Genomic DNA, 128,928 nt, shown 5'->3' on the forward strand with positions numbered 1-128,928 from the left:
TACCTTTAATGATTAGTCCGTGGGCCATATCAAGGTGCAGAGTTCCAAACATACGTTTTACTAAAATGCGGTAAAAACAATTTAGAATGGAACTGGTTAAAATATAATTTAGAATAAAATAGAAATAAAATACAATTTAAAATAAAATTGGGAAAAATAACATTTTAAAAAATGAAATTAGAATCAAATACGGCAATTTAAGATGTAGATAGATAAAATATGATAAAATTATACTTCACTATCACCCCTACAATCTACCCCAATCAGTCTCACATATGCCGATCTCAGCCAAACCATTTTCCTCAGATACTGTGCTGTGCTAAATGTAATTTTCAAATTCTGGCTGCACATAAGGTAAGTTATTTTGATTTGGGGGTCCCAATGGGTCATTTGTTTAGTGTACAGGGCAAAGTACCTGTCTCTCACCCTCTTATACAGGCAGCAGTGAAATAGGATGTGAGCCAGGTCCTCGACCTCGGCCGCTCCACAGATGCACAGACGTCCATTATAGGGTATAGAGTGGAATCTCCCATACCTGACCATTGTATCAAGCTGTTCAAATCTCGTTCGTGTGAATATTTCCCTAAGATATTTTGGCAGTTGTAACTTCGATGAGGAACTACTGCATAGTCCTACAAATAAACATACGCACAAAGAGAGAGTGTGTGTTCTGAGTATTTAAATTTTTATACAAATTATACCACATGCTCCACATTATTAATTTCAGAAGAGAACTGTTTCAGTTTGTCCTGACATTAAAAACTATTGAGGTATCAAGTGCTTACAAGCTGAATGTTCATTCTGTGTATACAGCTAAATACACTTCTATATATATATATATGCAAGAAAAGGAACTTTCCTCATTAGCATCATTAGGAGAGGTGAAGAATGATCCCATGGGGAGAAATCATGGTTTTAGTATCAATGTGTTTTACCTGTTCAAGCACTAATACAGAATAAATTAAATTTGTAACCATCTTTGATCAGCTAAAGCAGCTGGAATTCGCCTTTGATTGCCTTTGAAGTGAAAACACAAAGTTTTACTTAACTATGTGCTAATTACCTGTGATATTTTGCCCAGGAAATTTTCCCTATAGAAGACCCTCTTTTAATTACTTTGCAAATCTACCATACAGGAATTTGGAACAGGATCCTGATTACAATGTTGGAATTTGTCTCTACTTGCATCTGATTTAATTTTAGCAGCTTAGAAGAGTAGAATCCAGTTGTAGGATTTCATTGGTTCACACTGGTTCGGCAGAACCGATACCTAATATTTGTTGAGTTTGGCAAACCAATTATGATAAATCTGTGAGACGCGTCACACTAGTGACACTGCCACCACAGGTTGTGTGTGCTGCGAGGAGGTGCATCGTGCTGGTGATGATGATGCGAGACACATCACACCGCTGATGACGAGGAACAGATTTTACAATAGGGCAGAGAACCAGTTGTTAAATTATTTGAATCCTATCACTGGTACAGTCACGTATGTAAGACCATTTTGGAGAATTTGCATTATAAAAACCTTGCTAAAATTAAAAGGTTACTTCCTGATCAACTGGCTATAAAGTGTTTCCCCTCAAAGTCCCTGAGGGAAGCTCAGATATTGCTGTTAAGTCCAGAAAATGTCTATCAATCCTCTCACACATGTGAAATTTTTTTTGGGCACAGTTATTTTGGATGCATTTAGACTTCTCTTCAGTTCATGATTAATTAATTTTTATTTATTTATTTAATATGCTGCCCATTTCAATGTGAAGTAACTCTAGGCAGCTTACAGACTTCATAAAAATAAAGATACAAAACATTCAAACATTAAATATTAAAATAGAAGTTAAATAAGTTAAACAAAAACTAGAATTCTGTGGGATGGGGGTAGGATCTTCTTCCTACTGCAATAAACATCTCCAACATGGAACATCCCCAACAGGGTCCCAGGCCAATAGACAGAGCCAGATTTTGAGGCTCTTATGGAAGACCAAGAGGGTGGGGCAGAACTCACCTTCTGCTAGAATGAGTGGGGAAGGCCAATCCCATTGGGGTGAGATGGTTCCTCAAGTGGTCCGTACCATGAATTGGACCCAGAAGCATATTGGCAACCAGTGCAGCTCGGGCAACTTGGGCTAATCTACCCTCCAAGCTGCTAAAATTAAATTAGATGCAAGTAATTAGAAAGAAATTCCAACATTGTAATCAGGACCCTGTTCCAAATTCCTGTATGGTAGATTTGCTAAGTAATTAAAAGAGATTCTTTTTATAGGAAAAATTTGTTGGCCAAATATAGGAAATTAGGGACCTTTAGAACTGACCACACGGCTGCATTCTGCCTCAGCTGTAACTTCCAAATACTCTTGAAGGGTAGCTCCAACTAGAGCAGGGGTGTCAAACTCGCAATGTCACGTGATGTGTCATGACATATCGTGACTTTTTTTCCATTGCCAGCAATGGGGTGGGCACGGTTTCGCCTTATGCATCCAGCCCGTCGGCCGGCAGTTTGACACCCCTGATGTAGAGGGTACTGCAGTTGTCCAAATGTGAGATGATCAGGACATGAGTGATGTAATTAACTAATTAAGAATTAATAAAATATAATATCAGTAAAGATTAATTTAAAGAATAAATTATAAATTCCAGATTAATATTAATTAGTTAAACAATTCAATGTCGTATATTAATTCATGCATACTTCATTCTTAACAAATAAATCCTTGTGGCTTTAAATCCATTTACGTCACCCTCATGCAAGGGTCCCTTAACTTTTTACCATCACACCTTGCTTTAGTAATCTTAATGTACATAACCTACCCTGAAAATCCAAAGGAATGCAAATGATCAATGGAAACCTTGCCCTAGTGCAGGGTTGTCCAATCTTGACAACTTTAAAATCGGTGGAGTTCAACTCCCAGAATTCTCCACAGGTGAGATCAGCTTGTAGAAGTCTCTTCACATCCAAGTTTGGAATCCTCCTTTTCAGATTTGTTTTAAAGATTACCTTTATCCTTCAGTTTCCTCTTTTAGAACTTGGTTTTTAAGAGGATCATTCAAATATGTTTAAAGTTTGAAGTTTTCCAGGTATTATTATTTACTACTTTGATACTATGTTTTTTGGTTGATATTACAGTAATTTGATTGATTTATATTTTTAATCAACATAATTTTTTCCAGGACTGAAGGGTTGTAATTATGGTTGATTGATATTACCGAAAACTAATTTGCCTTGGAAATCACTGCAACAAATTTAAAAAACTGGGGGAAAAGAGAACCCAAATGAAAATTCACACAACTTTAGAATTCTGCTAAAGCAGAAAGTAAACTTTGTATTAGGCACTTTTATTTTGCTACTTTTCATGTAAGCTGGCCAGAATCATTTTGGCAGTTCCCAAATCTTATAAATAAATAAACCAATTCTCCAAACTTTAGCCTGCTTTTTTTTCAAACTCAGGTTGCTCGTTTAGTTACTGTAAATGTTGAACAAAAACTTATGTGAACTTCAAAAAGATGATTTAATTGAATATCCCATAGGTATTAAACTGCTGTGAAGCATTTTGTGAGAATACAGCTCCTGAGATACCTGCCGCATTTCCAAGAATAATTTAACCTCCATCTTGACCAAATTAATTAGCTGAAATTTTTTTTAATGGGTAAACATTATAGAAAGCAAAACATTTTGTTTTTTTCTCAGCAGACTTTTCTTAAGTTTCTCTGAAATAGTTTGGGAGAAGAAAGAGATGCATGGCAGCCGGGGTGGGGTGGGGGTCCCTAAGGAAAAGAGATCCTTGGAGAGAGTAGGAGTAAAATTCGGAGTGAGATAGCAACTTTCTTAAATGCAGAAATATCATACTGGCAATAAAGGAATCTATCATCAAGAGCATAGTTTTCTCAGTCATAACATAGATCATAAAAGATTATTAAAGAAAAAAATAATGCCATTTTGTGATGCTGGAGAAAATCTTTGTGGTGCTGAGAATACCTTGAATTACAAGAAGAATTCTCCTTTTTCCCTCCTCCTCCTCCTCCTCCTCCTCCTCCTCCTCCTCCTCCTCCTCCTCCTCCTCCTCCTCCTCCTCAACAGGTCCTTGAAGTTTTTTTGTTTTTTTTTAAACAAGATTTCAGAATGGTTCCAGTGCTAAGAAAGAAGGAACTGGACAAAGTCATCCAGCTGGTTTTATATCCAGAGCAGAACTAGAATACACAATCTCCCAGTTTCTAGCCTGGTCCCTTAATCACCACAACAAAGTACAGCAGAAGTACAATAATATTTCTGAGATATTATTGCTCTGCTAGTAAGACTTCACTATTTGAAGGCATTGGCCCATTTTAGAAGCGATTGGCAGCTGTCCTTGCAAAGTCTGCCATCTTGCTTCAGATTAAGTGGGATTAGTTGTGGGAATTTTTTATAGATACATAAAAGATTTTTCTTAGACTTCCCATGGAAAAAGAAGTCATTTTATCTTTTCCTTTCTATGTATTTTGGTTCCAGGAAAGAATTGCCAATAATTTCTCAGACTTTTTTTAGTTATTTAATTCATTTATATTCAGGGTTTCCTAAGAAAATCAAATATTTGTGTCTCCCTTCATATTTCTCTTTTAAAAATCAATTCTGTGAATGAAATTATGACACACAGGAATCAAATCAAATTATGTCAGACAGATTAGTATGGTGATACTTTTGCTTCTGTAATTTAGTATTTTTCAACCTTGTCAACCTTAAGATGTGTGGACTTAATTTCCAGAATTCCCCAGGCAGCATGCCAAGCTATTCTTGGAGTTGTATTCCATACATCTTGAAATTGTGGAGATTAAGAAACAGGCTGGGGAACTATGGCAGTTGAAGTCCATACTTCTCAAAGTTGTTGAGGCTGAGAAACCCTGTTGTAATTTACCAATCTGATAAAAAATCCTATTGAGCAACTGCACCAGCATAGTTAAAAAAATGGCTCATATGTCCACTATGGTTTTCTCATAAAACTTTTAAAACAAGCTTGCTGTTGTTAGAGTTCAGAACTTTAAACTGTAGACATAGTCCTTGAAGCAATTTTTCACACATTTCCATTACAGTTACCCACTACCAGGAGGGGAAAAGAAAAAGAAAAAAAAGCAAGCAGTTAGTTTTCAAGAATGGTGCCTGAGTGTCTCAGAAGCTGCTCATACATTGCATGTTAGCAGACAGCATGACTACTAAAAAGTAAAGTGGGGGAACTTGCTTTTTAAAAATCACTTTCATCTCTAAATACCTAACTTACTCACCAACCAGTGTATCTTTATGAATTACTTCAACACAGCAGGAAATACGATTAAAGCCACTGCATTCCAAGCCGTAAATCAGAAATTGCCTGCTTGTTAGTCATAACTGTACAAAGTCTATATTTTATAAGGAATGCAATTAAAGATACAAACATATGTCTAAGATTACCAGAGATTTTACTATAAAATCTATTAACGGAGTCTCAAGTCTCCATCAAGAGACATTTACTTAAAGAATCAGCATATTTTGTCTTGTTTCAAAAAATGTGCCAATTCCCAGAATTATATATGTTCCCAAAATAAAAGGGAAAGTTGTTAAGTTCTTATCTAGGATAAGATGTTGGATTCTGCATGTAATGTAAATTGTGCTTTGCATCTAGTGTACATAATATTTTCTGTATTGTGTGTAATTTCTACCTCTTGTTTCTACATTTTTTATATTCTGTATTGGATCAAGACCATAATGAGCCCAGGAGATAGTACCTTCTTGGTTTTCAACACTTATAATTTTGTGCATATAGTTTTAAAGAACCAGATTTCCTTTGTAAATAAATAACAATGCAAGCAAATACGTTATAGTGCCTGTAAGCTATAATAACAACTATTATTGGAAGATAGAGTTGAATTTAGTGAACAAGTTGTCCTTACTGCAAATAAACAGCAGGTTAGCATTTTCTTTTTTTTATTCAAATTATGTTTCATTTTCTATTCAGATTGAATATTCAAGGCAATGTGAATCTTACAAATGATAAAATGTAAAATATCTTTTACGGGTTTCTAGCACCTGTTTGCATCCTTGAACCTCTCTGCAATATGCAGGCTGAATATTTTTACTTTATTTTGACATTGGGGAAATTTATTGGCTTTTTAAGCAGCAAAATGATGCCTTTTTCAAACTTGGTAACTTTAAGATGTTTGACCTTCAACTTATGCTGGCTGGGGAATTCTGGGAGTTGAAGTCCACACATCTTAAATTTGTTAAGTTTGGAAAACACTACCTTAAGCCTTGCAAATGCTTCATATCCATTTTGTTTCTTAAAATCTTTCCCTTCCCCCACCAAAGTGCAAAGAAAGCTGTGGCCCCACCTACTTTGGTGACATCATCACATATAGCATAATTAGCTCCCAGGCAGAAAAAAATTGCCAGCATCCTTAAGTGAACTTCTATTGACATCATTTTTCAGGTAGATTCATACTGAGGTAAATGATTCCTCATATTGATGATTCTACAGAAAGCCTTAGATATTAAAATCAATTCCTTGATTGTTGCTATGAAAGCAATTTGTCACCAGTGCAACCTTTCAATGTGATTTATCACATGATATGAATTTTCTACACTGATCAGCTGCTTAATGGACATCTGGAAGTCTCTTTATCCTCAATTCCACTATCATATGAAGCTACTCAGAATTTCAGCAAGAGATGCAACATAGTTATGACAGTTTCCTTTTAAACATTATTTTAATGTTTTTCACTATTACTTTTGCTAAAGTTACTACAGTATTGGATCTCATACCAATTATCTCAAACTAAAAATGCCCCATAGTTCAGGGGTCCCCAACTCCCAGTCCGTGGCCTAGTACTGGTCCATGGCATGCCAGCAACCGGTCCGCACAAATAAGCAAACCCCATCCACGAGATGAAAGCAGCACATAAAACCATGTACTCTCCGGTCCATGGAAAAACCTCTCTCCACGGAACTGGTCCCTGGTGCCCAAAAGGTTGGGGGCCTCTGCCACAGATCACTCCTGATGGTAATGCAGATCATTCCACAGTTAAAGAGACCCTTGCACCTGCATCATACTTAACCTAAATGCATAAATTTAGAAAATAATGCTCATAAACAGATCTGGTTAAATTTCACTGAACCAAAAGTTGTGTCATCACACTATATTACCAACTATTTTCACTTTAAAGAATATCAGTAGTTAACACTGACCTTATATCAGAAAAGGGTAAGATGTCAACATTCAAAGTTACACTTTCCACATATATTTATTACATGGCTCTCGCAAGCAGATGATAGTTTTCACCAGACAAGTGCCTAAAGATACACACATGCACAATTGATTGATTAATCATTTGCTACCAAGTTGGAGTTGACTCTTAGTGGTCACATAGATAGATAGACCTTCTCCACGTTTCCCAGCTTTATGGACTTGGGAGCCAGATCTTCACATAATATGTCCATTGTATGATCATTTGAGTCTGGTTATTTACACATCAAGCTAGCATTTTTAAACAAGGAATTTAAAAACCTTTAAAGCCAGGATTCTTAATCTTTTGGAGACAATATATATAACTAACATTTTGTGAGCACATCAAATAAAATGGCTGCTGTAGAGAAGGGAGGTTTATCCATTCATGCAGTGGGTAATGTTAGTTATAAATCATTAAGTTACCAAATCCAAAGCCAGGAAATTGCTCCCAGCCACTTTCTGGCCCTTAGCAAACTCCCTATTAACTCACTTATGTAAATATATTCTGAATAAGAGGGCACTTCTGTAAGCAAAGAATTGGAATGCAGCCATTTATATTTTCTAACATGATCTTGGAAATGAATCCCAAAGCTGATGCTTTGTCAGCCATGTCAACTTCCATTATAACATTGTTCAAATATATCTTGAAGAATATTGGAAAAAAGTAGAACGGATCAAAACACTTAGGAGAGGGCAAGGAAGACTGAGAATACTTCTATATATTTCAAGGGTTGGGGAAGCACATATGTTGGAAAAGCCAGTGAACATCATGGAACTGCAATCGAAATGCTATGTGTGCTGTGTTATGGTAAATTTGAGGCAATATTTCTTGCTGAATTCATAACATGTAATGAGAAAGTACAGTTACTGATTTTTGGCTTTTTCTCATTTGTAGATAAGGTGGGATGAGCAGAAAATAGCTTATTATCCGTTACTGGACAGCCAGACTCCACCTAATATATGTTAATTGCTAGATGCTTGGAAATCAGTAGAAGTATTTTTGTGGACAGCTCTACATACGTATGTGAATATTGTTATTGTTATTGTGCTTGTGATTATGGCTTTTGAGATTGCAGGGATATGACTGGAGAGTCCTTCTTTTGAAACTTCATTGCTGATTGTGTGAACATGATTTGGGCATTATTAATCCCAGCAAAACCAATTCCTGAAGAGAAGGAGAAAGGGAAGGGGGAGGGAATCACTCTTGGCTGTTTTAACAATTCAGAAATCATACTGATTTCAGCAAACTGGATGGGGTGAAGGAGCAAAAGAAGCTGAATGTCTGGCATTCTGTCAATACAATCAGACTCAACCAACAGTATCTACAAAAATGATTTCAAATGTTACCATTTCCCTCCTTTTCTTTTCACCCATTTGTTTGGAACTTTGAAAGCCTATAGGCAGCATCTTCTCATTTTCTCTAAGGGAACAGGCGTCCAATGCTTAGTATCAACCCATACAAATTATCAGAATTATTTTCTAGGCAGAATAACATATTAGTGATAATCAATGTTTCTATCAAGGTATCTTTTCCCAGGTGATTTGACAGGACTTCAGAACACCAAAGGAATCCTTTCACACACAAACACACACACACACACACACACATCATTTGTGGTCCTCTTGTTCCTCTGGCTAGGTTTTTTTCTTCCGCCTTTGTTCATTTTTTCCTCCTTTATCTGTATTTCTTACAGCCGCCTGTGTTTAATTCCACACTTTGTCTATCTGTACCTTTGTTCACACCTTCCCTCTCGCAAAGTCTATCTTTCCTTAAAGGCACGGAATTATGCAAAGCTTTTCCCTTAGGTCTGCCCCACCATGTTTCCCTCCTGCAGACAAGCTCTCACACTCCTACTGAGGTTAGCTACCTTCACTCATCTCAGATACTCATAATGAAAGGCACTGATTCCTTGGAACATCAGTTTTCCAGTATTTAAAGAGAGAGGGGGTGCCCTTCACACAAGGGAATTTGCAAGAGGGAATAGAAGTGAAGGCTTTTATCAAAGCCAAGGACAAGCTGGTTGGCTCAACCCTAGTTGCGTTCCTATCCTCTCTCCTCACACCCACAATATTTGCAATGGGGGCAAGAGAAAAACCTGCAAAGTTCTACTGAGTGAAGACACTCTTTGTGCACAGACTTCCGTCTTAGGGTAAACCTGAAATAAGCCTAGTTAATTATGTTAACCACCCAGCTATGTTAAACACTTTTGCATAACTAATATACTAACACATAATAATTGTGTTTCAGTTTACTGTATATAGAAGATTTTTAAAAAAACACTTGGGAAATAAGCCCCATCCTCATTACCGCATTTAAATGTCAGGAATAAAATAATGTCAGCATAAATAAATAAGCAAGCCAGTCAGTTAATAGTTTATTTTTGAGAATGACAATATTATTACTGATGTGGTAGAAATTATCTTTACTATCTGCCTATATGCAACAAGTTATATGAGGCCAGAAAGTTTATTTGACATGTTCTGCAGCCTCCAAACCAGCCAGCTTCCAAAATCATGGGGCGTGCCTGCATTTATAGTCCCACCATATCTCAAGAGCGCTATCTTGAAAAAAATGGATTCTTTGGCAAAAGTTTTCTAATATTACAGGGAGGGACCTTTTACAAAATTGTCTACCAGTATATGTTTTTTCAAAGAAAACATGCATTTTATCTTTAGCTTTGTTTTCTTTAGCAAGGTCAGTTCTGGGGTGTATCCAAATGTTTTAATGTTTATCTATTGGGAGTAGGTGGGAGCTGGTCATCAAATGAGAAGGAAATAAGTTTTAACTGGGATTGTGATACAGACAAGGGAAATCAAACCTTGTTCCACAATTATCCGGCGTGATGCAATTTTTTTGAGAATCAAACTATGGCTACTGTTCAAAGTTTTTTTTTAAAGTCAAATCATAGTATAAAACATGCTTGATGACATGGCCTTGTCATTTGTAGATTCATTTGGACGTTTCTTTTACATGTTTAATAATTACGTACAAGAGTATTAAGTAGGCCTGATGTGTGCTTTCACATTAAGAGCACCTGACTTTAAATCATGATAAACAGAGCAGGGATAGTGTGTATATATAGAAATGACTTCCCTCCAGAGATATTTTACCCCATTGTATGGCTACTGGGTTCATTGGCCAGCAGGGACATGTCATTGGACTCAGGGATATGTTGTACTCCTGTATGTGCTACCCTATCATATTATTAAGAGGATAAAATGGGTGATTCCACTATTTCACTGAGTTCTTTTGATAAAGGGCTCTTTCCATTTTAAACAAAGTGTTTACAAATGGACTTTAGTCTACACAAGTTTATTCTTTTACAAAAATCTTAGATTCTCAAGTGACCAAGTCCAGGGTAATTTATGATGTGTCAGAGTACTGTCAATCTAGAAAAGCACTGCCTGCTAACTCTAACTAAAAGATAAATTGCAATTTACACTCTTCCCCCATTTGTTTATAATGTATTTTCCTAGTAATTTAGAGTAAGCTAATTTGATTTGCCTGGCCTTTGAATGACTGTTCTCTATTCCATATTTTAATTGTCTGTAGCAAGAAAAGTCTTATTTTTTCACTATATTTGACTAATATAATGAACACATATGAAAGGAATGTTCATAATTCCTTGCTATTTTCTCTAAGTCCCAAAGAACTGGAAGTTCCCAGATGGCCTTTCCCAAAGCATATAATACTTCTAGTAATATATCTTATGGAGGCACAGGGTGTTTATGCATTGGATTTTTAAAATTTTGTAAGCTACTTGGAGTCACCTGAAGGCCAATACATGTGCTAGCTACAACTCGCACTTGACCATATGATGAAGAAAAAAAAATACCATGTGAATTGGCAGAAAAAGTTGTTAAGTTCATTACCATAGCTACTAAGTTTTCAACTATGATAACACATGAATCCTTGCTTCTGCTAAAAGAAATTTCACAAACACACATTTGGCAGCAAAATACACTGTTTAATTTGGCATGCCCACTTCCTCCAAATAGGTCCGGTAGGTTTAACAGCTGCACACCTGCATAAAGAAATTCTTTTGGGTTTCTTTTTTGGCCAAGCTCAATCCATATCCTGTGCTTCTGCTTATATTTTATTAAACTTTGTTTTCTTGTGTGGTCTTCCCTGAGCTGTTCTTTCCAAATGCCTGAAATCATTACTGTATCTTTGTATCAAGCCTTCAGATGAAGAAGCGTCATCCTTCAATGTGCTGAATTTGGTTAGTTTTGTGTGTTTTGCTTTCATGCATCCAGAAAATTGCTAGATCTTACATTTTGCAAAATATATTCATTTACCTTTTTAAAATGCTTGCATTTCATTTTTATTTCAGGATTAAAGATCTGATAAAGTACACTTTACAATATCTGATTTTTTAAAAAAAATTCTCCTGGAAACAGAGTTCTGGGTTATTGTGTTGTGGTTGTTTTTGACATTTTGATGGTGCTTTTGAGCATACTATATTGTTGGATGTGCGGTGGGTAGATCTGCCCACCCTCTCTGTAAGAGTATATGGGAATGACTGAGGGGGACAGGGGAAAGGGGATGGTCAGATAAGAGACAGCATAACCCATAGCTGCAGAGTGGGCAAAGAAAAAAGCTTGGAAGAGAACCCTCATTAAGTTCTCAGGCTGTTAAAGGTGACAGAAAGAGAGTTGCACTTTCAGAATTCCACGTTTTTGTTAATGGGTTTTACAATAAATTAGAATTAGCTCATCAGCCCATGTTTCCTGTCCAGTCCATCTGGTAAGTCTGGTAAGTCAAGTCTCCTTGACTTATCTATAAAAATCCAATATGTTCTCTTGTGGTTTATTTGAAATGGGGGAAGCAGATTGATCCAGGTTACTGGAGAGAAAAACAAACTAACAAATACTTAGGAACCTTGTAGTAAACTAAGGGCACGAGTATAATTCTCCAGCTATGAGAATTTTGCTTAAATTATCTCCTGCTCCTGCTTCAGAAACAAATGGTTGTCATCATTTTGAATCAAATTTGTTCGGGAAAAAACAATTATATACTACATAGCATTATTAACAAGCATAAATATTTCAAATGAGAATTCCCTTACTGTGTCCTGTGCAAGACTTATAAGCAGCCTAGGAGAGCAGCAGAAAGTTTTGGGAAGAAAAAGGTCAATAACCATACAAGTAGAGAAGGGCAGGACATTGAAGAGAACAATATGGATAGAGTGATATGTTTCAAAATTGCAACACAAAAGTCTAACTGTGCCTTATCCCCCAGCTCACAACTGTAGGGAAGTCTTTTAAAGGACACTTAGTTTGCAAACCTCATGTTCTAATCACTTTCGGAAATTGCCCACTGTAAAGACCATCTTAAAGCTATGAAACAACCTTCAGAACAAGTTTAAACTATCATGAGGTGAGTTTTTCTTCCCCTCTGAACAAAAGAAAAATTGTAAGATTGGGAATTTAAAAATTTTGAAATAAACAGTAAAAAGCTAAGATTCTGAACAAAAAAAGTTACATGTGGATTAAGGGTCCAGATAAATTTGGAATATTGATTTTTACTGTAAGATTTTGAAATTGAAATAAATAGCTTTGCATGGGAAGCAGACTTATTTTGGCTATCCTGGGTATTGTAAGTCAAAACAAAACAAAGATAACTAATAATTTTAGAAATTAGACACTAGAAGGAACAAAAAATATTTTTAAAAATTAGAAACCTGATCTTAATGTCAGTTAATATTGATACCTACAAAATGACACAAAACATAACATCCAAAATATCAAAGGAGATTTTTGAAGAATGGTGGCAGAAATTAGTAACTACAGTATCAACGCTGTCAGTTATGATATCTGCTTCTATGGGTAGACTGTGTCTAAAAGAAGTTAATGAAAGAATGACAGATGTAGAACAAATTTTACCTAATAAAATAGAAAAAATATTGGAACTGGATCTACAAGTGACATGTCAAGAGAATGATTTGGGAAAGGGCACTTTACTGGATATAAAAAAGAAATTGGCCAAAGTTTTAAAAATTAGAAGTGCAAATGATAAACCAAGTCAATGACCTGGAAAATGTTTTCTTATTGGATCTAGAAAAGAGGCTTGAAGAAATCTGTGCAATAAGATTAGATTTCTGTTCAATTTTTCTGTATTCCATGACACTGACTGTGTTAAAAATTAAAACTGTTAGAAATAAAAGTAAGGAATATAAAGTTGGTTTATTTTATCAAGGTTAAAATAAGACATTTCTTTTTGCAATGTTCTGGGAACTCTTTATTGGACTTGTAGACACCAGGATGGAAAACTTGGTGTTTATGGATTTACTTATAGACAAGGGATGGGACGTAAGATGAAGAAATATCTGTAACCTTATATAGGTTACTAAATTTGTTTGTACCTGATGTGATAACGGCTGGAAGACATTTCTTTATATATTTCTTTTTCTTTATTGTATTCTTTTCTCTTTTTTCTGCACATTTTTGTTCCCCATTTTTAGTTTGTATTAGATTTCACTATTGTTATTAAAATTCTTAATAAAAATTGGAAGGAGACAGAGGAAGAGGAAAACGTCTGTCCGCACACACTTGATTCATTTCAGCAGTAAACTCAGTTTGAATAACTGTGAGAGGATATTATCAAAAACTCCTAAAGTAGAAACAGGTCCAAACAGCTGTTAACCATGATGATCTTGAATATTTTTAGAAGTGCAATAGAAAATCCCTTGCAATCACAATATTATTTTCATTAACAATTGGGTTATATAGCCTTTTTATCCTTCTGCTATATTTGCTTCAATGAATATTTAAAGATGACCATACATTAGAAGCATTTTAGCACAACCTGCTGGCTAATTAATGAAGTGCAACAGAAACCTTTACCTTCAGAATTGGACAGAGAAGCTGTACAGACATTTTTTCCCCCCCAACTTAATAAAAAGTTGTTTGAAGTCCACTTGGTATACATAGTTTCCCCAGACAAATGACTCTGCATTTTAGATATCATGCACGCACACACAACTCCAAAACAACAAGAAGAACAAAATAGTAATAAAAAGAACAGCATTAAGATGGGAAGGACAAAGCAGGAGATCAATAAATGGGAGTAAGAAGGTAACTGGACAGCAAAAGTGTTAGAAAAGAGAGAATATTTCTGGTTATGCAATGCAAAAACAATACAATTACCTGGCAGGAATTTCTTGTAAGCAATAGTCAACAATCTAACCTTCCAGTTAATTTTAAATATATTCTCAGGACTGCCATTATTTACAACTACACAGGTGTTTTTCAAAGTTGGTAAATATAATCTACTGTAAGTGGACTGCAACATCCTGGCTGGAGAATTCTAAGAATTCAAATTCATTGGTCTTAAAGTCACCAAGATTGAAAAACCACTAATCTATACCACGCATACAGTATTCTCAACGGCCTTTTTTTTTCTTATCATCACTGCAAGATGACGCCCACTCTCAAGTAATCTTTAACCAGCCTATGGAAGTGGTCATATACATCCATCTGCCCCTCTTTAAAGCAGCTGTAGTTTTCCTCTGTGTCATGCACCTGTCCTCCACAGTTCCTTTGATCCAGAGAAAAGTTGCATTTATTTTAAGGAGTTGCCAGCAGATGCTGTGCCAATCTCCCTGTTTCTGTGGATCAAAAGCAAAGTTTCCCCTGAAAATGTGAAGCCCCACATAGCCATATGTTTTCTTGGCTCACCCCTTTGCCATTACTCCATTGTGCAAATTGCATACTTTTTGTTGCCTGTTCCTCTGAAACCTTCATTTAGAACAGGGGTTTTCAAACTTGGCCCTTTTATGACTTGTGGACTTCAGTTCTAGCTAGCGTGCCTGGCTGAGGAATTCTGGGAGTTGAAGTCCACAAGTCATAAAAGGGCCAAGTTTGAATACCTCTGATTTATAAGCTTCTGTATAGCTAGTCCTTGACTTACAACCAAAATAAGTCATAAGTCATGACACTTGTAAAGCAGGTTGCCCATGTGACCAACACAATTTTATGACCTTTTTTTGCAATGGTTATTAATTTACTGCCATGGTCATTAAGTGAATCAATGGTTCACTATTGACTGGTGTTGCTAAAAACCGGAAGTAAATTTAATTTTTGATTAAAACATTGTAAAATGTGGTTGTGTAACTGTGGAATGCTGCAAATGGCCATAAATATGGGCTGGTTGTCAAGTACAAATATAGTCACATGACTATGGGAGGTGGGGGGCAGCACTCAGAACTTCTGAAACAGGTTATAGGTAGGATAGTTGGTGATTGATGATTGATAATCATTTAAAAACATAAACATGGATTTTATATATTTATAATGTATTTTATGTTTATCCTTTTTCATTGTCTGAAGTTTTTAATCATAATTTTACTTTCTTTTTATAAAAATATCTTATACATTATTTTTATTTTAAATTAGGAACGGTTCAAAAATATAATATCTGAAACTGTTTTCCATATAAAATTTAATGCAAAGTGCAGGCTTTCCAAAGGAATAAACTATAAAGAATAAAATAGAGCATCTTGTAAATAAAACCTCTATTCAAGCCATAGAAACAGAGTACAAAACAGAACTTCTGTATTAACATGTCTAAAAAACATTAGCTGAATAAAATTTATCCAGCTTTCAGCATTCATAACTTCAGATCTGTTGGTGATTCAGATGAATTTCTGTACATACAGTGACATCCTGAGGCCAAGATTAGATTTGCAATTCAAAAACTTTTACTAGAAAGTTGTGCTTTGGCAAAAACACTTCCAAATTGCTGTTGAGAAAAGGATATCATACTTTTAGTAGCTGAGCTCAACTCAAAGAAATTTTAACTTTTTAAGGTCCTTTACCCAATTTCTGTGACCAGGTTTATACTAACCCAGATCAACTTTATTTTAAATCTCTCTTGTTTTGTTAACATTTATACAAGTTGTCTCAATTCATTATTACCAAGTAAACCTGAAAAACTGAAATCTGTTCATTTCATTTTAGTATACTATGACTCCAGTGAACGTTATACATTCTTTCTCCATATTTAAACTGGAATCACTTTGTAATTGTTAGAGCCAATGAGCCAAAACTAATTAGACCTGTATCATTAGCATGTAATCTCTATGGATTTCGACCAAAGATGAAGGGTCTTGGTCCCCATTCCAAAACATTTAGAAATAACTCTCCTGCAATATCAGAAATTCGTTTTAAAATCCAAATCATTTTAGAAGTATGGGCCTAGTAGTTCTCATCTCAAAAAATATACTACGGCAACTGCAGGAAAGGTCAAATATGTCAAGATGGTGACTACAAGCTCACACTTGAAGCCTCATCCTTTTTTTACTTCCTCTGGGCATTCAGAATCAGTTGTGCTTTCTTTTTGGATACCAACTTGAATTTTTTCACAGACAAACATGTATCTAAACGTGTATGAACAACTTGCTTTCCTCTTAAAAACAACAACAACAAGGAACAGTAGACCAGTTGTCTTCTTTTGGAGCTATGGAAGATCTATCTCTCTCTCTCTCTCTCTCTGGCAAATCTCCACACACACACACACACACACACACACACACATATACAAAATTCACAGTCATCTTCTATCTATGCAAAAGTTCCTCATTCTTCAATATTATTCCTTGGAGGAAAATAATCCTTTGCGTTTTACAAGATGTGCTCTGTAAAGGAATGCCCATTTCTAAAATTCTGGTTTCAATTTTCTTTTGCGGGAAGATTCCCTGCAGCACATAGAGAGGATTTATTCAAGGTCTAAGCCATGTCACTTAAAACTGGATTTGTAGGTCCATTAAAAGAACTCTCTGCTTCCCTAGATGTATCCTTGCCTTTGAAATCATCACACATTTCAGCATCATCTCCATTTTCTTGACTCATAAGATGGAAATCAGATTCCAAAGAGTTATTCTCTTCTTCCTTGTTGGCTTCCTTCTGGATGTTAGTGATTTTCTCATGGCATTGGGCATTTTGTAGCTGTCCATTCTGGGCAGGATACAGGCTTGCAATAGTATCATATAGAAACTGATAATCTTCCTAAATGACATTTAAAAACAGAGAGTTAGCATATGTGCAAACCCATCAGGTATTCTTTTCTTTCCCCAAGCAGTAGTTTCACTTAATGATACGATAATGCTCTAAAAAATGAGAGACAATGTGCTGCCTAGACTTAATTACTTAATATATTTCAGTGTTCATAAATTTCTGCTACTCTCACACTTGGTTTTCATGAATACAGGAAGCCTTTACAATGGATTCTTAAATAAGAGATATGAATAACCATTGGCAAGATTTCCTAAATTATAGCTCGTTGCTTGTCCATCACTTGCTATCTGTCAATATCCAGCTGAAGAATCCAGATAAAACTCCATGTTCATTCTGTTTCCGAAAATCTTACTGTTTAGTGAATACACTGCATGGTAATGTCAAAGCAAAACTAACTCTCAGGTTCCCAGACACCAGTTCATAGAATTAAACAATGATTTCTTCAGCCAACCCCCCAGCATCTCACGTAGTCCAACAATTTCACTTTGTTATGGGAACAGTCTGCTTCCTCTCCACACCTGCTGTGGTGTCCTTGGAAAGGTTTCAGGCTCTCATGGTCTTCAGCAGAATTGTAGAGGTTTTGTTTCTCCATCTAACCCATTCTAAAGCAACACCTCCTCCCTCTTACTCTAATGGCAAGTTGAAACAAAGAGGCACATAGCTGCCAAAGTTTCATTCTTGACACTATCCTTCCCTGCTATAGCACAGAGATATAGCAGAGGGTCCCACAACAGGGACAGGAAGTATCTCCTTCCTTAAATATATACACCATAGGAGCCAAATTTACCCAGTAGTAGTTACTTCTTTGATTCAACTAAGTATGTGTTTTCTACTTTACTACTAGGAAAAATGTTCAACATTGAAGAATTGAATGACTGTCCAAAATAAATCAAAAGGCAATTACATTCAATAAAGCAATTGTTGTTTGGACTCTGAACATTTGCTTACTGAATGATAATGATAATGGAAGTATTTCTAAAGAAGAGATAGACTTTGGAAAATAAAATAAAATAATTACTAATATAATTTACTTACAAAGGAGGAGACCATTTCTGGTCTGGCTCTACGAAGAGCTTTCACAACTTGGAAAACATCTATTACACCTTCAGTCTCAGCACATTCCAAGAGATTTAGCAAAGCACAAAATACTCCCGTTTGCTTAGAACCATCACTATAAATATATATATTGTATGAAATAAAAATATATATTAGTTAACAGTGGTAGTGAAATGGAAAGACTAACAAAGCTCAACAATGTATAATGTATGTCCATAGGAGAAATGAGAAAGAACTGCTAAATCTTAAATTAAGAGGAGGGCTCACTGGAAATTCTTAAACTATAGATGAAAAAACAAACAACTTACTTTGATATTAAAGCAAATTTACTACCATTTTTGAAATAAGTGAAGAAACATTCAAATGAATTAACAGTTCAAAGAATAACAAAAAAGGGAGAGGGGATTAAGTACAATAATCCATGGTTCTTAAATTTGGCCAAGTCTTGGAAGTAGATGAAGAGTTCAGTATTGCACTCTTGAATAATTGCAGAAGACTTAACTTTTGATTTAGGGCTCTGGGCAAAATATAGATTACTGACTTTATTTTATTTTATTTTATTCCATTTTTTATATGCTGCCCATTTTGCTCTCCATCTTGCTTGTTTGGCTTACTGGTTACATATGTGTGCAGTTGAACATAATAGGTTTGTGCTTCCCTGTTTCATTTCAGTTTTCTGAGCCCTGTCCAAATTTCTAATTATTAATCATTGTGTAAAGACAGGTGAAAAGCAAACTATGGTTTAACATGTGTGTTCACTGTCATGCTCTGAGAGCTCCATTTTTTTTCTGTAGTAGCACCAACCTTTTGCTGAGTTGACTCTATGACACAAGTGCTGTAGGCTTTCTATAAGAGCCTCCACTGCACAGGATTACAGATATTTCATAGATTCAGGTAAAACAACTTTGAATTCAAATAGAATGAATACTTATTTCAGAGTTTGGTCCTGGCTAACATATCCACCATGATCAAGAGTACTGTGAGAGGAAAATAGACTCTAGACTAAAGCAGTCCAGAAATCTTCCTTTGGGTAGGATCCAGACATGATTATATAATTGATATAAAATGGATACTTTAACTGTTTTTATTTCTGCTGTATACCACACAGAGTCTCTTGTTTGTTAGATGTGTGGCTATATAAATTAGCTTAATTAAGCAATAAATAATGTTGCTTTTTTTGAACAAATAATTTATATAATAGCACGAAAGACTTGTTATCATTCCTGTCTGTGGTTCAATGTGGTGTGGATTCCCAGGAAAGGAGGGGCTGCTTTTCAGAGGGCAAAAAGGCAGTGGATCTTGAAAACAATGGTTTGCAGGAAGAGGCTTAAAATGGCTCCTCCCTAGATTCTCCCAGAGAATATCTGTATTATGCAAATGGTTTCTTTAGTCTGGCAAGATTCTGTCTATAGGTAAAGGTAAAGGTTCCCCCGCACATGCGTGCTAGTCGTTTCCGACTCTAGGGGCCGGTGCTCATCTCCGTTTCATAGCCGAAGAGCCAGCGCTTGTCCGAGGACGTCTCCGTGGTCATGTGGCCAGCATGACTAGACACCAAAGGCGCACGGAACGCTGTTACCTTCCCACCGTAGTGGTCCCTATTTTTCTACTTGCATTTTTACGTGCTTTCGAACTGCTAGGTGGGCAGAAGCTGGGACGAGTAACAGGCGCTCACTCTGCTACGCGGCACTCGGGATTCGACCCGCCAAACTGCCGACCTTCCGATCGACAAGTTCAGCGTCCTAACCCACTGAAGACTAATAAAGGAAATTACTCTTAAGTAACTGCATCAATCTTTTTAGCAAGGGCAGAGCTTTCCTATTTATGAAACTGTTACTATACATTTGTACTCTGCCTCAGGATCAAGAACTATAGAACATAAAGTAATCAGTGGTGGGATTCAGCCAGTTCGCACCACTTCGGCAGAACGGTAGCTAATGTTTTGTTGCCCAGGCCCAGAATGGACTTCCGGAAGTGACATCCACACAGAGAACTGGTTTTTCACATATTTGAATCCCACCACTGACAGTAACCTATTTCAACATAAGTATTATTAGCTCACAACAGACCTTCAAAGCATGTCAAAATACCAATAAAGATGATACCTACCCACAGTGGACAACAAGTGGGACATTCCTGATCTTGTTGGTCATATTTGCTTCAACTGCATCTTGGGTTGAAAACTTCTGTTTGAGATTCTGGATCATGGTGGTTAAGTCTTGAGGGGTTTCTGGGAGAGCAGAACTATCCCATTTATGGTACTGATATTGAAACACTTTCCTGTTGTCTTTCCTCTGCAACAAACGCAGGCAGAACAAAATAAACCATGAAGGTTCAGAGCCTTATTTGTACATGCACAAAGTTCAAAACATTTAATCTGGAAAGGCTGGCGTAGTGCTGACCCAAATGATTACTTTTGCTGCGGAAAACCAAAGACCTCACTAATGCTTCCTCAAAAGATTACTTAAAATCTTAGGAGCTATGAGCTTCTTTACTGAGATTATAGTGACTAAAGTGTTTAGTTGCTTAGTGCCTTGCTCAAGTTTGTCAAATAAAAACACGAGTTGACATTTACGTAGCTGTGTGGGGTGTCTTCAGCCTGGAATAGAGACAGAAGTCTCCTCTGCCCAATGTTTCCATGTAAGGAAAAACACCAACCTGAAACTGTAAATGACACAGACTTTTAAGAAGGATTTAGCATCAACACATAAGTGACTCTCACAGACCTGTTTCCCAATATCTCATTGACTAGGCTATTTCTACAACGAATGAAGGTGAATATACGTGTCCCAAGATACTGTTGCAGGATCCAGTCTACGCCAGTCACCGGGACAAGCAGTTTAGTCTTCCGAGCTTTCAGACATGTGCTGGAGCCCATCCTCAGGGAACTTCTCTCCAGCAGAATGAGCTGGGGAGAACTTAGAAAGAAATTCCCCAAAGATGGGCCACAGCATGCATCTGAAAGTTCTGAAGACTAAACATCTGGTCCCAGTGACCTGCCCAGATTGGGTCCTGTTTCTACAATACTTCCTGTTTTACACTTTCCTTCTCTCTAGTAACGGGTCAAGCCTCACAGTTTTATTGTTATTGTTTCTATTTCTGTACTTGTGTTCAAACATATTAAAAAGTATAACTTAAAAGAGTTAAAACAAAAGAAAATTATTTAAATAGAAAAATAAAATTACTGCAAAAAATACATAGGCATTCTTGTAAAGATTATATATATATATGTGTGTGTGTGTGTGTGTGTGTGTGTGTCAAATGCTTGTTAACTATTTTTAGATTACCTTGCTAGGCCCCAAACATGGGACAAATCTTTATTTCCTGTGTCAGCCTAACCTGAAGGCCATCGACAGGCAGTAGTCTCCCCTTGCTTCTCAGCTAACAAAGCGAGAGAGAGCCTGTGGCTTAGAGGTGAAAACAACTGCCTAATGTGCAATCAGCCCAGGTTTGAATCTCAGAAGGGTATGGCTGACTGATGAAAACTAATAAGTTTGAAATGCATATCAGTCTCCCTTAATTCTTTGTTAGCAATTTAAAATTTACACACACACACACACACACACACACACACACACACACACACATATACATATATATATATATATATATATACACACACACACATCCATCCATCCATCCATCCATCCATCCATACATAAAAAGGTAAAGGTAAAGGTTCCCCCGCACATGCATGGGGGACGGTGCTCATCTCCGTTTCAAAGCCGAAGAGCCAGCGCTTGTCCGAGGACTTCTCCGTGGTCATGTGGCCGGCATGACTAGACGCCAAAGGCACACGGAAAGCTGTTACCTTCCCACCGTAGTGGTCCCTATTTTTCTACTTGCATTTTTACATGCTTTCGAACTGCTAGGTTAGCAGAAGCTGGGACGAGTAACAGGCGCTCACTCTGCTACGCGGCACTCGGGATTCGACCCACCAAACTGCCGACCTTCTGATCGACAAGCTCAGCGTCCTAACCCACTGAGCCACCACGTCCCTTACATACATACATACATACATACATACATACATACATACATACATACATACATACATATATATATATATGAATGAGAGAGAGGTAGAGACAGAGAGATAGTGATAGAGATGGAGATGGAGATGGAGATAGAGATAGAGATAGAGATAGAGATGATAGAGATAGAGATAGAGATAGAGATAGAGATAGAGATAGAGATAGAGATAGAGATAGAGATAGAGATAGAGATATAGGGAAGGGAAGGGAAGGGAAGGGAAGGGAAGGGAAGGGAAGGGAAGGGAAGGGAAGGGAAGGGAAGGGAAGGGAAGGGAAGGGAAGGGAAGGGAAGGGAAGGGAGTCTGCATCATGGTTTAAATTCATGATGCATACCTAGTGAGTTGGAGATCATTAGAATCCCCAGAAAATATGGCCAATGTTTGTCATGTTGGCTGAATTATAATAGTTGAAATCCAGCATAGCTGAAAGGCATCAAATGAAATGCTATGAAATGAATCCTATTTAAACAGCAGTAAATATGCCTTCCTCATACAGGCTACTTTAAATAATTTGAACAGTTATAGTTTCTCTCCAATCTGTGTGCATTAAAAGGAATCTATATCTCTATAAAGATAGATAGATAGATAGATAGATAGATAGATAGATAGATAGATAGATAGATAGATAGATAGATAGATAGATAATAGATAGATAGATGATAGATAGATAGATAGATAGATAGATAGATAGATAGATAGATAGATAGATAGATAGATAGATAGATAGATAGATAGATAGATATCTCCATCAGTTCAATATTTGGAAACATAGTACTGTAGCATTTAAAATAAAAATTTGCTTAATGATATTAATAACATATAGAAAAAAACATGGACACTAAAGAAAGTAGAAAATGAAACTTTGGAAGTGCAAGCAAAAGCCAGAGACGAAGTAGATGAGGATGAATAATTAGTCCTTTTACCTTTACATGAGTTATATCAAAGGCACGAATGGTGTAATTGGGACTACAGCTGCTATCTTTTAGTTCAACTGTGATATTATCGTATGTCATTTTTTCTTTGTGCCAATACTGCGCACAGAGTTCCTAGAATTGAAGAAAGACTATATCAGTGTTTCCTGTGTGGAAGAAACGTACATGGAAATATGGACAAAATAAAATGAGTTGCCTTGAACCAAGTTATATAAGAGCAATATACAGGAAATCCTCAGCTTACAACCATTTGTTCAGCAACTGTTTGAAGTTACAACGGCACTGAGAAAAGTGACTTACTTCCAACCAGTCCTCCTTACTTACAACAATTGCACCATCCTAGAACAACCCAGAACTAAGGAGAAATTTCCTGACAGTCAGAACAATTAATCAGTGGAACAACCTGCCTCCAGAAGTTGTGGTTGCTCCAACACTGGAAGTTTTCAAGAAGAGATTGGACAGCCATTTGTCTGAAATGGTATAGGGTTTCCTGCCTGAGCAGGGGGTTGGACTAGACGACCTCCAAGGTACCTTCCAACTCTGTTATTCTATTCTATTCTATCCCCATGGGAACATGATCAAAATTCAGGACTTGGCATTTGGCATGTATTTACGATGGTTGTCGTGTCCCAGGATCACATACAGGTAGTCCTCAACTTACACAGTTCATTTAGTGACTGTTCAATGTTACAACGGCACTGAAAAAGTGACTTATGACCATTTTTCACAGTGACGCCCTTTGCAGCATCACCATGATCGTGTGATCACAATTCCGATGCTTGGCAACGGGTTCATATCTTTGATGGTTGCAGTGTGCCAGGGGTCACGTGATCCCCTTTTGTCACCTTCTGACAAGCAAAGTCAATGGGGGGAAGCCAGATTCACTTAACAACCGGGTTACCGACTTATCAACTGCAGTGATTCACTTGAGGCAAGAACATAAAATGGGGCCAAACTCACTTAACAAATGTCTCACTTCACAACAACAAATTGTTGGGCTCAATTGTGCTGGTAAGCTGAGGACTGCCCGTAGCGGCCATTTGAACATCTTCCCAGCTGGCTTCCAACAAGCAAAGTCCATGAGAGAAGCCTGATTTGCTTAGCCAGCAGAGTAATAACCACTGCAGTGATTCAGTTAACAACCATAGCAAAAAAAGTTGTAAAATTAGGTGAAGCTCACTTAACAACCACCTCAATTAACAAGCAAATTCTGGTCCCAATTGTGCTCAGTCATAACTTGAGGGCCACCTTTACTTGGTATTCCACTGAGGGGGAAAAAACCAAACCAGCCATTCTCTTTCTCTTGAATAAGGTCGAACTGGATCATAGGGCATAAACACCTGAAGATCTTTTCAAACAGATGAAACAGAGTCATGCAGCATGAAGCCCTATTTTAACTACTCTTATGAGCAATCGGATGTGCACACAGACCTATTATTTAGATATGCAAAACTACCATAGTATGGGGAGAAATAGGAAACCAGGCTGACAAAAACTGGAAACAAATTGCCTGGATGAAAGGTACGGATGCTTCTTTCACCAATTCTTGGAAATGCTAATGTGAAAGGCCAGATAGCTCCAGGATATTTCATGCTTCATTGTGGATGATATTTAGGGAGAAGTTCATTTAGTATTCTAAATTAAACCTAATTTTGCATTTCCAAACAAATATACAGTTAGGAACACAATATTAAGATTTCAAAATGTTAACGTGCTTATTTATTTGTACCCGCCTTTATCATTTTTACAAATAACCAAAGGCAGCAGACATATCCAAAATTCCTTCCTCCTGTTTTCCCCACAACAACAACCCTGTGAGGTTGGTTGCACTGAGAGAAAGAGCAACTGGCAAAGGTGGGATGAGAACTCGCAGCCTCCCGCATTCTAGCCTGCTGCCTTGACCACTTCTATGCTGTTTTTCATCTAACACAGGGGCCTTCAAACTTGGTCCTTTTCACTTAAATACTTACAATCACTTACAATCCTCTGCCTTTCAACCAAGGATAGGTACCACTGAGGTAGATTCAATTGGTATATTTGTTTCTTAATGGATATGCTTTCAGTTCAGGGTATTTCTACAATGTTTGGTTTAGAGAATTGAAACTTCGGCATTTTTCCATAACAGAAATATAGTCGCAATATGACTATATAGAGATAAATTCGCTCACCTGATTGTCCGTCAGCATAACAATAACTTTGACTTTCTTTTGATACACCATGTTCCAGAAGTCACCTATTGTTTCTGGAAGTGGTCCTTGTGTTGCTATAATTCCATTTTGAGTCCAGTAACTCTGTTAAATAATAAATAAATAAGTAAGTAAGTAAATCAATCAATCAAAACCAATAGTATGAAAATTTTTAGGGAGTAACATATACCAGTGCATATAAATTGAATGCATGGTAAATTAGAGGAAAGATAAATTACTGTCTGACATTGCTTTAAAGATCATCCATGCAATCAAATAAAACCAAAAAAGGCAAATCTCTGTTGATTCAGTTAATTCCTGATATAATGTTCAAGAAAGCAATATATACTGATTCATATGTTTGTATACTTCTATAAGATGGTCTCAGCTCTGGCAGGTCAAGCCCAAGCACTATCTGGCAGGGTGAGCTCCTGTCACTCGCCTCAGCTTCTGTCCATTTCGGTGGGAAGACGAGCTGGTGCTCTGTGCAGATTCCTGATTGCTCTGAACCTTCCCGGTTGCATCACCCATTTCTGAGGCAACTCCAGGAAGGGAGAGGGCCTTGGGTTACACTGCAGGAAGAGCTGCTTATCTTTCTCTCTGGTGCGAAGCCATCTTGCCCTTCTGTGGCGTACGTTGGGAAGTGTGCAAGTATGTCCTATAACAGGCTGGTATCTTGGCAAACCAAACTACTATTCTACAACAACATTGTGGTCTCCTGGCTACTGTAACAATGCCATGTGCTAACAATAATAATATCCATTGAAAGTAGGAGGGGAAGAAATCAAATATTTTTACGTTGATGCAAATAAATCTTTTAAGGACATTTTAGGTTTCTGTGTCATGAAGAATGCCTTTTCATTAAATGTTTTTTTAAAAAAGTTGGAAAATAACTTCAAAGACAAAATGAATCAAGTACACATACCGGTACAAAGGAAGCATTGTTCCTCTTCGCAATCACTATCCTCCTCAGAAGAATCGGCATCAAGTTCACTCTCTCTGCTCCCTTCTTCTTCATGTTTGAATAACACTCTGTTGTAATCATCTGTACAACAAGAAAGTCAAAACATACAAGACAAATAGCTTCATAGAAGTTAATAGCACATCTCAGTTATTCATAAACCACCATACGAGCTATGGCAGCTTAACAGTCCTGTTAGTGTAGAATAAATTATACAAAGAATTATTATAATCACACACAAGCTGGATCTTCACTGGTGTTAAAGATGGCAGCCATGCCTGCTTGACTCTCTCTCTCTCTCTCTCTCTCTCTCTCTCTCTCTCTCTCTCTCTCTCTCTCTCTCTCTCTCTCTCTCTCTCTCTCTCTCTCTCTCTCTCTCTCTCTCTCTCTCTCTCTCTCTCGTCTTCTACAGCAGTCAATCATCATTCCTTGACCACTAAATAAGACCACTCAGTTTTATTGGGCTACTTCAGAAAATGCACACTTTCATTGGGGACAAAAGAAGCAACCCACTTGCTGGCAAACAAGGGTCAGCATAGCAAGAGCACTTAGACTTATATACCACTTCACAGTGCTTTACAGCCCTTTCTAAACAGTTTACAGAGTCAGCATATTGCCCCCAACAATCTGGGTTCTCATTTTACTGACCTTGGAAGGATGAAAGGCTGAGCTAACCTTGAGCCAGTGAGTTTCGAACTGCCAAAACTGCTGGCAGCCCGCAGGCAGCAGAAGTAGCCTGCAGTACTGCATTCTAACCACTGTGCCACCACAGCATAGCTTATTAGTATCTGTCTTGTAAGCTCTGAACTGGTTCCTCCTGGGTTTCCATGTGAATTTTAAAATGCTGATGTTAATTTATCTATACACTACTAAAGCTCTTAGGTCTGTCTATTTGTAACGTTTAACTGGGTGAAATAGTGCACTATAAGGCAACAGTTTTTGAACCAAGGAACCTCAAATGGGCGAACGTACAGAATATATCCAAAATCTAGGATCATTACACTCAAAGAATTGAAATTTGAAATGTTGTGCCCACTTCAGCACTGCCAAGCGGTCACATTGCCGTGGTCAGCAGTTGTCACATGAAGTCATTGCTCTGATTGCTTCCCACAAGTCTATGAGGAAGTCAGAAGGATAGGCACTGGGGAAACCCAAGTCCTGGTTTGTCCTTAGCCATGGAAATTCACTGAGTAACTTTGGGCCAGTTACTCTTCTTAACCCAACCTATCTCACAGGGTTGTTACTATGGGGAAAAACCAGGAGGAGGAAAAAACCTGTACAACATTTTGAGTCCTTATGAAAAGTGGATATAAAATTAATTAACAAATAAAGGTGATAAGGAAGACTTGGAGGTAGGTGTAAAATTACAAAGGAACTAAAAGTGCATTCATTCATCTTATATTTCTTGATTCCCCCCCCCAAAAAAAAAATTGATTGTATTGCTTAGATGACTGAGGCAAAAGCTAATATTTTTGCAAATTACTTGGAGAAATGTGTGGCTTCTCACAGTAGCAGGAGATGTAAAAAGAAAGTTTCCATGCAGTTTGTTATAAAAGTTCTCAAAAATTGTTTTAAAATTTAATGTTATTTTTTAAAAATTTCATGGATCCTTTAGAACAATAAAACTCAGAATATGTTATTTGCAGATTTCCCTTTGCAATACTCACATGGAATTACTGTGGAACTCCGGTTTTTCTGTCTGTTTTCTTCTTTTCTGCCAGCTTTCTGATTCTGCCAGTTCCTGTATAAAGGCAGTCGCTAAAAAAACAGATGTACAAAAGAAAAGTTATAATTCAGCAGAAATCCTAAACTGTATCTCACCACTATACTGTGTTTACTTAATTTTAAATGGCAATCAACTAAAGTGACCAGAAACCAATTGGCAATGACACAGAGTATTAACATTCCCACCCCTGCTTAAAATTAAAGTGTTAGTTTAGCAGTCATTTGCTGTATTTATTTTATTTTATCCATTCATTTATTTTTTAAAAAGGTGTCCCTATGGACTTTACTCTACTAATCATTGCTGACTATAGGAAACAGTGTTCATCGTTTCAAGGTCATGAAGTGCTATTACCTTCCCACCGAATTGGTACCTATTTATCTACTTGCATTTGCATGCTTTCAAACTGCTATATGGGCAGGAGCTGGAGTGAGGTGAGGACGGAAACTCACCCATTACAAGGCGCTCAAGTCTCGAACCTGGGCTGCTGGCTTTCTAGCCGACAAGCCCAGCATCTTAACCATTAAGCCACTGCATTGCCTCATTTATTTATATCCCATCATTATTATTTTCACAAATTTTCACTCAAGCCAGTGAACATATCCTTCCTCATATTCTCCCTGTGAAGTGGATTAGGCTGAGAAAAGAGTGACTGCTCTAAAGTCACCCAGCCTGCTTTCAAGGCTAAGGTGGAACTTGAACTCATGGTTTCTTGCTTTCATGTCTGGTGCCTAAACCACTAGACCAAACTGGCTGTCTCTGTACGTCCAGACAAAAAAATCCTATTTACCTGAAATTCAGCTTCTAGCAGAGATGGATCATTGGGAGAATCCTTTTTCTTTAGCTGACTGAGATAGTTGGGAAGTTCTGAAACAAAGACTTCTGTTTCGCCAAACTGGACATATTCAACCAAAGCATGGTGGATCAAGATGTACTGTGCCTAATGGGTCCAAGGATTGCAGATTTTGTAAATGGAGGAAATGGAAAGTTGCAGCAAAAATGGGACTGGTAATTGAATCAGTTCAGCATTGCATAAAGTAATATATTGTATTTGAAATGAAATTATTTAAAACTCCCATAGCATATATGTTATAAAGGGAGCTTATAGGAACTCTGTTTTTTTTTAAAGAGTTTTTTTAGTCCCTTTGAATTTTAGGGTGATTGTTGCAGAAATCTTTACAGTTGTAGGCAGGTGAAATAAAATATCACAATATAACAAAGGTGAGAATTATTTCATACATTACAGAAAGGCAGTGCTAATTAATCAAACTCTTTAAATATACCTCCACTTGAACCATGAGGCATCGCTGACGTCGTAACTTTACAATATACCCGTATACATCAACTCGTCCTTCAGCTTCTAATGCTTCCAGCATTGCATCAATCCCAATATAGGTTCCAGTGCGTCCTACACCAGCACTGTCATAATCATAAATTTAAAAAAATACAATAAACATCATTCAAGTTACTGCTGTTAAGATTGACAGATGGGAAATATGCAAGATTTCTTCTTAAATCAGTTCAACTCAACTCACAGAGAGTTTGATGTTTGATAAAGTTATTTCTCTCATTACACATTGATAATATTCCTTTTATTGTTTAAATTGTTAAGTAAAGTTAAGCAAATATATTGCTTCAATTGTTCAGTAAAGATTGTGCATTCGTATCAGTATGCAGCTTTTATCAGTATCATGTAACTGGATATGTAAAGGAAGATCAATTAAGTACAAGCTTATTGAGGAAAACTTATTTTACCTGCAATGGACTACTATTGGGCCACTAAAAAAGTTGCTTAAAGTATTGACTCGGCGGCGTAGCTTGAGCAGAAGATGGGGATCATCGGGTACCCCATGATCTGGCCAGCTTGTAAACTGAATGTGGGTCACATCTCTCCCTGATGACTTATCTCTTCTCTAGAAAAAAAGTCAGTTTAATGTCAGTTAAACATCAAAAATTCCATGTAGTAATCATTGATTAGTCTGACATAGGCCAGAACTAGGGCAAAAATATGGAAAAGAAAATGAGACATGAATCAATAAACCACTGGTTCATCTCATGATTCTAGGCATTTGGATATTATAACTATCATCTGGATATTACATGAAATGTCTCATAGACAAGTATCTACTTCTGTCAACCCTATTAGGAAGACCAGAGAGAAAATCAACTCCACAGGAAAACAAAAACTATAGCTTATATTGATGTAGGCTATAATAACAGAATCTTGCAGATCTTCTTCTTATACTCCAGTAAATCAGGAAGGCATTTGCTTGAATTCTTTCCAGATATTATCTTGTTTCTCAGTACCTCACGAATGTTTCAATCCTCTTTGCCTAGGTAGAGTTCTTGCATATTCTGCCAAGGTCATCTCCCTTACTTTCTACAATTATTGAACAAATTGTTACAAGTTTTGGTGTTCTTACTTACATGGTTGATGTGCAGCTTCTGAATTATGTAATCTGGACACACTTCACATTCATTTATGCTTACTATAATGTCCCCATAAGATGCAGTCTCTGCCTCCATTGTTGGCCAGTACTTGGCACATTTGATCTATGGAAATACAAAGATGCTCAATTATTTTAGCAGGATGGAATGTACACTTTCTGCTTTATTGCTAATCAGTTGGGTAGATTTTCAGTTTGTCTTTGTTATTGGGTATATCACTCTAAAGACACTTTTACGCAATGAACTAGCGCAAAATATATTTAGATTTTCTTCTGCCTACTGCCAGCAGTTCGATCCTGACTGGCTCAAGGTTGACTCAGCCTTCCAAAGTCGGTAAAATGAGGACCCAGATTGTGGGGGAAAATATGCTGACTCTGCAAACCGCTTAGAGAAGGCTGTAAAGCACTGTGAAGCGGCATCTAAGTCTAAGTGCTATTGCTATTGCTAGATGGTTGTATGCTGCATGTCAAGCTTGGCCAAAGCTGGGTGAAGAAACTAAAGTGGTTGTTCACTTTTATTCCTTCCAGGTAGCATGAATAACAAACAGGTCTTACCAGAAAAAAATGGCAGCAGTTCAAAATAAGTTTAACATTCATATCAAAGTGAATCTTTTTTATGGGCATAGACCAGCATAGGCTTAACATTAGCATAGGTAAGAGCTATTTTCTACTCTTGTTTCTCCCATTCCAGTTCTGTAACCAACTTTTAATTGAAACAGATTAATTTGCTTAGAATACAATTAATAAAACAAAAGGCAAAGTGCTAAACCTCAAGGCCATTATGTACGTCTTTATAGCAAAGATGTTTCCTATTAAATTAATCAGCTAAGCCAATTATTTCAACTTTCACTTTCAATAGCCATTGACACACTGGAATAATGGGTGGTTTAAAAGTGGGGTTTTTTCCCCCAAGTAAAGGAACTAATAAATCACACAATGGATATTTTTCTTTCACCTTGCTGCCTTCCTCACAGCGAGTCACCATGACAACAATGGTTGCTTTTTGTTCCCAGATCATTCTCCAGAAATCATCTATTGTCTCTTCCTTGGGACCTGACAAAAATATTACTTTGATCACGTGAAACATTTCAAGGTAATAATTAGGGATGGGCTAATTTGTCAACTGTAATATCACAGTTTGCCTTTCTCCAGCCCTAAATAAATTGCATCTCATTGCTTCACTGGTTTGTAATTGTTTTTCCCGCAGCATGAATATTTGCAAAAGTGTTCTTTTCTTCTGTGGTTAGCAGAATATAACTTTCTCCAAATTGAAGTAGCACGGTGGAAACATACATGCAAATATTCATATATTCATGCATTTTTGTATATTTTAATAATAATCATTTATTAATTCTGTATGTTTTAGAAGGAATTTTCATTAATACACACACACATGAATTTAATTTTATTTACAAGAGTCCAATCAGTTGGTATTTGTCTCTAATATTGCTTTATTTCTAACTTGATATTTTTTCTTCTTGTTTATTTGTTTTATACTGTTTTCAATCAATTCCATTTATTTTAACCAAATATATTTATTTCTAATTAAAGAACAGAAATTAAAAAGATGAAATGACATTTATCAACAGTAACCTAGAAACCAACATTTCAATAAAACCCAAGGTAAACCCACTGTTTATTGCAAACATTGACAGTTTTTCCATAACAGAAATTATATGCAACAAAAGAATTCTGTTTAGGTTGTCTCTTTCAGATATTGTATTATTTGTACATACTCCATACACACACACACACACACACACACACACACACAAACACGTACACACACACACACACACACACACACTGCGGCGTCTCAGGGGGTTGGGAGTGGGGGGCACTGTTTTACAGTGGTTCTCCTCCTACCTCCTGGGCCGCTTGCAGTCGGTGTTGATGGGAGGACAGAGGTCCACCCCGAGATCTCTTGTTTGTGGAGTCCCTCAGGGGTCGGTCCTCTCTCCCCTCCTGTTGAACATCTACATGAAGCCACTGGGTGAGCTCATTCGTGGTTTCGGGGTGGGGTATCACCAGTACGCTGATGATACCCAACTTTTTCTTTCCACCCCTAACCAACCCAGTGATGCCCTCGCCGTGATGTCCCGTTGCCTAGAGGCGGTCCAGGTTTGGATGGGGAGAAACAGGCTTTGTCTCAATCCTGCCAAGACTGAGTGGCTGTTCATACCGTCATCTCGGGCTGACCAGTTTTCTCCATCATTAGCAATAGGGGATGAGGTGTTACCCCCCGTTTATAGGGCTCGCAACTTGGGCATCCTCCTGGATTCACAGCTCAGTTTTGAAGATCATATAGGAGCCGTGACCATGGGGGCCTTTGCCCAGATTCGCCTGGTGCGCCAGTTGCGGCCTATCTGGACTGAGATGCCCTACACACAGTCACTCATGCACTTGTGACCTCCCGGTTAGACTACTGCAATGCCCTCTACATGGGGCTGCCCTTGAGGACCACTCGGAGGCTTCAACTGGTGCAGAATTCAGCCACGCGAATTCTCCCATGTAACACCTCTTCTCCGCGAGCTGCATTGGCTTCCGGTTGCCCTCCGGGTGAGATTCAAGGTGCTGGTAATGACCTATAAAGCCCTAAATGGCTTGGGTCTGGACTATCTAAGGGAACACCTGCTGCCGGCATCAAGTTCCCTTCGTCCTGTGCGCCCCCACAGGGAGGGCCTTCTCAGGGTACCGCCGGTTAATGAATGCTGGTGGGTTATTCCCAGGGGAAGGGCATTCTCTGTGGATGCGCCTTACCTATGGAACCAACTCCCCACGGAACTTAGGACTGCCCCTGACCTTCGCTCATTTCTCCGGGACCTGAAAACCTGGCTCTTTGAGCTGTTTGGTCCAGACTGTGGGGTTGTTAATTTAATTGGGTTTTAGATTTACTTTTGGGGCTTGAATTTAATTTAATTGTTTTAATTGATTTTGATTTTAATTTTTGTATTTCATGGTTCTATCTGCCCTGTAAACCGCCGAGTCCTACGGGAATAGGGCGGTATACAAATTCAATAAAATAAATAAATAAATAAATAAATAAATAAATAAATAAATAAATAAATAAATAAATAAAAACACACATATATTTCATTAGGAGTATAAAGTAAGTATGAATACATACTCCATACTTCAAGTGAAAAAAAATAAATTAAAATAAAATATGAAGGGCCCTTGGTGGTCTCTGAGCTGAACCAAGCTCAGAATGCACCAAGGATCCCTCATTTCAATCCTGAGCTACAAATATTCTCTTTTATTGGTAAAATAAAATATTTGTTATTAATTGCTACTAAACTGAATGTGTTTTTAAAAAAAATTAAAAAAACAAAGTGTGAATTTTAGGTGTCTTGGGTTTTTTAAAAAATATTTTAAACTATTTTAATTGTTTTCTGGACTTTGTAAGTTACCACGAGCCTGTTGGAATGGGGGCCATAACAAATTCAAACAAATAAATCCTTAGAGATGTTTAACAAGAACCAACTAAACTTGGTTTTTTTCCCAATATGACAGTTCATTAGATACATGATATTTCATTATCTTTGTACAATCTATGGAACTGAAATAAATTAATCCCTAGTGATGGCTACCGTGAACCAGCTAAAGGTAAATATGGAACTTAAAAGTTTATTATTTTGCCTGGAAGCAACTTTCATTTTATTTATTTATTTATTTTATTTATTTAGTTACATTTATATACCGCCCTATTCCCTGAGGACTCAGGGCGGTTTACAGGGAATTAAAAATCCAACATACAAAAGTTAAGAACCAAATTAAAAAATATTAAATTGACCCTGTACTCAATTAAAAATAACCCCAATTAAAAATTCCTCCTTAAAAGTTGCAATTTGCCCAGAACATAAAAGGAACAAAGCAAAGAAGATATAACTGCATGTTCTTAGGCACATAAGGAATGTGCTGCTCTCTAGGATAGAAAGAATAATGGTTGAGCATGTCGTGATGTAGAATGGGAAGGAAACTTCCACAGCTATACAGGTACATACCAATTTGTTTTATGGTATGAAAGGGGCCACCAATTCTGCTTGGTGGTCTAATCAGAGACAATACAGGTAGCAATGATTGTATTAATTCATTTCTATGTGCAATTCAATGTCAGAAGGCTAATACAAACCTTGTGCAGCAATGTATTTTCTCATTTCTTTGAAACCCTATGATAGAAAGTCATATATAAGAGTTAGAAGATGATAAACAATGTCTGACTATGTTTTTGCACATTTCAAATGAAAGTCACTCACATCAATATAGCTTGCATTTATGTAGTCGTATCCCTGCTCCCCAGGGCTTGAGGCAAGCTCCACACGATTGTAATCATCTTTTCATATGGAAACAAAAATCAAGATCAAGAATATCAATCAATATTGTCAGTTTGGTATAATTTTTAAAAGCAGGTAGGGGAGACAACAACTTGAAAAGTTCACGTTTGCATGATGTGCTTACAGGGGAGGATATCGATGTAGCGGTTTTTGTTCTGGTTAAAAGTCTTGCGTGCTTCTTTTATAGGGTATTTACTGAAGACTCTGGGAATGCTCTGCAAAAGACAATATCCATCTGAGCAAAAAACCTCAGGTAAAAAACAAATTCAGAGAAATAGTGTGAGCTCCTGAATCCCTGTTTGGGGTTGTTGTTGTTTTTTGGCAGCTATTCTGATTCCAGTTTTCTAGTTCCATTTTGTTTAGCATAAGACCCAAATAATTCAGCAGGATATATTTCTAAATAAGCCTAAAACACAATAATTGAGGCCTATTAAATAAATAATGTAATCTGAATAGAGACATAAAAGCGCTTGTCTTCATATTTATATACATACTTCAGATTATAAAGAGACTGTATAGCCCTATTCAGACATACTGTATTTAATCTAATCTCCCTGATATTGAAAGGAAGGGTTTTTTTTATGACGCTGCAATCCCTTGCTTTGGGGTACAGTCAAGGCGACTGATTGGAACTAAGCGTTTACTGGAGAGATGCCTTCCTGACACCTCTGCAGAGTTTGCAGCAGACAATTACTCATTGCGCCCAGAAAGAAATATATGCTGCTACCTAGGATTGAACTCACAGCCTCCTGATTGTGAAGCAAGAGCTCCACCTCTAGGCGACCGATTGGTTCACCTGTCCGGCGGGAAAAGTAGGACACCGGGTTGGGTGTCACCTGTCTGGCGGGAAAATAGAGCCAGCGGATTGGCTGACTGAGGGGATGGGGAAAAGCTATAAGAGGGCACCTGGGGAAGAAGGACTCAGTTCCATCTTGTATTCAATAAAGAGATAAACCCCGTCTGCTGTCTCCTGATCATTACACGTGGCACCCACTACAGAACAGATACTAACCTGAAATTCATCCAGAAACAGCCTTCCTTCATCTGCTATTTTTCTCTTATAAGTCTCCCACAATAACTCTGCAGGAATTGGGTCTATGTTCTTCATGTGTCTTTCATCATCTTTAAAAGAGGTAGAAACACTTCCAGATAAGCTTCTGATATGTATAATGAAACAGTAATTCAATACGTGCTTGGGAACATGTGTCAAAATTATTGAATGGGTTTACTGCCTGAACTCAATGAGCTAAGCTTTAAAACCTACCCCCAGATTATTCAATTCAAGGGCATTTAATTCATTTCTGGCAAATGCATTTAAACTTTCACAGTAACAGTGGAGAAGTGAATAAAACATCCCCTGAAAACTAATACGACCATGCAATTTCAATTTATTACAACAGTTTTTCCATCTTCCCTTTTTAGGATCCTTAAATTTGCCAAGATTGAGAACACTGAAATGAAGGCAGCATACATTTTCTTGTAATTATTGCTTTTTTGCAAGAAAAAAAATTATACATGGATATTACTTGTAGATACTGTTTTTAATATACTTCAGTGGTGTTAATTGCATTTTTTTTCTTTTTAAAAAATCCCTATGTAGGAAAAAGGGCTTAGAAATTTGTTTTGATCAAGGATCAGGAAAGAATTAGTCTTTTTCCACATATTGTATGTTTTTTTTGTGATGCTAATCAGGCCATATTCTATTTACAATTGAGCCTGAATTAGAGCAAGATGGCTTTTATGTTTTATTGAAGTTGGTCCTCATTTGCAAAGATAAACAGTGTTTTAGCACATGTATTCTTTGTATTAGAAACTCTTGAAAAGGCTCTAAAGAAATATAAAATTATGCTGAATAAAGTTTAAATTCACTGCTCAAAATGACATCATAATAAAGCTAAAAGTTCATTTCTGGACAAAAGAGAGAGAATAAGCTAAATAAAATAAAGAGTGGCTGCCACTTTTCACTGTTATTTTTACAATAATAACAAGTGTGCGCTAATTCCATTGATATAGGCCATGTATTCACTGATGTAGGAAAGGATGATGAAAGAGACAACAATGCGCTTAGGGCTTCTCTTTATTCTATCTTAGTTCAGAAGTAGGCCAGGAAAACTCATCAAGGTAGAGAATTCCATGTAGCAATGGAATCCCTAGGAAAGAAAACTTTCGTGGAACTATTTCAAGGGACCTAGAATTAAATATTTACCTCTTGTTACAAGACTTACTCCTTCTTCTTCATCTCTGCAAAAAATATCAAGAGATAGGACTGAATGCTGAGAACAAAATATTACTATTTTTCAAGACCTTTTAGTACACTGGTGTGATCAGAATGTGAACACATTAAGCATTTTTTCCAATTCTGCTACTCCACCTTTGAAAGAGAGCAAGTTCTCTTCCTGCTCATTTAAGACCCAGAACAGCAGAGTGTGCTCCCCTGATTCATATTAAGAACCAGGGCTTTTTTTCTCATAGAACGCCCAGAATGGAGTTCCGGCACCTCTTTTGGATGGAACCTTGTAGGGTAGGCAAGGCAAGTTGTATGACAAGTGTGAGTTCCGGCACCTTTTTCTTTTACAAAAAAACCACTGTTAAGAACTATTTCAAATGCCACATTTTTAAGCTAAACTTGAGGACAGCCTCACTCCCTGACATACAACTGAACATATTCCTGATCTATGTTACCCTGGCGTTATGTCATTAACTGATTCCCCTGGAGACCACTTGAAACTGGTTTCACTCTATTTGCAGATCCTAAGACGGACATAGCTTCAATGCATGGCTCAGATCCTTTCACCAAGGTTTGAACCCACAAAACCTTATATATGACGATTGTGTTGAGGCAGTGCACTTAATTCAAGAGCTATCTTGAATTGGGAGGAAGGTCTATATATTTCATGTACATAATAAATACACAGAAACCTGGTGCTTATTGGGAAAAAGGACAGGAAACAAAAAGGACAGGAAAATGAAAGGTCATCTCCTGGAAGAAAACTTGATGGTTGGAATGGAACCATTCAATCAGCATCTTTCTAAATTTTCAATATAAGTACAGGTTCATTATGTTCATTGACCGATGGTGTGTGTGTGTGTGTGTGTGTGTGTGTGTATAAATAAAATTATCAAGTTCCAAGGAGAATAAAAACCAAAAAAGGCAAATAAATGAATGAAGTACATAAAAGTTACTTAAAATGCTAAAAAGAGATTGCAAATAATATTAAAGAGAAATAAATTCTAAATTAAGAAGGCCAAAATATTAGTACAGGTAGCCCTCAACTTCAAACATTTGTTTAGTGACTGTTTGAAGTTCCAACAGCACTGGAAAAAAATGAGTTATGACTGGTCCTTGCACTCACAACCATTGTAGCATCCTCATGGTCACGTGATCAAAATTTAGACACTTGGCAACCAGCATGTATGTGCCATGGGGTCACGTGTGATCACCATTTGAGAACTTCCCGGTTGGCTTCCAGCAAACAAAGTCAGTGGGGGAAGTTAATGACTGTGTGTTTCATTTAACAACTGTAGTGATTCACTTCTGCAATGATACACTTAACAACCATAGCAAAAAAGGTCATAAAATTAGGTGCAACTCATCTAGGAGATATAGGAGTATAGCCAGCCATACCAACAGGCTGAAGAACAGCTTTTATCCAGGGGCTGTTAGGCTCTTGAACGGGAAATAATTTTATAAATTTTATGTATGATTGACTTGCAAGGCCAGTGTGTTGTGCAATTAGCTCACATTGTGTAATAAGATGGAGGGTTTGTTGTCACTGTGAGTGGTGTGGGAGGGCATGAAGGGAGGCTCAGCCAATCTTAATGTATACATGGTTGTACTTTGACAATAAAGGTTCATCCATTCATTCATTTAACAACCACCTTGTTTTGCACCATAAATTCTGGTCCCAATTGTGACTGTAAATTGAGGACTACTATAAAACTATACCCCTCAGAAAATCAGAGTGACAATGAACTTCCATAAAATCAGAAGAAATCAATCAACTGAGGGGAGGGGGAACACTTAGTACCTAGTTAAAATCTGGAAGGCATTCCAGCAAGACTAGCAAAAATGTTTAAAAATATGTCAAACAGATGCTGGAAATGTAAACATAACTCAGGCACGTATTATCATGTTTGGTGGACATGTGGCAAAGCAAAGGTTTATTGGGAAAAGCTACATGCTTGGTTAGAAAAACTATTGGGAGAACATGTTGAATTTAAACCTGAACTTTTCTTATTAGGTATAATGCCAGAAAAGATTAATAAACAAAGCTTATATTTGATTCTACATGTCACAACAGCAGCAAGAATAGTCTTCACGCAATATTGGAAAAATGAAGAGCTACCACCAGAGGAAGAAATAATCAAAAAAATATTGGAATGAGCAGAGATGGACAGATTAACTATGAAACTGAAAGATAAAGAAGAAACAGAATATTACCAAATCTAGGATGCATTGTACAAATAGCTAAAGGAAAGAATCAAGGATTAGGAACCGAATATGCATTAGCGATTTTTTGAATCCAGACAGCACACTGGTTGAAAAATTCATATATGTATGTAAGAGAAAATTAATAAAATCTTTATTAAAAAAATCTGGAAGGCATTGGTTTTTGTCTTGAATGCAACTGTCAGTAATTGTGATAATAATGAAATTTCTTTCTATAATTTTGTGCAAAATTTTCTGTGTTTTTCTGCAGTGCAATTTACAGTGGTAGTAATGGGACAGACCAGGGTGCCATTTTCCTATCGTTGTCATACACACTTAGGAGAGCAAAATAATGCATTTTACAAAGCTACCTTGTGTTCTTTCTGTTAAGGATATATATTTTATACAGGACAAGAAGTAAAGCCAAAACTGTTACAATAATCAGGAACGCCAAAAATCCAATGACAGCTTTAGTATCATCTGTAGAAAGAAATGAAAGGAAACAAAGAAATGTCAACGTTTTGTTGTTATTATCTTGTGTTTTCAGTATGCAAATTAAACTAATCAGCAAATTAAAAGGAACTTTTAAAATGTTAACATACACTTGGTGGTTATTTCTTTCGATATTGGCTCTGAAAAGTAATGTCCATTGGAAACCAATACCTGGCAAGAAGAAGAAACAATAAATTTAGAGATTTGAAATGCTACAAAAATGAACTGTTACATAAATCTTCTAAAATTTTCTATGAAAGCCATATCTTAGGAAACCTTCATCAAGAATATATATGTCTTAAGGGATGTTGTAAGGAACAGCTCAAAAATACAAAATAGAAATAAGAAAATAAATATTTCACCCCGTCCTCATTTATGAAAAAGGAGATAAAAACTTACATATTATAAAACATTTGCAACAGAGAAGCTGCCCAAGAGTTCAGTGCCAGGGTTAGGGTTATGTTGACTTAATTCTGAGGAAATGGCTAAGGATGCTTGGCTGTTAATTAATTTATTATTTCAATTAGCAATTTGACTGTATTCAATTTAGTTCTATTTAAAATTGCTGCAGGGTGCCCCTGACCAGATAAGGTTGTAGTTACCACATCTGACCAAAGGGATAAAAGATACATTTGGTCCTTGAAAACACTTGTCAATTGGCAACCACTAATGACAATGATAGATCCAATTACTGCTAACTATTGCTCCTATAATTCTGAAGCAATCCACTCCAGAACATTGTATCCTGAATTTAATCATTAGATTAGCCAAGCATAAACAGTGTTTTCAGCTTGTCTGCATGTCAGCCCTCATCCAACCATTAGCCTGGTTGAAGGACTGATTCAGAACATCAACTTAATTTATTATTATCTCAAAACCTTGACTTTACTGATGAGATAGAGATAGATAGATAGATAGATCGATAGATAGATCGATTGATCGATCGATAGATAGATAGATAGATGATAGATAGATAGATAGATAGATAGATAGATAGATAGATAGATAGATAGATAGATAGATAGATAGATAGACAGACAGACTGTATTTCAGGGGGAAAAGGTGAAATATCTCAGTCTCAAGTTTAGAACAATGCAACTTACTGTAAAAGTGTACGTTTTCAAAAAAGAAAGCTTGTCCACTTTGAATTTGCAGTCGCTGCTGTTCTTTTCACCATCACCATCCCATTTTAAAATATAGCGCTTGTGGGGTCCATTTAATTCATCTGGTCCCATACAAAAAACCTCTACGATATTGTTTCCATCGTTGGATAGGATTAAGTCAAAGTTTTTCAAAGGACTTGGTTCTGTTGAAAATTAAAATGGTTTTCATTAAAAGAAAATAAGCAGCACTAAGAGTATAGGAATCAGAATGCTCCAACAATTTCAGGTAGTCCCTGTTTAATGACTGCAATCAGTTCTTAAGCAAAATGGTCACTAACTGAAGACGCGATTAAGAGAAAGACAGCGATGGATGCTGCAAAATTCACTGGTTGCTGCTCTTTCATTCAAATAAAGTTCTTTTGTACAGTGTCCTTTGACCTTTTTTCTTTTTTTGCTCCCTTGCAGGTCAGAGAGATTGCTTAAACAAGCTACAGATAGTCCTCAACTTAAAACAGTTCCTTTAGTGACTGCTGAATGTTACAATGGCAATGAAAAAAGTGACTTATGGCCATTTCTCACAATTACCACCTTTGAAGCAGGCCCATGGTCATGTGATAAACATTAAGACGCTTGGCCTTCTGACAAGCAAAGTCAATTGGGGAAGCCAAATTCACTTAACAACTGGGTTGCTAACTTATCAACTGCAGTGATTCACTTAACAACTGAGGCAAGAAAGGTCGTCAAATGAGGCAAAGCTCACTTAACGAATGTCTCACTTAGCAACAGAAATTTTTGGCTCAATTGTAGTTGTAAGTCATAGACTACCTGTATATCTTTTTGAGTTGTTTTTCTCTGCAGTGCAGCATTTCCATAAAAAGTGCTAACCACAATTAACAAGGTCAGCTCTGTGACCTTAATTAGTTGATTAGAATCCTGGAGTTAGGAATGGTTAGGAATGGGGCGGTGGGGAGGGGGGTCAAGGGGAGGAGGGGGCAAACCCGGCTAAGCTCAGCTCTTCCGTTCTCCTTCCGACCGCTTGTTGGGCAAAAGTCTCCCCAGGCCGCCTCTGCCTGGTAGCGAGCGCAAGTCTCGGTTTGACGCTCCCCCGGCCCCTGAAAGCCTCCGGGTTTAGATGCCCATTTGTGGGGTGCATTGAAAGCGGGTCTCCTGCTTGAGCAGAGGGCTGCACTAGAAGTCCTCCAAGGTCCCTTCCAGCTCTATTCTGACCTTCATGATGCCTGAAACTGACCAAGCCATAATCAGTTTTACACCGGATATTTTTGGTTGTCCTAAATGTGTGCGTTGGTTGGGAAATGATATTTTTACTATTGTTTATTATAGGTAGTCCTCAAGTTATAACCACAACTGAGTCTAAATTTTTTGTTGCTAAGTGAGACATTTGTTAAGTGAGTTTTGCCCCATTAGAAAACTTTTCTTGCTACAGTTGTTAAGTGAATCATTGTATTTGTTAAGTAAGTATCATATTTGGTAAGTGAATCTGGCTTCCCCCCTTGACTTTGCTTGTCAGAAGTCCACAAAAGGAGATCACGTGACCCCAGGACACTGCAACCATCATAAGTATAAACCAGTTGCCAAGCATCTGAACTTTTGGTCATGTGACCATGGGGATGCTGCAATGGTCGTAAGTGTGAAAAATGATCATAAGTCACTTTTTTCAAATTGTTGTAACTTTGAATGGTCACTAAATGAACTGTTGTAAGTTGAGGATTATCTGTACTGTCACATTTACAAATGGTCACTATATAAGGCAGTTGCTAAACAAGGACTATCTGTACATAAAATATACTCTCCTTGGTGCTACCCAGTGCTTTTTTTGTAAAAGAAAAAGGTGCCGGTGTATCACACATGTCATACAACCCACCTTGCTTATCCTATAAGGTTTCATCCAAAAAAGGTGCCTGAACTCCGTTCTGAGCGTTCTATGACAAAAAAAGGCCTGGTGCTACCTATATTAATTATATATGCTAGATGCTACATACAGCACATTCAGAAAGTATTCTGACTCCCTTCACTTTTGTCAATTTTGTTATGCTGCAGCCTGATTCTACAATTGTTGAAATTCATTTTTTTCTCATTAATCTACATTTAGTACCCCGTGATGTCAAAGTGAAAACAGAATTTTAGAAATGTCTATAAATTTATTAAAAAGAAAAAACTGAAATATGTTGACTTTCTAAATCACTTAGAGTGCTGGAAAGCACTATAAAGCTCTATATAAATCTAAGTGCTATTGCTACTGCTATTGCTCAACTCACACATAGTGACTCCAGGTGGCATACATTAAAAATCCACAGTTAACAATTCACAATGTAAAGTCCCACCTCTACCACCTTGATGGAAACAACAGAATCAGACAAGCTACTTAATTGGTTCCAAATAGGGTCTCCAAGCCTTGGATCAAAGCATGTGTTCAGTGCCTTGATTATACTTTGAAATTGCATTTCTGCACTGTGATTAGCAATAAAAATTATATTATTGGGGTTGGTTGCATAGTCTGACAGCTGTTTAGGACAGATTAGATGTTTTTTATACACCCATCCAGTCTTTCCCAAGGACCTGGGATAAGCAAAAGTTGTTTTGTAATATTAAAGTTATCATTAAAGTATGTAAGTTTTTTCAAGTAAAACTGCCTTTTGCAATTGATTGATTGTGATTTGGTCAATGCCAGTGGTATTTAAGTAATGCTCCAGATGTTTTGAGATTGCACCCAAGACACTTACTACTACTGCTACTATAGTTGTTTTCTTTTGCCAGTCATTCTACTTGTATTTGATGGCCTTTGTCTTTTGTGATTTTTCTGTACTTCTTTCTCTTTTATTCTGCTCTCTTCCATGTCCTCTAATCAGACTTTAGAATGAATGTCTTCATCAAGACTCTTTAAATTATTTCCATATGGCATCTTGATTCCTTCTGTTTTCGCTATTTTTTCCCTATTGATGATGAGGATGGAACATTTGTCTAGTCCAAAACTCCATTGCGATAGCTTGGCTGTGTATATGAACAGTAATGAGCAGTAATTATGTTTCTCCATACAGCTTCAAGATTATCCGTGTTAAGGAGGTGGGCTAGTCTAGCAGGGTTTTTTTAAAAAATATTTTATAGCCAGAGCCTGACTTGTTCAGTACTGTTGACAGAGGAATCGGTGCAATCACAGATAATACTGTAGTAATGAGTTACCTTGAAAGTTTCCTCTCTTCGTATTAACATCTCCCAGTTTATCACTCTTGATCAGCAACTGTGTCTTCCACTGTGCCATTAATCTTTTCACAAAGTTTCTGATGTTTTTACTGAGTCCTGTTATTTCTAGGCACTTGATTATCTAATCATTTAGCAGGGAGTTGAGCACCTTCTTGTAATCAACCCAAGCTACATTCACGTTGGTCTTTCTTTTCTTACAATTATCCAAAACTTGTCAACTAGGAACTGATCTTTTGTTCTTCTGTTGTTTGGGCAGTTTCCTTTCTGCCTACGCAGAAAGAGCATGGTTCCAACTAAGCGCTGTTGGATTTCATCAGCTACAACACCAGTTAGCAATTTGAAAGTTGTTGGTAAGCAGATAATTGGCCTGTAGTTGCCTGGTGCTGCCCATTTTGTTGGACCTTTCATTATCAGGTAGATTTTGCCAGATGTTAACCAATCCTCAACTTCACCTTCTGGCAATATGTTATTAAACTGTTTGGCAATAAGTAAATATAGACCAATCAGATGTTTCAACCAAAAACCATGCAGTTCATTTTTATCTGGTGCTGAACAGTTCTTGAACTTCCTTGCCCTTTTCTCCACCATTTATGGTGTAATTATAAGTTCTTTCATTTCAGCTCTTTTTTATTCTATTCCGCCTCCTTTATCTAAGCTGCATTCTTGTATTGTTTTGGATTGATCCATAGCTGCACCCAAAACTGCACTGTTTCTTTTTGTCAGGGGTTGACTGATTTCAATGCAGACTCTCCTTTGATGAATTGCTAAAAATATTTTTGATTTAATGAAATTGGAGATTTTGCCTATAGTGTGCAATTTGAGATTGATATTGCTGATCTTCTTGACTATAGTTTTTATTTGCTGCTTTATTATTTACAATGCTTCCTTAATCTTCCTTGTTTCTAAGTAATATTTCTTGATGAGGTATTCTTTCATCTTCTTGTCCTCCAGCTTCTTTTTCTTTTATCTGTTTTAGTTTGCTTTCATCTAATCTTAGCTTGCTGATCTTATTTTCCAGTTTGGTGATTTGGGGCTTTTTTTCTTCTTTGTTAGTTTTGGATCTCAGGTATTCAATTATAACCTCAGTCATGCTGTATATTAGTTCATTTGTTTCTTGCTGTGAGCTGGTGTTTAAATTTCATACAGTATTGGTATCTTTTAATACTTGGGCTAGTTGTTTCTTTGGAAGAAGCCTCAATGTAGCCAATCTAATTTTGTTGTTTTTGTGCTGTTCTAGATGTTTAGTTACTCTTTGTTTCAATTCTTTTTTTAGTTAGAGAACTTTGTTTTTTCCGAAGCAAAAGCAATGAAGAAGTGCCTGGTTTGGGAATGGAAATGATTCAGTAGCAATGCTAACTGCTGCTACTGCCGACTCCTTCTTTTTTGCTTCAACAGTCTGAGGTACTTCTGGCAAGAATCACAAAACTGTGTCTCACTTACTTTGGCCATGTCATATGGGGTAATTTACTGGAGAAAGGAATTATGTTGGGTGAAAGGAAACCAGGTTGTCAAATAACATAATGACTGGACACCGTCAAAGCTGACACCAGCCAGAGCATAGAAAAACTCAAAGAAGTAGTGCAAGACCAAAAGATGTGAAGAGATCTGACCCATAGAGTCCCTGAGAGTCAAACACAACTGAATGGATAATATCATCATCTTAATTATTGCTTTGTTTTCAATCTTTGCATATTTGCAACAAGTAAACCCCTTTTGGGACGCAATGGGTCCATGGTTAAAGATGATGAGCTTATCAGCTGGAAAGCTAACAGCCCAGGTTTGAGACCTAAGTGCTGATCCTGAATTCACATTACTTGCCCCAGCTCCTCCTCACCTAACAGTTTGAAAGCATGGATATGCAAGTAGATAAATAGGTTCCACTTAAGTGGGAAGATAACAGTGGTCTCTGCACCTTGGCATATAGTTATGCTGGCGACATGACCACAGAAACATTTTCAGACAATGCTGGCTTCTTCTGCTGGCTAAGAAACAGAATGAGCTCCTCCCCCTAGAATCGGACACAACTGGAAAGGGGAAACCTTTACCTTGGTGGAGCAGTGGGCTAATGCCTCCTTAAGTAACACCAGCTGCCTGCAATTAGTGCAGGTTCGAGTCCCACCAGGCTCAAGGTTGACTCAGCCTTCCATCCTTCCAAGGTAGGTAAAATGAGGACCCAGATTGTTGGGGGCAATAAGATGACTTTGTAAAAATGCCACTTGGGGGGGGGGGCGAAAGACCTAATAAGCAGGCATATACATAGAATGAAGGCTATTGATTTGTGCTTCTTAGATTGTAAGCCGCCCTGAGTCTTCGGAGAAGGGCAGGATATAAATGGGATAAAAAAAAATACCTTTTCTTCTAGTAGTCCTGCAGCTGCTGGCCCTGGTTGTTCAGCCAACAGTCCTGAGTTCTGTGCCTCATTTGTACACATGTAGAATACACATGATGGCACTTTTTATATATAACCATCCAGAGTCACTGGGAGTCAAATAACATATAAATTTAATAAATAATACTAATATTATATATTGTTGCTATAACCTTAGCCCCCAATTAAATATTCACAACTAAATTTAAATATTTACAATTAAATATTCACAACTTACTTGTTGGCTGAGTCATATTAGACACAATACAGGCTTTCCCCTCAAGTTGTAGGTGATTTTTTATTTCTGTATATGCCCATATTCTCATTTCATATTTTGTGTAAGGTTTTAAACTGATCCTTGTATATTGCATGTGATTCTTTTCTTTAATAGTACCTAGATTTTCTGGAAATGTTAAAAGCATAAATACATTCAAATATAAATAATGTTGGTACAGACACAAATTCAGAAATAATTATTGGCACTTATTTTCATAAAAGGAAGCCCATTAAAATTGCCAAAATAAAGATGGATGAATGAACATATCAAATTTGATTTCTTATTTTTTCTGAATCCAGCAACTTTCATTTGCCAAACTGAGATCTATTTTTTAAAAAAGAAGAAGAAGAAGAAGAAGAAGAAGAAGAAGAAGAAGAAGAAGAAGAAGAAGAAGAAGAAGAAGAAGAAGAAGAAGAAGAAGAAGAAGAAGAAGAAGAAGAAGAAGAGGAAAAAGAAGAAGTTTGCACTAAGGTTTCTATGTATTTTGATGTATACTTTTTCCAAACACATCCATTTCATTTACAATTTTGCATATTACAGTTTTTGCAATTTTCTTTAACAATGCAGTTATGAAGATTGTTTTTACAAACACATATTTTTCTCTAATATATATATTTTAAATTAGAAAACTGTAAAATGGTGGAATTTGAATATTACCTAACTAGGTTCTACATTAATATGAGTTAGTTAGATACTTTCCATTGCAAACTAAACAAATTTCTTACCAAATTTCAGAATAATACTTTGTTTTGATTAATTTATCCTCAATTGATTTTTACCTCAGAATATTTATTGCAGTTTACAAAGTTTTTTTTTGTTTCAGATAATAAATTGTTCACTTCAAATGTGTGTAAATTACACACAAGTACTATATGACTTAGTTCTGGAACTTGGAAGATGGGAGAATCCAATTTCAATAAATTCTAGCTCTATCTATCATCTGCCTATCTATCTACTTGGGGAAATTAGTCTCCTAAGGAGCACAGTTGCTCATGAGGGTAGAACACTGGTCTGACAATTGGTTGGCTCACGTTCAAGACCCAGCCCCCAACTGGGCATTCCCAGGCAACAGTGATCTCACCAGCAAATCCTTTGGCCACAGAAGTACTTCAGTACTTCCGACATAGAAAAAAAAAATAGTCTCCTAAGGGAAGTGGATGGATGGATGGATGCAAAGATGGATGGATGCAAAGATGGATGGATGGATGGATGCAAAGATGGATGGATGGATGGATACAAGGATGAATGGATGGACAGATAATTTCCTGCTCTTTCCCTCTGCTGAACTCCCAGCAACAATACTGCCTTTATTTCTACATTGGTCTATGTGATAGAACTTTACTTGGAATTAAAAATAATCTCTCTTGCAATGAAGGACATGTTCACATCTCTATCTGTTCAATATATCAATATGAACTAGAGTGGCAACTGACTTTTATACTGCATTGACACAGTGTATAAGCTGTATACAAACTGCCAAGATATCTGAGATGTAGTACTGGTTGAGTGGCATCTACTGCCCTTCCCTCCAAGAGAAAAGGAATAATTTGAGGTCCAGAAGAAGTGGCTGAGGAGTAACCACTGTCCTCCACCAATATCTGCCATGCCTGTCTGCTAATTGAAACTGGGATGATACTGTGAAGATACATTGAGATCTACAGAAAGGAGAACTTCAGTTTGAAGGAGTCAATACAAAATCAAACTATTTTCAGTGTTAGTGATCGAGATTAGAAAATTACTCTGAATATATCCTTGAAATTAACTGTGTTATTCATATTCAACAGAGTAAATCTATTACTAGAAGAAGAAGCAAACAAGAGTAGCTACTTGTCAAGGTTTTTATAATGATCCATCCAGAAAATTTTGAAAATATTTTTTAAAAATCCTGAAAATGCATGAGTAGGTGTTTTCAAACAATTGGAAATATATATCGGTAGTACATAGCAATAGTAGCAGTATTATTAGTATACATACATACCACCAGTTTTTGTATTGCGTATGTTGATGTTATAACCATGAATAGGGCCATTTCTCTGGTTTTTTGGTGCACTCCAAGTAACTGTTATATTTTCTGCAGTTGAGTCTGATAAACAGTTTTTAGGTGGGTCTGGTACTGATAGAAAAAATAACAGAAAATCAAGCAATGACAAAATAATGATATCTGGGGTATGACAACAATAAATAGAATATGAGCAATATAAACCATGACTTTACGGATGGGAAATAGAACCACTGTCCAGCAGTAGATTGTGCACTTTTGCAACATTGTGTATTTCTAGAAAGTGTCAGAAATTTCAGGCCTTAGAAATGTTTATCAACTTCAAACAGAGTAAGAATACAAGACCAGCAAGTCCTATGTGGAGTTAATCAACTACCCACATAGACCAACCACTTCTCCAACTCTACTTTTACAAAACCTCTACTTGCCCCAGAGGTGATATTTATTCAGGACACGATGTATGGTGATAACATCTCTTGAGAGTTGAGTGGCATGTACTGTAAGTGTACTAAATTCCTCTTTCCACAAAGTACATCTCTTTAGAAATCACATATTGGTCTCCAGAATCTCCTGCTAGTTGGGCCCATAAACAATGAAAAATAAACTTTCATCATTTCTAATCAATTGCAATTTTTGTTGGTGATTATAAGAGCAGTTAATAATTCCCAATGACTTCTGATGGGATGAGATGAAAAGTCAACACATCCCGTGCTAAATCTGGCACAGGGAAGTAAATATGAGCAATTATCCTGAGATCTGTGTGCAGAGGGAGAGTATTTATAACAACAGAATCTCCAAGTTATTGAAGATTTTAGAAAATCAAAATACCTGCATTCTCCAAGTAAGGTACAATTTTCTTGTTAATTAAGGTTATGTCTTATGATGCTATAGATATATCCATCTAATGTTCTCAGTAGCAAATAATAGCACTGAGTTGCCATTGTCTTTTCCCAAGATTTTCCTAATCTAATCTAAAGCTTTGACATTACTAATGCTCTTAAGATCAGCCAATCATATTTATACTGTTGCCCTCAGACAAAAAGAATGGAAGAAAGGAAAAAAGGAATAAAAATCCAATAAGGTCTTAAGTATTATACCGTAAGTGATTTTTTTAGATGACAATGGCAAAAATTCTTTAAAATCTTTGGGCCAAATTAAAAGTCATTTTAAATGCATATTTGCACTTAATATGCATGCTTTAGTTGGTCCTGAAAAGAAGTAACTTTTTTAAAGCAGTTACCTACAATGGGAGGAAATCACAAACTGTTGATCTTGTATTAATTCTCTTTAATCTCATTATTCTGTGAGGACCACCAAATAATTTATCTTTACCAAAATCATCCTATGCTTTAGTCAGAGGGCTTTAATTATAAAGTCTTCCAACATAATTATAAAACTTGGTTGGACTGCAGTTAGCCAGGCAAAAGTAAAGCCATGCTTTTCCAGATATCTATGATGTCTCTACAGGATCTCCACAGCATTCATTGTATGGAAACATTCACAGAATTCTAAGCATACTGTATGCAACATTCACAGAATTCTAAGCATACTGTATGCACCAGAGATGCGATCCTTCAGTCTGATCCATTAGTTCCGAAAAATCTTTTCAGGGTCTGAATCAGTTCAGTTACTTTCCATTAAAATTATTCAGATGTTGGCCAGTAAGACTAAAATGCAAACTGGGGAGAATAGCCACACCTGAGAACTATGCCTCCAGTTTCCCTACGGACCTGGCTGCTTATAATGAACTTTGATGATTTAGCGTTATAGTTTGATATACCTTACCAAATATCAGTTATCAGGATCACTACACATACCTCTTCCTGTTTAAATACATTCAGAAATATTTAGTTTTGGGGAAAATTCAGTAAGTAGTAAGTAACAAAGCATAAGAAAATCATGGTGGGATACTCACTTCCATAGTCTGTTGTTAACTTAACTGTACGATTTATTGATTCACCATGAATATTTGAATTGCATGTGTACTTTGTGTTGGGTGACACTTCAAATGTATGCTCTGGTTTATTCACATGATCACACATGAGGCTAGACTTATTACCTGTAAGGAATTAAAAAAAATGCCCTGAAATCTAAGCATCTGGGAGATTCTACATCTGCAATAGTCTTGCCAAGCCTGGATATAACTGTCCTCCAGATGTGTAAACTTCAACTCCTACAATTCCCAAACTGGTATAAGGATCACTGAGAATTCTGTAATTTTAAATGCTCAAGAACATCTTGGGTTGGGAATTTTGATTTGCATGTTGAGTTTTGATTTCATTTTTAAAGAAGAAAAAAATGATTTGTTTTTCAAAGGAGAAAAGAAAATTAGATCTACAATGCAATAGAAATAATTCTAAAGACAATCCACCAAAAAGTTGTATCTGTACTACAGATAGTCCTTCTTTATTGACCATAATGGGGACCCACAATTTGATCATTAAATGAAACAGTCACTAAGCGAAACCTTAGCTGTGCTTATTATCTTTCTTCAACTTTTTTTTGCTTTACAGACTTTTGAAGGTCATAAATGTGAGGACTGGTCACAAAGTCACTTTCCATCACTGTATAAGTCAGTTGCTCAATGAGGACTTCCTATATGTACATAAAATGAAAACTCAAATTGTTTGAAACATTTTTATAATAGTGCCTTTATCTTTTTAAAGTGAAGCTCTTATATACAAAGTACTTTTTGATTTCCCCATCAATTTTAGATCAAATGCCAAACTGATTCCACTAAAAAAAAATCCTACCATTTTGGAAGCAACAATATGAATATTTCAATTTACACCCAGCATCAGTGTCCCAAAATAAAGTTATTGTAGTATTACTGTAAGCTTTATTCAATTGCTTGTTTTCTGAAAGAGAGGGAGAGAGAAAAAATGAATTCATTTAAGTATTTTTCATGTTTTAAAAAATGCTGGAAAATTACATCTTCATTTACGTGGGTTACCAAACTGTACACTGGATGAAACATTAACAAAGTTTTCAACAAACAAGAAAGGAAGAAGAAAGTTGGAAGTGTAATTCCAACGATGAGCAGCTCCTTATTACTCTTTTCAAAGAATCTTTTCTCACATTGAGATCACAACATTGGAAATTCTTTTTCTTCCATGGGCTGATAGACCTTGTCTACCAGCTCATTACTCTCTCAATGATACTAAAGTATAAAACACCATTTCCAGCCAGAGAATAGGTTGTCTTAGTTTCTCCCATGCTTCTCGCCCTGAAATCTTCATCTGCCTATCAACCACAGCTTGTAGGGAATCTGGGATACAAGTTGTGGGATGAGGGAAGCAGGTATATCAAGTGAAAGCAGTTTCTGGCTTTCAGCTGTTAAATGGGATTCCTGGATAAATTCCCTGAAGGTTGCTAAACCTTCAGTTTTACATTTGAAAAGCAAAATGCCTCAGCCATTCCTTTTTTAAGTTTGTTGCAAAATATTCTTCAAAGGGAGAGTGATACTTGGTAACACTTGGGATCTTGAGATCATGTCAGACAGGAAGGGAGTGTTTTTGAATCAGGAAATAGCTTTCTGATGAATTACTACCAGCCCCACCTAGCTAGCAAATTCAAGAGTCGCTAGGATTTCATAATTTTAAAAATTCCGATAGTCAAAGTAAAGATAAGTTCAGGTTCTTGCTTAATGATGGTAATTCAGACCAGCAACTCCATCACTAAGTGATGCAGTTGTAAAGCATGATGCCACGTGTTTGTTCTGGTTTACAATGGCAATTTTGGCATTTACAGTTGCCATGAGTACATGAATCCCATCACTGTTAAGAAACTCATTTGTCTTGTTCCCACAGCATTAAAGCGTGTCTATTTGGTCCATCTCATTTAGCTAAATTTGTACTCTGTATTGCTAAGAAGCAATACAGCCCTACCCCAAAATGATGTTTAATGCAGGCTTAACAGAGTTCGGAAAACAGCAACCCTTAAGAGCAATAATGTGGATTTTGTTTTAGTGAATTATAATTACCAGAAACGGGAACATAAATAGAAAAATCTCTCTCGCAATCCTTGTTGAACTTTGCTGTTATGGTATAGTTTTGGCATTCTTTCAGACGAGATAAAGTATTGTTCTCTTTGTTCCAATCACAAGAACTGCAGGCAACATTCAGCAAATCTAATGATCCAGTAAACATAAGGTATGGAGCATCCTTTGTAACTTCCTTAGAAAGGTGAATAGAGTCTACAAGACAAATGAACAAATAAAAGTTGGATGTAAGAATTAAATCCACCGAAGGCCACAAATGAGATAATAAAATGTAAATCATAAGTTTACAGTTTTATTCCTGTATTAATTAAACTACTTAGTACTCAGAGGATTCCACTTCTGCTCTATGGCAATGACTCCGCTCTTATAAAAACACAAAACGTCTAGAATCAGTGTGATCTATTTTTTTCTGATTAGATTTATGAAGCCACCTCAAATCATTCTTCAGGGCCCTTGATGTGTTTACTCAATCTGGATTAGGTTTTCCTATACTGCTTAAGATAGTAACTGAAAATAAATTATGGAAATTTGGCCCAACTAGTTCTTACAGATTAATTTAATTGTTTAGGGGAAAAACATTTTTTTTCTTTGCAGCCTGTCAGTTTAAAGACTAAAAACGATGGGTCTGGACAAAGCTATCTCTGAGACCATACAACATATCCTTAGACTTCAACAAAGACTAACAGATCCAAAGTGCCAAATTATGCTTCCAAATCACCTTTTCTGGAAATTTTCATTCTCAAACAGGAAGACACTTACATTACACAGTTTTAATACTAAATCCTCCAGGAAGTAGAGAATAGAGGGATAGTTCAGCAACATTTTCAGTCTAGATAGAACAGTGTTTCTCAACCTTGGCTATTTTAAGTTGTCTGAACTTCAACTCAGAACCCAGAATTCCCCAGCCAGTATGTTTAGCTGGGAATTTTGGGAGTTGTAGTCCAGACAGCTTAAACTTGCCTAGGTTGAGAAACACTGATGATGTTATCACAGCGACATTGTCAAATGTGGCTTATCTAGGGCTCACCTGTATCTCTGCTCTGTTGTTCTGTTTATTAAAAGCACTTTTATTAAGCAAGCTGCCTGTGGTCCTCGACCTTTGACTATAATTGAGCCATAACGTTATGTTGCTAAGTGAGACATTTGTTAAGTGAATCATTGCAATTGTTAAGTTAGTAGCCTGCCTGTTAAGTGTATCTGGCTTTCCCACTGATTTTGTTTGTCAGAAGGTTGCAAAAGGGGATCACGTGACCCCGGGATACACTGCAACCGTCCTAAATGTGAGTCAGTTGTCAAGCATCCGAATGTAAATCACGTGGCCATGGGGATGCTGCAACAGTCATAAGTGTGAAAAACAGCCATAAGTCACATTTTCAGTGCCGTTGTAACTTTGAACAGTCACTAAATGAATTGTTTAGTCATCTGTATTTGTTACCAAATGGACAAATACAGATGAAGAGCCCATGAAAATAATTCTCTGCTAAGGATTCCAACAAAAGCTCTTCTTTTTTTAAAAAAAAAGTATAATAATTTATATGGCATGTGTATATGTATATTTTAATACTACAAGAGAATCCAAAACAACTGTGGAGGCAATCTTTCAAACTGATAGAGCTTCTTTCTTATTCAAATGGTTATAATATATTTCATCTTCGGGGGTGTGTGTGTGTGTGTGTGTGTGTAAAAAATTAAAAACTTACCACAATCCTTATGATGGTCTGTAAAGAAAAAAACAAAAATAAGAGAAAGTCATGTGTAGCAAATGCCTTTAAGAGAAAAAATATAATTTTATTTAATATTAATATTTTTGGATGTACACATTCATGTACATATTTCATTGTGTTTTGGTTGAGAGGAGGAAGATTAAATAATATGTTGCATTGCTTAATAGAATTACTTCATAATTTCATGAAAATAATAATTGGATATTCAGCATCTGGCTATATTTAGGATGTGGCTCATGAACCATAGGATGTGGCTCATAAACCATGCTGAAATGATCTGCCCAGTTAATGACATCAGACTTCAACAAACATCAATCATAGCTTAATTTCAGAATATAATCTATCTCTGTGATTTCAGTAGATACTTCAGTAACTCTTGGCTATATCAGACGTCTCCAGACCCTTATATTGGATAAGGTGAGTTGGATTGCTCCAAACAGTTGCAGAGTTTGTAACAGCTTCACAGCTATTAAACTAAACACAGGTAATCTTCAATTTACCACCAGAATTGGGATTGTAATTTATGTTGTAAATCACTATGATCAAGTTGAGTTACCCCATGAACAGACTCAATTTTATGAAATTGTTAGAGTGATGTAAAGAGAATCACTTGATCACAGCTTCCCCAATGGGGATTTTTTGCCATATTTAATCAGAAACTGCCCCCCCAAAGTTGTATATTGTGATCACATGATGACAGACATTGCAACTGGTTGCATAGAGAGTCAGTTGCCAAATTCCCAAATTATGATCATGTCATTGCAGGGGAGGTTGCAGCCATCATAAGTGTGAGTCCAGGTCATAAGCCGCTTCTTATGAGACTGTTATAACTTTGAACCATTGTTAAACAAATTCTCATTAAGATGAGGACTTCCTATAGCTGGGTAATTGCCCAATACCCTATTCAAACAAGCATATAAAGAGTAACCATACTGTAATCTTGCCTTATGAAAACTTCAGGAAAACTTTTGCCAAACATGCATCAGAGTTGACCAGAATTTAATTACCTTGTATGCAATATTGAAAGGGAGCCATATAATAAATATGTCCTCCACCCTCTTTTTTCAGAAACTTTTCCAACATCGAGGAAATTAAACATGCTCAGAATCTTTATTAAGGTTGTGGCACAGTACGACATAGTTGTTGCTTTCTACTGTCCTTGCTACATGGGGCAGTAACATTCCACCGTTCTATAACCTCCTTCTTTACAGTGAAAGAAAGACATCATAACATCACAGTGTAAATGCTCTGTGATGTGTAGTTATTGATAGGGAATAACCGGCTACTTTGGTGGAAAATGTATACTATACCAGTAGATCCTAATATAATGCAAAGCCCCATTCATCTCCTGCTGTCATTCAACACTACATATACAGTGTTCTGCTTGAGAATTTTTAGCAGAATTATGATGTACAGATCACAGAAACCTGCAGGGTAGACCATAGTCAACCAGTTTATCCTCAACTGGCCTCTTCCACTGACTCTGCTGACTATTTAACAGCAGCAATGGGTTTAGATCATCCTATGAAAACATGGCTGAAGCTATTTGAAGATTGAGATGCATAAGCAAGATCTTACTTTAACCTTCAGTCTTAAGACTGTACTTGAAACACATTTGGAAGCTTGTAAATCTCGCCCTCACAGTTTTTGATTGATGATTTATGTTATAGTTGTCTGTGTAATCAATTGAAACACATATAACAATCATGCAGAAATGCATTGTCATTGTTATAGTAATCATAGGTTTGGATTGTCACAATGCTCCTTCGTGTTTTTAGAGATACATGCATGGGCATATCTTCATCCAGTGCAATAAAGCAAACTGCAAGGATCTGACCTAGTTGATTTGTCAAAGCGTACTTAATTCTTCTCCTTAGCAAGCCTGAAGAGAGGGGATTTATTAGGATGGGAACTTTAAAAGGAGAGAGCAACCTTAATATATTTTGTTTGTCCTTGAAGTTGTTTCACTTCTCACCCAAGAAGCTTCTTCAGTTCAGATTGAATTCTTCAAAAGTTGCCTTTTGAAAAAGCACCTCTGAGACAACCATGACCTGGATGACTGAGTATTGCCATAGATATTTTGTTCTTTGTTGCATTTTGGATTTCTATGTAGAGATTGGAGAGGATGTTTTTTTTTTGCCATGGGCATTGCCAAAGACTAACCCATCCATTTCTCTTTGGCCATTGCAATTTCTCAACCATCCTCAAAGTCATTCCCAGTTTCAAAAAGCAGAATGCTTTTCAGTAAGCAACTTGTGAGGCCAATAGGATATGGTCCATTAGAGCTGTAGCTGGTGCATAAACAGGCCTGCCTTTCCACAAAAACCTCCCACCTGTTTTTGGAGATGTTCTGTGGTTGTATGGCTGTTACGCAATTTACAGCTTTATAACTGACAGAATTTTCCTGAATGAAAATTTAGGAATCTATAAAAATCTTGTTTTTGGAGATTGATTCTATAGCAGATGCATGAGGATAAAAATCGTGATCAAGATTTACCCTTCAAATGAAATTATTTGACCCATACATGTTTTCACGGGAGCATACACACTTTAAGATTATTACAATTCATTTCGTATGTTACATAAATGTAGTGGGGCTGCCCTTGAAGACTATGTGGAAGTTGCACTAGGTCTAGCATGCAGTGGTATGGGCCATTATGGGGCATCTTGGTGTTCTCATATTAATTTTCTGCCCTGCGGAGTTGCATTGGGTGGGATTGAAAGTGCTGGTTGCCATTCAGTCATTCTTGGCACAAAACTGGATTATTTGTGAGACCATTTTTTTCTCCAATTGTTTCTATCAGTCTTGCTAAGACTGATAGGAAGATCACAGTTTAAGTTCCCTCAATTAAATAATGCCATCTAATAGGATCTAGGAAGTGGACCTTTTTTTTAGAGAGATTAGATAGCCCCTGGCCCTGTTGGTCTTTTACAAACCATTGAAGATCTGAATGTCTTCCAGAGCATGGGAGACAGGAGGTTAGATGGCACATGAAATGATATCGATATTGTTCTATATTTATTGGGGGGGGTTATTAGCAACCATCATAAAGGTAAAGGTTCCCCCGCACGTGCATGCTAGTCGTTTCCAACTCTAGGGGTTAGGGTTAGGGTTAGGGTTAGCTTTCTTTATTTCTAGCTTTCTGCATTGATTTTCATGTGCTGTTAGCTGCCTAGAATAGCATCTGTGAGGTAGGCAGCCATATAAATTGATTTAGTAAATAATCAATAAATATATAAAGTGCCACTCTAAGGGAAAAAACCCACCATTGTTTTATGGTAGGCCTATTTTAATGCCTATTCCTTCTTACAAAATTGTAATAGTACAATGAAGTAATTATAATACTTTAAAATGAATTGGATACATATAAATAATTAGAGAGGTAGTTTGGCACGGGGGTTTGAGGCACCAGGCTAGAAACCAGGAAACCAAGGTTTGTAGTCTCGCCTTAGGCACAAAGCCGGCTGAGTGACCTTTGGCCAGTCACTCTCTTACTACCCTAAGATGACGGCAACTGAAAATTTTGCCAAGAAAGCTCCAGTGATCTGTTCAGGAGTCAACACTGAATCAGAAACAGCAACAACAAAAACCCCTGAATCAAGTACTTTATGAGTTTTAGCTCTTCCTTCAGATTATAGGGCTGAATGCAGAATTCAGAAACAGTTTCTACATGATTCCCATTCAGTTCAGTCAACTTCTAGAAGAAAAAATGTTTTCAACAAATTTTAACTGTATTCAAAAACTTTGGATGGACAGTAAGTAAATGGGTGCAGGTTTGTCACCTATGGAGGTGGTGTTTGGAAGGGCTGAAGAGATGCTTGTTGTGGTGCCAGTGGTTGGTGTAAACAAAGTATTCCCATCATCTGCCAAGGAAATAAAGAGAATGTTAGCATCACATCCAGAAATAACTGCTAATATATTTCCCATCTAGGGAAACAATTTTAAAGTTTGAAAGGAAAGAAAATGTGCTGTGCTGCTTTTCCAAATCAAAAGTAGAAAACTTAAAAGTATAATCTTTTACACACTACACATTACAATGTATTACATGCTACATGCAATCTACTGCACAATAACAGCTCCTAAATGCAACAGAACTTACTTCTGATTAGAAATGTATACAGCTAATGTTAATTTAAGGTGCAATCCTTCCCCTACTTAATTAGAGATTATGACACCTCCCAGTGGTTTCAATCAGGGGTTATGATAAACAGTGGTCTGTCATGATGGTAATCAGATTAGGCCCAAATTAGCCTTTTGGTGTGTGTTTTTCATCCCATGGCTTGCTGTAAAGGAACAACCTGTTAAGAAATATGTCACAAACTTGATAGAGGAGCCATGAAGGATTTAGAAAAGATATTTAGATGCCATAATTTTTCTATACTGAAATATAGGCAGATTCATGCAAGCTATATTAATTGCTGAATTCAGTTCCCTTTGAATTTAATAATACCTTGATTTCAGTGCTACTGATTCAGTGCTACTGAATCAGTGCCACAATAGCCTATGCTACTTTATAAGATTTATAAGATTCCCTTAATAAAATTAAAGATCGCACTGATGTTGGGGTTGGACAAGAAATAACATGCCACTTATGTTTTAATAATCAATTAAAATAATCAATTAATAATCAAATGTTAATCTCTTTCTGTCTTTGAACTGTTTCGAAGGGTTTAGACTTTTGCATCCTTTTAGCATTGGTAATGTTCTTTTATTTATTCCTATTAAACATCTCAAAATTTTCTATGCATTTGAACCTTGTAATGTCTTTACAAAAAATAATAAAATACTGGCCAGTGACCATGATAAATGTACTACTGTTAATCTATATCTAATCTATTAATATACTAATCTAAATATCACAAGGGCTGTGAAACCCTGTGATACTGTAATGCTCATTCTAGGTTTTGGAGACACAAAAAAACACAAACCCCAGAGCATGTTTTCACAGCCCGTTCAATCTTCCTGCAAGTAATTTTTAACTCACATAGATATGTGCACACAGTGACACACACAGAGACATACACACAAACACACACACACACACACACACATATTGCTTGAAACTCTCAGGCGAGTTTAATCCATAGATTAAGAAGTCCTGCTTTCTATGGTCAGAGCACACAAAAAAAACTTGTCACAGTTTAATCAGACAGTGTGCACACAAACAGGTGCATGCGTATTTTATAATATTTTATTTATTTGTCAGATTTAGATACTGTCCATCTCACTCAGAGTCAGATACATAATGTTGCATATTGGCCCAAGCATCGGCCTATCTTTGTGCATAGTCATAGCACACGTGTCCCACTAATTGTTTCACTTATTGCTCTACTAAGCAAATTATCTTAACTTTCCTGAATCTCAAAATTCTCGGGAGGGGGGAGGAGGAAGAGATGGTTCTGAATATCATTTAACAGATAGAGTTAGCTGAAAGCTCCCTAGGGGTTCAGCCTTTCCTGATGCATAAAACAACACAGACTTAAGGCCAGCCTCTGCCTTGCTGAGATACATCAACTTCACCAATTTTTCCATGTATTTACCTCTCAGACACTACAGAAAGAGCTGCTGCCTCATTTCCTACTTCATTGTATAGATACATACATAAACAACCTTTGCTAGGCAGATACCATCCAGATGGGTAGTTCCCAGCATTCTCAGCATACCAGTCTCAGTCTATGGGAACTTGGAGTGTTATGAGTCTAACACATCTGAAAGGAGCCAGGTTGGGGATAGGTGACATAGAGACTGATCATTCCAGATAGCAGAACTGACACCATTACAAAGTTTCCTGCATTGCAACATTGTATAATCAAGAGTCCCAATAAAATGCTTCCAGCCCTATGGAATTCAACATAGACACAGAGTTTTCCCATGCAAATAGACAATATTTACAAGGCATTATGACCTGAATTTCTCAGTTTAGCTTAGTTTCCTTATGCCTGAATCGCTAAAGCAAACCTGAGATTGTGAGGGAAGCAGAAGTAGCAATGAAAGCCACACTCTTTGTGCTAAGAGAGGTTTCAGTAAAATTAACAGCCTGAGAAACAGGAGGAGGTACTGTTTCGTTGGTTGGAGAACCAGGCTTTGCTTCAAAGGTGCTTGCAGGTGAGAATGGAGTGGTGCGTGAAGGTGTCAAGGAAAAGTCAGGAGTTGTTTTTCCTATGGAGGGTAGATAAGGAATGGGGGGAAAAACAGCATTATTGTGCACAGATTAAAAAAAAATCCCACAAATTGATCTGGTTCACTCAGAAATGTATAAAACACAGTAATGACCTGAGACCACTTATCAGGGGCTTTATAATTAAACATTGCAAAACACAGCTCTAGTCACCCATCCCTCATATTGTTACTCTAATATCACTTCTGTCCTTAAATTTAGCAATATATTAAAGGCATTTTAATGTTTAAATACAATTACATTTTAGAAGAATACAACACTGATTTCCTGATAAAGTTTATGGTAGCCGCAATGTGCATTTTTAGCACTTTTAACCCTTCTAATTCTTCAATTATATTATTATTATTGTTGTTGTTGAAAAACTTCCTGGAAGTTGCATAAGCCTAACTTCACTGATCAGAAAGTCAGTGAAATGTCTCCAAAAGTTAGTAAAAACAATTAGAACATAATTAACCCAAGTAATATTTTTAGTATTTGCCCCTTGGAAAGGAACTGATTAAACATACATCAGAGAGAAAGGACACCCACGATTCATTTATACTGTTAGCATATGATCCAGCAACCACATTTCTGAGTACAGTTTACAAACCAGTGAAAGTATAAGACACAAACATAGAGCATATCCATACATTTAAGTTGCTCCTGTACTGTGCTCATGCAAATTTGATTAAATCATTTTAATAAAATCCTCTCCAGACCAAGACACTCTTACAATAGCTTGCAAGGTATTAATTTCAAATGATAAGCTATCACATCCTCCATTGGACAATCTCTCTACTGCTGTCCCTTGCTATTATTCTCTCCCTCCAAAAAACCCAACTGTGAATTATTTTCCCTTCTGTGGGTAGGTGTCTACACTATTGTGTATAAGTGTATGTGAGTGTGTATTTGTGTACACACTTATACACCAAGCCATCTGCAAAGAACTATTTTAAATGGATAAGAACACTTGAGGTAATGGTGGGATTCAGCTGGTTCGCACCACTTTGGCAGAACCGGTAGCTAATTTTTTGTTGCCCAGGCCCAGAATGGACTTCTGGAAGCGGCATCCATCCAGAGAACTGGTTGTTCACATATTTGAATCCCACCACTGACTTTAGGTGACATAAGATGGAAAAGTGTATTTCAGAGACAGAGCAGAAAATCACACCTTGAAGCTGCTTTTATGAGTCAGAAATCCATAGAGGATGGCATTGTCCATTTTTTCCTTTCTGTTTTGGCAATGGGACAACTGGGCAGTGTAGATAAGCTCAAATTAACAACCCCAGGGAAAACAAGGAAAGCCAAAATAAACCAATATTTCCAAAAAATGTAGACAGACAAATATAATGTTACTCCCCTTCAAAGGTTAGTAGCATTTTTTTTCTTTTTACAACTCTGTCATCCCTTGCATTGGGGTGGAGTCAGGGTGACTGAATGGAGCTGAACATTTACTGTCCTTCCTGAAACCTATGCAAAATTCACAGCAGATATTTTCTCTTTGCACCCTGATACAGAAACATCTGCCTCAGCCTAGGATCGAACTCTCAGCCTCCTGAGGCGAGAGTCTTAACCTCTAGGCAACTGAGCTGCTCAGAGATTAGTTCCATTGACTAATGTAGTGACATTGATTATATAAGGATAGAATGCAAACCCTCTTCCGTTTTTAGTCATTTTATAGCAGCTTGATTTCAAAGTTGTAATGATACATCTCCATCCTATTGCCCTCAATTCTTAACAGGGTTCTGCTCATGTGGATGTTGCTGATGAACAGCTATTGTGGCATAAGATCATATCCTATGAAAAGCAAAGATTTCACAAAAACAAATTAAATAAACATATTGCTTACCATTTGTGGCCGCCTTAATAGATGTTGTTCCTGGTGGTGTTGATTGGCCTAAGAAGGAGGAAAATGGAGACATGAATACATTGTAATAATAATAATAATAATAATAATAATAATAATAATAATAATAATAATAATAATAATAATAATAATAATAATAATAATAATAATAATAATAATAATAAGAAGAAGAAGAAGAAGAAGAAGAAGAAGAAGAAGAAGAAGAAGAAGAAGAAGAAGAAGAAGAAGAAGAAGTTGGAAGGGACCTTGGAGGTCATCTAGTCCAACCCCCTGCTCAGGCAGGAAACCCTATACCATTTCAGACAAGTGGCTGTCCAGTGTCTTCTTAAAAACTTCCAGTGTTGGAGCATTCACCACTTCTGGAGGCAGGTTGTTCCACTGGTTAATTGTTCTAACTGTCAGGAAGTTTCTCCTTAGTTCTAGGTTGCTTTTCTCCTTGACTAGTTTCCATCTGTTGCTTCTTGTCCTCCTTTCAGGTGCTTTGGAGAATAGCTTGACTCCCTCTTCTTTGTGGCAGCCCCTGAGATATTGGAACACTGCTATCATGTCACCCCTCACCCTTCTCTTTGTTAAACTACACATACCCAATTCCAGCAACCGTTCCCTATATGTTTTAGCCTCCAGTCCCCCATTCATCTTTGTTGCTCTTCTCTGTATTCTTTCTAGAGTCTCAACATCTTTTTTACATCGTGGTGACCAAAACTGGATGCAGTATTCCAGGTGTGGCCTCACCAAGGCATTGTAAAGTGGTATTAGTACTTCACGTGATCTTGATTCTATCCCTCTGTTAATGCAGCCTAGCACTGTATTGGCTTTTTTGGCAGCTGCAGCACACTGCTGGCTCATATTGAAGTGATTGTCCACTAGGACTCTGAAATCCCTCTCACAGTTACTACTATTGAGCAAGGTACCACCTATACTATACCTGTGCATTTGATTTTTCCTGCCTAAATGTATAACCTTACTTTTTTCACCATTGAATTTCATTTTGTTAGATAGCGCCCAGTGTTCGAGTCCTTCCTCCTGTATCTTAAGCCTATCTTCTGGAGTATTGGCTATTCCTGCCAGCTTGGTGTCATTTGCAAATTTGTTGAGTTCTCCATCTATCCCCTCATCCAAATTGTTGATGAAGATGTTGAAGAGCACTGGGCCCAGAACAGAGCCCTGGGGCACCCCACTACACACTTCCTTCCATGTAGTATGAAAAACAATGGTCCAGATATTTTACAAATGGAGGTTTGAGAGATTTTTTTTTTTTGACAAGAAAAATATTTATTTTTTATTTGAAATCTGTACTTGCCAAATGGCTAAATGTAACTGAAGGGTAGCATTTCCCAGTATTCAATATTGGCCAATCTTACTATATCAAATGTAATTCAAATGATGTAATCTGCATAATCCACATTATTACATGATGATGACATGACACGCAAGATGACACTGCAGCTTCTGTACAACAGGTGCATACTTTCCTACTAGACATAGTTGTTAATATGACATGCCTTCAGACTAGAGACTCTGTTGTTCAATAAGTCAACTCCAACATAAGCATACTTCAATGTAACATAATACCTTTGTGAGTTTTCTGGGAACCAGCTTTGTCTATACATTTTAAAAATACTAACATAGGTTTATCAATATGAAATGTAGGGTCCCCACCCCATCCAACATAAACAGTTTTGAAAGCTTTACTACTTTCAGATTCCAGTTTGTGTCTAAGGATTATTTAAACTAGTTGATAGTTCCCCTCCCAACCTCTTATTTAATGATATATTTGATTTATGTCCTGGTTTTGTTTTTCTTTTTTATGGATGGAGCTAACAAAAGTTAAAGCAAACAATAAAAATTTAAAACGTAGGTTAAATGGAATTCTACACTGAATTAACAGCCGAGCAAAAGGGAACCCAGACTGGTTCAAACTCAAGGCTTTGAGATTGTTCAGAATTGGATTCACTTATGGCTTTCTGGGGAAAATAAGTCCCTTACTTAGGACTTCTTATCTCAAATTTAGGAAGGCCACAAATTAGTTAAGTGAGTTTTGCCCCATTTTACAAACTTGCTTGCTGCATTTGTTAAGTGAACCACTGCCACTGTTAAATTTTGGATGCTCACCAACGGGCCTGCATTTACAGCCATTTGCAGTGCCCTGCAGTCACATAACTGCGATTTAGCTTTGCCAAAAAATGGCATTTACTTCCAGTTGCCAGCAAAAACTGCCCCAAAGCAAACAACCACCAAATTTCCTTAATGATCACTGCAAAAAAGATCATTAAAAATGGGTCTGCTCTGGTAATCGTAATTACAGTCTTAAATAGAGGACCACTTGCATCTCATGATTTGCTTCATTGGATCACATTAAAACATAACTCCCAAGCTACAATCCACGGTGACTGGGCTTGCGTTATATGTTAAAACCCAAAACAAACAAACCAAATTATGATTTAGTATGAGGGGAGAGAGAATATAGGTGTCTATATTCTACATTTGTGTCTACATTTGTGTCTGGTGTATATATGTCCAGACGTGTAGAAAAGTAAGATTTATATACTATTTCTGATGGGATAGTAAGTTTATTTGTGATGGGATAGAAAGTATGTATGTTTACACACACACACACACACACATATAATATATATTTGAATCCCATTATTCAGCTGTGAAAGGTAAGGTGACTGGAGGACAATGATCAGGTTATTCTTTTTGCTATCTTTGCTCATCCTTGAGTTTTTTTAAAAAGCATTTAACAAGAAATCAGTAGATGGCACCATAACATAACAAACTCCAACAAACTCTAACAAACTCTATGTCATAGAAATCAGTTTCACTATAAGAAGGTAGCCATGAGCCACTCTGTCAATTGATGAGGAGACTTGCTTTTAAAAAACCAAGATGTAAAAACCCTATGGCTGTGATCATATCTAGCTGATAATTTTTATTTTACATAGTCCACAGGAGTTTAGAGAAGTTTACATGATTTGAACTTCAACATGAATATGATATTTGTAAGGAAAACATTGCTAACTTTTGGCATGTTTTTGACAAAAAAATGTTTTACTGATATTAGATCATTTTAGGGGGGGCTTTTTTAAAAGTCAAGTTTAAATTTTTTTTAAAGGCTTGGGTTACAAAACTCCAGGTCTAACAGCAAAAGTTTGCCACCTTATTTTTTCCAGCCATTGTATGGTCTGCCTTGTACAAGATTCTAAATCTTTCTTAAATAGAAGATGGCTGCCAGTAACATGTCTTGAAGTAAAGGATTTTTCACACAAGATGATCTAATGGCTATAAACCCCAGAGGTCAAAAAGTAACCTTTCTGCAGTTCAGAGAAGCAATTCTACCAAAACTGGAATGTGTTTCAAACTTTTGAAATGTATATAAAATAAATTTCAAGGAAGGAGGGGGGAGGAGAAGGATTGTTACTGATGTATCCCATACTGTATGACGGTATGTGCCTGTATGTCAGACTACAAGCATGCATGCAGAATGCTAATTCACTGATAATAGTCTATCCAGGCAGACCAGCATTGCGGAAGATAATTAAACTGAGTTTCCAACAGTCAAATCTATTATAAAGCAAGCATCTTTTGCAAGCTTACTGAGAAGCAAATCCTTCTCTGATTACATCCAAATGAGTCTATACAGTACAACAGTTATTCCCAGTCCGATGCCTTAGACATCCATACTGAAGTTATACATATCAGTGTCAACCTTAATAGGAATATCAGACAGGAAACATGAGCTAATTCTACTTTATTGTAAAGCTACAATAACAGAATCTTGTAAGTCTGAAAGTATAACTCTTCCTCCATCTCTTTTACAGTCTGGAAAGCTTAGGAGGGTCTCTTCTGAGCCTCTTGTTCTGTCCAGTATCCAGCTGGAGGCTGTGCTGTCTCTTACCTGGTCACTCCTCCTCAGGCAGTTTTTCTTGGCCCATTCACCTGAGATTTTTTTCACCTACCATTACAATATCTGAAAGGAAATGGATGGAAGCTGGAAAGAGCTGATAAAAAGAACTCAGCTAAACATTAACTACTGTATGTTGTTGTTACATTTTGCTTTAAAAGAAGAGTGTGATCAAGCTGCAAGATTCAAAGGCTGATCTTGCACAAGCCATTGTCAATCAAATGAATGTAGCAACTGGAGAGAAAACATTGGGTGACATGTCATGGAATGGTCCAGGGAACACAAGCAGTATTCTTATGTCACAAAGAGACAAAAATATGTTTGGCTTTGTCAGGAGAATCTATGAATATTGCAACTGCTTTGCAAATATTGGCTTATAACATACATTGCTAGCAAGCTCTTTCAACCTGCACAGTTCCCCAATTAACCTCCTAAGTGCAGTTGACATTAAGAAGCCTGAAAATTCTTAAAGGCTCTTCTGATGAGCACCCACCACCAGCAGAAGCTGTAAAAGAAGAGCTATGTGGAACTGTAACAGAGATATGTTGAAAATAAAAACAGATTTGCTAAACGTTTGAGTGTGAGATCAGGTTTTGTTGAGCGGAAGCCAGATATAATCTGAATTTTAACTCAACAACAGACCACACCTGGTCTACAATGACATGAGTTCAAGCATAATTATCTAAGAAGCAATGTCTTTTTCTATATTTTCTCCATCTGCAAAATAATCCAGTTTTCCTCCTTCTTGATCCTTTATTTTAACATAGATATATTACATCAGAGGTGCCCAACCTTTCCAGGTTGGTGGCCCAGAGGGAAAGGAAGGCCACGTGCACACACACAATCTAGGACCCATGAAACACTGAGAGCAGGCCTAGCACTTGTGGAATGCTCGGGGCGGGCCTATCGCCCACATGACGCTTGAGGCAGGCCTATCACCCGCATGATGCTTGAGGCAGGCCTATCACCCGCATGATGCTTGGGACGGGCCTAGCACTCATTCAATGCTCAGGGCTACACTAGCGCAAGGGGGAAGTGCGTGCACACACGTATGCACACTGGCCAGCCATTCACGTGGCCTGATGGCCAAGTGGCCACGGCCTGGTAGTGGGCCACTGCCCAGAAGTTGGGGACCCCTGTGTTACATTATTTTAACATGCAGGGCATGGTTAAAAAGTCAAGAAGGCAGGCAGGATTGCATGATTCAGGCTTTGCCTTTTTTTTAATGTGACACGCTACCACAGTAGCAATAGACAGTACCCTCACAGCCTCCATCTTGCCTTTTTCTACCATATCCTGAAAACTTCTGAAAATGGAAAAGAATATCTTAGCAGTGATCGAGTTGCTAGAGTATCTAATTTGGAACAACATACTTCACCAGCATCATCCTTTAGCTTACTGTATATAATTGTATGGATAAGTTTAGATTTTAATTGAGACAAAACCATTTCAAGTTATTAATAGAATGCCCATAAATATAAAAACTTGTAATAATGTCTTCACTAAAATATTAATATATTTTTAAAAACCTGTTTAGATATTTCTGCAAAGTTTGTCAGGAATGAAACTCATTAGACAACATCAATGGTTGAAATCAGCCTTCTTTAATTAACTGAGAGGAACTGGCCCAACCTATAACTATATGGCAAGGTAAAAATAATTCTGATCTAAAGAATTGAAAGTTGAAGTCACTCATGACTAGGGATGGACAACCCAGCCTATTTCAGTTTCACCAAGGCTAAGTTTTTTCAATCTTAAGTTTGGTTCAGCTTATTTTCAAGCTGCCTTTCTTTCTTCCAACTTAAATGCAAACACGATTTTGTATGCTTCTCATGCAATTTTACTAATGTGCATATTTTCTAAGCCATGAAATTAAGCTATAATTAAACCCTTTACTGTAACATAAACGTCTTGTAGACATTCTTCTGTAAAATAGGTATTTTAGGTCCATTATTGCATCTTAAGAAATAACATCACAAAATCCAGAAAATTCAGATTTGAGCATATCACTCTACTCCAGTTCAGGTTAACATTTTGGAAATAAAAAGGAGGCTAATTTGCCTCCTGAATTGAAAATACAATTAATTTCTATTCCTTAGTTGCAATTCACTGTGTGCTTTCAAGTTCCTCTTTATCTTATCCTCAACTAACTAATTTAGAACAAATACAGCAAACAGGATAGCTTCAGCAAATGAGTCCTTAGTTACACATGTGTGGTTTCGCTATGCGCATTTCTGTTTCTCTTTTTCAGAAGTCTGCATAAAAGGAAGAGGATGTGCAGCACATTGTGGTTTAGAACATAAGCTCATCTAAGTGGCGAAACAGTTTCCATAGCAGCAACAGGCTCAGAGTCTCAGCCCACTCTGAGTGCTAAACCACAACTTCTCCAGTGCAGTTGTCAAGTTTCCTGATTCTGATTCTTTGCTACAACTGGGCCTTTCTAATGATGCTCATAAATTGTGTATACTGTAGTTGTACTAAAGATAGAGTCCATTTTGAGACTGAAATGGATGGGAAAGAGATGGAGGGAGGGAGGGAGGGAGGGAGGGAGGGAGGGAGGGAGGGAGGGAAGGAAGGAAGGAAGGAAGGAAGGAAGGAAGGAAGGAAGGAAGGAAGGAAGGAAGGAAGGAAGAAAAGAAAGACCCTGCAGATGGATCCTGGAAAATAAATCAATACAATTTGCCCATGAGAATGTTGAAAGGAATTGTTCATGGAGGCTGAAGGCTGAATGGTAAGGGAGGGAGCCCTTCTTCTAACATATATCTTGAAATACGCAATAAGCATAACTGAATCCAGATAGTTAAATTGGACATCTAGTTACATGGCCACTGCTAAACCTCTGCAGAAGTTTGCATATTACTATATAGATTGTGTGTTTATTTCTCTTTATGTTCTCACCATACACTAAATAAATAAATAAAAGCTCCCAAGGTTCTCCTCTATTGTTCTTTCACCACAGTGTCTTCCCTGATTCAAAGAGGTCCTTTGCAGAGGAACAATTCATAATGATACCCAATAAACAACTTCTGCTGTGTATCTTCCTTGCTGGCAATTTCACAATCTAATTTTATATATCTAATGTATGTGGAAAGATTTGCTGCAAGGGAAGCTGATCTCAGGGAAGGAAATCCAGAACAGAGGCACGAAAGAAGGCTCCTCAATGAATTACATATTGCGGGATTGGAACTATTTCACTGCAGAAATGTATGACATAATGTATCAGTAATATTTTCGTAGTATATATCTGAGCACACAGATACCAAATTATTTGCTTAAGACCCGAAACCAACCTAGAAACCTAGTTTGGAAAGTAAAGAACAGAAGGAAAAATTGAGGGAAATAGTGACAGGGGAAGAATGGAGAAAATAAAAATAAAGTGGGGGCAGATGGATCGTTTGATTCACATATAAATCATATTTAATTATAATACAGAATACAGTATAATGCAGAATAATATTCAAACATACAGTATCTTGGGTGATGTATTGCACAAAATGGGTATAAGGGGAAAATGCACATGGAACTTTTGCTTGGCTTTAAAAAAACAACTTATCTATGTAAAAGCACAATAAATCATAAAAATAGTAAATTGGGATGCTGGAAAAAAAATGCAATCAAAGAAGTCCTTTCCTATGAGATAGAAAAGCCATGGGATTCTCAGGTACAATTTATTTGACCAGATATGTACTGATTAAAGTATTAGAGTGCTGGAAGACAAATCAGTCTGGGTTCACCATGACCTTTTTGTAAGTGTCTCGATGGCAGACAGAAATACAATGACATTAATCTAAAGCAATGAATAAACTTGCATTCTATTCTACTTTCAAATGTCATCAATGCATTAACACACAAATGGCCAATCCTACAACACAAAAAAAATAATGGAACTCTTCTCTCTTTTCACTGTCTTTTGGCTGTTCCAGAAATCTATAACAGAGGAAAGCCTTAAGAACTCATGACCACTTCTGACATTTTTCACAAATAGCATGTGTTTCCCAGAGTATATGTCCAGTATTTAGAGTCTGGTTGTGAGCATTATAGCATTGCTGGTGTCCTCAAGCAGTACACAGGCCACATAAAATTATGTGTATAATTTTGATAAAGTATTGATAAGACCATATACAAAATAGCAAAAATTTAAAATTCGAGAATGACATTTCAAACTTCAGTGACAGGACCTCATAGGATCTTGGCAAGCCTACATAAAATTTATTTATTTATTTATTTTATTTAATTTGTATACCGCCCTTCTCCCGAAGGACTCAGGGCAGTGAACAGGGCCATAAATACCAAAATAACCAAAATACAAAATTAAAAACAAATTAAACCCTAGTGCCCAAATGTAAAAATAAATTACATTAAAACAATAATTTAAACCCAAACCCATCAGACCAGGCCTGCTTGTTCAAACAAATAGGTTTTTAGATCATGTTAGATAACAAATTGCACCCAATTTTGCTAAACTTGTGAGATTTCTGCCACTAAAAAGAATACATTATTTGAGGGCTACCCACTACATACAAAATTGCATAATTGTCCCTGAAGCTAGAAAAGTTTATTAGTTACTGACATAGTCCATGTCCACATTGAACTATAACCACCACACATGAAGCTGTATTTGATTGAAGGCTACAACTGGTGCATAAATTAGTTCCACTTGGAGATAACATAGAGCAGTAATGGGATATTTTCCCTATTAGGGTATACTAAATCCTGATTATTCCAGTATTTGAGGGGCTGCAAAAAAGAAGAGGGGGGTCACGTTATTCACCAAAGCATCAGAGGGCAGGACAAGAAACAATGGCTGGAAACTGATCAAAGAGAGAAACAACCTGGAATTAAAGAGAAACTTCCTGACAGTGAGGACAATTAAACAGTGGAATAGCTTGCCCCCAGAAATCATGGGTGCTCCATCTCTGGAGATTTTTAAAAAGAGGCTAGACAGTCACTTGTCTGAGATGGTATAGGTTCTCCAGCTTGAGCAAGGGGCTGGACTAAAAGACTTCCTAGGTCCCTTCCAGCTCTATTCTATTCTATTTTAGTCTATTTAATTTTGGGCTTTTTTCATTCAAAGTACTGTGCTGAATCATAAATAAGTCTTAATGAAAAATAAGATTTCTCAGTGCATTTTGTTTAAGACTTCAATCAAAGGCATCTGAAGCCATTTTAAAAAAATTCAGGTTCATTTCTTCAGGATAAATTCCCTTGACTGGAATTTAAAATGTAGGATATGGTCCATTGGAAAACTTTTAAAGTGGAAATCGAGCCAGTATCCAAATGACCCTTAACCTAATTTCGATGTATTTATGGACATTCTTCTCATTATGAGTTAATTAAATTCCTGCCACCGGTAAGCTGTAGGATATTAAAGTGAGATGTTAGGAAATGAAAATGGTCAACCAGGGGAAAAAAATTAAGTGCCCTGTGACTTCTTATGTTGCTATAATATATCTCCTATTCAGGAAGAGGACTCAGCTGTGGAGGAGAATTTAAGATTAAAGGATGTAGGATGTGCTTTTCAATATCTGCATACTCTACTCCCTGGCAGTAATGAGTTCTCATATTCCCCAGAATTATTAAGAAGGCCCCAAATGGATATCTAATATTGTCAATAATGAATGACAATCTCTTCCAGTTATTCTTTAAAAAATAAGTCCTGGCTTTGAGGATAGATGGACTAAGCAGCTGAAATAATTACCACATTCATTTAATGCCTCTGGGAACTGCCATGGACAGCATCTTTCTACGAATATAATACTACGTAGTAACCCAGGATTTTTATAGGAAACTGGTAGGGTCATGCCCTGGTTTCATCTAGGCTAGAGAGTGGGCATTCTGGGCAAATTAGATTGGTCTTCTTTTCATAGAAAAGTAGAAGTTACAAGGGTAGCTTTGCATAGGACATTCTACACTTGATAGATGCTCTGATACTTTTGATGGCAAGACTTTACTCAAGCTTACACAACAAGTAGCTGATGTTGTGCCCTCTGACATCATTAGACAAAACAGAGAAAGGTGTAAACATTCTCTTCTTCTGTTTTGGAGAACCTGGTGATGTCAAAGGAGAAATTACAAGGTTCTTTTTCAGAATGATTGGGGCCTTGAAGAGCATTCATGGTACATATTCCCATGTGGTCTCTTAAGGTATGGCTCATGCTTTTCACCTGCCATGACCCCAATTTCTTATTGTAGTACCTACAATCCCACTGCCTGATATAAATCTAGCCCCTGCTCTTTCGAATACACACAAAACACATGCTCATGGAGTGATGATTTCTGTATACAGTCCCAAGTTAGCTGAAAGCAGTAGATTACTGGCCCTTGAAATTAGTTATATAGTCACAAACATTACATATTGAGCTTCAAGCATTTGTGTGATTAAAAGGGATAAATCCCAAACTGGGATTTTATTTTGATTGGCACTCAAAAAATTTTCTGCTTACGGAGATATATCCAGGAGCTGAAAGAGACAAGTAACACCGTACGTATATCTGACATACACACAGAAACATAAACTGGATTTCAATAATATTAAAGATCATAAGCAAATTCTTCACACAACTGTGATTAGTACAGTCATGGACAACTTTTATTCATAGTGAGCAGGTTCTTACAATCTTTTAATTAAAATAATTATATAGAAAGCTATATGAATGCTGAGAAGTGCATTATATATTATGAACTTTTTCCAAATGTTTGCAATATTTTGATGGCACTAGAAGTGGTAGCAGATGAAACCAGTTTCATTAACATCAGTTTCTTTATAAACTTGTTATACATTTTAATTGTAAAATTTCCAAGAACACTTAAACTATTGTTAGTAGAATAGTCATTGCAAGGATCAATAGACATTTTACTGTCTCTGTCACCATTCTTCTGGCAATGCTGGTATTCAAAATCCCATTCCAATGAATATAGGTGTTTGGGGATGTTATCAATTGCCTCAAATACCAACTGCATCCATTTTACAACAGATGCCCTGAGAACTATGCCCTCACTATCAGCTTTGCATTTAATACTCATAGTTCCACCTGGAACTTCCTTTAGAAGAAGAAACTTAATAAACTTTTTTTTAAAAAAAATCACCATAAAATTTTGGTAAGCTCATGAGAGGGTTTTTTAAAAAAAAATTCAAATACCTTTAAGCTCCTTTAGTCACAATCCAAAGGGCACACAACCATATCTTTGAAAAATTTCTACCAAAACCAGATCAATAAACAACATCTTCATAAACAATACAGTATTAGTAAACAATATCATAGTAACAGTTGTGTAACCAATCCAGTATCATATTCCATATTCAAATTAATGGTGCCATCGCCTATCAGTTGTTTCACTGCTCTAGTTACCATCCAGAAAAATCTGGGACAACCAGGTTTTCAGCAGCTTTTAAAAGGTCTTATGAGATAAATAACAGGTGAACATATTGATGAGTGGTCTCACAAATGAACATGTCTTGTGATACTCTAGCAACAGTGGCTACCTCAATGCCATTCAGAGGGTCTTGATTGTCCTTATGGGAACTACTATTGTTGCTTGATTTCCTTAGTGAAGACTTCTATGCTAACGTGTGCAATTAGAAGCAATGGCAAAAGAATATACTTTCTAAGTTAATGTTTGTATGGGATTCACTACCATAGATACGATGAAGAACTGAATCGGTGCCATGAGCACTGAGAATTGATTTTGTTTATGTAGATCAGGGGTGTCAAACTGCTGGCCTGGGGGCCGGATGCATCATAGCAAAACCACACCCACCCCATTGCCAGCAATAGCAAAAAAGTCGTGATATGTCACATGGCGTTGCAAGTTTGACACCCCTGATGTAGATCATTCTTCCTGATAGGATACCTTTTCTACCTGTCTAACTTCAATACTGGGCAGTGTTATGATTCAGTGCTATCTACAAATTTTGAAAATATAAAATTACTCCCCCCTCAAAATTCCTTGTCAACACAACTTGAGGCATTACAGATTTTTGTCAAAAATGGCTATATTTAGTTTCTGCTACCCGCATTCCTCTCTTATATTTTGGACCCACCTTTTTATAAACTTATAAGTTAATGTTAATCTTTGTGTTTTGTTCCAGTCATGATGAAGGCTATGCTATCATTCTAATTGTTATTAAGATCTTACAGTACAACCTTAAACTGGCTAACTCAGATATAAGTGACACTGAACTCAATTTTGTCGGAGTATATATAGGATTTGAGTCTTACTTTTATAAAACTGGGCATGATCCAGCAAAATGAAAGCATTTTTTAAAATTTCAGTGAGAACTATAAGCCTGGCTATAACTTTCTCATTCAAATTAAAACAATTAGCAGGGTTGATTCATTTGTCTCCAAAATGCAATGTTTATAGCTACAACAGTCTTTTAAAAAAATAAAAATAAACTTGTTAAATTTTATTGAAATTACGTGTGCCATTGTACCTGTTTTAGAAAATGCTGCTAAAACAATTAATAAGAAGAAAACACTTGGGCTGGCTATCCCTTTCACCCAAATGTTTATTTCATTCATTTTCTATCACACTTTTAATCTGTACCATACTGAGGAAAAAGTGGCAGGCAAAGGAAAATGAAAGAAATAGTGTGTGGTTTTAGTTTAATACGTTGAGGTGCAAAATCCTGAGCAAAGCCGAGGCTTTGAAAATCTGCCACTGACTTTTAAAAGTCTCTGTTCCAGGCCTCAAGTAAAGCTTTTGGGCGATTGCTGAGAAAACCTGTGATTACATGCGCCAGTGACTTTCTTTCCAACCCTTCTTCCATTCTCTGATAAACATGAGGCAGAGGATTCAGCAGAACTGTAAATATCTTTTCTGGGCTTGACAAAAAGGTATTTCTAAGGTGGCATTTCAGATATTCCCAGTAAGGCACATAGAGAAAATGTGAGAGAGCAAACTTTCACAAGGAAAGGACATCAGCTTTATTAGTTTCATCAACAAAGCAAACCCACTGTGCCTCCACAATGATAAATGTTTGATGGTAGATTTGTATGTAATATCATCAGTAGGCTTTCCAAAAATAAAACTTCCGAACGTGCTGTTGTAGAAACAAGAGGACTGTACAGATTTCAGCTATAGCATTGTACAGTAGTATTTGTCTACCTGACCTGGTACAAGGATTTGTTTTTGTTTTTTAAAGGTACCATTTTCTAAATTACTTCATTGGCTTGCAAAGCAGTTCTATATGGAGCGTAGTAGAGTCTGGACTGTACAATGCATCTTTCTTGTTTCAATTCCTATAACAACATGACACTAAGCAGCATAGGGAGATCCAATGAGGAAGTAGGTTCCTTATAGCTAAAGTCATATGCTGACATAGCAATCCACAGGATACAATGGCTCTGAGTCAGGAAATGATAAGTCTCTTGCTTTTCCTGTTGGCCCAGCATATAAAAAATTGTAGATGAAGTTCTGGTTTTGGGTTCTGAGAACATAAATGCAAACTTCAACAAGAGGAAAGAAATGTAAATAGAATCGAGATTATGATGACAGACATCCTGAGAAACCAATAAGAAACATTGAGAACTGAGCCTTATTGGGAAAACTATAAGTCAACAAATGGCAGCAAGCTTTAAGGCTAAACAACTTGGTATATTTTAGGTTACCTTTTAAACCTGTTTAACCAAATTATCAAGGTAATTTCAGAATGAGTTTAGAGAAGTACTCCATAGTAGGCAAAAGTTGAATATTCAAATATTCAAAAGTGAGGTGGCACAGTGGTTAGAATGCAGTACTGCAGCTACTACTGCTGATTGCTGGCTGCCAGCAGTTCAGTAGTTCGAGTCTCACTGGCTCAAGGTTGACTCAGTCTTCCAAACTTCTGAAGTTGGTAAAATGAGGACCCTGATTGTTGGGGGCAATATGCTGATTCTGCAAACCGCTTAGAGAGGGCAGTAAAGTACTGTGAAGTGGTATATAAGTCTAAGTGCTATTGCTAAGTGCTATTCTGCATGGTAATTCCATTCGTCTTTATTAATAAAAGGATTAATGGTTTAGGATGTAACCTTGTTTCATTTACAATCCAATTGCTTTTGATAGGAGAATAGAGCAAGTTTTGCTTTCTTGTTTGTAAGTTGCCCAGAATCACCTTGTAGAGGAGACGGATGGCATAAAAAATTAACAAATAAATACAATATATATCAGTAGACCTTCCAAATGCAGTACAGTACCTATAATGACATATCACAATTATGTAATGACATAAAAGTTATCAATTAGATCAATTTCTCCATTGTTTGTGAAGTCCAATATGAAGTTTGTAAAGTTTCTTTGAAAGTCCAAACAAAAATTTTGTCCATTGCATCTTAATTCAAGGTGCTGGTGATGACCTATAAAGCCCTACATGGCTTGGGTCCGGGATATCTGAGGGAACACCTGCTGCCGGCATCAAGTTCCCTTCATCCAGTGCGCTCCCACAGGGAGGGTCTTCTCAGGGTGCCACCAGTAAGAGATTGCCGGCGGACGACACCCAGGGATAGGGCCTTCTCAGTGGGGGCGCCTGCCCTTTGGAACCAGCTGCCAGTGGAGCTGAGGACTGCCCCCGACCTCCGTTCATTCCGCCAGGACCTGAAGACCTGGCTCTTCGAGCTCTCTGGCCCAGGCTGAGGATTAATCTTATTTTAACTGGGGTTTTATTTATACAGGGACAAATATAATTTTTTTTAAACTTGTTTTTAACTTTTGTATCTTGGTTTTTAATTACCCTGTAAACCGCCCTGAGTCCTTCGGGAAAGGGCGGTATATAAATGTAATAAAATAAATAAATAAATAAATAAATTTAGCCAAATGGAGGCCTTTAAAATTCATGCTTTACTGTATATTTCTTTCTTTCCTTCTTTTCTTCTTTTGTTCTTTCCTCCCTCCCTGACAATGGAACTGAAAGTATTCCAAAGGAATTCAGTTGATCACAAATTATCTTTTAATGGACAGTCTTAACAGAAAACATAAGCAAGGTAAGCAGAAATAAACTTTAGATCTCAAATTGTTTGGTCTGACAAGTTCTGTTCTTGTTTTTCATAAGGATCAATGCTTGGGTATGATTTCTATGCTCCTCCCAAAAATACTTTCGATATTGATTCACATGACTTTTGGTCACAACAGCATTTGCAGATGAGAGAGAGAAAATAAAGAAAATATTTCCTTTATGAGAAAAAAAATTATAGAGAAGAGCTTGGTAATTATTTCAGTATCAGACAATTCACATAGCTTGTTCAGCCCTCTTTAGTAAGTGATAAGTGTTGAAGTACTTTGCTGAACTACGAGGGAGAGATTCTAGTCAAGTGTAGTGTGGAACACAATGAGAGAAATAATTCCCCACTTCCTGTACAACAATGAAGAAATGAATTTTTCCCGGCATTTGGCCACCCCATTAGCAGTGCATATGTAAATACGGGTTTTTGCCTTTCATTAGTTTATTTCCTGGCACAGGCTTGATGTATTGAACAACTGACTGGTGCCGGATGTGGCTATGTTAATTTTATCTTCAGCATGCAGAGTCTTTTTAGTTTGCAATGAGAGCTAGCACCTGTTTCAGCTCCTATGCTTTCAGAAGCAACCTTTTCATTTCCAAGATCAGATTCTTATAAATGAAGAAGTGAATGAGCACTAATGAGCAAAAGCAACATTGCAGAAGCTCATGGGGGAAAGTGGATAAGGATTCTCGTCCACTTTAAGAAATTGCAATAACATTACTGGGTGTGAAGTCTTTGAAAATCACATGCTGAAGGGAAATCAACATCTTTTGTCATTACCCCATCAGCAGTTTGGGAGAACTAACTAAACTCCTTGAGTTCTTGACACAAAGTTGGATCCTTGTTGACTCTTTCACATGATTCCTTCCAATATTTTTCCAATCTAGTGTCCTTTATTTGTTGATATATGGAATTGCACTGTAAGTCTTCCATTTGACTTGGAAAGGCTGACTTATGGCTGAAAATCTTGCAAAATAAAGCCTAGTGTTCTTAGTGGACAATAGGATATCAGGTACAGTATGTCAAGCTTGTAAGGTTTCAGCCCTGAACACAATTTTGTCTTGCATATATTGCTTTCTTGAAAATTAACTTGATTTATTTGGTTTTTCACTTAAATTCACTTATTATCTTTATATTCTAAACATGAAACAATTCATACCACGTGGATTCTAGAATTTTTCCACGTACATCAATAAACTTGATATATATAAATGTAATAAATATTAGAGTGTTCTACCTGAATTTTCTTGAAATCACAAAGGTCTATTTGTCTGATGTTGTATTCACATTCTTCAAGTGCCCAGCCCATAAAAAGTCCTCCTAACTATTCAAACTTTTAAAAAACACACTTTACATCGGAGAGAACTGTGTAGAGAGAGTTTCCTCCTTTAAATTTCTGGGAGTCTACCTCTGTGAAGATCTGACCTGGAAAGTTAACACAACTCAGGTGGCTAGAAAGGCCCAACAGAGGCTTCACTTTCTTAGGGTCTTGCGGAAGAACAGGGTAGAACAACAGCTAATGACCCTCTTTTACCGGTCTACTATAGAGAGCATCCTCTCGTATGGTATTGTGGTTTGGTATACTGGTCTGACAGCCGCGGATAGGAAAGTATTACAGAGGGTAGTGAGCACAGCACAAGACATTGTGGGCTGTTCCCTGACACCACTGGATGACATCGCCAGGGCTCATTGCCTTGGAAGAGTGAGGAAGATTCTCAGGGATGACTCACACCCTGGACGGTATTTCTTTACTCTCCTACCATCCGGTAGGAGATATAGGAATATAGCCAGCCATACCAACAGGCTGAAAAATAGCTTTTATCCGTGGGCTGTTAGGCTTTTAAATGGGACATAATCTTATGCAGAATTGACTTGGGAGGCCGGTGTGTGGTGTAGTTGGTTCACATAGTGTGGTGGGATGGAGGGTTTGTTGTCACTGTGTGTTGGGGGGAGAGAGCACGGGGGGAGGCTCAGCTAATCTCAATGTACACATGTTGTACTTTGACAATAAAAGTTTATTATTATTATTAAAAACAGAAAATCTGATCTGCAAGAAATTAATCAGATATCACTTAATGTTCTAAAATGTATGATTAAAAACAGGCATGTGAACTCATTAAATAAGTTGAGAGTTTTGGGAAAAGGAAATTGGATATAAATGTAGGGAAGTCTGCAATTATTGCTACAAGATGATTCTGAAATATAGAAATGTCAGACTCAGATCTTTGGGAGATTCTCTATGCACTGTAGACATTTTAACTATTTAAAAATCTACATAAGGATGCAATTCAAAATGCCAGTGGGAATTATATGTATGAGGGTCCCCAAAATCATCTAGAAACTTTGCATGGAGAGAACTATTATTAGTTAACAAGTAATGTGGTACACAAATGAGGAAAAACAGCAAGTAAAAACAAAACTTAAATAGCAATAAGTATTGCTGAAATTATATGGCGGAGATGTTCCTAGCAAAACCTTTGGAACTATTATGGCAGAAGCCTGCCTGAAACCACCCTCAAGGTTAAGTGATGCCTTATATTAAACTATTTTCTATATAATGTATGTTTTATATTTAGATAGGCAGATCTGTCAAAGATGTCAAGAGGTTGTTCTAGGTCGGGTATTGTCTGACCCAAAGACTTGGGAAAGTATCTCCATCAGATTGCTAAAACAGCTTTAAGTTGTGCGAACTTCAACTCTCAGAATTCCTCAGCCATCATAAAATTGTCAAGGTTAAGAAACATTGTCCTAGAGTGATTTTAGACTCAAATAGCAGGTCAGCAGAATACTAGAGAAAAAGATAAGTGCACACAGATGCACATATATATACACAGAGATGCAGATCATGGAACCGCAAACCATGCAGCTCAGTGCGCAGTGAATCTAGCCTGAAGCAAACAAACAGAGATATCATTCTGAAAGAGAATTATCCTTTAAACTATGTTTGTCATATAATAACCTTTTCAGGATACCAGGATACCAGGTCAGAAAGTTGTGCACCAAAGCTTAGCAGCAATTTTCCATCCCTCTCAGTCTACTGCCCAAAGCAATGATTTCATTGCAACTAATGGCAGGATCAGCATGGATTGTTCCCCATGCTACACAGTCAAAATGCGTAGCCTAGCTTTTTCCCTAGCATATGAGGATTGGAGTTTGGCTTGCATCTTTGCTCTTCATACTTAGTCTAAGAATCTCTCCTAAGTGTCTGGTTGATACTGGTTCCTGTAATTGGTGTAGGTTAGTTTCACATCCCTATGGGCAATCTACAGCATATTGCCATTTCATATTTAAAAGAGAGCATGCGGTGTTTGAAATAATCTAGAGCTGCAGAAGGGAGGGGCTTTTCACAGAGGCAAAGAGACCATGTAGCTTGGAATCTTTGGTATGCAGGAAGAGGGCCACGGTGGATCCTTCCTAGTAGTTCACAGGGTATACCTAGTACTCATGCAGGTAAGATATCTGTCTATAGGCAGTCTGGCAAGATATCTGTCTATAGGTAGTCTGGCAAGGTATCTGTCTATAGGCAAACAACAATAAAAAATTACTATGAAGTAATTCCTTATGTCACTCTTGGTCTCTTGGACCTGATATATGCTATTGTTGAATCATATGGCAATGGGCCTGCCTCAAAGGACTGATAATGAACTATATACACATATACAGTTTTCTTTTCACTACATGCATTCAACAGAAATACATGCCTGCTGCTTGCTGCTTACTCTTCTTTTACTGTTTTTTCTGATTTTACTACCATGTGTGGCTACTAGTCACCCCAAAGTCAAGTGTTGAAAGACTTTTTTTTTCAATCCTTACTTTTTCTGTTGAAGCAAGATTAACAGTTTCAGTAGATACCCTTAGGTCCAGAAAGGTTCATTGCAAAAAAAATTTGAACTAAAATGTAGAGTAAGCAATAAATCCATGAAACATTCCTACTGATGCCTCATTGTATAGTATAGTAAAACTGAACAAGAGAACATATTATGTCCAAATTGGCTGAGTTCTTAGGATTTCTGGGTTCTCAGAATTACAATGTCAGACTTACTACTTTGAAGACAATGAACATGCTTGATCTTATGTTCCCTTATTGTGTCACTTTCAATTCTCTCACTAACCATGGCTAATGAACAATTTAAATGGAAGGTTGATTGGTTAAAGTTGTAATTGTCCTAATTTAGCTAAGGATATATTTTTAATGTTTAGACTGCATTGGTCCTTTTTCAATCATGTTAAGTGTATAAAATAAGCACTAAAAGTAGTTTCTCCTTCTTCCACTCAATAGTAGCTTTTATTCTATTAAAATATTAATGTTTCTTTAAATATTACTAAAGTACTTGTTTTATACATTGAACACATGATTCATTCGTTTTTAATTATTAAAAGGCATATGGTTAATCAACTAAAAATAAGTAGATTGTCTCAGATATTGTTGGGCTAATTAACTATTAAACAAGATAAGCACATGCTTAAGGCACCAAAGGAAGGTGGGCACCACAGGGGTTTTTCCCTTAGATATAATGATAATGACAATGACAGTAGTAGTAGTAGTAGTAGTAGTAGTAGTAGTAGTAGAGTTGGAAGGGACTTTGGAGGTCTTCTAGTCCAACCCCCTGCTCAGGCAGGAAACCCTATATCATTTCAGATAAATGATTTTCCAGTCTCTTCTTAAAAACTTCCAACGTTGGAGCATTCACAACTTCTGGAGGCAAGTTGTTCCACTGATTAATTGTTCTAACTGCCAGTTCTATCTTTGTTTGGTGAATGGCTAAAGTTTAAAAGTTTGGTTTGAAGGGATAATCAAATATCACTCTTGTTTTCATCCCATGGCATGAAAATTTTCCTTCTCTCAAGAAGCACCAATGTGGATTTTCCACAGGGCATTGCTTGTTCTTAATCTGGCCCTGAGAAGGTTGCTTTTAGAAGAAGATCATGGATCAAGATCTGAGACAACCAAGATCTGGGACAAGCATGTCCCTGAATGCTTGGAATAATTGTGGAAGTCAATTTGATCAGCACAGATGAATGAAGAGTTAAGTAGAATGATAAAACAGAGGGCAGGATCTGTAGGAGTGGTAAACAAGAGCATTTTTTAATAAAGCTTATTTATTTCATTTTTTAAAGAAAGGAGCAAGATGTGGGTTTTGCAGAAAGTGCAATTTATTAAACGTTGAGGAACGTTTTAATACAAAGAGAGAGGAAATGAACTTAGCAACATGCTGCATAGATAGGAGTGGTCACACACATCCATAATACCTGACCCAGTTCTAATTTTCCTTGAAAAACTGAAATAATACAATCAACCAATAATAAGTACAAGAGAGTTTGTGTTTTTATATTTTAGATTCTTAAAACATGGGTCTTCCTATAACAACCACACTGTTTTAATAAGGATGCCATATAAATGTCACAACAATGCAGCTTTTGTTTACTATAGCTATTTACTTTTCCTCTGGATCAGTGTGACATATATGGATCCTCCCTCATTTTAATCTTCTCAAGAGCCTTGTGAGGTAGTGTGGGCTGAGAAACAGCAGAAACTCACCTACCGAGTGTGATAGCTGGATTAACCCTTCCTGGTCCAACTCCTAAATTATATTAGTTTGATTATAAATGATTCTCAGCAAATAAAATATAGGGGTTTGAAGAGACAAGAATGTTATGATTATGGAGAATCATGGCAAATACACATCCTTTCCATTTTCATCCATGTTTTTATTGGAATAACGGAAATATGAAATTACGGTAAGTAGCAACTAGACTCCACAGTGAGATAAGCTCCATTTGGGGGATGTACTACATTTTACTGTAGATCAGGACTCAATAGATGGAATGCTTCTTCATGGAACAAAAGCAAAAGCAAGTCACATTTAGAAAAAGTAGAAGTCAAAGAGAGAGACTCTTAAGTGGCCAAGTAGGAGTGAGCTACTAAACATCAGATAAACCGGGAGACAGAAAATGGGGAACAGATTTGTGATGCAGATCAAATTACAATTCCGTGAGCCTATGGTTAGATGGCCTAAATACTGATATTTGAACATAGATCTTTTTAACATTTATACAGGTAGTCGTCAACTTACCACCACAATTGAGCCAAAAATTTCTGTTGCTAAGCGAAACATTTGTTAAGTGAATTTTGCCCCCATTTTATGACCTTTTTTGCCACAGTTTTTAAGTGAATCACTGCAGTTGCTATGTTAGTAACCCAGTTGTTAAGTGCATCTGGCTTCCCCATTGATTTTGCTTGTCAGAAGGTTACAAAAGCTGATCATATGACCACGGGACACTGCAACCATCATAAATATGAGTCAGTTGCCAAGGGTCTGAATTTTGTTCACATGAAAATGGGGATGCTGTAATGGTCATAAGTGTGAAAAACAGTCATAAGTCATTTTTTTCCAGTGTCATCATAACTTTGAACAGTCACTAAATCAACTGTTGTACATCAAGGACTACCTGTATTTTATTGTGTTTTACCAGTCTAGGTCAGGGCTTTTCAACCTTTTCACCCATTGTTCCACTTTTAGGATATGGCAACATCCGAGTACCACCAGTCACCTAGCAAGGTATCAAAAACTTGATGACCAAAAAAAAAAAAAAAACGGAAAAAAGTGATGAAATACAGGTAGTCCTCGACTTACAACAGTTCGCTTAGTGACTGTTTGAAGTTACAATGGCACTGAAAACAGTGCTCCCCAAGCCACAGCCAAGCAAGACACCTGCCCGCCCAGCGGCGCTCTTCATCTTGTCTGAGGTTTTCATTTTTGTGAGCATTTCAGTTGAGGATTGGCAGCAGGGTTGGGGTGGGGGTGGGGGTATTTGGTTTTTATTTTTCCCCCTGTGCTGGGTGGTTGCAGCAGGTTTTGGTCACTTCACATGACCCTGGGATACTGTCACCGTCATAAATATGAGTTAGTTGCCAAGTATCTGAATGTAAATCACAAGACCCTGGAGATGCTGCAACATTCCAGCTGATCGGTGCTTCTTCTGGGCTCAGCAGGCATGCCAGGATCAGTGTCAAGCTCTAGCTGGAGCCTGGCGGTGATCCTGGCACTTCCACTGAGCCCTGACAGCTGTTCAGCTCCAGCTGTCTCTCACTCAGGCTTGTGCGGTGCTGGCATCAGTTCAGCTCATTCCCCTCCCCCGCTACTACTTTTCTAGGATGGTCCCATACCACCTGCCAGGTGCCAATGTACCACAGGTGGTACCCGTACCACTGGTTGAAAAGCCCTGATCTAGGTGAAATATTAAAAAAATATTGCCATAGTGTCGTATGCCTTTTGCTAAATAAATAAATAAATTTGGGACCATTATGTTCAGGACAAAATAGATTTCATGATATTTACAACAATATTGTACAGTAATATGGAAAGGACCTGTCTAATAGGTAACTTGAGCCTCAGAACGTTGAGTGTACTTAGGATAAACAAGACTAAAATTTAAGCCTTATCTCTAGAAAGCTTGCTCTACATTGGTAAACTGCCCTCCCTCCTCTGAAATCCTAGAACGCTAGAAGGATTTTCAGAGGAAATATAAGTCCAAAATAGGGAAGAATGAAAAATAGAACCTATTTATTTATGCTAATATATTTTATTTAGGTCATCTAAATCTTAAGATGAAACTTTTATCAAACTTTCATGATACAGTTTATAGGATAACTCAGAAATTATCCCTCAAAATGCGTATACTAGTGCAGAGATAGACACAAATGTAGAGCAGAGTTATTATATTGACATGTTATTATAACAATCATTACATCTTATATGTTTTTATTATAAAAAATACTTAATAAAAAGTATTCCCACCTGGAAAACTACACATGTAAGTATGTATGAATATTAACATAATAAAATGCCTATGAACTTTTCAGTTGATATTTTTTGGATATATATATATAAACTCAGACGGAAGGTGTCTTGAAGCAAGTTTTGAAAAAAAAATAGTATGAAATGCCTATCTGAGGCTAGGTCTAACTGAAGAGTTAGTAAATTGTAGCTGGCAGTTAGTATACTGTATAATGAAGACAAAGAAAACTTACATGGCATCTTTAATTTTATAAGGCCAGATTTCTATTCACGGACATTTTAGTAGAGATATACTTACAGAATTCCTATTCACATAGCTTGCTTCCAAATAACACCTATATTGCCCATGAAAGATTTCATAAAGCCACTTTGTTAGGCTAAACAGGGTCTTAGAATGTCATTAATTCAACTTTATTTGCTGGAGGACTTAATATCTGCTGACAGTGAACATACACCATCAATATATCTGCATTGATTAGATCTATAGGGAGCAGATAACAAGATAACAAGATCATAGCCATATAATTGTATACTGTACCAACATAAGGGGTCAGGTACTGAATCACTAGCAAAACATCTTGAAATCAACCATAATCATGGGGAAAAATAAATAAAATTTCAGTATTTGCATTTTTTTTTAATTTTCTTCTTAAAAAGAAAGACCCCCTAGCTCTTTTAACACTGACTGGACACATGTAAATGAATTTCCTGCATTGTAATATGAAAGGCCAATGGATTTCATATCTCCTGTGTTGCATTCAAAATAACTGAGCAATTTTTCATTACAGTATTTACTAATAAAACTGCCTTCTTTTCTACCTTAAAAGTCATATGATGTACTCACTTAATGAAAATTCATGAAGCTGAAATCACTCCATATTAGATTGGATGGCTGAATGTCCTAGGTTGTGAGCATCTGCAATACCACAAGCATTTTTCAATTTTCTGTTATCAACTTGATGCATGTTCCTCAACAATACCCATAATACTTGTGGCTTTTGCCTCATTCACTTTTTATCCTTCTTACTATTAAGAGGTCATGGTGATCTGATCAATTCAAAGAGTTTTTATCATATGTCATGTTTATATCTTACGCAGGTTATTCTATCTTCAGGCTATTTTACATTTTGACAAAGCAGAGGTTTAATACCTGATTGCTGAGCTTTCTGCATTATATTGTGAAAACTAATACTTTTTAAAAAATTTATCTAGACTTTCTATTTGAATATAGTTCTGTGATGGGGAAGAACAATCTTAATTCTAACATGTTGGTTATAAATCAACAAAGAATTAAATGCATTAAGCTCATTCGCTGTTTTAATTTGTTATTTTATTCTGATGGATTTAATCCTATCCTTCAGTCACTACTGCAGTTCAGTACACAAGGCTAGTCTTGTTGCTATTAGAATTACAGATAAAAGGTCAAAGGACCTTCAGAGAATAATTGCAGAGTATGACAAGAGAGGAAGCTCACATAACATTGTATGCTGCTGAACATATTATGTTAAATAAAAGTAGCAATGCTTTAATTAGCTCTCTTTATTTAACTATGTCAAATGCACACCTAATGGTTGCATTCACAACAACATGCTAAACTCTCTTTGGTTAGGATTTCTGTGATTTAGAATAACATTCGTACAAAATAAGAGTTATCAATCACACTAAAAAATCAGTTCTGAAGCACAGAACCCCTTAACAGATAAAGAGAGTCAAGGAACTTCTCAATGCTGAAAATGCAACCTTCTGGATGTGGCTGCAGATAAAGCCATTCATCAGTTCCAAGCATCAACCTTTCCATTATTAACGACACTCAGAAATACTTCTTGTTGATCTTATTAAAGAATGACGTGGCTGCTGCATTTGAATCCTTCATCCCAACTTTGTTTTCTCTTCCTACCACTTTCCTTCTCCTCCTAGATATTCAATCCTAATGTTATTTATTTGCTATTTATTCATTCCATCTGCACAGTCCTCCATCTCAACAAGCAACTCTGAGCAGAGAACAAAGTTAAAAGCTATTTCTATGATCTGTTTATGGAAAACAGTTTTTTTTTACTTAAACCTTAAGTAAAGCCTTCAGATTCCATTCTGTGTAATTCCAAGGACAGTATAGAAATAAAAACAAATGTGGAAACAGAATTAAGATGTCCATTCAATTTGGGCTTCACACCGAAGCAAGATTGAGGCAGTCTACAGACTGGACATTAAGAAACATGCTGAATGTAGACCAGTAACATTTAATGGAATCTCCTAGGACAACGCTTTTTTGAAGCAAGCTGGTTTTTGGGGTGTAGCCTGAGCAGAGAATGAGTGTGAACCAGACAATCTTGCTACAGCCTACATACTTTAAAATGTATAGCTTAAACTGGCTTGTTGGTCCTATGCATCTATTCAGAAACAAACCCCAGTTATTTATTTCAGTGACACTGCTTCATCAGTGGCATGCAAAAACAAATCCATAGAACCAACATTTCACTGTTCCATCAATGTTGCTTTTTTTTAAAGAGGAAAAAAAAAGCTGCTTTCCGCCATTCTCTCCCCTACCTTCCCACCTTCCTCCATATCAACCTGTGACTGGAGTGGAGACAGGTTTTCTACCACAGGCCACAGTACCCAAATGGCATGAAGGAGTTTGCTGACAAGGAATTGAAACTCAGCACATACCCCAGACCTCATAGTTTGAGACAGACCAGAATAAAGACGGATCCTTTTGAAGTTATCCCAGGAAACACTGCTGAAAGTTGTTTTAGCTGCTTGGCCTGGGGGTGGGGTGGGGGGGAGTTTGATGATATCACACATTTCTGCTCTCAAAAAATGGTGATTGGTTCATGGTGGGATAAGCTGGAAACATGGATCTACCCACAAACTTTAATTTTCCTCATTCGTGCATCAGGTTTCAAATCTTGTCTGGGGAAAAAAATCCTATTTGAAAAATTGGGAGGTTTTTTTTTTCCCCCAAGCCTAATTGCAATACAGGTTAGAGCCTGAAAGAGATGGCAGGTCAGGTTGCCTTCTCCTGGGAGAGAAGAACACATTTTTCAAGTGGAGAAATAATAGACTATTCCTGAACATGACCCTCACTTTTTAAGCATACTTTTCTGAAGAAAAAGAGAGAAGAATAACACCACCTTCCACGGCAAATTATTAAAATAAAGACATATTCACACATCTACTTATAATAAGCCTGACCTAGCTTTATGGTCCATTCTCTCCCCGCTTAAATTGTACCTCTATAAAAACTTTTTATTATTTGAGCTACAGGAAACTTTTTTCTGTAGAGTACAAGTACTTAGATAACGTTTTTATCCAATCATCTTTCCTTATTTGTGGAATTTTATGATGCTGGAGAAATGGGGAGAATCATGACTGCATCATCTTCCATTTACAGTTTTCCTGTGTCTTCGGTTTTTTCCAATTTTTGTTCTTTCAAATATAAAAAAGACAAGGAAAAATACAAAAAAACAGGTAGTCCTCCACTTACAACAATTCATTTAATGACCATTTGAAGTTACAACATCACTGAAAAAAGTGAGTTATGACTGTTTTTCACACTTATGACTGTTGCAGTATCCCCATGATCACATGAACAAAATTCAAACTTATGACTGTTGCTGTATCCTGGGGTCATATGATCCCCTTTTGCGAACTTCCGACAAACAAAGTCAAGCGGGAAGCCAGTTTCACTTAACAACCATGCTACTAACTTAACAACAGCACTGATTTACTTAACAACTGTGGCAAGAAAGGTTGTAAAATGAGGCAAAATTCACTTAACAAATGTCTCAGCAACACAAAATTTGAGCTCAGTTGTGGTCGTAAGTCGAGGACTACCTGTAGTGTCACACATTGCTTTTGGTTTGATTAGTTGCACTAGGAACTGTTGGTGTAGAAAGGATGAGAAGCTGAATATAGCAAATTTATTAAATTCCTGGTTTCCATTGGTATGTGGAAATTAAAATTAAAATTCTCAAAAGTGAGAAGGTAGATCTAATATCTGAGCTATTAAGGCTCATATCCCCCTCAAATCTATTTGGTTTGGGATAAATCTTCATTTTTTGCTTCATTTACATTGGAAAAAAGGAAGCAATAATCACTGTTCTAATCTCAAAATTCTGAAACTGAGTGTTTATCCTGATAGAGGAGTCCATTTCAAACACTGTTTATATTGATGTAAATAAAGAAGATCTTTCTACTGTAGCAGGCTGTGCCTTTCTTTTCAATTTGTTTCCTGATATCCAGCGATATGAATTAGGAGTAAAAAGATACAAACTCTCTGAGCTGGGAAAAGAATCAAGCAAGCATATCAACTAAGGACATGTTGACACAGAAGGAATAATGGCTACCCTGAAGAGTGAAAGGGGAAATTTAAAAAAAGAGCTTAAAAAATACCCCACTTTTCTTTTTAACATTAAATACATTTGTAGAGAATGCTGAAAGAATCATAGCTAGTTTTCAAACATCTAGATAACCACAGCCACAAAAGGATTTCTTTTTTTATTTTAAAGAATGGAGTAAATGTTTGAAAATAGATAAATGGCTTAGTAGTTCTTAAAAGGACAGCAAGCATGCAACCTGCTTGCAAGGGTCCTATTTTATTGATATATGCAGCTGAAACTCAGCAGATGGCATCTCCTGCTAGAAATTCATTCTCCAGCTGTGCTTTCCCATTTCACTTCTTATCACAGCCTTTTTCTTCTCAATTCTAAAAAAACCTTTTAAAGTTAATAAACAAGATGATTTTTTCAAATAAAAAAGAAAGATACGGAAATATACAAAGTACACAAGGCATATGTTTTAATTGCTTCTTTTTCCCATTGTTACCCCAAATTATTTTCCTGGGCTTGAGAGTCAGCAGGTAAAGTTGAGCCTATTTATTGGCTATGCTGGTTTGTTACTGATGAGTTTATTCCATACCTTGACTGCTGTTATCTACATATTGTCATTGCCTGTTTTTATTATTATTTTAATGCTTTTTGAATGTATATATATTGTTAACTGTCTACAGTAATGAATTTGAGACTGATGGCCATATAAATTGAAATATAATTCACTAATATAAACAATAAATAATGCAGCAGTCCTACTTATGTCAAGGCAATTTTAGAAGGCTCACAACTGTAGCATAGGAGAAAGAAGAAAAAAGAAAGAAAGATTATGATTTAACACCTTGATTATAAAAAAATAACATCTGCCTGCATGATATGTATATATATATATATATAATGCAGCAAGTAGTGAATCAAAATATAATTGTTCAATCACAGTCCACAACAAATTTAAAGAACTACAAATAAATTAGTATACGGAATATGTTAAAGCCTTATAGCCTAATGCTGAAATTTCATATACTTTGATGTGTATTTTAAAAACATTAGCTATAAGATGGTAAAACAAAGGCTTAAATTTTAGCCAAGGAACTAGTTTTAAAGCAAAGTTGTCTGCTTCATATAGCCTTCTCCTCCTATGTATTTAAGTTTAATTGAACAAAATTGAAATTGAAGCAGTCTTGAACCTGGTTAAATCTTGAACCGAATCTGCTAGAATTATCAGGGCTGTAAGCTAAAATTAAGCTTATACTCAAGCTTAAAACTTGAGACCATCCTCATTGGTCTCAAAATGTTAATAGCTTGGTTGGACCTTGTTAGTGCTTGAACTGGAAGCTACTAGGACCAGGAAGTTTAAAAAACTGTAAGAAAGCAATGGAAAAATTACATGGACTTGTCCATGACATCACCAAAAGTTCACCTCAATGGTGCACAAGTAAAAGAAATATGGCCTTATTAAACATACCTATTATGGGTTTTTAAATTAATAGAAAACCATATAGGGAGTAGGAATTGTTATTTTAAGTTTAAGTTTAAGTTTTAAGTTTTAATTTTCTCACATTATTCTTCTTAAAGTGTAAAGCATTTTAGTAACACATGTGGCAGGATGTTGAGAATGGTTTTTTCCCTAGATTTCAACATCTCATTCCTTCATGACAAAAACTAAGACCATTAACTATAGCTGTAGTGAAGCTCCACCACTAAGCTGGAGTTGCAGGGTGACCTGGACCAGCTAAACTCTGGTGGAAAATTTCTCTTTCCTGACAGGAAAATCTGGGTTCATCTGAGGGCGCAATGCTATGAACAACAACACCATTAAACATCTCACAATGCCTTGATGTACCCCTACGTTATGGGCATTGTAGAAAATTAGTACAATAGCTACTCAACTGCATGTGTTACTCAAAACACAAAAAGAGTTTTTTGTTTTTTGTTTTTAACCAGCAGATCCAGATAGAATCTCCCTCACAAACTTGTGTTAACATGAAAGAAAGAATGTAACTTTAAACTCCTAGAGAAAAAAATAGGATATTAATAAATGAATAAATCTAAGAAATAATTAGGGTGAACACTGAAACAAATGTAGTAGGGCAAACCATTTGGTAATTCAGAAGGATTGTAAGGTGCCAGGCTATTAATTGTAATTTTATGATAAGAGAGAGCTATGAATGATTGGTTGGTTTTTCTGCCTTTCTAGTGTGATGTGTACTCAAGGTGGTTAACAAAATAAAAATAAAAATAGAATATATGGTTAGAAGCCATTAATTAACATTTAAACAGGCCATTTAAACAGTGTCACAAAGCCTGGGGAAACAGGTGCATTTTACTCATTTTCTAATGGAGTAGTACTGGATAAAGCCTTTTTCCATGGGTCAGAAAAAAAAACTCTGATGCCAGGGTCATCTTCAAACAGATCTTTCCTGCAGATTCTAATGTCTAGGCAGTTTTGTAAGAAAGGAGATTTCCCCTAGATAGATTATAAACTATCTATTCCTAGATCAATTCCAACAATGTAGTAAGCAGTTGGCAACTAGCACAGTCTTTATCTAATCTCCAATAGCAGCCAACCATGTTGCATCAACAGCAACCTCAAGACCTTTTTTGAGGGTAGCTCCACACAGTAAGCATGTTACAGTAATCCAGCTGGGAATAATTCTTGCCAAAACAGACTGCACCAGCTATAATTATGCAGAGGTACTGCTCACCACAGATGCTACCTGCAAATTGAGTAACAACCGAGGATCAAGAAGCAGTCCCAAGACCACAGCGCCTTTACCAACAGCGCCTTTTTCTTGCCAGGATTGAATTTTTCTTTCAACTCCCTTGTCCTGCCCTAATGATAAGTTAGGCAAGGGAGGAAGTATCTCCCAGACTAATTTAGGTGGCAAGGTTAGAAGCCAAAGTCAGAATATGAGAACTTGGGAAAAGCAGCACGTACTCTGACAGGAAGATTTCTATGGGCTTAATCAACTAGTTGAGAATGATCTCTTTTGGTTTTATTTTGAGAAATGTACATCCTACTTATTCATATGTATGACAGGCAGAGCAACACATACTTTCCCCTTTCACAAAAAGAGGCACCCTGTCTGGCTGAAAGGTACAGACAAGTATCCTTGTAAAAGGTGATGTGACTGATGTACAATTACAGAAGAGAAGACCAATGTGCAACTATTCCCTTCCAAAATGATAATTAAGGGAGGAAAAAGAGACTTTCTTCCTTACTGTACTTCTTAGTTATGAAGTAGAGATATCTTAAAACAGTTTCTAACTCTTAGGTAATAAGTTAGAATTTCTATAACAGCAATTTATTAGAATATCCTGGAGATTCATCTCAGGCAGACGAAGAAGATGGCAATCTGGTTTTTGAAGAAAATTATTGCCGTACATCTTGCCCTGTTCGACATCATATGAAATCAAAATACAGGGAAGCTGCAGAAATAAACACTGGGCTGCATCAGCAAGAGAAATGACTGAAGAGGAAACACAATTTTGTCCTGTGCCATATATTTGTTTTCATACCATAATCCTTCAAAGCCTTATGTTGTCTCTCTTGATCAACAGTTTAATAAGGAGATGACTTATTTAATCAGAGTTTAACAAGACCATGGGGAAGAAAGGTGTTCAGAAAACATATTAATGCCCATTTTCTAATTTCATATTTGTGGAACAATATGTAAACAGACTTCTTTGAAATTTGTACTTTTCTGAATTTAGCAGTCCCGTTCTGCAATTTAAAAAAATGAGTACAAAAAGTCTTATTACTGCCAGGTGCTCATTATGGTTGATTTAATAAGCATATAAGAATAATACTTTAACAAAAATGTCAGGAAAAAAATTGTTCTGTTTGCTATTTGTTTGTTTGTTTAATTTTTATGCCTCCCATCTCCCCTAGAAGGGATTTTTACCCAATTTTACATTATCAAGTAAATATGTAATTACAATCAAAATTCTCATTTTTCTATGTTTTATGATGCAATTATGCTTTGTCAAAAATGAAAATTTCAAAAAAAATTAATATATTGACAAATTTGAATGCAAATCTTTATAAAATGGCTGCATGTTAATACCGCCTTCATACATTTTTAAAAAAGTAAAATGTGGATCATTTTAATAGATGTTGAATCATGGTGATTTTTGTACTTTATTTTGACATATTAATATTTTAAGTTTTAATATTAACATTTCAAACATTTTTTTCCATTTTCACTCACACTTTAAAAAGCAAATTAAACTGAGTAGTTTAATTTGCTTTTTAAAGTTCACAGAAGAATAAGATTTCTTCCCACTCCTCCCAAAATACAGATGTATAAAAACTGCTTTTTAAAATTTTGTAGCAAAGTTATCAAGTTGCAAAAAGAGGTTAAATTTAATCTACTTAGCATTAGCTGTAGACAAGAAAAGCCAGATCACCTGGATAGAACTAAGCATTGTAAACAAACATGCGGTCTTCATTCTCACACTCTCCTTATAGCACTAATTTTGGAAAAGAAGAAAATGGCTTGTTGCATGAAGAATCTTTAGTGAGTAATGCACTACTATTCTTTCAGGTGGAAATGAGCTTATGCACAAATGGATCATGCAGGGCAGTGGTGGGATTTAGCTGGTTCGCACCAGTTTGGCAGAACCTGTAGCTAATTTTTTGTTGCCCAGGCCCAGAATGGACTTCCGGAAGCGGCATTCACACAAAGAGCCAGTTGTTCACATATTTGAATCTCACCACTGATGCAGGGCCCTTATATACAGGATCACTTACTGTGAAACTTCTATAACCCTTAGATTTCAAACTCCAGGCAGATGAAAACTCATAACAATGTATTTATTCCAGAATTAAATACACACACACACACATATCCCAAAATTTGTTGAATGTTATGTTAGTGACACAATTGTTAAATGAATCTGGCTTCCTCATTGACTTTTGCTTGTCAGAAGGTCACAAAAGGGGATCACATGAACCTGGGACATTGCAACCGTCATAAATATGAGTCAATTGCCAAGCATCTGGCAAGCAAATGTGAAAAATGGTCATAAGTCATTTTTTCAGTGTCATTGTCACTAAATGAACTGTTGTAAGTTGAGGATTACCTGTATTTTGTGAGGGGCTATAAATGTTATCAGCTAATGCTTTATATATTTTCTGGTGTAAATTTTGAAGTCTCCCTTTGCCTTGTTTCTTAAAGTGCACTCTTGAGATCAGGTTGGACATAATCAGTAGAAAGGAAAGCAAAACAAAAAAGACACAAAACCACCAGTGGCACCACGAGCAGCAGAAAATATAAACTGTTGGACTTCAATATTTTCTAACCATTTGAGGAACTGTTGAAATTAAGCAATGGGAATGAGAATTCTTGAAAGTTGGAAGGGCAGTGTTATATACAGTACAACGGTGTTTATACTGTTACTAAATTACACTTTCAGCAGCAAACAGATTTAGAAACTGGCAGCCTGTTCTAGGTTTCAAAAACATGGAGAAATATACTTTCAAAGAAGATACAGATAAAGCTTCAACCATGCCCATGTTCACGTTCTTTAATCACTATAAATCAAGCCATGAGCATCTTCTCACCAGCTAGACATAAAAGATGTACAAATAATTTTATCAGGTGAAGCAGTTTTCTTCCTGTGAATAATAAGCTTTTTGGCTGATGTGTCTGAATCCAAAATGGTCGTCTTTGGAGTTTCCAAGAAACTGAGAGTTATATTATACAATAACTTCAGGTTTCCAGACACTCAGAATGTTTTACAAGCCTTTAAATGCAATTGAAATAAAATGGCAGTACTACTGTACATGATGACTTATTAACCAGCTAAGCCACATAACCCAATCAGTGAAAAAACATATATAAAACAAGATTTCTAATTTGGGACATCGTAAAAATAATGATTAGTCATGACTGCATAAAATGAAAAATATAGATGTGTCAGCCATTATGGCTGACTTGTATAGACTATATCTATATGCAACATACTGGTATAATTTATAATCTGATGATGATTTTTAACTAAAGAAGGACAAAAATATGTGATGCAGTAGAGCTTGAAATCTGAGGAACTAAATACAGGATCTGAGATTAGGGAGTGGCTCAAAATTTAATGCAGAAGTCCATCTTAAAGCAGGGGAAATTCACTGTAACATTATTGCTTAAACTAACATGTGAAAAAAGCTTATATAATATCCAAATGTGAATCTATTGAGTTACATATATACTAAGGAATAACAGTAGCAGGACCGCAATCTTAAGTGTTCTTGACAAAAAAGCCTAAATGCTAAGCACATTTGCACCAAAAAAGAACACACTTTAAATCTTTTTTTCCTTCAAAGTCCGTTCCAAAGGAGATCTTCACCGTGGTGTGAATGCTTTCAGAGTTTGCACAACCCAAAGACCACATAGGTAATGAAAGAAGACCTTAACCCCTGGCGGACAGCCTCAGATTCAGTGTGAAAAAAATAACCACATGGTTAAGATCCCAAATGATTAAGTTATCTGGAAACTACTTCCATGTGGGCATCTCTGCTTCCTTGAATGTTGCAGGAGTGTTTAGAGTTCATTTCAGCATGCTGCTTGTTTATATAACTCATAGGCTGGACCTGAATTTTACTCAGCCAAATGGTGTTATTTAGTTTGAGGTTCTTGATGATCATAGAATCATGGAACTCAGAAAGAGGGATAGCAAGGCCTAAGACTTTTTAAGGTTATGGTCAACCCCAACCTTTCTTCAAAAAAAAAAAAACAAGCATGAGAGACTGATTTTCAGTTTAAGAGCTAATTATTTGATCAAACTGATCCAAGGCAACATAGTGCTGTTGCTGCAATTACGAAGAGAACCTGTGGTATCAAAACAAAGGAAGGCACCTACCATTTATGAAAATGTCCATGTCCACGAGAGCCAAGGCAAACACCAAGAGTTCTAGCCACAAAAACATGGTTATATCCAGGGATTATATGTATCCTTACAAAACAGCATGTGGATGTCTGTCTCTGGAAAGTAAAATAAAAGTTATTGCTCTCTGTGAAAGTCATGCAAAGTCCCCATCAAATGTAGAACAGACTGTATGCATACATTGAAACTCGTCTTTATAATCCAAGAAGCAGCTTCCTCTGTCAGGCAAAATTTAACTACTGGCAGTCACATTCTGCAGCAAAGTGATGTCAGTTTTACTCACTTCTCTAAAACCACTTTTTCTTCTTTCTTCAGTTTCCAGGAAGTAACAAAGAGGGTGTTTTTTTTTTCCTGAAGTTATTGCAGTGCTGTTCTGATATCCTACTTAAGAAGCAATTGCTTCTGCAGAATTGAGGTTTTTCTTTCAAATGTTGAAGTAAATTTAAATATTCTTATCTTTGATCAAAGAAAAAATAAAAACCCTGCTATTCAAAAAAAATAAGGCAAACTTTTCTATGATATAATATAGTGACAAGTTTAAAAACAAGTCTACATTGAGTGATCTCATTCTTCTTTAAAGTACTCACTAGGATAAACAGATGTGGACAAACAAGGATGATATTTTCACGAACCTATAGTAAATGAAGTAACTATGCTAAAACTTTCATTTGTGATCGGAATGCTAGCTAGGGTTATGGACATTATAGTATAACAACAAGCCTGAAAACTAATTTAAGAATCACTCATCTAAATTAGACGTATGCAACTTCTTTTTTCTAACAGACTGAGGGCCACATTTGGCCTTTGAGTAGTAGTAGTAGAAGGTCTGCCTTCCAAAAATGAATGAGATTAAAGGGGAAAACTAAACTAAGTTTAAATGTAATTTTAATTATATTCACATTAAAAAGGTAAAGGTAAAGGTTCCCCCGCACATGCGTGCCAGTTGTTTCTGACTCAAGGGGCCGGTGCTCATCTCCATTTCAAAGCCAAAGAGCCAGCGCTTGTCCGAGGACGTCTCCGTGGTCATGTGGCTGGCATGAGTAGACACGAAAGGCGCACGGAAAACTGTTACCTTCCCACCATAGTGGTCCCTATTTTTCTACTTGCATTTTTACGTGCTTTCGAACTGCTAGGTTGGCAGAAGCTGGGACGAGTAACAGGCACTCACTCTGTTAAGCGGCACTCGGGATTTGACCCGCCAAACTGCCAACCTTCTGATCGACCAGCTCAGTGTCCTAACCCACTGAGCCACCGCGTCCCTACATATTCACATTAGCATGCATCTAATGTTTCTTTTCTGTTGCAGTCCAGTAAAAACTTCTGAGGGGATCTGTGAAGGGTATGCATTGCCTTTTACTGGTTGATCTGAGCATAGTGCAACACCAATCTATGGAATGTTTATCAAAACCATCAGCTGACCCTATTTCCTCTGATTCCCTTACTTGCAATCATTTAGGCACAAAGAATACATGTCACTATGGGGACAAGTAGGTATATGTGACTTTTCTCCAATCCTATCTCCCATGTCAATTACTCAGGGAGTACTCCTATGCTAAAACAGTTTTCAGAGCAGTAGAACTACTGAAGTAGAGTCATTTTTTTGTGAGATTGACAGTCATATAAATTTGATTAGTAAAATATAAGCAAACTCTTAGGTAACTTTCACAATTTTTATTGGTTTATTTATTAAATTTATATGCTGCCCATCTCACTCTGAAAAGGAACTCTGGGCGGCCTGCAATTAAAATAACAAATATTAAAAAAAACATTAAATACAAAGACAAGAAGCAAAAATGGTAAGATCGGTACAGAGGTAGCATCTTTTCAGTTAATTCATCAGCCACCTTCAACACTGAGTGCCCCCATCAAGACTCCAAGCTAACTGGCAGAGCCAGGTTTTAACACTTTTCTGGAAAATCAGAAGGGCTGGAAAAGACCTCACCTCATTCTCTTCAAGATTATAGCTGCATTCAGGGCTTTTTTTCTCATAGAACGCTCAGAACGGAGTTCCGGCACCTTTTTTGGGTGGAACCTTGTGGGGTAGGCAAGGCGGGTTGTATGACATGTGTGAGTTCCGGCACCTTTTTCTTTTACAAAACAAGCACTGGCTGCATTAATTTTCACACAGCTGACAAGAGGGCTGATTTGAGAATAGGCTGGCATAATTTTTGTGTATTGGCCATTATGAGAGAAGAATAGGTGATTTTCCTGATGCCAGCAGACATGGCATCAGAAATCTTGGGAGACAAAATTGAACCCCCCACTTATCTACTGACGATAATCGCTGGGCATTTTCATTGTGCCAGGTGTTAGCTTCTTCTGCTACAATGAAAAAAAAATGAAGCACGAAGATATTCAAAAGTAGATAATGAAAATCTCCCAATGACTCCTTTGACTGATTAACATGCACTTCAATCATTTCCAAATGGGATGTAAAGCTGTCTCATAAGGCTTCTACATGGGAAAAATACATTGTATAGCTATGCTAACTTCCACTGTGATACACAATCTTTTAATATATATATATATATATCTTGACAACTTAGTAATGTGTGTGTTGACATATCTCAAATGCCTTAGCATCAGCAAGTTATGGAAAGAAGCAGTGAGCTTTCAGGACAACAGGCTTTATTTCCATTTTTGTGGAAGAGCCACTTGTTCTGATTTTAGTAAAAGCTAACCTCCCTGCTATTAGTCACATCATGGAAGAGTTGAAACTATTTTCAATTATGATATAAGGATAATATATGAAGCAAGATATGCAGTAACAGCTGCTCATATGATTCACAAGTGTTAATAGAATTCTGAAAGTACAAAGGCAGATATGTCTTTGCTGAATGATCATTTAAGGCAGGGGTCCTCAGACTTGGCCCTTTTATGACTTGTGGACTTCAACTCCCAGAATTCCTCAGCCTGAGGAATTCTGGGAGTTGAAGTCCACAAGTCATAAAAGGGCCAACTTTGCAGACCCCTGATTTAAGGAGAGCTGTTATACTTTCTGCAATTTATGACATACCAAGTATTTAGCAATTACATTAACTCTCCCATTTCCATCTTCATTCTGCGAATGTTGTCATTTACTGCACAGTATCTGCTGCTTAGCTTCAAAGAGCCCAGTGGCAATTCCATTAAACAGAGGTGCATAATTGGTATCTGATATCAGTAATAGGAATGGTTTTTTTGTTTGTCATTGAGTTTTGGGGTCCATGCTATGGCAGCTTAAGAGATCTAGCCTCTATCAAAGTAGGTATTTGTTCTTTCTACTTTCTTTGAAAGAGAAATAAGATGCTTTTCCCAGAACTTGCCAGCTCTAGGTACATGCCTCCAAAGGTTCCTATTAAAAAGCTTTTGGCCATAAATTTCATGAAACAAACATTCCCAATACCTCTACTTGTCTAGGTCTATCAAATGTGGGCTGTAGAAATCCAGATGATCCAGCAAAGAGATACTGAAACCTTTAACTCTTTCCTGATCCAGATGTTGGTAGCTCTGATATGATAATCTTAATCCCATCCATCTTTCCAACCAGAAAAAGTAAGAGTTGTGTGAATCTGACTGTTAGGAGGCCAGAAAAAGATATTGAATGAGAAGGAAAGTCAGAGAGAAATAAAGAGGAAACAGATGGGCCAAAAAGGAAGCAACCATGCAGCCATGACATGACATGTTACATGTAGCACAACCAGCAGGTATATATGCAACAAGTCATGGCTATAGGTATCCTTTGCCTCTTTTTCAACAATTTTCCATAAATTCTTATTTTTTATTTTAACCAACTTCTAGTACATCAGGCCTTATTTAAGGAAGAATGAGAAGAATAGAGTATCATTGGTGTCAATTTCTTTATGCATAAGATCTGTCTTTAATACAACATCTGCACTTTTATTCAGTTTCTCTTTGAATATCATCTTGAAGGAAAATTGATATAGGTGGATTGGTGAGTCTGTATCTGTACACAGTACATGAACTATGTGTATGTGTGTGGGGTGTATGTGAACCATACATTCAGAATTTGGAAAAGCAAAAATATTGAAGATGCCAGGTTCATGCACTCCTTGCTGTCAATTACTTACATTTTGTTCTCAGTAGCTGTCAAAGTAGCCTATTATACAATGGAATGCATTTAAAGACAAGCTCAGGATCCAAAAAGATCTTGACAAACTTGAACAATGGGCGCTAACCAACAAAATGAGTTTCAGTGTGGAGAAAACCAAAGTTTTTCATTTAGGCAGGAAAAATCAAAGGTTTAAGTACAGATTAGGCAAGACCTGGCTCAAAAACAGCAACTGTGAAAGGGACCTTGGAGTCCTAGTGGACGATCACTTGACTATGACCCAGCAATGTACAGCAGCAGCCAAAAAAGCTAACAAATCCTGGGTTGTATAAAATATATATGTATAGAATCAAGATCATGTGAAGTATTAGTAACACTTTATAAAACCTTAGTAAGACCACACCAGGAATACTGCAACCAATTTTGGTCACCATACTACAAAAAAGATGTTGAGACCTTGGAGAGAGTTCAGACAAGAGCGACTAAAATGATCAAAGGCCTGGAGACTAAAACATATGAAGAACGGCTGCAGGACTTGGGTTTGGCTAATCTAAAGAAAAGAAGAAATAGGGGTGACATGATAGCAGTGTTCCAGTATTTGAGGGGCTGTCACAGAGAAGAGGGGGTCAAACTATTTTCCAGAGGGCAGGACAAGAAACAATTGTTGGAATCTGATCAAAGAGAGAAGCAACCTGGAATTAAGGAGAAACTTCCTAACAGTGAGGACAATTAACCAGTGGAAACAGCTTCTCCCCAGAAATCGTGGGTGCTCCATCACTGGAGGTTTTTAAAAAGAGACTAGACAGTCACTTGTCTGAGATGGTATAGGTTCTCCTGCTTGAGCAGGGACCTCCAAAGTCCCTTCCAGCTCTATTATATTCTAAATTCTGTACATAATATCCCTAATAATGCCTCTCCTTGAAAGTTTTATAGGGCTTTGGCTAAAAACAATGAAGGGCAACGTAGTGATATTTTGAAAGACAACAGAAATTTGTATTGTGGAAAAAAAAAATTGGAGGGGGGAATGGAGAGTTCAGGGTTTACATTGGTTAAAGTTATCTTACAGAAATAGCCAAGAACATAACTGAGAAAAAAACAAAACAAAAATGGAAAGAAGTAAGGGAGAAAGAAAGGATTCAAGTAAGTTGTTAATAGGAAATCTGAAAGCAGGATTGATTTGAGATTTAGTTATACTTCGTATAGACTCAATAAAATAAAATTGTATTATTTATATCCAGGTTTTTCTCTAGGAGCCCAAGGTGGTACATATTCCATAGTTTTTCCCCAAAACAATAATCCTGAGCTCAAGAAAGTGTGATTTATCTGTCCAACCTACATTATACTGGCTCTCATAATTGATTGAATACTTGTAGAATGCTAACATCCTTTTTGAGCCAAGCAAACAAGTTTCCTGTTCTTCTTTCATACATCCTGCTCCTCATGTATGTATCTGTGGGTGTATACATGCATACCTGCGCATGCATATGTGGGTACTGACTTATTTTCACTGGATGATCAAAGAGATAAGGATCATACCATTTGGTAAACACTTATTAGAATTATCTTGCTCTTTGCTGGAATTGAACCATCTGTTAGAGGCATATTTAAATAATCCTTCACATTTGCTTAGATATTACACTGCATGCAGGACAATTATTTACAATAAATGCTGTATCTGGTCACAGTAAGATCTTTTTAAAAGAGTTCTTAGGAGTGTGTCTGGGAATAAAAAGTGACAATTGCATGCAAGAGTTTAATAATAACAAAAAATAAAACAGCTTTTTTGAACTGGAGTTATATACAGTAGTAGGCCTTCAGATGATAACTCTGTTCATCTTTTTCACCAGTGAAAATTCTTTGGTTCTAAATGCTTATGAAATCAAAGTATGAAATCACATTTATGAAATTGGTTTATGTGAAACCTAAATATTGTGTTGATTAGAAATGATTTTTTACCAAAGACAGCAGAATAAAAAAAACCTGAATAATTGATTCTGAGATATAATCAATGAATGAATTTAGAAAAGGAATTAGAGAGCTGTGATCAGATTTGACCATTTAAAGTTGTGTTTAAGATTTGATGCTGAATTTAGCCAAAACTATCTGAGAGGTGTAAATCTCCTAGAAGTGGAAAGGTTGTAGAATATAGGCAGGAAGAACTATTGTAGGAAGTGGCTGAAATATATTTGATGGTTGCTAAGTGGGTGTGTTGTTAAATTGCTGGGCTGTTTATGGATATGAATGTGGAAAGGAAACCAGAAATGATATTGAGGGAAAACAGTGAATAATGAGATGGAATGGAGCGTGTGGAAATAATGCTGCATACTACTGCCAATCCACTAATGAATGGATGATAGGCTAGGGTTAATGAATTCAAGAGTTGAAATGAATTTGGGTACCTCTCTGAAGAGAGAGAAGACTGGAGGCACATTTGAGAATCTGATGGGCAGAAGGAGGTATGGCAAGGGACACCAGACAGATCATCAAAGGACAAGAAGAACCCAGGCAGATATGTCATATATTACTGAGAATGGGCTGGGCAGAGACCAGGATATAACTTGTGGACTTCCTCATGCCTGGCTGAGGAATTCTGGGAGTTGAAGCCCACAAGTCATAAAAGGGCTAAGTTTGAAGACCCCTGTCCTAAACTATGTGGCGCTGGGCTTTGTTAGGAAACTGCTTGCCAAAAATCTGTTCTGGTCATCAAGAGAGGACCTGTGGAAAGTTCCCTCTCCTTGTGAGTTCACAGGTATGGGTGAACTCAGTAAGGGCCCTTTTCTTATGCAGGTTGTTCCACCCCAGGCACCTGATGGACCCTGAGAGGTTCCAGATGGAGCTTGGGACATTTCCTGCTTCCCTTGCCCACGACTCTGCCGAGGCCCTGGTGGTGGCCTGGCAGAGGGCGGCTGCTGGGGCCTTGGATCGAGTTGTGCCTTTGCGGCCTCTGACCCATCGCAGATCCCGGGTGTCCCCCTGGTTTACCGAGGGACTCCGAGAGATGAAGTGCCAGAAAAGACACCTAGAGAGCTGTTGGAGGTCCAGCAGATCCAAATCTGATCGAACACAACTAAGAACTTATCTTAAGTCTTACCTAGTGGCTATGGAAGTGGCAAAGTGTGTTTACTTTTCCGCTCACATTGCGTCCGCAGATAACTACCTTGTTTAGAGTGACCCGCTCACTGCTTAATCAGCGACCGAGGGATGACCACTTTCAAGGTAGGGCTGAGGAATTTGTATAGTATCTGCAGGACGAAATCACTCAGATCCGGACTGGTTTGGATTCCGACTGGGTGGAGTCCGGCGGGGTGGAGAGGGCAGGTCTTGGTTTTACCATTTGGGGTGAGTTTGACCCTGTGTCTTTGGATGATGTGGACAGGATTATGCATAGACTGAGTGCTACAACCTGTTTATTGGACCCATGTCCCTCCTGGCTAGTTTCGGCTGCTGGGGAGGTGACAGGGGGCTGGCTCCAGGCAGTTGTCAACACTTCATTGACAGAGGGTGTCTTCCCCTCCGCCTTAAAAGAGGCGGTGGTGAGGCCCCTCCTCAAGAAGCCTGCTCTGGACCCGGCCTCGTTAAATTACTATCGTCCTGTCTCCAACCTTCGCTTTGTAGCGAAGGTTGTTGAGAGTGTTGTGGTGCATCAGCTTCTGCATTTCCTGGATGAAGCGGACTATCTGGACCCATACCAGTCCGGTTTCAGACCCAGTTACAGCACGGAAATGGCATTGGTTGCACTGGTAGATGATCTCTGGTGGACCCGGGACAGGGGTTGCTCCTCTGTCCTGGTCCTACTTGACCTCTCAGCAGCTTTTGATACCATTGACCATGGTATCCTGCTGCGACGGCTCAAGGGGTTGGGAGTGGGAGGCACTCTTTTACGGTGGTTCTCCTCCTACCTCTTGGGCCATTCGCAGTTTGTAGTAGCAGGGTGGCAGAGATCTATCCTGAGGCCCCTTTCCTGTGGGGTACCTCAGAGGTCAGTTCTCTCCCCCCTCCTGTTTAACATCTATATGAAGCCGCTGGGTGAGATCATCCGTGGCTTTGGGGTGAGGTATCTCCAATATGCGGATGATACCCAGTTGTTTATCTCCACCCCGAGCCAACCCAGTGATGCCCTTGACTGATGTCCCGGTGCCTGGAGGCGGTGTGGGTCTGGATGGGAAGGAACAGGCTCAGGCTTAACCCCTCCAAGACCGAGTGGCTGTGGATACCAGCATCTCGCATTGTCCAACATGTTCCATCTCTTTTGATGGGGGGAGAGCTCTTGCCCCCCTCAGAGAGGGCCCGCAACTTGGGTGTCCTCCTGGATTCACGGCTTAATCTGGAAGATCATTTAACGTGATGAGGGGGGCCTTTGCACAGGTTCACCTGGTGCACCAGTTGCATCCCTTTTTGGACCGAGATGCCCTATGCACGGTCACTCACGCTCTTGTCACTTCTCGCCTGGATTACTGCAATGCTCTTTACATGGGGCTGCCCTTGAAGTGCACCCGGAGGCTTCAGATGGTGCAAAATGCGGCCGCACAGGTGCTTATTGGAGTATCTCGATACTCCCATGTTACACCTCTCCTGTGAGAGCTGCACTGGCTTCCGGTTGCCCTCCGGGTGCGATTCAAGGCGCTGGTAATTACCTTTAAAGCCCTACATGGCTTAGGCCTGGGGTACTTGCGAGACCACCTGCTGCCAATGTCAACCTCCCATTGCCCAGTTCGCTCCCACAGAGTCGGCCTCCTCAGGGTTCCGTCGGCCAGGCAATGCTGGCTGCCGACCCCCAAGGGGAGAGCCTTCTCTGTGGGCGTGCCGACCCTCTGGAATGAACTGCCTCCGGAGCTGTGGATGGCCCCTGACCTTCGATCCTTCCGCCGTGACCTGAAGACATCGTTGTTCCAATAAGCAGGCCTGGACTGACCATGGTTTTTAATTTGGTTTTTATTGTGTAAATTGTCCCGTATTTCTTATATTCATTGTTTAATTCTTTTTTAATTTTTGTATTTTATGTCTCTTAATTTTTATTGTTGTGAGCCGCCCTGAGTCCTTAGGGAGAAGAGTGGCGTATAAATTTAATAAATTCTAATTCTAATTTCCCACAGAAGGATATGCAGCCCTCATGATGTTGCAGTTCCAATGTGCTTTGGGTGCTGTGTTTTCTTTTTTCTTTTTTTTTCTTTTCTTTTTTGTAGTTAGGCTTTGTTTTAGTTATTGATTTAGACTTAGTTATTTATTAAGTTTTTATTTTATGTTGCAGTCTTGATTGGGATGGACAGGTTTATAAGTATTTTAAAACAAATAATCTCTGCCATCCAATATAGATAACTAAAGAAAAACTGTTAATGGTCTTCCCATATTATAGTATATGGGGTCTGGAGCCAAATAATAGGACTTTTTGATTGGATTCCTCATTCTATAGAACACCTATCTCCTGGACATCTGATGGCATCTTGATTTTTAGAAGGAAATTAAATCTGTACCCTTTCAATAAGCTTTTGGTTGTTAGTATTTTTGAGTGACTATTGAAGATAGTTTACTATTATTACTTCTGTTAATTTATTTAATTGTATATAGATGTGTTGTTTGACACAAAGAATCTGTCCAAGTTGGAGTAAATGGTAAATACTGATTGAAAAGAAATAAACAAGTATTTAAATCTGGGGGTGGGGGAAACCTGGGGGATTGTCTCATTAAATTACACATGCAGCACTTCTTACTTTTTTGCAATGATCTGAAATATGTGCCAGGGACTACCTACTCTATTGGGTGAAAAATGAAAGTGTGACACGTAGTCAAGAGAAGTATTTGCCTTGAAGAAGTAGGTGGCTTTCAACAGGGCCATTTCATGCTAGACCAGGGGTAGGCAACCTCGGCTCTTTTATGACTTATGGACTTCAACTCCCAGAATTCCTGAGTCAGCTATGCTGACTCAGGAATTCTGGGAGTTGAAGTCCATGAGTCATAAAAGAGCTGAGGTTGCCTACCCTTGTGCTAGACCTTGCTCAGTATCTCCTCCTCTTTGCATATATTGTCCCAGATTCTTTCCATTATACCCAACCTCTATGTCTATGCCATTATCTATAGCTTCTATTTCCACTGCATCTTTGCCCATCTGTGCCACCACACTATGGTTTCCCCTTGTCTTGTCATTTTTCCATTTCCCTAACCATTAAAGCAACATCTATATTCTCTTCTCATCTCATTTTCTTCTCTTTCCCACCCCATTTCTCTCTTGAATGTTTCATTGCATCTCGTTATTCCACTGTTTTCCTTCCATAGCATGTCTCGTTTCCTTTCCATCCTATTTTCCATCACTCTTCTTGCCACCAAAGCTGCTTTCTTCTTAAAACCTTATTCCATGTTTTAAATTATGGCCTTAGAATCTATGTCTCTGTGTGTGTGTGTACCTGTACTTATTAATTTATTATTTGTGTTTGTGTGAATGTATGTATCTGCATTTTATTCTCAGTTACTGTGATGTTTAGCCCTAACATACATGGATGTTAGGTATTTTTCTATGTGCATATGTGGGCTTCAGTATTTGTATGCATCTATTTTTGTGTGTGCATTTCTTAGTATTTTATTATTTTGTTGTATCTGTACGTGTGTGTGTGTGTGTGCGTGCATGTGCATGTGTATGTGTATTTGTATAAGGAGGTTGTTTTTTTGTTGGTTTAAGGTGTCTTACTTGGTATTTCTATCACTTTATTTTATTTATATCTTCTCCTTCCTCCAAAACACATTGTTTCTCCACTAGCTTTCCCCCCCCCTCACAATATTCTTGAGAAACAGAGTGTGGTAGTGGTGGTTAACAACTTACATATTGCATTTTGCATGTTTAATTCTCACATGAAACAGGCAACTGGACAGCACATGGAAGTGATCCAGTAGTAGAATGAAGCACCTGCATTACCATTTCTTTACAATTCTCATTCCATCAATTCTCTCAGCTGATGAGATTAGTGTGTGCAGACTCTACGTATGTGAATGTATGGGCATGGATTCTATTATTGCAGTTACATAAAAACCAAATTTGGTTAATTTTAGTCCTGGTTATTGAATGAAAACCAGTTAGCATATTTTCCACATAGAACAGAATGAAAAAAGCTTACGAGAAAAGAGTTCAGTTTACCTTGATCTGTAAAAATCTTCTTGTTCTATGTTTTATATTGCTAAAGATTGTCACTAAAAAAAATCACATACATTTAATAATCTGAAACCTTTTGATTTTTATGGAGCACAGGAACATTACAAATTCGAGGCCTCTTTCAGAACATCAGGAAATGTCTCAAAAACTGTGAAGAATTTGTTCAGCTGGACTTGTTATAATTGAGATTAGTGAGTCACACTGCTTTTCAAATCCAATTTAGGCTCAAGTCGTTAATGAAGAAGGATACCTTCGATAAAAATGTCCCTGACTATATCATGCCACACATATAGCGCATTATGCTTCTCTAAAATTGCACCGCATATAATAATTATGTGAGCAAAAATTCATTAGGTCCATAATCTATTCAATTTTTTCCCCAACAGATGCACTTGATGCCTTTTAATTATTTCATTATGCTATTATGTTAAACTATTTGATATAACAAAAAGAATAGATACATACAATATGAACAATATGATTTACTCTCAAAATTATTTATCATAATAATTTACAAAGGAGGAATGGGAAGGAAAACTTGAGAATAATTCTCACAAAATTTGACTGCCTTAATGTCTTAACAAGAAGTTTAATGTCAAAAAACACAAAAATCTTAATTGCAATGTTGACAAATACTACATACTGAATCAGTAATTTGTTGCTGCTAATTAGACAGATTTCTCCTTCCACTGTTATATGATAATACTTTTAGCCTGTTCCATACCTGAAAAGTCCATAATTCTTGCTGTTTTCCTAGATTCAAAACACAGGGGATATAGACAGGGAGCACTATTAAACATTTTCTGAGTTGTTCAATGTGCACAAAATATTTGTATTTATTTGATTGCTTTGTTTTTTAAAATGACTTTCTGATGATTTACCAGAAAAGGACATTGAAGCTCAGTATTCCAGATATTGCATAAATAACCAGTCTCAGTTTAATTAATTTTCTTCAACTTCCTGTAAAAAAAAAGAGTTAGAACATTTGAAGTAGTAGTATGAAGTAGTATGAAGTAGTCACTTGCTGGATCAGGCTTCTGGCCCATCTAGACCAGCAGTCTGTTCTCACAATGGTCAGCCAGCTGCAGAAAACCACCAGCAGATGGACTTCAGAGCAGACATACAGCCTAAAACTATTAGCCATAGTTCCCCATTGTTACGTACTGGGCTCTTGTGAAACACCACATGGGTTGCTGGAGCAGCTAAGGGCTCTCCAGCAACCCAGACTACAAGTCTCCTGTGCTGCAATTGGCTATCTCCAGGCGGCAATGGTTGATTCAAACCTATTGGCTGCTGCCTAGGGGCTAGACTATATATTGCAGCTAGTTGCAGACAATTCCCCAGTACAGTTCCAGCACAAAATAAACAATGAGTTATCCTGTACTCTGTTCCGCATCTTCATTCCTGCACCAAAGAACCCGCTATTTAACACCCATGACTTCCATGAAACTTTTTTTGAAACTAGCCAAGTTGGTACCCATCACCACATTTTCATGGAAGCAAATTCCAAAGTTTAATTATGTGTTATGTAAAATATTTTCTTTTCTCTATCCTGATTCTTGCTAGCTTAGGAGCCACAACAAATTCCTCCAATTCCTCTAATAACAATGGAATTTTAAAAATAGCAATAACATTTTCTGGGTCAAACACTTGATATATTGATATAAATTGAATAAACTTCTAAGAGTGTTCATAAGCAAATCAATTACATGTTAAAATAGCTTATGCAAAACTAAATCGTCCCAAAGTAACAATACTGTGAGGGGCCTAACTTACATACTGTAAATATGGATTCACTTATTAATTTTATGTTGCAATTATTTCATGATAAACCACATCAGAACTATACCTGTGATCTAATACTTTTTATAACTATCTTGTAGCATTAAATCCTGATATTAAAACTGTTGTGTAGTGAAGTCTTTCCTGGCAATAAGCGAGATGAGAGGTTGCAAACAGGAACATTACTTTATTGAGGCAAACAGGAACAGAACTGAAACAGAGGCTTCTGCGCAGCTACTTATATGGTTGGGCACTAGGTGGCGGCCAATAGGTTTAAACTTTAAAGGAACCCATTCCCACCCCAAATCATCCAATGATCTTCTTGGAGACAGAAAGTCTGGCTAGTCAGTGACCGTTACAGTCACACCAATTGAGCAACCTTAAGCAGCATTCAAACAGACACGTGAAACAGTTCAAGTAAAATCCCAATACATTACACCCCTCCCCCCTAGAATGCACATACATTATTTAAGAATATTATCTTGTAAATATTGTGGTGGTCTACACGACCATTCTGAACGCCTGGGGGACCCAGGCAACTTCCGGTTTACCAGCTTGCCTGCTTTTCTTAACAGCCCATCTCCCTCAAAGAGGTCCTCTTGCTAGATGTTTCTCTGTGTTGTATCTAAAAACTATTCTACTAAGGCTTCTTGTGGACTCTAAGATTACTTTTGATTTTACTTGTGAAACTATATTAAAAAGTTGCAAAGTGAACCAAAGGGTGGAAAATGCTTGCTTAGCAATCAAGTTTCAGAAGAGTTTAACATCTAAAATACACTGAACATCTGCTGAGATAGACAAGTTAAGTAATATGTAGAATAAAGGTGAACCAAGATGAACTAATCAAGTTCAAATATATGCCAGGTCTATATTTTACTAGAAATTAAACCATAATGAGAGCTTTATAATAAAGCAAACTTCTCAGCTCCACTATTCTGGCAACTGAGAAATAGCAGAAGAAAGGAAGAAGGTCCTTTGTAGGTTAAAATGTAATTGGCCAATAGATGATAAATAAGTTGCCTTTGCTGCATATCTAGAAATAGTTCAAATTTTTGTAGTCAGGATATAGTAGTTGTGTAATAGCAGTATAAGTGGTTCTTTCCTCATTCACTCCCTCTTTTATCCTGCACTGCTCCTCCAGTATGGATCTTATTGGGCTTTGTTTTTGTTAATTGAAGGCACAAGGAGTAAGGCAAGGGAAAGTCCAATATGCTTTGTTATCTGCAGGCTTTCTTCATTAGAATGCTACTGGACATTGGCATGATGATGATGATAACGACAATGATGATGACAATTAATTGAATATTAATTAGTAATAGAAGAAAATATCACATTCCATGGTGCCAATAACAACCATATAATGTAACACTGAAAGCCAGTTGGGTGTAGTTGATAAGGCACCAGGCTAAAAACCAGGTGACCATGAGTTGTAGTCTCACTTTATGCCCTAGACCAGCTGGGTAACCTTCAGCTAGTCATTCCTTCTCAGCCCTTGTAAGATGTCAATGGCAAACCATTTCTGAAATCTTGCCAAAAAAACTGCAGGGATGTGTCCAGGTTGTCACTAGAAGTCAATACTGACTGCCACTGAGGTGCTTGACCGTGTTGTACCCTTGCGACCCCTGACCCGGCACAGATCCCGGTGGGCTCCATGGTTTTCTGTGGATCTCCGGGAGATGAAGTGTAGGAGACGGGATCTAGAGAGCTGTTGGAGATCCAGCCGATCTGAATCTGACCGATTGCAGTTAAGAACCTTTATAAGGTCTTATCTTGCGGCAATGAGGATGGCGAAGGCTAATTACTTCGCTGCGCTCATCGCGTCTGCAGATAATCACCCAGCTGCCCTGTTTAGGGTGACTCGCTCCCTTCTTAACCAGGAGGTGAGGGAGGATCCCTTACAGGGACGGGCCGAGGAGTTTAGTCATCATCTGACGGACAAAATCGCTCAGATCCAGGCCGGTTTGGACTCTGACTGGGCAGAGTCTGACACGGAGGAATCAGACTGTCTTGAGCATGTTATCTGGACTGAGTTCGATCCTGTTTCCCCTGATGATGTGAACAGGATGATGGGGAGGCTGAGCTCCACCACCTGTTTTTTTGGACCCGTGCCCCTCCTGGCTGGTTTATGCAGCCCGGGAGGAGACACGAGGCTGGTTCCAGGCAGTAATAACTGCTTCCTTGAAGGAGGGTATCTTCCCTGCCACCTTGAAGGAGGTGGTGGTGAGACCCCTCCTCAAGAAGCCTGCCCTGGACCCAGCTGTTTTAAATAACTATCGTCCAGTCTCCAACCTTTGCTTTTTGGCGAAGGTTGTTGAGAGTGTGGTTGTGCATCAGCTTCCTCTGTTCCTGGAGGAAACTGATTATCTGGACCCATACCAATTGGGTTTCAGGCCCGGGCACAGCACGGAGACGGCATTGGTTACGCTGGTGAATGATCTCTGGCGGGCTTGGGACAGGGGTTGTTCCTCTGTCCTAGTCCTATTAGATCTCTCAGCGGCTTTTGATACCATCAACCATGGTATCCTACTGCTGCGTCTCAGGGGGTTGGGAGTGGGAGGCACCATTCTACGATGGTTCTCCTCCTATCTCCTGGGCCACTCGCAGTCGGTATTGACGGGAGGGCAGAGATCCGCCCCGAGGCCTCTCGTTTGTGGAGTTCCTCAGGGGTCGGTTCTCTCTCCCCTCCTGTTCAACATCTATATGAAGCCGCTGGGCGAGATCATTCGTGGTTTTGGGGTGGGGTATCATCAGTATGCTGATGATACCCAACTTTTTTTCTCCACCCCGAACCAACCCAGTGATGCCCTCGCCATGATGTCCCATTGCCTGGAGGCGGTCCGGGTCTGGATGGGGAGAAACAGGCTTCGTCTCAATCCTGCCAAGACTGAGTGGCTGTGCATACCAGCATCTCGGGTCAACCAGACTATTCCATCTTTAACAATGGGGGGTGAGGTGTTACCCCCCATTGATAGGGCTCGCAACTTGGGTGTCCTCCTGGATTCACGGCTCAATTTTGAAGACCACATAGGAGCCGTGACCAGGGGGGCTTTTGCCCAGGTTCGCCTGGTACGCCAGTTGCGACCCTACCTGGACCGAGATGCCCTACGCACAGTCACTCATGCGCTCGTGACCTCCCGGTTAGACTACTGCAACGCTCTCTACATGGGGCTGCCCTTGAGGACCACTTGGAGGCTTCAACTGGTGCAGAATGCAGCCGCGCAAGTTGTGATGGGGGTTTCCCGATACTCCCATGTAACACCTCTACTCTGCGAGCTGCATTGGCTTCCGGTTGCCCTTCGGGTGAGATTCAAGGTGCTGGTGATGACCTATAAAGCCCTAAATGGCTTGGGTCCGGGATATTTGAGGGAACACCTGCTGCCGGCATCAAGCTTCCTTTGTCCTGTGCGCTCCCACAGGGAGGGCCTTCTCAGGATATCGCCGGTTAAGGAATGCCAGTGGGTTATTCCCAGGGGAAGAGCATTCTCTGTGGGAGTGCCGGCCCTATGGAACCAACTCCCCACGGAACTTAGAACTGCCCCCGACCTTCGCTCATTTCGCCGGGACCTGAAAACCTGGCTCTTCGAGCTGTCTGGCCCAGGCTGAGGGGTTTTAATTTTTTATTGGGTTTTAGTTTTAAATTTCGGGGACTTGAATTAATTAATTGTTTTAACTGATTTTAATTTTTGTATGTTATGCTTTTAATTTTCCCTGTAAACTGCCCTGAGTCCTACGGGAATAGGGCGGTATATAAATTTAATAAAATAAAATAAAAAATAAAATAAAATAAATAAATAAATAAAATAATAACGTGCAGTATTGGAAAATGGTCATTTTATGACCTCTTCTTTTTAGATACTTTGTTGGTATGTAGGGTAGGGATGAGAAGAGGAATTCCATCCATGGCTTTATGTTTGTTTTCTCTTCCACCAAACCCAGTCTTTCACATAGTTAACAATCTTATATAATGAGTTTATATGTAAGTTTTAATTTTATTTACTAAACAAACCTTGCTTTTTATTGTAGCTTTGGCTTTTGCCAATTTTAGCAGAGCCTAGATGGGTCATGTGAATCTAAATTTAATACACTGTTACCTGCAGGTTAATAATATAGGAAGCTGTCATAAGCAGATGAAATTAGGCTTTATTTAGTACTTAGCTGAACTGAAACTATCTAGCTAAGCTAAAACTGGAAGAACTGGAGCTGATTCTCTCCGGCAAAGTAGAACAGGAAGTTCAGAGTGTAATATCATTTGTTTTTCATTTCATCTATAAACTCCCTTTTAATGACCCTGTAGTCCCTTAATTTAGGGTAGAGTTAGGGTGGCTGGCTAGAGTTGAGCATTCACCTTACTCTGGGTCAAATTTGAGTCCCAAGTAGATCCAGTTAAAGCAGGGGTAGGCAACCTCGGCTCTTTTATGACTCATGAACTTCAACTCCCAGAATTCCTGAGCCAGCATAGCTGGCTCAGGAATTCTGGGAGTTGAAGTGCACGAGTCATAAAAGAGCCGAGGTTGCCTACCCCTGAGTTAAAGGAAAGAGTTTTGACCAAGTTTTCATACAGAACACAGAGCACTAGCCCACATTGGACAATATTATAAAAAATGAAACTAAGGCAGCAAAATGAACACCATGGCATTACAACCTGGCTGTACTGTAATGAAATATAAAACTGATGGTTTTGTTATATATACCCAATAAGAAAGAATATGCTAAACATCAACATTTTTAACAGTCTTCTAATAGGAAGTTGGAGTAGAAGCTATGAGCAGACACAGTACCACCAAAACAATTTAAAAAGACCCAAATAGTTTTGTATGAAATGAATTATGAAATAACAGTTGATTGGTTGGGTCTGTTGATAGAGCTAAAACTTAGATAGCAACTAATCTCAAAGCAGGATTCAAATTACAAACCGTTTGTTTGTGAATAATATCAGTTTGAAGAACTGCCACCCAAGTGTACACTAATAAAGCAATAGGAGATACAAAAGTGTGAAATTCCCTTAAACTTAATCATCATTACAGGACATAAACATTCTGTTACATCAAGAGTCATTCATGTATTTAAGGCGTCAACTAATGTGGAATATACCAAGATGGTGATTCGATAACTTTGTGAAATAATTCCAAGTAATGAAAGAAAAGCACACTTGCCTGATTTCCTAGGGAGAAAAAACTTTAGAGTCAGACACACCAGAAGTGTGGAAATGAAACAACTAGAGGGAAAAATCAGCATATTCTTCTTAAAAATTATGGATTTGGTGTGTGCTTTTATTTGTTGTCTGGCAAAAATGTGTCCATTTTGTTGTAATTGAGCGATCTTTCAAAGACCTGGGAAGAAAGGAGGAATTTTGGAAAGAACTACATAAAACAAGATAAAAGGGGACTTAAGACATACATCAGGGCTTTTCAACTGGTGGTATGCGTACCACCTGTGGTACTTTGCCATGTGGCAGGTGGTCTACGGTTGCTAGCCAAGTGTAGCAGGGGAGGGGAATGAGCCTAAGCGACCCAAGCCTGAGGGAGAAGCAGCTGCAGCTGCATGACTGTCTGGGCTCGGCAGAAGCCCCAGGAGCTGGCAGGGCTCCACAGCTGATTGGCTCCAGCTGATTGGTGCTTCCAAAAGTAGCTCGGAGCTGGAGGTGAACTGAAGAAAAAAGGGGGGGGAAGAGAGGAGATGCTATAAAAGAATGTGGTTTGGGCAGGGAAAGGGGAAAAAGACAACAGGAAAGGTTTAATCCCTTTAAACAATTGTAATTAGTTTTACCCCCTTTAATTGAGTCTGTCTGTGGCTTTTAGAAAGTTTTCTTTGAAGGTAAACTGGCTTAATTTGAAGCTAAAGCTTTTCGCAATTGCCAGAGACTTTCATTCTACGATGCAACATTGTAACACATGACACCCCAGAGGAAGCTTAAAGAGGGGAAAAAACAGAGTTTGTGTTTATTTTATTTTCTTGCTTTGCACTTGATTCCTGTGTCTTTAAGGGTACAGGGAAGGGATTGGGGGGTGCATTCTTACTACACTGTGGAAGAGCTCAGAAGGGAGAGAGGAAGAAGGGCCAACCAGCTAGCTCAGGAGTCTACAAACTTAGCAACTTTAAGACCTGTGGACTTCAACTCCCAGAATTCCTCAACCAGCCACGAGAGTTGAAGAATTCTGGGAGTTGAAGTCCACAGGTCTTAAAAGTGCCAAGTTTGAAGACCCCGAACTAGCTGGTAGTGGTGCATATTAATAAACATGGATAAATTCATCATACATTTGTCAGTGCAAAGGGAAAGTGATTCAACAAAGGAACAGCCACCAAAGAAATTAAAACTGGTACTTTTTTACTTTTTTCCCCTACAATTTGTAATATTTTATTAGATTATAGAATAAAATACAAAAATACAAAAGCAAATAGTAGGACAAGGGGGTGGAAAAAGGGGGGAAGTGAGGGGGAGAAGAGAAAAAGAACAGACTTCCTCTGTTGCAGTAGAAGGAAGCACTAATGTTGAACCTCAACTTTTTACTTTTCCATAATATTATAAACTAGCCAATTCTAGAACAACAAATGAATCTAATCAGTAAAACCCAAAATCCCCTCCTTTTTTTAGTCATCAAGTTTTTGACACTTTGCTAAGCACTGGTGGTACTCAAATACAGTATTGTCATGTCCTAAAAGTGGTATAATCTGTGAAAAGGTTGAAAAGCCCTGACATACATCACTGCCTGATGCATTAGGCTCTCAAAGTTACTAGCTAGTAAGGCCATTGGGTATAGTAGGCTACCCTGCTGAAGACTAGAATGGCTAGAGGCACTATCAAAATAAGACCATTCTGTGATGCAAAGCACCAGTGGTGACAGAATTAAAGTTCCTCTTTGCTCTTGTGTTCCTTGTACTATCTAAATCAGGTGTGTCCAACCTGGGGCCTGTGGGCCACATGCAGCCCTGCATGACTCATAACACAGCCTTACAAGACCCTAAAAAATAAAGGAAGTTTGTTTTTTTATATACTACTGTATATTATATATTTTATGTGGGACCCAAGACAATTCCTCTTCACTTCATGCGGCCCAGGCAAGCCAAAAAATTGGACAAGCCAGGTCTAAATATATATTACTAGTCTGCTGGGATCTGATACAACATTGGTTTCCATGATGTACATCAATGGAAACGTACACAGAATAGGCTATGGAAGAATTACGTATATATTTTTTGTTGGCCTTTGAAAGCTGCTTCCTGATAGTTATCAAAATCTCTCAAAAACCACAGTAGAATAGATTTTCTTTCATACAAGCAATTACTGTAAAGTCTATTTTCCCCCTTATAATAAGGTTTTCCCCATCCTTCTAAAAATAAACTGCTTATGTATATGATTCCAAACTATGGAAAAATGTGGTCCCCTTTTCTGTTTTTTTTATCTTTTACTGTAGAATAAGGGAAGCCAGAATCAGTTCTTAAGACAGTCTGTAAAGCTGTATGAAGGCTGATTTTTCGTTCACAACCGAGTTTAAAAACAGACCATTCTGGCAAAAGATATAATGGTAAATTAAGAACAAGACCTTTCTCTCTCTTATTCCTTTATTTGTTTTATTCTGTTAACTTCTGTTAACTTCTGACCAACAGACCCAGACAACTGAAGAATCAGAAAATGGAGTGACAACACTGAAAATGGAAAAGGCTCTTTACAAATTAAGAAAGCAGAATATATTCAAGGAAAAGGAAGAAGAACAGACTGAATGGAAGATAAAACCGTTAGGACAACCGTGGGAAATTGGAGTAACAGGGAGGCAGTTTAATGAATACTAATGGGTTTGTTCTTCTAAAAATGTTCCAACCAAATATATATTAATTGTTAAGTTCTCCATCTTAGAATTTGGTTGTTCCATTGAAGACTTTGGGATCAAGTGTTAGAGATAGTTTTTGCCTTTTATAGCTGAGTATGGGATATCTATTCCACTTTTTATAGGTGGTCTTTATAATAGGGTCTTTATAATATTGTTCATCAAATGAAAATTTATAATCCAAAGTATTCCATCAACTTATTCTTTTATTTGTTAATGAAGCAAACAGAGATCCAATACGGCTAAAAATAAGGAGAGGGAAGGTGAAAAAAAATGTGTGCGCAAATGCATGCACATACGTGTATATACGCACATGTGCATACATTCTGGTAACAGTTCAACCTGAAGCCCCAAGGTTGAGCACAGATCCACACCTGCAAGGCTCCACAGAAGGTGTCTAATATTGGAGCCAACTTATTCTTCATGAGATAATGTTCCAGAGGACTGACACCATGGCAGAAAACCTCTCCTATGGGACCCTGCCAGCTTCTACTCCTTGACCAATGGTACCGTACCATGCCCCTCCTGTTGGATAGAATAGTACAGGTAGCTACAACCAGGAAGAAATGGTCCCATAAATAACCCATCCCCAAGCTGAGCTTTAAAAGTAACTATCAGCACCTTGAATAAATTATAAGTGAAATTAATTAAGGATGCAATTAAAATGGCAAGGTAGCACACAGTCTTGAAAAGATGTACAGCTGTTCTGACCTGAACTGTTATAAATATTTCCAGAGTTATTTTTCTGAACAATCAAAAGAGCAGTGGAAATATTTGTAAGTACACCAGTTCAAATCAATAACAAAGACTGGCCCTTTTTTGTTTTTTGTGGGGTTTTTTTAACATAGCTATAATGTATCCTATGGCATGCTTATTAGAACTCAAATTCTTTAGGATATCCAGCTACAGAGTGTTTTGTTATCCATTTTCCAAAAATGCGTTCAAAAAAGAATACTGGGAGGAACAAATGAAAAAGAGAGGGAGAGAAAGAAAGAAAGAAAGGGAAAAGGTGAACAGTTATCTCTATTCAGGCAATTCACAAAGATCACCATATGGATGAAATACGGCTCCTCTTGCAATCAATAGATGTTTGACTCATGCTTTCAATAGATCCAAAAGTTTGTCTAAATTCTTTGTTTGTTGCCTTCTTTTTTTCTTTGTTTTAAAGTGACTCCATTTTTTTGTACTATGATACATGTGAACTATGGTGTTTATTATTTCATCTCTCCCATTTTATGCAGGAATAGCCCAGGGCCGTTTTCAAAACAGAAGCAGGAGAGAAAGGCAAGAGACTTTGAAATCATTGTTACAGCATTCAGTAACCCCAACCGTCAGCAACGCGCATTCACAGGCAGCATAAGAGACAAATATGCTTTCTGCTGAGGTCTCTTCCCTGATGTGAAACTGCCACTGAGGACTGAAAACAGAACATTTCACCAGGGGGGGGAAAAAGTTGGAACAAATGCTTCCAAGTTTTATATTAAAGGCAAGGTTTCTGAAATTGTCCTCCAGTGAGTTGCTTTCAAAAGCGGGAAAGGAAACTACAACAGTTACTAGAGAACTAGCAGCCAGAAAATTGATTGCTTAGTGTGTATCCATAGGTTCTTATCGTTAAACAATACACCTAAAAGGGGGAGGAGGTATAGAACAAGATTTTAAAAAATACAAACTTGCAATTTAAAATCATAAAAACAATACCAAGCGTATGATAACAGGAAACACAGAAGCAATAAACACAGGAATATGGTAACAAAAAGTTGACTTCGTTTGGTGCTGGAAAGTCCCAAGAATTGTCATTGTCCACAAACACAATGACGTTATGAGGGCACCCACAACATTTCATAAGAAGAGAGCGGCCACCTATGTTCCAGGCTTTCTAAGTGGTTAGTATGAATCAACAGAGTGGGCATGGTCCAGGTCCCTTCAATTAAACAGTGCCATCTATCAGGACCCAGGAAACATGCCACCTCTGTCGCAGCACCTGCCCTCTGGAATGAGATCCCTCTAGAGACCCACGTGTTTCCCATCCTAAAAGTTTTTTGGAGAACCCCAAAACTGTGATTGTTCTCCCAGGCATGTGTTAGAGTGGATGGAGAACCTTGTTGGATGTGTTTCTGTGAATGTTTTCTATTGAGTGCCCAGACCCTAACTTTTGTACTCTGTGTTTATTTGTTTTTTTGCTGTCTCGTGAGCCATCCAGAATTGGTTTGGAGTTGGGCAGCACCAAAACCTAATTAAACAAATAAGTAAATAAATGTCCAAGAAGGAATTTTCTCAGGCTGCTGCATCAGGAACCATCCTTACAGTCTTTTGGACCAGGTTGCCATAATTGATTTAATAAAAATAAAGCATAATTATCTAGGTCATAACTCATAGATATACTTGCTCAGAATTAGGTGCTCCTTTAAGTCTTGGACCTTAGTTTTATTAGGTTGTCTCCTACTCCACTTGAAGTTCTTATGGAAATAAAAGTCTGGTTTTGACTGATTTAAGAATGCAAAGAAAAAAATGACTTCTTCGAATTGTAGGATTCTCTGATTTTGGTTTTTCATTTGCAGACATTTTATTATTCAGCTGGATCAGATGCATTGAATATGCTGCAGGAAGGAGGGTAATGGCATCTATGCAAATGAAAAAAAAAACTAAGCTCAGAAGAACTACCATAAACTGATACAGCTATTAGTAATTTTTTTGTTTTGCTTTGTTTTAATAATTCATCCTCCTGATCTGGTAACATAGAAGTGTGTGACTAGGGATTTCAAACCTTCTTTGCCCTTTCTGTGACCCACTTTGTTTTTTAAAAAAAGAAGTGAAGAGGCATGAAAGAGGCATGAAACTTTATCTACTTGAAATGATCAGGAAAAAAAAACATGCAGTGTTCCAGGCAGACCACAAGATGGGGCTTGTTTGCTTCAGTTGGTGAGCTTGGCCAAGGGAAACCGCTTCTGCACTCAGCATTTAATCAGAGGCTTAGCAAAACAATGTGCAGGTAATCCTCGACTTACAACAGTTCATTTAGTGACTGTTCAAAATTACAACAGAACTGAAAAAAGTGACTTATGACCTTTTTTTCACAATTATGACTTTTGTAGCATCCCCATGGTCATGTAATCAAAATTCCGATGCTTGGTAATTGGTTCATATTTATGACCGTTGTTGTGTCCCAGGGTCACGCAATTCCCTAATGGGCGAAACCAGATTCCCTTAACAACTGGGTTACTAACTTATCAGCTATAGTGATTCACTTAACAACTGAGGCAAGGAAGGTCGTAAAATGGGGCAAAACTCATTTAACAAATGTCTCACTTAAAAAAAGATTTTTTTTTGGCTCAGTTGTGCTCATAAGTCAAGGACTATCTGGATTACTTTCTTTTTCCTAGCCCCAGTACCCAGCACCTGCCTTTGTTTTCAAAGAATCAAAAATTTTCTTTCTACAGCCATGAGGGAAGGATTACAGAAAGCCCACCTTTCTACAGGATTTCAGAGCATACTTTTCCCCCCTTTTGAAAAACGTCTGAAAGAGAGGACGATGCATTCTATATTTAGCACAAGTGCCTGACAGTCTGGATGATTATGAATGCAAGTTGACTTCACAACAGATTGCCTAAAATGTTTGCATTTCATATGTTAAAAACACACAGACAAAAATTGGACACAAATATATATATTAATTCAGAAGAAGTTAAAGATTACAGTGTAACGGAATCCAAACTTTTCATTTGGGCTAATGGATAGGCAACTCGAAAAAACGTCATGCAACTTTGTTTTCATGTATGACAACTGCTGCGAGACTATTATATGCTCAAAAATTGGAAAGGTTTGATGCTACCCACAATGGAAGAATGGCTGGTGCAGATGATGTAACCTGTGGAGATGGCTAAACTAACTTCTTTGATCAGAGAAAATCAATTTCTACATTTATAGCTAACTAAAAATCCCTTGCAGACTTCTTTGCATGAAATGGAAAAAATAACTTCTGACTTGTGGTATTTATTACTAGAAAAAAAGGATAATAGAAAAAGGATAATAATCATAGATAATTTTGTACTTATATTTGCTGCAAATATATCACTTATCTCTTTCTGTATTTAAAAAATAAAATGTTTGCATTTCTCCTTAAAATCATGTGTATATTTTACTGTCTAGGAGACAATTGCATATTTAAGTCTTTTCTTTGTCTTTGTCATGTTTTAGGTTTTAGCTTGATATATTATTTCTTCAGTTAAAAAATAGCAAAGCAAAAACAATGTATAAAGTTGTTACTGAGTCCTTCGGGAGAAGGGCGGTATATAAATAAAATTATTATTATTATTATTATCTTGCTGTGATACAGTCCAAAGATATTTATTAGATGTTGGTATAATGTTTAATAATGCAACCTTTAACTTGCTATTGCTATCGTTGCCAAACCTGTTTTAAATGGATTTCAAAAACTTATGCTATCTATTTTGCTGGGATATAACACTGAGATACCAATGTCCTGAATTGAAATAACCAGATTTTTGTTGGTTAAACATTCAGAATCAGAATAGAACTGGAAGGGACCTTGGAGGTCTTCTAGTCCAACCCCCTGCTCAAGCAGGAGACCCTATACCAATTCAGACAGGTGACTGTCCAGTCTTTTCTTAAAAATCTCCAGTGATGAAGCACCCACAACCTCTGAAGGCAAGCTGTTCCCCTGATTAATTGTCCTCACTGTTAGGAGTTTCTCTTTAATTGCGGGTTGCTTTTCTCCTTGATTAGTTTCCATCCATTGTTTCTTGTCTTGCCTTCTGGTGCTTTGGAAAATAAATTGACTCCTTCCTCTTTGTGATAGCCCCTCAAATAATGAAATAATGCTATCATGTCACCCCTAGTCCTTCTTTTCTCTAGACTGGCCATACCCAATTCTTGCAACCATTTTTCATATGTTTTTGTCTACAAGCCCTTAATCATCTTAGTTGCTCTTCTTTGCACTTTTTCTAAAGTCCCAACATCTTTTTTGTAATGTGGTAACCAAAACTTGATGCAGTATCCCAAGTCTGGTCTTACTAAGGCCTTATAAAGCAATACTAATACTTCATGTGATTTTGATTCTACTCTATGCCTCTGTTTATACAACCAAGGATTGTATTAGCTTTTTTTGACTGCTTTTGGACAATGCTGAGTCATATTTAAGGGACACCAAGGCCCCTCTCACACTTACCATTTTTGAGCCAGGTCTCGCCTAATCCGTACTTGTATGTTTGGCTTTTCCTGCCCAGGTATAAAATCTTGTATTTCTCCAGATTCAATTTCATTTTGTTAGATAGGGCCCTTTGTTCAAGCATTTTTTTAAAAAAAATCCTATATTATTTTATCATAAACCCAAAGCTTCTTTTTGACAGAAAGGGAATTTGAGGTGCTTTTGAAAGAGGCCCATTTCCTTTTGTGAGTCTTCCATTATTACCTGCCATGCCCTCTCGTGAAAAGGTTTAATCTCCACAGTGGCTACTATCTCTGACTGCTGAGACACAGGGTTGCCAATGCTAATGATGCTTCAAAATGTCTCCTGCCCCACAGAGAAAAATAGTGAATGTTAAATCTGGGAAAACTGAGAGACTGAATATTTCAGATCCATCAACCATCATTCATCCACTTCTTGTTTTGATTACAGTTTGGTCTGTTGCTGTCATCACACATTTCCATCATTTTGCATCCTCCTTTACCATCTGAATTCAACACCTTAGAAAAGTATTAAGAAAAATGTTTCAGCTTACTAGCTGTGTTCAGTGGTGCACCCGTTACTGTAAGTATTCAGAGAGAGAGAGAGAGAGAACAAATGAATCTGTGAATCCATCTTAGATTTAGATTGTGGAAAACAATTAGGTGAGACCAGTATTTCCAGCAAGAGGAAAACAAATTGCATATAAGCTGCTTACACAATGCAGCCTCATAAGAAATTCCAGGTTAATTCTAGCTTCAAGTGCCATGTAATGCAGCTGGAATGAGGAATGATTAAGCCTTCAGAACCAGCCAATGTCATGCATTACAAATCTTCCTAAATATTTTGGGAAGATGAAACAGATAAAACAGACAAAAGGCAATGGCAGTGGTGCAATTCAAACCCCACCCATTTTGCAAATGTGTACATGTACATGTACATGTATAAATGGGTGGGCTTTGTTCACACTGCTACAAAAAACTGCATTATTTGCTGTTTTCACCTTCCATGTATATCAATGCTCCTCAGAACTCTGAGTCACATGTTTTATGATTTAGAAATGCAGATTAGACACTGATCCATTAACCTTAAAGTTTTTTTCTGAACCCTGAAAAGCAACACACAATCTTCGTTCACTCATTTTATTGTCAAAACAAAACAGGGGGATCTGCAAGATCATTTTAGGAAGATATTGGGTAAACCAATTATCACATTCACATAGAAATATAAAATAAATACATAATACAAAATAAAAGCAATATTGAATTTACCTCTTCATAGTTGGCTTTGTTCTAATTTAGTGGGGATTAACCACACCACTTACAATGGGAATTTGGAAAGAGATGGACCACCCCATCTGGGCTATAAAAATCAGAATAGTAGTCAAAGAGATATAGAAAAAATTAACTTAGCTGTATTGGTAATATATAGTTTTGCAGCTCAAATCAGGTACAGGTAGTCCTTGCCTACCAACTGCCTCATTTAGTGACTGTTTGAAGTTACAGTGGTTTTGAAAAAATAACTTTATGAACAATGGCTGCTTTTATGACCTTTGCAGTGTCCCTCAGTCATGTGATTGCCTTTACAGTCAGTAGGTATAGTATGCAGGGGAGGGGGGGATAAAAGAAACAATTTCTAGACCATCTCTCCTGCTCCTGATCCATTTTCCCTCCTTCCTTCTCTAGCAGATCGGAGAGATTGAAGAAGAGATTACAAGAGAGTAAGGAGGCATACTGTGGGAAATACTGTGGCGGTGGTGAGACCTCTCCTCAAGAAGCCTGCTCTGGACCCAGCTGTTTTGAATAACTTTCATCCGGTCTCCAACCTTTGCTTTCTTGCGAAGATTGTTGAGAGTGTGGTGGCGCACCAGCTTAGCCCTGGTCCTGGATGAAGCGGATTATCTAGACCCGTTCCAATCAGGTTTCAGGCCCGGGTACAGCACGGAGACCGCATTGGTCGCTCTGGTGAATGATCTCTGGAGGGCTTGGGACAGAGGACATTCCTCTGTCCTTGTCCTATTAGACCTCTCGGCGGCTTTCGATACCATCGACCATGGTATCCTGCTGCGGCATCTCAGGGGATTGGGAGTGGGAGGCACAGTTCTTCAGTGGTTCTCCTCCTATCTCCTGGGACGCTCGCAGTCGGTGTTGGCAGGGGGGCAGAGGTCGACCCCTAGGACTCTCGCTTGTGAGACCCCTCAGGGGTCGGTCCTCTCGCCTCTCCTGTTCAACATCTACATGAAACCGCTGGGTGAGATCATTCGTGGTTTTGGAGTTGGGTATCATCAGTATGCTGATGATACCCAACTTTTCATTTCGACCCCAAACCACCCCAGTGATGCCCTCGATGTGATGTCCCATTGCCTGGAGGCAGTTCGGGCCTGGATGGGGTGGAACAGACTTCAGCTCAACCCTGACAAGACTGAGTGGCTGTGCATTCCGGCATCCCGGGACATTCAAAATATTCCACCTCTTCTTATGGGGGGTGAGTCCTTACCCCCCACCCCCGTCGATAGGGCTCGCAACTTGGGAGTCCTCCTAGATTCACGGCTTACTCTGGAAGACCATATAGTGGCCGTGACTAGGGGGGCTTTCGCCCAGGTTTGCCTGGTGCGCCAGTTGCGGCCCTATCTGGACCGGGATGCCCTGTGTACGGTCACTCATGCGCTCATGACCTCTCACCTGGACTACTGCAATGCTCTTTACATGGGGCTTCCCTTGAAGACCACTCGGAGGCTCCAACTGGTACAGAATGCGGCCGCGAGAGTTGTCTTGGGAGTTTCCCGGTACTCCCATGTTACACCTTTGCTCCGCGAGCTACATTGGTTACCAGTTGTCTTCCGGGTGAGGTTCAAGGTTTTGGTTATGATCTTTAAGTCCTTACATGGCATGGGTCCGGGGTACCTCGAGGACCACCTGCTGCCGGCGTCAACTCCCCTCCGCCCTGTGCGTGCCCACAGAGAGGGCCTCCTCAGGGTGCCTCCGGCCAGGGAATGTCGACTGGTGGCCCCCAGGGGGAGGGCCTTCTCTGTGGGCGCTCCGGCGCTATGGAACCAACTGCCGGTTGAGCTCCGGATGGCACCGGACCTTCGCTCCTTCCGGCGCGGTCTGAAGACCCACTTATTTGAATTATCTGGTCTGGCCTGATGGGGAACGTTAGGGTTTTTAATGGGTTTTTTATTGCTATTGTAACTTTTTAATTGGGCATTTGTTTAATTCCTTTTTAATTTTTGTATTGTTATTTATATATGCCCTGTTAACCGCCCTGAGTCCTTCGGGAGAAGGGCGGTATACAAATTTAATAAAAGTAAAAGTAAAGTAAAGTAAAGAATACATCAGGCAGCTGGCAGCAGCACATTGGTCTCAATGTATATTCCCCATTATGGCCCCATTTAATCCTTTCTCTTCCAATTAATGTAAATAGAGACATTAATTCCCTTCTTGCTAATTATCCCAGCATGAGGTAGGCATTCCAAAGGGTGGAAGAGTGGCAAAAAGGAAAGCACAGTTGTGATTTTCCACTTAGTGACCACTTCACTTAGTGATGGAGTTGCCAGTTCCAATTGTGGTTGCAAATGTGGGCTGCTTGTACCTGTGTCCAAAGGATTAGATTTAGCCCAGAACAAGTCCAATGATGTATAGAGCTTACCTAAGCAATATCATGGGAATTACACTATAGGTTTAATTAGCCAATTAATTAATTCATGACTGACATTAATTAATTCTTACTTTTCATGATTCAAGATGAAGTGCAAGAGAATCCATGCAAAAATGGGGCATATCTAGGCTGCTTTGGTTTTCATATGCCATGATGACAACTTCTATCCCTGTCTCAAACTGACTGCAGTGGCACAAATCTAAGTATGCCACTCTGGGGTAGCAGCTTTTGTTGTTATTATTATTTTGTTCATTCCATTCTATTCCATTCCATGAGAAAAAAGGGAACGAAAATGTAAGTGGAATTGATGGGTCTTCAGCTGTCTTAGCATTAGATGGAAGTACAGAGCCAGATAATACTAAGTTTGCTGCCAATGATGAATCTACTCCTGAAAGAGGAGATGGCCAAATCTGGACTGTTTGTCTTGTGAAACAGAAGGCTGAAGAAATCCCTGGTCCTTCTCCCTTGTGATTCAGGATGATATTTTTGTAAAAAAAAAAAAAAAGATGGCAAGAACCTTTTCTGTTGTTCAGCTGCCTCAAGATGATGTTCTTGTATCATCAGTCAGTTGCAAAATATTTGTGATACAGCTAACTTTTCTAGATACTAGTTCTAGATACTACCATGACTAGTTATTGTTATTAGTAGAGACAGTATGTTGCTAGCATTTGCTGTTTCCCCAGTTCTTCAGCCTGTTTTTTTATGTTTCGCCCATTTTATAAGTTGATCCTAATTAACAAATTCTAATTAAGATACTTTCTGTTCTTTAAGAATAACGTCTTGTGTTGCATGAAAAGAAGTGCATTGTTCTCTTAAGGTCCTAAAAGTGGCTCAATTGCCACAGGAGACGATTCCATAAGGCAGGCATCATGACAGTGAAGGCATGCTTTTGAAACCCCACCAGGCAACATGACTTCACTCTAGGAATCCAGAATATGTCCACCTTGCCAGATCTAGTAGGACGGGCAGAAACCATCAATGGTTGGTGCCATCTATTGTTTATTTGAATTTTACCTCTCAGATCTGGTAACCCTTTTGCAACAACTGTACAACAGAATAAAGAAGCTCTCAGTAAAGCTCAGTCCCATGCTAAGAAATAGAAAAAAATTCCAAAAACCAAACAGGATGTGGTAGGAGTTAGTGACACCAGACAAGTAGAAACGCTATTTTGAAAGATAAAATTGAAATGCAAAAATTCCAGCAATTCTTCAATTGACACATAAGGTGAAAACAGTGGCATTTGCTTCTCAACCTATAACACAGTTAAATTTGCTTTAGAAAGATACTGGCTTAAAACAAAAGCAATGCAAACCCACCAACTCTCAGACCTACAATCTCACATGCACGCTGGTATTTATACAACCACTCTTTGCTTTTACAACTTTCTCAACCAAGAACAAAGACTCCCCCTGTAAGTGTGCTGTTTTTAATCAGGCTCACTTTTAAATTTGCTAATATGGAGAAAGAGTGAATTCCAGGTAAAAGGCAATAAGTCAGAACGCCTGTTTCAAGAATTTGGGCTATTTCACTAGAGCGAGAAATACTTTGTCAGAAGCTTGCAATAAGATCTTTTTAATGTTTTCTCTGTGTATTAATTTTTTATTGTTTATTATGTTTATCTCTTTGTATAAGTTGTAAAATGGCCTATCCTAGCCAGGGTAGTTGGATTATGTTTTGGAGTTTTACAGATTTTTCTCACTGTTATGCCATGATAAACTGAAGCCTTGTAAAACCCACTCAAGGCAGTAAAATTAGTGATTTGTGTTCTGAGTCGATTTATTTGTGTTCTGAGTATGATTTATTTTACTTTTTTAAAATAAAAACAAGGTGCTAGTTATACATTGCCCAGCTCAGGAAGCTATCTTTTTCCCCTAACCTTTTGCATTTTCATATTTAAAAGGAAATAAGGGTTTTACATTTGAATTATAAAAATTATTTTCTTTAATTAAGCTTTATCTCCATGGGAGAAAGAAGATGGTACTGTAGTCCCTTGCCTCAATGCTATATCGCTGGGAAATAGCCCTATAACATTTTTTTTCTTAGAATTTGACCTAGTAATTGGAAAAAAACCCCCCACAGGATGTGGGTGACCCCTCATGTGCCAGAATTAGCAGAAAGAGAAGGTTATAAGTAGTAGTTACGTGCAGTGCTGGGATTCAAATATGTGAACAACTGGTTCTCTGTGTGGATGCCGCTTCCAGAAGTCCATTCTGGGCCTGAGCAGCAAAAAATTAGCTACTGGTTCTGCCGAAGTGGTGCAAAATGGCTGAATCCCACCACTGGTTACATGGTAAAAGTTAGAAGTTAGCTGGTAGTAATAAGAATTACACAGCCTCTGTTCCAAGAAATAGAAGGCAGAAGCAAGTTATCCTTAGTCCTTCTTAAAAAGGTGATTTGAACCCAACACCCTTCCTATGGGTTCTGCCCTGCCCTATTAACTTTGGTTACATCTAATCTTGATTCTTTTTTCCTTTTGGGTGACTTCATGTATTGTCCAAACCTAGCCAAGTTTGGTTAATTTGTGATAAAATGTAATTTGCATGTAAAATGGTGCAAATCCAGATTAAGCCTCTTGTTAGAATGCAACTAAAGAGTGCCTATGCAGGTTAGGAAATAAAAAAATGTACCCTTTTAGTCTCTGGGTTCATTCCATTTTTTTTAGCTAAACTGAAGGAAGTGATTGGGACAATGGCAACTATAGATAACCAGGATCAGTGTTTTTAGGAACAAATAACTGTTTATTTCCATTGAAAAGTGCCATTTGCACTTTCCTTCATATTAGCTGAGCTTTGTGGTGATGGTGGTGGTGGTTTTCTGACCTCCCTAAAGAGAGTGAGCAGCATATAGTAAATCCAGCTACT

General features: G+C 37.7%; 1 protein-coding gene across 1 annotated transcript; it reads right to left on the minus strand.

Moving 5' to 3' along the window:
- Positions 1 to 15,765: 15,765 nt before the first annotated feature.
- On the minus strand, positions 15,766 to 96,684 carry PTPRC (protein tyrosine phosphatase receptor type C). Its single transcript, XM_081324361.1, is given in 33 exon segments — positions 15,766 to 15,969; positions 17,030 to 17,234; positions 18,279 to 18,414; positions 20,406 to 20,590; positions 23,253 to 23,375; positions 25,430 to 25,552; positions 26,373 to 26,394; positions 26,396 to 26,492; positions 28,076 to 28,166; positions 28,922 to 29,071; positions 29,415 to 29,550; positions 29,887 to 30,044; positions 30,559 to 30,684; positions 31,534 to 31,631; positions 34,711 to 34,747; positions 34,835 to 34,911; positions 35,037 to 35,127; positions 35,925 to 36,034; positions 37,119 to 37,153; positions 39,713 to 39,821; positions 39,944 to 40,004; positions 40,937 to 41,139; positions 46,762 to 46,926; positions 48,779 to 48,913; positions 50,715 to 50,858; positions 51,553 to 51,657; positions 52,782 to 52,994; positions 54,500 to 54,517; positions 58,307 to 58,387; positions 60,483 to 60,683; positions 62,531 to 62,578; positions 96,411 to 96,532; positions 96,615 to 96,684. Coding segments are annotated over 32 exon segments (3,588 nt in total). The 5' UTR covers positions 96,478 to 96,532; positions 96,615 to 96,684; the 3' UTR covers positions 15,766 to 15,931.
- Positions 96,685 to 128,928: the final 32,244 nt, after the last annotated feature.

This window comes from Vipera berus, assembly GCF_964194415.1.
Source record: "Vipera berus genome assembly, chromosome: 3".
In the NCBI taxonomy this organism is placed as follows: domain Eukaryota; kingdom Metazoa; phylum Chordata; class Lepidosauria; order Squamata; family Viperidae; genus Vipera; species Vipera berus.